Source organism: Eschrichtius robustus, chromosome 16, assembly GCF_028021215.1.
Source record: "Eschrichtius robustus isolate mEscRob2 chromosome 16, mEscRob2.pri, whole genome shotgun sequence".
NCBI lineage: Eukaryota > Metazoa > Chordata > Mammalia > Artiodactyla > Eschrichtiidae > Eschrichtius > Eschrichtius robustus.
The window spans coordinates 73,015,684-73,159,862 of NC_090839.1; the positions used below are offsets into that span (position 1 = coordinate 73,015,684).

Sequence of the window (144,179 nt, forward strand, 5' to 3'; positions counted from 1 at the left end):
GGTCATCAGCTACTTAACCCAAACGCTCAAGGAAGACCTCCTTGAGAAGGTGATAGTTCGAGGTCAGTGATAAGGAGCCAGAGCAAAGCATTCCAGACAGAAGGGACAGCAAGTTCCATAGCGTGAGACCTGGCCTCCCAAAGACCAGAAAGTAGCCCATGTCACTGGAGAAAGGCAAGACTCGGCAAAGTGGGGGAGGTGAAGCCAGAGAGCAAAGCAGGGGCCAGATCTTGTAGGCATTCGTAGACCTTGATGGGAAGTTTGACTTTATTCTAAGTTCAGTGAGAATCCCCTGGACACTGTATTACTTTCCTGTTGCTGCTGTAACTAATTGTCACAAGCTGTGTGGCTTAAAACAACACAAATGTATTCTCTTGTCGTTCTGGATGTCAGAAGTCAAAAATCAGTCTCCCTGGTCTAAAGTCAAGTTGTCCACAGAGCTGGTTCCTTCTGGAGGCTCTAGGGGAGAATCTATTTCCTTGCCTTTTCCACCTTCTGGAGTCCTCCTGGGTTCCTTGGCTCGTGGATCTCTGTCATTTTCAAAGCACATCACTACATCCTCTGCTTCTGTCGTCATATCTTTTTTACCTGTGACTCTCCTGCCTTCCTTGTGATTACATGGGGCCCATCCAGATAATTCAGGATAATCTCCCCATCTCATGATCTTTAACACATTTGCAAATCTCTTCTGCCACGTAAGGTCATATATTTATAGATTTCAGGGATTGGGGGGGACACCTTCAGAGGGCCTTTATTCTGTCTCCCGCAGAGACGTGAAGCAACAGGCTGACGTGATCTGATTTACCTTAGAGAGCATGGTTTTGTAAGGGTGAGAGGGAGAAAGGAAGCTCAACGGAGACGATTGCAATAGTGCAGGGGGAAGCAGAGGTGCAGGACCGCTGCGGTCCTCATAGAGATGAATGAGAAAAATGCAGAGAAGGACTATCTAGCCAAACAGGTTTGCTGACTCCCAGCTGCATAACCTCAACCAGCCCAGCATCAGTCTCTTTAGAGAACTCTTGGGTCTGTGTGGCTTTTCAGAAGGGAAGAGGCCTGGACTGGAAGGGAGTGAAACATCCCTTCTGGTGACATAAGCAGGGTGGGGCTAGTCCCCAGTCTGGGGGGGTGACGCTTGGGATAAAGGACTAGGGGGGAATAAAGAACCAGACTGGGGATGAGTGGGGGAAGGGCTTCAGCAGTGGTGGGGAAAACCTGGGGTAGTAAGTTGAGGACTGCCCCCCCACCACCCCACCCCCACCCCCTGCACACACCAAGTATTGAGTCTTAACCCTGGAATTTGTAAAATTCACCTTCTTTGGGAAAAGAGTCTTTGCATATGTAATTACACTGAGGACCTTGAGATGAAGAGATTACCCTGGATTACCAGGGTGGGCCCTAAAGGCCATCACAAGTATCTTTACAAAAGAGACACAAAGGGCGGTAACACATACACACAGAGAAGGCGGCATGAAGAAGGAACAGAGAAGGATGTGACCACAAGCCAAGGAATGTCGACAGCTGCTGGAAGCTGGAAGAGGTGAGGAATGGGTTCTCCCCCGGAGCCTCCAGAGAGAGTGAGACTGTGCCAACACCTTGATTTTGGCCTCCAGAACCATGAAAGTATCAGTTTCTGTTGTTTTAACCCATCCAGTTTTGGTCATTTGTTACAGCATCTCTAAGAAACTAATACACCTGGTGTGGACAAGATCATAGTGTAGAGTTTGACTCAACTACTGATAAATGGGCCAAACTGGAATTCTGAAACAAACCCTTCCAATGTGGGCGTGCCACCAGGCAAGTGAAGTCAGAGATGGAATCTCAGTCCCAATCATACTAGGAAACAAGATGAGAAGAAACTAATGTCACTCTGACAGCCAGGGGACCCTGATGACTTTTTTTTTTTTTTTTTAATTTTATTTATTTATTTATGGCTGTGTTGGGTCTTCGTTTCTGTGCGAGGGCTTTTTTAATTTATGGCTGTGTTGGGTCTTTGTTTCTGTGCGAGGGCTTTCTCTAGTTGCGGCAAGTGGGGGCCACTCTTCATCGCGGTGCGTGGGCCTCTCACTATCACGGTCTCTCTTGTTACGGAACACAGGCTCCAGACGCACAGGCTCAGCAATTGTGGCTCACGGGCCCAGTTGCTCCGCGGCATGTGGGATCTTCCCAGACCAGGGCTCGAACCCGTGTCCCCTGCATTGGCAGGCAGACTCTCAACCACTGCGCCACCAGGGAAGCCCGACCCTGATGACTTTAAACCCCTTCCCCATTGGTGCTGCCCTCACCAGCTGAAACCAGGAGCAAGAACCCCGTCTGTGGTGCAGCCCTTCTGCGGGACCCCTGAAGACAGCCAGCCATTGCTTTGTATGGTTCAGGCCTGTGGACAACTTGCTTCCCCCTCACAATACACCCACTTGGGGTTGGCTCAAATGCCTCTATGTCTGACGCTGCAGAGAGTGGTGGAAAGCTACAGAGAATGGACAAAACTCACAGACCATCTGTTCATCTTCTGTGTCTTGCGAGTTTCTTTTCAAAGTTAAGCATTTGATAGCAGTTGTCAGGCATTATCTCAAAAGCTACCACTTGGGTAAAGACATTGTTTTTAAAATCCAGGAGAATCACTCGTAGATCAGTGATTCTCCAGGGTTTGGAATAAGGGATGAGCTGTATTTTGAAACAACATCTTCAAATATTATCATATAACTTTATTACCGGAAAAGGGGAAAATGTCTTATTTCTATAATACAGACTTCAGGAAGGAAAGCTTGACCAAATTTTGCTAGAAAGGCTGTGTAGAAAATGGAGGAATTTCTCAATCAAGAATCACAGGCTCTGGGATGAGGGTTTATTGGAATTTCCTGGCCATGGTGAGATTTTTATGTTTATCAAAAAGGGACACTTTTTTTTTTTAAAATATATTTATTTATTTTTGTCTGTGTTGGGTCTTCGTTTCTGTGCGAGGGCTTTCTCCAGTTGCGGCGAGCGGGGGCCACTCGTCAACGCGATGCGCGGGCCTCTCACTGTGGCGGCCTCTCTTGTTGCGGAGCACAGGCTCCAGACGCACAGGCTCAGTAGTTGTGGCTCACGGGCCTAGTCGCTCCGTGGCATGTGTGATCTTCCCAGACCAGGGCTCGAACCCGTGTCCCCTGCATTGGCAGGCAGATTCTTAACCACTGTGCAACCAGGGAAGCCCCAAGGGACACATTTTTAAAAAAATGCTATGTAACACCTTCAGTAGAAGGATATGTCACCTTGACTTGATTCTCAGAATGTTTGGAGAGTGAATACAGCCATCTAGGAAGGGGTGCATCAGTGGTTGCAAAGGATAAGCAGAATGTACCAACTTCTGGGCATGAGTTTTGTCCTCCATGCCCTACAGTTCAGGGGCTGAGTTGGGAGGTACTCAGGTTGGAAGAGACTCTCCCTCCAACTTCAATACCTTCCAGCAGGAGCTTCTCAGTAGAAGCTTGAGTATCAAGGACTTAGAATAAGTCTTTGGGTATCATGGAAATTAGGCAGCTAATTCCCAAATCATGACCCTAGGCACCCATAACTAAGCCCTCTTGGCCAACATGACCATGAGAACTGAATATCGACCCCCTGGAACACGTTCCCATTTCATTGATACAACTGCAGAAAACTTTGCCTAGGTTAGAATAAAGGGGTTACTCTAGAGTATAGTGGGGTGGCGAAAACCTAGACTCTGCATCCAGAGCATTCAACTCCCAGCTCTGCTACGTACCAGCTGCCTAACCTTGGAAAGTTACTTAGCCACATCTTCCCATCCTTAAGATGGGAGGGGACAATAATACTCTTCCTTAGAATTGTTGTGGAGATTGAATGAGACAGTGCCTGGCATAAAGTTTGTTTCGTTTATGTGTCAGCTATTATTTTCATTATTACAGGAGCCGGGCAGATAAGGCAAATGCATGAAACATTCTAGGAGTAGAAAAATAAGAGGGTTGTGAGCTAAGAGTTTCTGACCTGGAGAGTGCCTCATCCTGTCTGAAGTGAGCAGCCACTGTGGCATCCTCTCCAAGAGACAACCTGCAAGGATGCAGCCCAACGGTGCTGTATTTTCCATTCCTCGAAAGAAGCTAGAAATCTAGATTTTTATACAAAATGTCCTGATTTTAAAATATGGACCACTAATTCTAATTTTTTGAAACTCTGGGCTGTGCAAATAAAATATGTCCATTTAATACATATGTCAGGCAGGCTTCAAGATAAGCAGGTACACATTTTCAGCTCTTTTAAGAGTCTTCTAAGGATATCTGGGGGAGAAAGTATTTCATCTGCAGAACTTATTAACTGGACATTATTATTTATAATAATTTAGCACTTATAATGTACCAAGCCCTAGCCTAGGGCTTTATAATAATAATTCAATCCTCACAACAACCCTATAAGGTAGGTACTATTACTTTTGTCATTTTACAGTGGAAGAGACTGAAGCTCAGAGGGTAAGTAACTTGCTCAAGACAAAAGAGCAGGTGGTAGAGCCAGATTTTAATGCAAGCTGGCTTTTAAAAATTTGTTATGGATCACATAAAAAATTTTAAAACCCACACAGAATGTTGGCAGGGCCAGAGCTGTCACCAAAGTGTGTATTTATAAAGGTGTGTATCACTGAGTGATGTTGGGATTAGCAGGACCACTAGAGAACCCAAGCAAACAGAGCTCAGCAAAGCCGTGCCACGTACACAGAGTTGCTTGTGCCCACCACAAGTCAGTACGTGACCACTGAACCATGTTTGTAGTTGACGTGGCACTCAATTAATCATATAGATGATGGCAAACCTTTATAGAGCCCTTACCATGTGCTAGTCCCTATTCTAAACACCCTACAAATATTAGTTTACCTAATCCCGTTGAGACAGATACTATACCTATCATCCCCATTTTATGTGGAAGCTGAGTCACAGAGAGATGGAGCCATTTGTCCAAGTCCACACAGCCACGAACTGGGGCAGAGTTTGAATCCAGGCAGTTCAGTTCCCGAGTCTATGCTCTTGGCTACTACATTTTGTTCATAAATCAATTGACAATGTCAATTACCTGTGGTTAGTTCCACTGCAAAAACGCCCATGAGCAAGAAAGAACACGGCAAAGAGAGAGATTTCAAATGAAGTTGCAGACAAAACTGAACATTGGTGGGGGGTTTGAGGGGATGCAGTTTGCTTTATAATGATGACAATAGCTAGCTCTGGGAGGGAATTATTCCTAGGTTCCACCAGTGTTAAGTTCACGTTAGCCTCATAGAAACTGTAGGAGCTGGATGTTATTATTCAACCCATTTTACAGATGAGAAAGCTGAGACAGAGATGGTTTGAATAAGGTCACATAGCTGCTAAGTGGTCAAATGAAGGCATGAACACAGGTCTGTCAGACCCTACAGCCTGTGTGTTTAAGCCTCACATTAAAATGTTCAGACGCTTGTTTCTTCCAGAATGGCTTCTGCTAAGCGAGGTGGAAAAAACTAGGATAAGGACTAATTGCTAATCAGCCAGGGAGTAACTTCCAGGGAGTTTCCAAAGAGAAAGTCCACATGACCGGGCGGTGCCTGAGGGGAGAAGGTTTGGGATAGAGCCTCACTAAGAGTGTCTCTGACACCCCACAGGCCCCAGCCCACAGACACCCTACTCCCTGAAACCAGAGGACCACAGACCCTTCCCTTCCCTCTGGCTAAATGTGAAGAGCGTCCTTCTGCCTTGTTACCTCTTGGAACCCAAAACCTGGTTGGGTATTGAACTTGCATGTTGGACCCTCCTAGGTTTCCATGTGGCAAAACCCACCTCAAACTGGAGTTATTAAAAGAATAAGAATCATTTATTTGTTTAGGTAACTAAAAGAGCCTTGGGCTGTCTGGCTTCAGGTACTGATGTGTCCAGGGACTCATACAATATCGAAAGCTGTCCTTCTCTGACTTCATCTAGTGTTCTCCATGGCTTCATTTTCTTGGTGGCCCCCAGAAGCTCCAGTCACTACCCCCAGAGCTTAGCAATACGAGTGGGAGGAGAATTTAATTTTTCTAATAGTCCCAATAAAAATTATGAGACTGAGTTTTACTGGCTTGGCTTGAATATCCATCTATAACTTAATTATCTTAGCTAGAGGGATAGATTTGCCAAGCCTGGGTCACATGCTCGCCCCTGGAGTAGGGTGGAGGTAAGAGAGTCCTCTTGAATCACATGGGGATGGATGGTTTCCCAGAAGAAAATGGTAATATAATTTTGAAAAGAAAGGGGAATGGGAGTCTGGGAGATAATAACAGGTGCCTCCTAAAAGCTCAGACTAGAGGGTCACCTACTTTTGGATGCTAAGATTATAGGCACAGAGCCACCTAGTTCCTAATGTGTTACCTAACACTCTTAATGGGAGGTTCTCCGTGTCTCTGAAGCCTGTAAGCAAGGCAATAAACTTCTTTGCTAGCATATGTAGTGGACATTTCCCCTTCTGGAAAGAGCACGCCAATATTCCTTGTGGTTCTATCCATCCCTCATTCTCAGTCACTATGGTTCAGAATGGGGCTCACCCACCCAAGTCTTCAAGCATAAAGCTGTAACCTAAACCCATCATATACCTTTGGCCATATGATGTGTTCTGAGATGATGGTGTGATTTGATTCTTACCAGAGTCATCATATCCTGGGCGTTTAAAAAAAAAAAGGAAAGAAAAGCTCTTTCTTTTCGACTGGGGTTGGTGAGGGGGTAGGTTGTTGGCTGGGCGAGGCTAGAAGCCATCTTGCCACTGCAAGGATATTGCTGGCCCAAAACTGATAGAAGAAACCAGAGCTGAGAGATGGAATTTGAGCCCCAGGACCCAGACATACTCTATTTGAGCCAATCGATCACCATCATTTGTTTTCTTGAATTAAACCAATTTGAAGTGGATTTTCTGTCACTGGCAACTAAAAAAATGCCTAACTAATTGCTACTACCTGGCTTCAAATACCAGCCCTGCCATTTTTACACACCATGTCACTTTGGGTAAATCGCTTAACCCCTCTGATCCTTAGTTGCCCCTTCTATGGAGGGGAAATATCTTTCTTGGAGGGTTTCCAGGATAGTAATTGAGGTTATAACTGATTAATGCTGAGCACAGTTCTGGGGACACCATGTGTGCATCATACATGTAAGTTTTATTGTTGTTGGGAGAGCAGGAAAAGCCAAAATAAGTGGGATGGAAACTAAAATTGAGTGTCTATCAGAGCCAGGAAAGTATTTGATGTAGCTGAGCTGGCTGGACACAGATAATAGGGAGTGTTGGGGGATACCGGGAGGGCAAAAGCCTGATTCAAAAACAATCAAACTTTAAGTTTTAAAATCTCTGTAAGGGACAAGCAAAATAAGGACAAGGGCTACTATTTCCCCAGGCCCCGGAAAACAGTCAAAACATGAATGTTTCAGACGAGACCGTGGCTGTGAGCCAGGCGGTGTGGTTGCCCGATTCTAAGGTGTTCCTATGAATTCGGGGTCTAAGCACCAGGACGCCCCCACCTCGACGCTCTGCCTCTCCCAAAGCAAGAGAGTCGAAGGGCTCTTTGAGTCCAGGCTCTCCTTAATTTCAAAACCGAACATGACCACTCTTTATTTTTAACCTTCCCTTCCCCTAGTCTATGCCTTCAAGCAGCTTTTCTGGGGAGGGAGTGTTTGCGCCCACACTGGCAGATCTGAGTCCCTGGCCACGCGCCGGCTGCAGTGGGGCTGTTGCCATGCCCACCCACCCTAGCAGCCTGGAAGCCAGCCTTTAGGGGGGCTCACTTGAGAGCTGCAGGAACTGGGAGGAGAGCGGAACTCAAGCACCAGAAGTGACCCGGGTGTGGGCAAGGTGCCCTTCGCTCTTCTGAAAGGAGCATGCTTCGCGTCTGGTTGGAGTGTCTGTAACAGTAAAGGACTTGGAGGAGGAGGTGGGGCTTCGGGTTGTCATCACCGTACAGTGAATGCTCCCCATGAACCAGCATTTGTCGTATGTTATACTTTTATCACATTTGCTTTACAGAGAAGGAAGCCCAGAGAGGTTGACAAACTTGCCCAGAGTCACAAGGCTAATAGGTGACAGAGCCAGAATTTGAACTTCGATGGCTATAAATCTAGCACTTTAACTTAATCACCATACTGAAATGCCAACCAGGAGATAAAATGCATTAATGAGCCGACATGAATGTTCTGAGCCCTTTGACAACTGCATTTATTTTTGCTAATTATTAAAGAATCATCTGATCCATACATCAGTTTCCTCTCAATATGACTAGTTTGATGGTCTTAAACGTGTCCACAGATTCTTTGACACCCCTCCCGTCAGGAGATGGAACTAATTCCCTTCCACTTGAATCTGGGCTGGCTCCTAACGAATATAATGTGATGGAATTAATGCCTTGTGGTTTCCAAGGCCAGGTTAGAAAGAGCTATAGAGCTTCTGCCGGGCTCCATGTCCTGAGGTGCTCACTCTTGGGACCCAGCTGCCATGCTGTGTGGAAGCCTAGGCCACTCAGAAGCCACACGGAGGTGCTCCCTGTGAAAGCTCCTTCTGAGGTCCAAGGCCACAGCCAGAATCCACCACCAGATGTGCAGGTGGGGAAGACTTTGAGAAGATTCCAGCTCCAGCTGCCATCTAACTGCAACCAGAGAAGAACCCTGAGCAAGAACCACATAGCTGATCCAGTCAATTCCCAGAACAGTGAGAGATGAGAATAAATGATTGTCATTAGGTACAGTTAGTGTGAATTAGCTCCTGTAAAAAAAAAAGATCAATTCTTGGACTCTGGCAAAAAAATAAAATAAAATAAAATAAAATATGAGCTTCTTGACTTGTATGATTTGATTCCAAACTGAATAGACCCCAATCCCACAAAATCACGTCTGGCAACTCTCCACCTACCTTTCTGACAGTGCTCTTCAGTTTAAACAATCGGGACGATGATGATGATGATGGTGATGATGATTTGTTCTACTCCTCCTTGAGAGCTTTGTATGTGCCACACAGAGAGCAAAGGGCTTTACCTACATGATTTCATTTTTTTTTTGCTCAAAACACCCCCATGGTGTTGTCTTTTTCTTCAGGTTTGGAACTGAGCTCAAGGAGTGAAATTGTCCAAAGTCGCCCAGCTAGGATGCAGCAAGGCTGGGTTTTCGTTGATTCACTGAGTTGACTTGTACCGTATTGATTGAGCTCCCACTATGTGCCACACACTGTGCCGGGCCCTGGAGACGTCGCAAGAAGACAGATATGGTTCTTGTCCCCAGACTCCAATGCTGCAGACAGGTGATAAGAAAACAGACAAGCAAGCAAGGAAATAAATAACAGCATTGCCGATTGTGATCAATGCTGTAAGGAAAATAGTGATGAGACTGGTGGTAGTTAAGGCACTGCCTTCAGTCCCCTCTGAGGAAGTGGCCTTTGAGGGACAAGACATGAGATCTATGCCATGTGATTCTGGAGGAGGTGCAACCTGGGCGGCAGAAACACTGAGAGGAAAGCCAGGGTTAGGGGAAGGGTTTGGCACAGTCAAGAAACAAACAAAAAAAAGGGGGCCAGCCTTGAAGTCAACAAGAAAAAATAGAGTAAGAGATGAAGGCAGGGGGCTTCCCTGGTGGCGCAGTGGTTGAGAATCTGCCTGCCAATGCAGGGGACACAGGTTCGAGCCCTGGTCTGGGAAGATCCCACATGCCGCGGAGCAACTGGACTCGTGAGCCACAATTACTGAGCCTGCGCGCCTGGAGCCTGTGCTCCGCAACAAGAGAGGCCGCGACAGTGACAGGCCCGCGCACCGCGATGAAGAGTGGCCCCCGCTCGCCACAACTGGAGAAAGCCCTCGCACAGAAACGAAGACACAACACAGCCATAAATAAATAAATTAATTAATTAAAAAAAAAAAAGAGATGTGGGCAAAGAGGGAAGGAGGCCAGACCACACATGGCCTTGTTGGCCAAGGTAAGGAATGTGGGTCTATTCTAAGAAAAATGGGAAATTTGGAAGTTTAAAAAAAAACAGTATAGTGACATGATCTGGTCAACTTTTAAAAGTGTCACTTCTGACTGCTCCATGGACTAAGCCAAGGAGGAGATGGGTAGACTGGGAGAGTCTACTCAGTGTTGGCTGAGGACACAGAGCTGAACCATATAACCCTGAACTAAGCTGAACATCCAACCCCTGGGATCAAGGGTTTGACCTGCCTGGGCTGACCAGAGCATTATCCATCCAGAATGGCCATCTCTCCACTCCAGCAACTGGAGGATAAGACGATATGCAGAGGTACCCAAAGGACGAAGTTCTGAATTCAGGAAGAGAGAGTGGGGAGGGGGTGTGGAAAGGAGAGGGCCGCCAAAATGGTTTCTATTCATTAAGAAAAAAGAAAAAGGAAATTAAATGAAGTAAGCATCCAACTCAAGAAATTAGAAAAAAAAGTGAAAGTACAATGTACAGTTCTTTGTTAGCAAACTGGAAAATCTTGATGAAGATGATGCTTTTCTGGAAAATAATTACTAAAACTCTTTATATAACAGAATATTATAATATATTTTAAGTATAATATAATCTTTATAATATACTTAAAATCTTATCATCTTAAATAAAGTAGCATAGTGATTTAGGGTGCAGGCTCTGCTTTCAGATTGATCTGGATTCGAATCCAGTCTCCACCATTTACTAGCTGTGTGACCTTAGGCAACATTCAGTTTCTTCACTTGTTTTTTTTCCCCCTTCTTTTTTTATTTCTTTAATTTTCTTAATTGACGTATAGTTGATTTGCAGTGTTTCAGGTTTACAGCAGGTATATGTCAGTTAGACATCTATCTATCTATCTATCTATCATCTATCTATGTATCTATGTATCTATCTATCATCTATGTATCTATCATCTATCATCTATCTATTCTTTTTCAGATTCTTTTCCATTATAGGTTACTACAAGATATTGAATATAGTTCCCTATGCTATACAGTAGGTCCTTGTTGTTTATCTGTTTTATATATAGTAGTGTGTATCTGTTAATCTTAAATTCCCAATTTATCCCTCCCTTCCATTCCCCCTTAGTAACCGTAAGTTTGTTTTCTATGTCTGTGCATCTATTTTGATTTTGTAAATAAGTTCATTTGTATCATGATTTTTAGATTTCATATATAAGTGATATCATATGATATTTGTCTCTTTCTGACTTACTTCACTTAGTATGGTAATCTCTAGGTCCATCCATGTTGCTGCAAATGGCATTATTTCACTCTTTTTTATGGCTGAGTTCTTCACTTCTAAAATGGGGATAAAAACAGTCCCTGCCTAGAAATAAATATAACTAGGGGTGTGCAGAATGTATGTGAAGAAATAATAAAAATTCATCAAGGGAATTTAAAACAAGATCAGATGAATGGAATCAAAGTATTGTTACTTAATAATGTCAGTTCTTCTTAAATAAACATATGGTTTGATATAATTCTAATAAACATCCCCATTCAATTACTTTTATATTTGTTAGTTTTGTGTTCCTTTGATGGGAAGGGGGAGAATTTGATGAAGTGACTCTAAAATTCAACCTGAAGAATGAATGGGCAAAATAGCCAAGAACAACCTGAAAGTGAAGAATAATTAGGGAACATGCTGACTACAGATATTAAAATGGACGAGAAATTTTCAAAGATTAAAATAGCATAATACATAAATATTGAAACATAGATCAATGGAATAGCGCAGATAGCTCTGAGGCAGTCTTTCATGTACCTGACTTTATTAGATAATAAAAGTGACCATCCAAGATTATGCAGAAAGAAGAAATATTCAATAATGACACTGGGACAATTGATTAATATTGGGGGGTAAACAAAGCAAAATTAAATCTTCATCTCACTATACATCAATGTAAATTCCAGATTGATTAAAGAGTATAAAGTAATTTAAAAGTTAATTAAAACTAATAAAAAATCTAGACAAAGTTCTGGGTAAGAAGGCAACTTGATCACTTGATCACAAGCATCTAATATTTATCTGCTCCTCCTTTCTCCTATATGTATATTTAAATATATATATATTTAAACATATATATGTATATACATATATACATATATACATACATATGCTATATATATTTATGTATTTAAAAAATGTATTTTATTGAAGTATAGTTGATTTACAGTGTTGTGTTAATTTCTGCTGTACAGCAAAATGATTCAGTTATACACATATATACACATTCTTTTTCATATTCTTTTCCATTATGGTTTATCACAGGATATTGAACATAGTTCCCGGTGCTATAAAATAGGACCTTGTTGTTTATCCATTCTATATATAATAGTTTTTATCTGCTAGCCCTAAATTCCCAATCCATCCCTCCCCCAACCCCCCGCCCCCTTGACAGCCACAAGTCTGTTCTCTATGAGTCTGTTTCTGTTTCATAGATAAATTCATTTGTGTCGTATTTTTTAGTTTTTAAAGATGAGGGGTAAAGCCTTATCTGTGCTGACAATTATGGAGGGCTGCCATCCATAGATTTGAAACTTTAAAATATTTATACTCAATATGATATGGATGAGACAAAATTTAAAAGCGGCTCTTTGGTGATGTTGGGAATCAATAAAAAAAAAATACTTTTTTAGTTAATCTAATCAAGGAGAGGAAGAAAGACAGGTGCCATTAGGAGTAAGAGAAATCAGAATTACAGTTAAGGAAAATAAATTTAAAATGCAGAAGATATTATGCATAACCTCATACTGATAAATTAGAAAATTTGGATGAAATAGATTATATTATAGAAAAACATATATGGCCAAAAAATTGATTTGGAAAGGAGAATTAAAAGATCTGAGTAAGATACAAAACCATGGGAAAAATTGAAAAATTAGTCAAAGAGTGACAGTGGGCCCAGCTGGTTTCATGGATAATATCATACATTTTAAAAAACTGAAAGGAGTTGGCAGAATCTATACTTCCATGTCTCTGTTTTGTTTTAAACCAGAGTTCCAACTGGAGCCAGGCAGGTGACTTAGGAGTGACGCAGGTGGAGGATCATAGGGAGGACTGGAGACTGCGGTAAAATGAAGCAGGCATGCTTCATTGAAGGGGGCAGATGCTACTCTCCTCCAACCAACGGCTGGCTGAAATGTGGGCCCACAATTTAACTCAGTGCAATGCAAATTGTAAAATCAGGTGGTGAAGCAAAACATCAGCAGGATGGACAGAACCTATGAGCTACCAGTTTGCAAGTTTCTCCTGGAAATGTATAAATACATAGGATTTAGGAAGAGATGACCTCTATACCATTGTCTGGAATCATTTTGAAAACTGTTTCTCAGAAGAGATGATTACCCCAGTCAGTCCTTCAAGGTGGGACATTTCACTGAATAACTTTGGGTCACCACGAGGCAAGCCAATTGAATAAAATAAAATAAAAATTTCATCTTTTGCCTCAATCTGAGCACCTCTCAGGCCATGATAAATGAAGGCTGGACGATTCTGAAAAAATAATTTATTCATTCATTTAATCAACAAATACGTATTATGCACTTACTATGTGTCATGTGCTATTACAATATGGGGGTAGAGCAGTGAATAAAATAGAAAAATTCTCTGCCCTCAGTGAACGTTATGTTCTAGAGATTGTACAAAATAAACAATGGGCAGAACTCAGGGTCTTCTGGTCAGTTTCAATGTTAAGAACTTTAGTTTTGTAATGAGGACTCACAGGCATTCAAAAGCCCAATCCAGGAATAATATCAGATCTGGGACTTGCTTCAAAATAAATCAGTGGGGAGGGGCAGTTAATGGGACATAGAGATGAAACAGGATTGGCCATGGGTCAATGATTCTTGCAGTTGGTGATGGGTACAAGGGCATTCATTCATTCATTACACTTCCCTCCCCACTTTTATACATGTTTGAAAATTTTTCATAATGAAAAGGTTTTTAAAGTCCAATTCAGTTGAAATCAAAATATGAACCTTGCATTCAAAGTCTTTCCTTCTCTCCAGCCCCGGCCTGATCATAAGTGGAGGGGCTCCGTGTAGTAGGGGAGGTTGCTGGGATGTCCTTCTCTGCTTCCCCTCCTCTCCTGTTGCTGGCTCCTCTGGGGTTGAGGAGTGGGAAGAGGGGTGGATAGAGGAGTAAGAGGTAAAACTTCTCTTACTTAGATGATGCCATCAGTGGTTCTCTTTCGGCTGCCGATGCCCTCTGCATTGCTGGCATTCAAATGTTTTTCTCTGGTGAGTATGGTCCCATGGAGAGAGTTTGAGCTGAGTTAATTTCCTCAGTATCCACATGGATACTGTGCATGTGCATCTTTGCAACACCAAATGCTGGGAGTCGAGGCTGCCTTCCTGGTGCCCTCTCTCCTCACCCTATAATCGAGGGCTGCTCTAGCCAGCCTCTTGCCTTCAAGGTTCTCCAGGCAGGAACCAGACACAGCCTCTATGTTCATGTGTTCATGCATGCTCCAAACACCTGATGACAGTTTCTCTCAAGTGCTCCTCTCGGTGCTTGGCTCCCGCCCACCATTTTGTTCCAGGTGCCAGCCTAGGGCGGCCACATCAGCAAGCACCAGCCAGGGAGTGAGGTGTCAGCCTCCCTTCTTGTAGGTCCCTCATCCCGTCAATGAGTGGATTGGACCTCTTCTCACTTGACTTGATGGGGAAGAGCCACCCAGAGCCAAAGCACCTTCCTCCCCCAGGCTCCTGGCTCATTGTTTCCCACCTCATTGAACTCCAATCCTCAGTCCATATAATCCGGACAGAAGTTATCGGAGGGAGGACTGCAGGAGCCCTGGGGAGCCCTGGGGAGCCATTTGGCAGCTCGTTGGCTCTGGATGTGGGACTATTTCATGTTTATTGTTTTCAGCTTTGGGGCTTTGGCCAACATTCCAAGCCAACAGGTAAAGCCCTAAACCACATCCTGTTCTACTGAATTTAGGAAGGTTTCCAAAGTGGTTTTAAGCCTCTTAGTTGACTGTTGAGGTGTTTATCACATCTCTCAATAAAGACACCTTTTGAATCTCTAATTGCCTCTTGGGTCATTTTGATTTCCTGGTGCACAAGTCCTATGGAAAGTGATTAACCACGTAATAGTCAGCTTTTTGTTATTCTGAAGGTGGCAGATTAAAACAAATCTCATTAAGAGAGCTGGCTTCTTTGGCATCATTTTATTTATAGCTGCAGCTGACATTTATTGAGGACTTCATATGTGTCAGGCACTATGTAAAGCACTTATGTGAATTATCATATGTAATGCTCATTATACAATAAGGAGGTCCTATTGACCTTAGAAACAGGTCCTTTATTTTATTTATGAGGAAAGAGAGGCAAAGAAGGATTAAGTAATTTTCTCAAGGTCACACAGCAAGTGATGCAATTAGGACTTGACTCCAGGTTTCACTGACTCCAAACCCCATACTTTCGGCCATGCCCCAAGTACAGTGTTTGGTGCTTCCGTAGATATAAGCTTCTGTCCCACAAACCTGTTCAGAGTTAGAGGAGCAGAACCAAGGCTCTGATGTACCACTAAAAAAATACAAATCTGATCACGTCACTTCCTGCTAAAACCTCTCACTGTTCCCCACCACCCTCAGGAAAAAAGTCATATTCCCTACAACCCTAGTCTAAGACGCCCATATCTCTAGCCCAAGTAAATGCAATAGCCTCCTGATTCATCTCCTGGTTTTTCGCTCTTGTCCCGGTGGAGTCTATTTCTAGAGTGAAATTTCCAAAGTATAGGTCAGGTCATGTTACTCTGCTGCTTAACTTGTGCAATGGCTTTATGTTGTTAAAGGATACCCAAACTGTTTACCCTGGCACACTCGCTCTATGTAATCTAGCCCCAGCCTACCTCCCTGACCTCCTTGGCTGTCATTTTTCCTCTTGTTCACAAGACTCCTGCCACAGTATCCATTCTGTCCTTCAACAAGGACACATTCATTCTCATTTCAGGGCTTCTGCACTGGATGATCCTTCTGCTGGGAGTACTTTCCCTAGATCTTCTTCGGGCTAACTCCTCCTCCACCTCTGACTTTTTTCAGCTCAAAATCACCTCCTCAGAATGCCCTCCTTGACTGTGCTCCCTAAAGCAGTCCTTCTTCCATTGCCAACACTGCTTTTATCCTATCGAATTACTTGATTTCATTTTCTTTTCTTCACAGCATTCATCGTTACTTGCATTTTTTTGTTTGTTTGGTTACTCCCTCACCAAGTTCCTTAGGTGCAGGGAATCTGTGCTGCTCACTACTGCATCCTCAGTGCCTACAGCAGGGCCTGGTAAACAAGTGGGTCTTGATAGATATTTGTTGAATGATCTAGCATGGCGAAAAGGCCCTGCGGGATCTGGCATCTACCTATCTGCAGTGCACAGTGAACATCTCATTTTCTTCTTCCTTCTTCTGGTAACATCACCCTCAAATTCCTCAAAGAATCAGCCCTTTACCCACTCTCAGTTCACACGGATTAAGGTAAGGCTGATCTTCCTCCCTCTGTCTCTGGAGACAGAATGATAGCACAGACCTGAAAATCAGTGAATTCCATTTCCTGGCCACCACGATTGACTCAGGTAGGTCTGAACCAAATGGGTCAATGAGGAACCATCCCCAAGACATTTGTTGTAACTCTTGATGTAGACATATCCTCTTTCTTAAAAGGTTGCTCAACTGGTAGAATGCAAAACAGGAGTCCTTGGTACTTGAGAAGAGAGCCAGGCTGAAGATGGAGCTGGTGGAGAGGGAGTCAGGGCTGAGATGGAGAGGCAGATCCTGGATGCCATTGTTTGAAGCCCTGGATCCAGTTGCTCATGAGCTTATCTACTTTTGTACTTTTAAATCACAGGCACTGATTGATTGCTTTTGCTTGTTGTATACCCTTTGAGTTGGGTTTCTGTCAGCTCTGACTAGAAGCTTCATGGCCGGGGGGTGGGGAGGGGAGGGAAGGACTGGGAGTTTGGGATTAGCAGATGCAAACTAGTATATACAGGATGGATAAAGAGCAAGGTCCTACTGTATAGCACAGGGACCTATATTCAATATCCTGTGATAAATCATAATGGAAAAGAATATGAAATATATATATACATATATATATGTATAACTGAATCACTTTGCTGTACAGAGGAAATTAACATAACATTGTAAATCAACTATACTTCAATAACATATTTTTTAAAAAGAAGCTTCATGACCAATAGACTACCTAATTCCACTTCTCTTCATCTGTACAAATTAGGAATTACCATTGATTCTTGGGCAACAGGGTTTGAACTGCACTGTTCCACTTACATGGGGATTTTTTTTCAATAGTAAATGCTACAGTACTATACGACCTGCAGTTGGTGGAATCTGCGGATGCAGAACCAGAGCCTCAGATACAGAGGAACTGCATCTACGTGTAGGAGGGCAGACTATAAGTTATTCGTGGATTTTTGACTGAGTGGAGTAGTGGCGCCCCTAACCCCTCCATTGGTCGAGAGTCAAGTGCGCTTTCATCTGCTAAAATTGAAAAGGGGTGAAATAAATTGGGTCTATTTTTGTCGTGTAATAATGACTTTGGAGATAATCAATCCTGGCCTTGGATGGTGGTTCCATAATGCTATTAGGGACCCAGGCTTCTCCAATTTTATTTTATTTTCAGCTATCTTAAACATGTGCTTGTCACCTTATGGTAACAAGTCAGCTGGTTGACCTCTGGCACAGAGTTCCAGTTCCTGGCAGGAAGAAAGAGAAGGTAAAGGCAACACACTGTGGGTTATCAAAGTCTGACCACCAGCCCCCTCGAAGGAGATTTTACACACCACAGACAACTCTTTTTTTCCCCACTTTAAAAATTGGGGTAAAATTTATATAACATAAAATCTGCCATTTTCAGTGTACAATTTAATTTCATCCACAATGTTAGGTAACCATCACCACTCTCTATTTCTAAAACTTCTCATCACACAAAACAATTCCTAAACCATTAAGCAATAACTCTCCATCCCCCTCTCCTCTCAGCCCCTGATAACCTCTAATCTACTTTCTGTCTCTATGAATCTGCCTATTCTAGGTACTTCTTATAAGTGGAATGATATGATATTTGTCCTTTTGTGCCTGGCTTATTTCACTAAGCAAAATATCTTCAAGGTTCAATCATGTTGTAGCATGTATCCAAACTTCATTTCTTTTTCTGGTTGAAAAATATTCCATTGTATGTATAGAACACATAAGTTTATCTGTTCATCGGTCGATGGACACTTGGGTTGTTTCCACCTTCTGGCTATCGTCCACAAAACAACTTTTAATTACATTTTATTGGTCAGAATTTTGTTACAGGGCCACCATTCTCTTCACGGAAAACTGAAAGACGTAATTTCCTTTCAAGTAGACAAAGAGCATCCCCAACTGCAGCTGGAGTTTTACTAGTTAAAAAGAAATGAAGAAAGATCATTAGGAAGCAGCTAGCAGCCTCTGCAACAGTCCACCCCTTTGCCAGCAAAAGTCTTTCCATACGTAGAACACATTCACCTTTTCCCAAAGGAGGCAATCCCAAGACATCGCCTGAGAGGGCAGGCTTTCTGAACAATGTGTAGTCCTCTTCAGCAGGTCTGGGTGTGTCTTCTTTGGGTCTAAACTAAAAGATAACATACTTGCTACCAGCACACCCAGTATTCAACTGGGCAGATGGAACCAGATAACCATTAAGAGCTTCTTTTAAATGCAGAGACTGGGCTACACAGAGCATCCACAGGTTCATAGAAATTATCCAACCCAACTGAGCAGGAATAACAAAATTTCTCTTTCCTGGGAATGGAAGAAGTTTCCTGGCTAGCAAGGAGGAACTCCCGTATCTATTATTTTCCATCATCTTCTCTCTGCCCTCTGGAAGATTCTTCTTTGTCCATCTCTCTCCCTGGATCCATCTGAGGTGGAATTGGGGGAGAACAAGCTTCCTCTTGGGCTCAAGAATCTTTCAGGGGTTTACCTGTTTAGAGGTGTCATAGTCACAGGTTGCTACCCAAGTTTGGGTCATATGTGGCAAAATAGTTCCTCCAAAATCTAATAAGCTTCAAATATTTTCTGGAAGAGTATTCATGGACAAACATCTCATCTATACATAATATTCAAGCATGAAAAGTCTGCCACACTAACCCCACATCACACTCCAGCCATACTAAACTCCTGTCATTCCCTCAAGCTCATCATGTACCAGGGCTTTGCATGTACTGGTCCAACTGCCTGCAACACAGTTTCCCCTGATCCTTACTTGGCTACTCACCCTTAAGGGTTCAGTTAAAAAGGAACTTCCTCTGTGAAGCCTTTCTTGACGATCCCCAGTGACATGAATTGTCCCTCACTTGTACCTCCCTAGCAGAGTACTTACCAGACCTCCATGATATTTTAGGTAGCGTTCCCTAGAAGCAGAGCCTGAGGCAGGGAGTCAGATACATGTAACTTCTAGAAGTGATCTAGGAGTGATCTTTAGGAAAAACCTGTAAGGGAGTACGGGAACAAGCATAACGCAGGGCATTGAGTCTCCACCTGTGACCTCCCAGAGGAGCAAGCAGCGTTAGCTTTGCCAGGGACCTTGCTAGAAGTGAAAAACTCCACGAACCAGCCTAGAAACTCTAGGAATGGAACCAGTAAGCTGTTGTTTAACCAGCCTTTTAAGTGACGTTGATGCACACTTAAGTTTGAGAACCACAGGGGAAGGGGACAAAGTCAAATAAGGATGTGGTCCCAGGTAAAATCTAGCCTTGGCCTGATCCATGGAGGACTCTGGAGCATAAATTGCACCACAGAATTGTCCCTGCCTCTGGCAAGAGGGAAGATTTTGCATCTCTGTATCAGCACTCATTGACGGTAGGCTGTCCCTTGGGGGAGGGATCGCTTGGGTGAGGCAGCTCCTATCAGCTGAGAGCAATTCTCCCAAGAAGGGGCAACCAAGGGCTGGCAGAAGGGGTCGGAAGGTTATTGCTGCAAATGCACCAACCTAGCAAAGGGGATCCAGACATCTATGGGATACTAGCAGCATCTACTACAATTTTTCTTATTTGTTCAATTATCTTTGTTCTCTCTATCAGACTGAGAGTTCCAAGTGATCAAGAAAAATGTCTTGTAATTTAGATGTGAATTCTCTTGCTCTAGGTGGGGAGGTGGCAATAAACACACAGGCACATATACATACATATGTATATATGTACATAGGGTGATGTCAGATATTGATAAGTGCTATGGAGAAAAGCAAAGAAGAGGGAGAGGACAGAGGGAAGTACGAGGTGTTATTTTAGAGCAGTTAAAGAAGGATTCTCTGAGAAGGCGACATTTGAGCTGAGACATGAATGAAGCGAGGGATTGAATCATGAGAAAGAACATCTGGGTAAATTCAAAATTATTTCAAAATAAATGTTTTCTTATGAGAAGGATATCTCAGGGGAGAGCATTCCAGGCACAGGGAATGGATGGATGAATCACAGGAAACACCTGGCATTTCTATACTGATAAGGCAGGAGGTGGCTGGAAAGATGGACAGGTGGCATGTTGCTTACTGTTTTCATTTATTTTTTAATTGACTTTAAACATTTATCAAAGTATATATGCACAAGATTTTTTAAAAATCAAATAGGATCAAAGGGGCTGTCATGAAAAGCAGCTCCTGGTCCCACTCCAACCCTCCCCAAAAGTTACCACAGTTAGCCATTTCTGTCTTAGCTTAACTTATTTCACTCCAAATACAGTTGTTGAATATTTATGGTTCCTCTACTGGTTATCTTTGTAACTTTCAATAACAAGCCTCTGGTGCTTCCATCAACTATAGACAGTATCTCTTGGCTGTTGTCTTTGTAATATCGGGATGTTGCATTCCTTCCCCTCCTTCAACCATCCAATTCCTATCACTGTTGTAGACAGTAGGGACCTAACTTTCAAGTATTTGGGTGTGATAGAGAGAATAGGGGATTTCAGTTACTGAAAGAAATTCAGTAAGGCTAAATTTTAAGTAATAAAATGAGGATATGTTTTATAACCATATTTCATTTTCAATGCTTTTTCTATAGGTTGAGTCTAAAAGTGGAAAACTAATAACTAGACTGTGTGAGAACATCAAGGGGGAATTACAGGATGGCAAACAGTACACCCTCAGTCTATGTCTGCTTGGTCTTCACCATCTCCTTAACTTACACTCATGTGGGTGTCTTTACAGCAGAAGAGTTTTTCTCTTTCAATTTTTGTTCCTTGGAAGAAGAGCATAGACAAAGGTGAAGCTGGTTCCCAGCCCAGTTCTACCTCTAGCAGAGACTCCAATATCTTCAGAGCCCTCCCATGTTGTCTCTCATTCATGATCATGTTTTACTGCTGAGTGCCTGGGCATCATCAGAGTGGCTCCAAAAGTGAATCACATGGACTTTTCTCAAAGTCTTTTGAGATGTCTCGAAAATTCCTCCTACTTTGGGAACTGTTCTCCCTCCCTCAACTCACAGAGGCTGGTCCCAATAGCCATGTCTATACTACACGACCCTATCTCTATGACCACAGCAGGTTGGGCCAGGAAGTGGCACATGACACAATCAGTTGGTCTCCCCTGGAAGTTTTAAATTGAGCCTAAAACTGCCCAGTTGAGTCTGGGTGGATCTCTTGGATAGAGGAGACATAAAACCTCAAAATCTAGCTTCCATCTTGAAGATCAACGAGTAGAGAAGGCAAAACAATCTTTTTCAACTAGAAATATGGAAAGAGACAGAGATGAAAAATAGAGTGACTGTCAAGACTCCTGATGGCTTTTATTCCCTTTTTTCAGCTCCTTGCTGAGGCCTTTGCTTGAAGGTTTCTTGAAACAGCACCACATCCTTATACCAAAACCCCAATTTCTTAAGCCAGCTCCAGTGAGTTTCTGCTATTTACAGCCAAAATGCACTAACAAAATATCCCCTACTATGTAACGGGCTCCTTGGGGGGTAGGAACCATATCTGTGTATTCTCTAAACTGCTAAGCAGAATGCTTTGTACATAGTAGGCACTCACACAAAGCATTTATTGAATTGAATCAGCTGCCGGTACTCCTTCCTAAATAACACAGCCACTTTCAGGGGCACTGACCCCTTCTGACGTGGGGGTAATTCTGACCTATGAGAGGATGAACAGAAAAAAGCACAAATCCACCTTGCCAGCTACTCTACTACCTAAGAATCCAATGGAGGAGGGGTGGAAAGTAGTCTTAATAAGAGAATCAAACATCAGTTTCAAACTGCTTAAGTGCCTCCCAGTCTCCTGCCACATTAGTAGGATCAAAGAAGGTCATCTGCAAACACAGAGAAAGAGCCTGGCTCCATCATTATAAGGAAGATGTGCTTTGAATCTCTTGGGTCCCTTATGGATCTGGTGAAAGAGCCCTCTAGTGGTGAAAATGAGCAATTACATTTAGTAGGCTTAGCCGCCTATTCTACGCACACCTGTACACACACCCACACATTCAATTGAATGAAAGGATGAGGTCACCCCCTAGTAAGTGGGGAGGCATCATCAGGAACTAACTGACGGCTTCCCTGTCTCTGCACTCCCACTCCAGTCAGGTGTTCTGACTCTCTCCAGATGCAGGTTCAGGTCTTCCCATTCTCTGTGATCAGCTTTGGCCCTGGGCAGGGGTTGTAAAGGATAATCCTGCCAAACCAAGCCAGAGGCTCAGTATAAAGTTTCATTCTTGTTATGTTGATCCCTTTCTCTCCTTCAGAAAAATTGTCCACATCCTGGCCCATGATTGTCGCCTTCATCTGCCTGAGTTCCTGACCCTTCTCCGCAACCCCACACTGTCTACCTGGATACCTGATTCCTTTCTTCTGGACCTTCTGGGAACCATACCTTGTCTGTCTGGGCTTATATTACAGACCAAGGAGGTAGAGCAGGGGTTGATTTTGTTTTACTGTGCGTCTGGTGAATGGAGTGATTGGAGCACATTCTTCCAAAGCCCAAAGCCCGTTGACTTGCCAATCACATGATCCTGTTTTGGGAAAAGACCTTTCTCACTCCTATCAGAAGAAGAGAAGAAACAAACTGATCCTGGAACAGCTGCTTTGGTCATTATTAATTACTTCATATTATTTAAGTTTCAGAGATGGGGAAAGAAAATTTCACTAATTTAGTAACCCTTCTCAGGAAAGACCAACTTCACTTCCATGTGACATATGGCTTTTTCCTTTAAAAAAAAAAAAAAAAAAAAAGGACATTTACTGAGAAGCAATTTTTCTTTTCAGGAAAGAAAAAACAATAAGTAACTTGTAGAAGGCCTGTACATCTTCCCCCATTACCTCCTATCATTCTTCTGGGGTATGACTAGCTGTGGTCTTGGCCCCAAGTTTATCTGTTCTATTTTGGTTATGTGGCAAAATTTCAGTATTTCTATTTCCTGCCCACAAATCAGTGTTTGTGGTCCACGACACATGCATATGCAAGTAAGTGCATGTAGGTGCATAAACCTACATGCACTTACTCCTATACTTAAGCATGTACACCCACAAATGCACACAGCTATGCATTTGCAGCAAACAGGCTTACTGCAGTTTGCTTGCAGCGAACTGAAAGCAGGTACAGACATATCTTTACATACCTGCTTTACTACAACAAATTCCCAGTCATTCAGAACTCATAACTCAATTGAACACGGCACAGGTAAACATTCAAACACAGTCACATGATGACTATATATTCAAACCTACACATGCATGCACAGGTATATCTAACACCAAGAACCAAGCCTTTAAGTGAACTTGAGACCAAAAACAAACCAAAAAAAAATGTAAAAAGTAGCAGAGTCACCAAGCAGTTGTGAGCTGCATTTGAGAACTCTTCCATGCATTGCTGCTACTCATTCATCTGGATAGAAGCTCTCAGATGGAGAGCCAGAGATGGCACCATTATCATTTTTGTCCAGTTAAATAACATTCAAATATGACAGTTGGTTATGAACACATCTCAGGGACGGCAGAAACAACCCAAGCAGCCTCAATTCCAAACACCTGACCTCTGGGTATCTGTACCATCATGCCAAAGAAAAGAAAATAATAAGGGCGTTCTGTGGACGGTCCTTAGTGTATTCGCTGTGCTTAGAATACATAGTAATAAAAAGCTAGTTAAATGCTGATCCTTTGCAACACTGCAACATTGGCTATTTCCAAGGAAGCATCTCACTAGCTTTCAGGTATGAACTGACATTTGCACTTTGGACTAACAAGGAAAGCAGACCCAACCTCACCTGCCTCCTGGTCTAACTTAGACAAGGATGTTAACAAATGAACATCCCAGGGACCTTTGAAGAGAATCTGACATTTTCAGCGACTCTCCCACCTTGAATGCATCACCACTGCCAACCCCAAAATGTAGGGTTGTTAAAATATATGTGTTTTCAGAGACCACAATCTCACATCCCCTCGGCCCAAATCCCTAATATGTATATAATAGAGTCTACATACTTCTAGCTCCTTCTGTCTTTTAGTAATACATGATCATATGTATATGAACAGTTCCGGGTCTGGTCTGAGCACGTTGTCTCCAGTGTAAACCAGAGCTCCAGAGAAAGGAGGGTAGACATATTGGTTTGTTTTCTGGGGAACCAAATTGAGACAGACTATCCACAGATGTGCCTACGACAACACTTTTTGCCCGCCCAAGTGAGCCATAGAACCGTCGCCCGGAATCGCCGGCCCCTTTAAGAAGACTCGGTCTTCCCCAATGGGCTCCAGCGGCGCCCACAGCAAAAGGCAAACTTGCCTGGCTCATTGGGGGTGGGGGGGTGGGGAGGGAATGCCGCGTCGGGTGGGAGCGGCGAGAGCGCCAGAGTGCGCTGCGGGCTCCTTTCCCCTTCCCCTTTCCTTAACCCTTCCGGGAGCGGGAGAGGAGGAACGGGGTCGTGCTGCAGCGCTACGGAGCCGGGGCGCTGACTGCTCTGGTCTCCCGAAACTTTGCGCGGAGCGTGAGTTGACTAGGCAGAGCCGAGCCGGCTAGCTGGCCTGGGAAGGGCGGGGAGAAGACAGACCCTTCAGTACCCCAGGTCTCTAGCCTGGGCGCTGGAAAGGCGGGGGGTGCAGCGGCAGCGGAGGAGCTGTCCCTTCAGCACCACGGACTTAAAACTGGGCGTTAAGAAGGCGGAGGCGGGGCAACAGGCGGGGAGCTGTCCCTTCAGCACCGCAGACCTTTGCCCTCCAATGAAACCTCTCGGCCCCCGCCCCGGGACCGTCTTTTCTCCAGTTTGAGCGGGGGTGTCGGGAGCAGGCGGAGAGCTTTCCTGGGAGGCTGGGGAAGCAATGAACGCTCTTCTCAGAGACTCGCCTCCCAGCAGTGCTATTTTTTGCCATCCGCCCTCACCCCCAGCACACGCGCTCGCACACACACGCACGCACGCACACACACACACACACACACACACACACATAGACCTCGCTGGATTTCTTTGCCTTGAGTCTCCCGGGGCTGTGAGGAGCCAGGCGCATCTCAAACCGAGCTGGCAGCTCCAGGCTCCAGAGCCATGCCCTGCACGGACCCTCATGCTTACCAAGCTCCTGAGGAATGAAAGGAACCCAGGGACCCTCAGAAGGCAGCAGTGATGTGGACCAACCCCCTGGAGCCTGCACCCTTCCGAGGGCCATAGGCGACCCAGGGAACTGGAGAGAGCTCCAGACAGGAAATCCCAGCTTTCCCAAAGTCCCTGTGGATGCTGACAAAAGGAGACCTGAATTTTTGGAAGGGCCTGTCCTAGGTTACCCAGCTGCAGAGTGATTTTCCCCTCTGGCATTGAACCTCCCTCTCCAACCCCCAGCCATCTAGAGTACCATGAAGAATTATGAGGATGTGTGACAGAGGAATCCAGATGTTGATCACTACTGTGGGAGCCTTCGCAGCTTTTAGTTTAATGACCATTGCAGTGGGCACGGACTACTGGTTATATTCCAGAGGTGTGTGCAGGACTAAATCTACAAGTGATAATGAAACCAGCAGGAAGAATGAAGAAGTAATGACCCATTCAGGGCTGTGGAGGACCTGCTGCTTAGAAGGTATTTACAAATTCCTCTCAATGGCCCTAAATAATCCAGTTTCTGATATTCTGCTATTCCAGTGTGCCGTTGGGGAGATGGAGGCAGTGATGGGGAAAGAGAGATAGTTCAAATTATTGCCGAGAATGTGCAGATGTCCAGATTGTTCCAAGCAAGACTAATGCTGTGTGGGATAAAAGGGTTGGGTCTTGTTGATTGTTTTTGGTATAAGCTTCATGAGATGAGATTTTGTGGTACTCTAGGCAGCTTCTGCAGTTGAGAAAAAAGTCTTCAAATCTAAAACCTCTAGGTATATTGTGAACTGCTTTGCTTTGATCTCTGGCTTGAGATGGGGTCTTTGGCTCTGCTTAAGTTGCATTTCAGTGGGGGAGCGGTGAAGGGAGAAAAGGAGGGAAGGGGGAGGGGGAGAGAGACAGAGAGAGAGAGAGAGAGAGAGAGAGAGATTGATTCTGACCTAGCCTGGCACACTCTGCGCTATTTCCTTATTTCTCAACATAGTCTTATCAGTTTCTTCTGAGTTTGGTCTAACTAGATATTTTCATGAACTTCCATTGCCAACCAGTTCCAGACTAACATATATGAACCTCTAAACACACACACACACACCGCACACACACACATTTTAAGAAAACTTACTAATACATCTCCATTTGGGATCAAAAAACAAACCTGAAGTCTTGGTATTTGGTGTCCACCTGTCTTCTTCCCTAAAGCATCTGCAAACCCAACAAATATATTTCTATGACATTTGCATAAGATTGATTCTCCAAGAATCACAGCATACCACTTCTCATTCAAAAAATTGAGGATTTATTCTACATGATAATGAAGAGGACAGACCAATTTTAGAATGTCAAGCTCTTAGGTAGCCTGTCTCACTACTAAACTTGTTTTCAGTACACCAGGAGTCACTCTCAGCATCATTGGGCAATGCCTGGATGTCAGTAGGAGTAAACAGAAAAATAGAGAAGGAAACCAAAGCTCTTTAGAGCCTATGAGCCTGAGGGAAGGCACTGGATTAGAGGGACAGAAGGGAGTTTTCTCAGGCTTCTGAGGAATCTGTGAAGCTTGTCATATTGATGAGCAAGGAAATCTGTGTTTCCTATGTGCTCTCCTCCCCTGCCTGCCATTGGTTCTCCATGCCTGCATTCCTACTGGCTGGCATTTGTCAGGGCTTCTTGGGAAGTTGCATTTATGTAAATTGCTTAGGAAATCATGCTATTACATCACTTGCTAGTGTAATGTTGCATCATTGCCTGGCCTTCCTCCCATGTTCTGACACTCTGCACAACTGCTCTCCTGACTGTAGCACTACTAGAGTTGATTCTGTTTCCATCGCAAATTTGCAACTGGTGGGAAGCCCAGGTAGGAAAGGACTACTTTAAATGCAACAAGGATTACTGTATTTGATGTCTGAAGACCTGGGTAATGCTGCAAACTATCTGTGTGACCTTGGCTAAGACATTTACCCATCCAACCCTCAGTATATTAATCTGGTAAATAATTAATTTGGAATAGGTGGTCATGAATTAGCACTATCCAAAGCTCTTACTGTATACAAGGTACTGATGGAAATTCTTTCCTAAACATTGACAAAAATCTAATATCTATGATTATTTGTGATCAGATATGGTGAAGTCATTTACCTTAAGGAAATACCATAATTCCCTTTCCTATGTTAACAATAAAGAATTGAGTCATCTTTTATAAAGTTGAGATTTGGTGGATGTTTCGATGCTTAGATGGTTCCAGGGTTGGCATAAAAACTCTGAGGTGCCTCCCAATCCAGAAATGGCACATACGTAGACCAAGTTTCAGTTATTTCCAATTCTTCTGCCCCCTTGACCTAAACCTGGGAATTCACAACTAATCACCAATTTTGACCTCCCCTCTTAGGGCCTGGAATTCCTGAATCCTTGCTCAGAATTTCTCAACTGATGGTTTCTCTTTTCTCCAACATCATCTCCTACACCCACACTTTGTACAAGGAATTGGAACCCCACCCAGATATTCTGTGGGCTTAGTGGGAGAAGTGAGAATTTGAATCAAGAAGAAATTAGATTAATCTAAGATATGTTCTTGGTCAGGTGAATTCTTCTGAGAAAATTTCTTGCAGTCTCCATGCAATTTGGCCCAGTTATTTATTTATTTATTTTTTTACATTTCGAAGTATTAATACAGTAAGATGCATAAACTTTAATGAATCACAATAAAATTTTAGCTATGTGTACACCCATATACTCAACACCTAGATAAGCCTGGCTGAAATCTGAAGCCAAGGATTTCCTTCATGTAATGAACATATCAAGTGTTCAAGGAATTTGCAGGAGCCTCTGCTTTCTGCACGGGAAGACACATGCAGTAGGCAGCATCCATCCTCTGCTGGAGTGAAGGTGTACAGCCATCTCCTGCTCAGTATGTCCTGTCTCCCAAAGCCTTAGCATCCTCATTTTTCTGGTCCTTTAAGTGTTAAAGGATAACTGGGGTGGGGGTGGGGGGGGGCGGGCATCCATACATTTTTAAGAGTCATGAGAAAATGTGGCTCTTTCATACAAAAGAAGAGAATGCTCCAGAGGGACATGACAGCTGTCTGCAAATATCTGAAGGGCTATCATATGGAAAAAAGATTTGAAATGTTCTATGTGGCCTCAAGGGGTTAGAAGTGGGAGCTAGAAGAAAACAGGTTTTACCTCAATATAAGTAACTATCTAATATGGCATGGGGAGCTTTCAGAAGTTATGAGTTGTCTACCACCAAAGATATTCAAGTATAAGAAAACTACATCAATTGTTTCCAGTCTTAACTAGTCAACAGAATCATATGGGGAGATTTAAAAAATAGATTATCAGGCCCCCACAACTAGGTTCTTTGCCTCCATGGGTCTGTGGTGGATCACTTGGAATCTTAATTTTCTAAAATTCCTCCAAGCAATTACGATATTAAAGCCAACACGTGTTGAGTATTTACAATGGGTCTGGGAATGACCATGTGTGTTAGGAAGGATCACGTCTCTCAAGTGAGAGAAGAGATGTTTCCAGTTTTCATTTCTATAACTCACCAGAAAGTCATTTATATTTAGCACTTATTACGTGCTAGGATTGTGCTAAGAATTTTGAAAAAATAACTTTCATCTTCAAAGGTGTTCAGTGATGCAGGTATAAGTATTAGCCTCATTTTACAGACGAGAAAACTGAGGCCAGGAGAAGTTGTATAACTTGCCCAAGGTCACATACCTAAACTCAGCAGACGCTACCTCACCTAAGCAATGTTGCTTCACTGTGCACTTGCTAGGGAGCATTAATTCATGCTCTAGTGGATAGGTTGCTACTGGTACAAATATTAGCTTGTGAGAATGCCCTGACACGTGGGTTTTTCCATTCAGAAGCCCCAGATCCCAGAACACTCAGCATGCCTGTGCAGCCTCTACAGGGGGGCAGGAGCCACCAGACAGGCAAAAACTCAGAGGCAGCAAAGGACACTCTTTGAGTGAAAAAACAATCGACCTATGTAGAGACACCCACACTGAGAAGCCAGAATGAATGCCTGACTCATTAGCTGGAAAGCACGCAAGGCATTCACAAAGCAGTGCCCCTACCTGCTGCGTGCTTTCAATGGCGGTGTGTGAATTTGAATGAGAACATGTTCAATATGTGATTCTCTCATCAAGAAACCTCTTGAACTCCTAGTTATAATCAAAGTGATGTGTTTAGATCATGGAAAGACCACTGGCCTAGTAGCAAGGAACCCTGGGTGCTAATCACATTTCTGTCACTGATAGTTATGTGAATTGTGTACGTTATTTCCTCCTTTGGACCTCAGTTTACCCAGTTCTAAAATGAGAGCTTCAGATAAGATTAGGAAGTAACAAATCCAAAGGTCCCTGTGGACTTGGCAGGTAATGTAAAGTGTGAAACAAACATTTCACAGTCCTCTTACCTCAGTTATATTGGCGTGGGGGAAGGAGTAAGAGTGTGTTTGAGAAGATATAAGGTAACTGAAACTTGGTCTCAGTGTGTGGGCAACAGAGAGTAGTGCGGACTGTGGCACATTGGAAACAATTACTACGTGGCTTGAGTCGATCTTTACTCTGGGGAAATGTATACCAAACTTGGCCCAATATTCCAAATTTTAAAAAGCTAGATGTTAAATCTGCTGATTTTTAAAATGTGGGCAACTAGTTTAACTTTTTAAACATGCAGTGCCAGCCAAACCAAACTCACTTTACGGCTGAATTTGACCCATAGGCTGCCTTTTGAGCCCCGGAAATTATCTAAAAGCCCCTTTAAATCCAAATTTCTGATATTTTCGTTTTTGATTCCTGAATTGCTCTTTGTTAGTCAATAATCACTTATTCAATTCATTAAAAAATTGCCTACTAAGAAAAGAAAGCCCACTTAGGATTTTAGGACAGGGAACTTAAAATTATGAAAAAGAGGTTCAATAAACTGCTGTTTCTGCTACAGATGGGCCTGGAAGACATCAAACATCTGGCTGAAAAACTGAAAAAAAATTAACCAGTCATTAGAAATTCCCCCATATTTCCAAATCTCCAGATGGTTGACTTTTTCAGCCAGATGGGGTTCCAGCTTCATTTATGTGTTCAGAAGCTTTCGGGGAAGCTTCAAAGACGTGGTTGAGGACAGGGTTGGGAGAAGGACATAAGTATTTTCTATGTGCCAAGCCCATGCTAGGTGCTTTCACATATATTAACTCATAATTTTCACATCTTCTATCTGCCCCCAGCAGAATATAAACTACATAAGTACAGGGATTCTTGTCTGTTTGGGGCACTACTATATCCCTAGAGCTTAGAAACAGTACCAAGTAGTCACTTCTGCTCCCTCTGTCCTAGATTTAATGCTGCACCTTCCCTTGGACGTGGGTGCAGAATGCATTAGAACTCTCTTACTCTCTTCCCTACTCCTGAACTTCTCCTTATTCCTTTCTCTCCACTCTTCTACCTTGACCCTAAAGCCCATGAGGCAGATAGAAGAGAGAAATGGGCTGGAGTCTTAAGACAGGATGGGGGAGACTGACCGTGACTGTGTCTGGGGGCAGGTCAGGATGGGGAAGGTGGCAGAGGTTGAGGTGTGAGCATGACTAATATTCAGCCAGAACATGTTTGTATAGCCATACTGTTTGTTAAAACGTTGAAATACTTCCCTCCCTGTTGATAAACAACAACTGGTCCAAGTCCCTCACCAAACCCCCGCCACTAGCCCTAAGCCCTTCATGGAACCTCTCAAACATCCACTAGATCCACCAAGTAAGAGGTTAAAACCTGGTCCAGCAGGGCCATCACGATCATGTTCCAGCCCTATGGAAGCATCCATTCTAATTGGCTCGTCTTGTGTCCTACTTGTGGTTAAATAGTTTTGAATCTTACTCTTAGTTGCGTCATCCTTGATGGAAAGGACTCCTCTTTTTTCTACCACAATCCCAGCCTTCTGACCCTAGGATTCTACCCATCTTAGAAAGTAGATAGCTTGAAAATACTTTTTTTTTTTTTTTTGCTTAATCATTTGAGATGTTATCTCTGGATTGGAGTAAAGGCAAATGACAGGCAATCCAAGGTTGGGTGACCAATGTAAGCTACTAGCATGGATGATTGGTGTGGGTAACCAGCATGCATCAAGAAAAAAATAAAACAAGAAATCAGGCAAAAAGATGAGTGTGTCCTTTTTTTTATTTATTTATGTATTTATTTATATTTTTGGCTGTGTTGGGTCTTCATTTCTGTGCGAGGGCTTTCTCTAGTTGCGGCAAGCGGGGGCCACTCTTCATCGCGGTGCGGAGGCCTCTCATTATCGCGGCCTCTCTTGCTGCGGAGCACAGGCTCCAGACGCGCAGGCTCAGTAGTTGTGGCTCACGGGCCTAGTTGCTCCGTGGCATGTGGGATCTCCCCAGACCAGGGCTCGAACCCATGTCCCCTGCATCGGCAGGCAGATTCTCAACCACTGCGCCACCAGGGAAGCCCGAGTGTGACCTTTTAATGTTTAATGTCATAGAGCAGTATCTAACCAGCTTACTTAAGTGGTCATCTATTTCTCCGGGGGAATGTACCTTTGTTTGACTTAGCTTTTACTATAGATTCAGGCCCAGTTGTATAGTTAGGTGTTTACTTGCCGAAAACTTGGGAGGATGCACATATATTTTTTAGTTCAGTAGAGGAACAAATGATTTCTGTTCATTAGAGGAGATAACCTCAAATGTTGTGGACTATTGCTCACCCTCTAGGACATTAATCAGTTTTATAGATAACGTAAAGATATTATTTCAGATTTGTTTTTTAAAGACTTAATTTTATTTATTTTTGGCTACGTTAGGCCTTTGTTGCGTGGGCTTTCTCTAGTTGTGGCAAGCGGGGGCTACTCTTTGTTGCGGTGCACAGGCTTCTCAGGCTTCTCTTGTTGTGGAGCATGGGCTCTAGGCGCGCGGGCTTCAGTAGTTGTGGCACTTGGGCTCAGCAGTTGTGGCTTGCAGGCTCTAGAGCTCATTAGTTGTGGCACATGGGCTTAGTTGCTCTGCGGCATGTAGGATCTTCCCGGACCAGGGCTGGAACCCGTGTCCCCTGCATTGGCAGGTGGATTCTTGACCACTGAGCCACCAGGGAAGACCCTCAGATTTTTTTTCTTTGAAAAAAAAGTACATAACATCTTCCTTTGAGCCAGCTTTGTCATTCTGCTGGTTCCCTCACTGATGAATTGAATAAAACTTGACATAAGCTCACTGTGTATTTTAGGAGAATTATGTTTTTAACGATTTGAACATTATACTCCGACATGTGGAAGTATCTGCAATGAAAACCAATGTTTCTGAGGTTAAAAAGAAGCCTACAAAACTCCAAGGTTGTTTTTCTTTTCCTTCATCCCATGACCCTGCCAGAGTCTACTTTTGCAATGTAGGAGCAAATGGGCCTTTAACAATTTATGTGTGGCCACAAAGAATATCAGATAGTAGGAGGGGTTTTGAGGTCAGGCAGACCTGGGTTCTTACCTGAATCTGCCGTTTACTATCTACAAGACTTTGGAAATTGCTAAACCTCTGAGCATGAGTTTCCTTACCTGTACAACGAGGAAGCAAAAGTAGCAAGCAGTTTCATCTGTTTCTGTCTTAGTTCTTAGTTGTGTCTTGTGGTTCCTTCATTCCTTCATACCTCTAAATAATATGTTGACCAGTAGTCCTTGATTCATGCATTTTAGACAAGATCCATTTGCTAAGACAAATGATAAGTTCGCTTTCTTTTTTTTTTTTTTTAATAAATTTATTTATTTATTTATTTATTTTTGGCTGTGTTGGGTCTTCGTTTCTGTGCGAGGGCTTTCTCCAGTTGCGGCGAGCCGGGGCCACTCTTCATCGCGGTGCGCGGGCCTCTCACTGTCGCAGCCTCACGTTGTGGAGCACAGGCTCCAGACGCGCAGGCTCAGTAGTTGTGGCTCACGGGCCCAGTTGCTCTGCGGCATGTGGGATCTTCCTGGACCAGGGCTCGAACCCGTGTCCCCTGCATCGGCAGGCAGACTCTCAACCACTGCGCCACCAAGGAAGCCCCAAGTTCGCTTTCTTATACCACTACCCTTTCTTCCAATACTTTTGGCTCCTCAGTGAGTTTACCTGTGGCTCCAAGAAGAATCATTCATAAAGATTGAGGGTGGCTGGAAAAAAGAGAGACTGGCATCTCATTCCTGGATTGGATATTAGCTTAGGCAGCACACCTGCTCATCTGCTCATGTGCATATTTCAGCAAGGAAGCTGGGAGGCAAGACCAGGGCTGAGAGAGGGAATGGCAGCAGGTCCGCCTGTTTAGATTGGAGAGGTCTCTGAGTTGAGTGGATCTATGGTGGATACTTGAGAGCTTGAGCCACTTTGTCAGTATCCCACCCAAGAGAGCAGCCTGTTAGGCAAGAAGACCCTAGACAGGGCTACATGATGTTCATGAAGATGTTGTCTTGCACAGGGCTACCTGGCCTAGGGGTCAAGCAGGGGCTGAGAATCAGCTCATGCTCCACTTCCCAAACCATGCATGTTGGTCCAGAACTGAGTCCATCCAGATGGAGGAGGGCCGGTAAAAATGTTCACAGGGTACTGTATGGGCCAACTGCAGACCCAGCAGCATGGGGCTGTGAGTTGCCAGTGATGGGAGCCAAGGTGGGATGGAAAAGACTGACCAGACTCAGGCACCTCACATCAGGAAGGAAGTTGCAGTGGGAAGACCCCACAGGGCCCTCCAGTAACAGATGGATGTGCCTCCAGCGGAAAGTCAACATACAGACTCCTGTGTGCAGAGAACCTGACCATCAGTGTCAGCTGGAGGAACGGTAGCCATGAACAGTAATGGTTTGCAACCTCATCCAGCTAAGTGAAGTGGCACTTTTGGCCTTTTTTTCCTTCTTGTTCCCTGCCACAGCATATTGAAGGTATTCCCATCTAAAAGAGGGAGGAGTAATAAATAAATAAATACAGTGAGAAAAATAAAATAAAAGAGGGAGGAGTAGGGATACAGCTTTGCAATCAGATATGCAATTGGAAGTTTTAACAACCAAAAGTGACTGTAAAGTTATGAAATCTGCCCAAAATATCATTAAGAGAATGAGGGATTGGACATAACACCGCTGAAAGCCAAAATAAAACAAGTGCCTGTTTATATACCACTTAGTTCAGACTTATCAATAAACAGGATATATGTCATCATGCTTTGTCTCTAAAATTCTACAAGTTGAAAATTTAATGATGTATGTGTACTGTGATACATAATTACATCTCAGGGGTTGGCAAACTACAGTCCATTGGCCAGATTTGGCCCATTGCCTATTTTTGTGCAACCCACAAGCTGAGAATATATTGTCCATTTTCAAATGGTAGAAAAAATTAAATAACATCTCAAAATATTTCATGACACATAAAAATGATAAGAAATTCAAATTTCAGCATCTATAATTCTGAATGTTGTCAATTTAAAAATTATGGAAATTTGTTTTCTCTACTGTTGTATTAATATCTACATAGTATCCTTGATTTTGCTGCTTGATCTGCAAAGCCTAAAATATTTACTGTCTGGCCCTTTACAGAAAACGTAAAGTTAGCCAATCCCTGCTATATCTCATTGCAGGAATCGGTAATAACATTTTATTTCTAGAAGTACCCTTTGTTTTCCGAAGAATGTTGAATAGCTTTCTTTTTTTCTTACACGTTTTACCTTTATCATAGACTCTTCAGATCAGGTATTCTGTTGGGTTCTCTTTTCTTTCCTGAAGAACTCTCACTTAGTTCTTTGCCCAGACAGTCCTTGTCCTCTTTCTGAGCCATGAAGAGGTTGAAAGAAAGTCAATGAGATCTTCCCCTCTGATGGTCTCTAGGGAAGGCAGCCCCTGGCCAGGTACACAGGGAACAATATCTGTTGGGGCAGGCAAGAGAAGAAAGCTTTGGTAACCTGTGTTCTGATGACAATGAAAAAAAAAAAGACCCTAGAGACAGATTGAAGGTAAACTCTATCAGACATGGTTACTGGGTGGGTGAGGGTGAAGAAATTGAGGTCCACAACAGGCAGCTGGTATTGAGAGTCTAGACAGAGGTACTCATCCATATAGTTCCACAGATGAGGTTCATATGATTATGAAGCTTCATGAAAAATATGATGTGAATGGGCACTTTTGTAGAAAGAGTCTCATCCTCCATAAGTGTTAAGAATCACTAATATAGAGTGTAGGACAGAGATGAAACCTGGGTTGACACTTAGGATCATCCAAGCATAGATGGTAATTGAAGACATGCAAGTACACAAGAAGTGTCCGAGAAACCCCAATGACTACAAAGAGGGAAATTGACAGAACCCTAAGTAACATTAACACTATGGGGCAAGGAACAGAGGAAACTGTGAAAACTGAAAAAAATAAAGAAAACTAGAAACAAAAACACAAAAACAGAGATGAAGGAGGAGAAAGAATTCAGGATTTAAATACCATTTTGATGGTCTACTGAGGCTTGCTCTAAAATGATGCAGATGAACAGAAATGTCTGGCACTAGAAGCTCTCTGGCTTAAGACAGTTCCTTACAAGGCAGAGACTCATCATCTGCGGCCTACTTCCTGGGTTTGCACGAGAGGGCCTGCTTCCAGGGTAGATCTGCCCTTCCTCCTGGGATCGGTAAGCAGGTGACATGACAATATGGATCCTGGGGGTTGCTTCTAAGGAAGCTGCAGAAAGAGAGAATGGGTCATGAGAACCCTAGAAAGAGGTGCCAAGGAAATAGTAAAATAATAATTAGCTAACACTTAATGAACACCTTCTGTGTGCCATGCTATAATTACTGGGGCAGATTGCACGTTCATTTCTGGGCTAACTCCTGAGCATTTATTTATTTCTTTAACATGCACAGACTCTATGCCAAGCACTGTTCTACGTGAGCACTTGACAAACGTCATTTAATCCTTGTGCCTTCTTCAGAAGGTAGACATTACTATTATCCCCATTTTACAAATGAAGGAATGGGGACCCAGAGGGCATGTGGTTAGTAAGAGGCAGAGCTGGGTTTCCAACCCTACCCTGTGCTGCCTTTCATTACTGTACTCTACTTGCTTGGATAAGCACTAGTATAAACAGATGCAACTGATTCTCATAATAGCCCAGTGTACAACTAGCAGGGCTGTTCCACCAATAAGGAGACTGAGGCTTAGAGAATTAAAGATCACCTGCTAGGTGGTGGCAGGGCTGGACTTGAACCAGAAGCTTCACCTTAATCACCACACACTGCACTGCCCAGGGCTGCTGGGCTGGGTTTTTCCAACCTGCCCACTCCTATATCCAGGAGAGTTTGATGTCAGTCACTGGCTCTGAACCATTCAACGACCGGAACTATTGTGAAAAATAATTAACCCAGCCTCTGTCAATTTTTATTCCACAACCAGAAAGCAAGGTCAAGGAAAAGATATGGTAAAGCTAGCAAGATTTAGACATTATAGCAGTAGGTTGTGAAGAAACACCACCTCTGGATCAAATGTAAATAAAAAATAAAAGGCAACACCAATCATTTGGAAGAAGAACAGTGTTTCTTTTCCAGAGTCTAACTAGACGCAGGTGAGCAGACTATCGGATATTCTTGCATCTTCTACATTGGATTTGGGGTGTTTGCAAACTTGAGGGTGCCATTATGTTCGTGGCTGTCCCACTTCCTGAGGACTAGACTTGGGCACATCATTCATTTGACTTCTTTGAGCTTTATACTCTGTGTCAGGCAGGAGTCAAGTTTTCTGGGTTGGATAATTCTCGTACTTAGGGTTCTGCAGCCTGATTCTCATGCAGCAGCCAAGGCCAGAAACATTTTGGAAGAGCACCCAACCCACACCAGACATGGAATAGACGAGTGTACCACCAGGTCTGGTTCTTAGTGACCTTGGGCCTGAGTAGGCTAGAAACGGGCAGCTGAGATGAGCTTGGGGCAGCATGACTTAACACCCTCTATCCACATTTTAACCTGCATGTTGTAAAAAATATTATCACATATGTTTTGCCATCCAAATACTCTTTATCCATCACATTTCCCTGAACCACTAATCTAGAACAAGAGCCTGGCACATAGTCGATTCTTAATAAATATACATTGAATTTATTGCTTGTGAGTAGGTAATTTAATTACCTTGAGTTTCTCTTAGTGAATCCATGCTAATCCCTAACAATCATTGTTCTGCCATTAAGTGCTTACAAACTACTTTTAAAATAATATATCCTATAATCCCTGCCACAATGGATGGTAATTCAGCAGCCTGTATTTTGAGCAAGTCTGACTTGAAGATCTCAACATTGTTTGTCCATCACTTATTTTCCATTCTTTTCCCCCTCAGAACTGATCCAGAGTAGTTTAACAGTCTCATTTAAAAATTCCCTCAATACCCTGGGTGCAAACTTGGGGAAGGAAAAAAGAAAATACATGTTGTGTGGGATATATTGTGCACAGATCTGGCAGGCACTGTTTCTATTCTTCGTGCTTCAGATTCTGTATATATTTGGATACCTGCATGTTTAGGAAATGGAATTTCCACCACTCTATATTCCATAGCATATGCTATTCAGCATCATGCATAGCTGCCTTGGAATACAATAATACCTACCAGCTAAATTAAAGTGATTCAAAAACTCACGGGTAACTGTTGAGGTGCCTTCCACCACCTCATCTATTACAAAATTCTACTGTCACCTGTGGAAATTGATTTTGGCATTGAGCAGTTAATACAGATGCATATTTACAACAAATCACTTTGACTCTTTGCAAATCACAGGACAGTAGAACCAATTAGCTGTTTATCAGCTTAAAATGTCTTAAAATATGTACTATCAAGTAAGTCCTGGTTTTTCAAAATATTACTTTCCACCAAAGATGAATCTGGCTTGCAATCAAAATGCCCTAAGTGTTTAGAGAAAAATAAAAAGATCAAATCAAGAGGCAATGATGTTAATCTGAGTCAAAGGTCTGCTGCACAGCATAATAATTGCTCTTTTCTGCTTTTTTACTCTGTGGTGAGTGATGGCTTAGCTCTGAGCAGTGGGGAAATGGCAGGGGTTGGATTCTAAGAGATAATGAGGTCTGAGCCAAGGAAAAGTCAATCTGGGCCACCCCTAATGATGATTTTCCAGTTGGAGTCCCTGGGGCTGAGCATAGGAAATGGAGAGTCCTAGCTCAAGACCACGGACTTTCTCCAAACTCTCTTAAAGTAGGCAGAAGTACTGGGGAGGGGAAGGGGGATGAAATTTTAAACAGTGTGGTCAAGTTTGGCTTCCCTGAGAAGGTGACATTTAACCCCAGATCTGAAAGAGGTAAAGAACCAAGCCAGGTGGGAAGAGCATTCCTACCAGGCAGAAGGAACAGCAAGTACAAAGGCCCTGAGGTGGGGAGGTGCCTGGGGTGTTTAAGGAGCAAGGAAGCCAGTGGGGTTGAACAGGATGAGTGAGGAGGAAAAGAGAATAGTTGAGGGTGTTGAGGCCAGCAGGCAGCTGTAAGAACTTGGACTTAGAGTGAACTGGAAGCCTTTGGAAGAGTTTAATCCCAGGAATGACGTGTTCTTGAATTTGCCATGTCTGAGTCTTCTCCTCACCTGCATTATTTGCTGCTTGATAGAAGGAGCAGTTTGTCCTGTGACCCTCCTTGCTTCCCCCAGGCAAGAACTTCAGCGCTAATCATTAAAGCTTTTGCCTCACCTCGCCCTCGTGCTTCTCTTAGACTGGGCACAGTGGAATAGCATCTCTTCAGCACTGCCTTCCTTCCTCCCCTGAAAACAAGCCATGGTCCCTTACTGTCTTCAGTATTGTATTTCTCATTATGGGGAAATGGGGTTTAAACGAAATGACAATGACGTGGAAGTTTCTAATGCTTACCAGATCTTACAAAGCTCTTGGAGTCATCATTCCTGTAGGGCAACCTCTTCCTGACTCACAGATTCACCCCCTTCTCCCCCTTAAGCTGGCATCTTCTCCCATGCTGGTCCCTCTTCTCAGTCTGGAGAGGCAATAGGAGCTGTGAAGTAAGCGGTTTGCACTTGAGGGGAGCTCCAACCTGGTCCTCCTGCTCTATGAGGGCTTATTTAGCACCTACTGTGTGCCAGACACCGTGCTAGGTGCCAAGGATTCAGCAGAGAATAAAGTAGACACGGTCCCATCTTTGGTAAGTTCACAATTATGTAGGGAAGAAGCTGAGTGCACCCAGGCAAACAGTGCAGAATGCTCCTGGTGCATAAGGCAGGGGGTCCTGGATTAGTCAGGGGGACTAATCATCACAGAAATGTTCTCTTAGGGCTAGTGTGTCCCCAAGGTGCCTGGCCTACAATAGGTGCTCAAAACACATTTGCCGAATGCACGAGGAGGGCTTGTGTAGGGCACACAGAGGAGAACTGACCTCTCCCATGTGTTGGGGGCTGGAGTGGACATGAATTCAGAGCCCCTGGCTTCTTATCCTTAAGCAGAAGGGAAGGAGACCAGGAAAGCAGCCTACCTCTAGAGATCCACGGAGACAAACAGTGATGACTGAGTGATGACACATTTCTCTCTCTTTTTTAAGTTTTTGAGCTGTTTGTTTTTGTTTTTGTTTTTGTTTTACAGACAATCCTGGATATTTGATTTTTGTCATGTTTTTGAGTGGCATGTTTTTCCTACTGTATCTTCTTAATTAAAACACTTTTAACATAAAAGTAATACAAAAACATATTCTTAATACCAACTTTTAAAGTAAAATAGACAAGGCAAGGTTTCATCCCCTAACCCCCGGAACTACTGCTACTGCCCGTTTGGTGAATCTCTAATATATATCATTTCCCTGTTTTTCTGCTCTACTCTGTCAAGGAGATTAGAAAGGGTATGTTTTTCCCTTCCAGGTCAAATTACTCATAATTTACTCAAAAGCTTTAAAAAAGTATCTTACAATTTATTAAGACATTTAATCATGCACACTATTTTTAAAAATCAAATCCTATGGAAGGGCTTTTAATGACAAACATCTACCTCAAGGGGGTTCACCCCTCCCTACTCCAAATCCTACTCCTCAGAGCAAGCTTTTTTTTTTTTAGAACCATTTCTGATTCAGTTCCTCTGGTGGTTACATCTCTAAATAATATGTTTATCTTCTACTTCTTGGTTTATCATCTATTGACTTCCTGCCGTAACAGGTGAGGATTTAGCTAACTCACTCCACACTCTGTATTGATTACCTTTCTAATTTCTAAAAATAACATTAATCTTCATTTCTTTTTCCAACCACCTTGGGTAGAATGTCTTAGCTTCCCACTTTGTAGAATGAGGATGTCCACATACCCTCCCCCACCACAAACACGTACCCATGTCTATTGGTTATATTTTTACTTCTTCATGGTCAAGGTTCACTCCTTTTGCATTCTATTCTATAAATATGCTAATGTCTTCCATGCTGGAGCTATAGATTGATTCTGGAGTTTGAAAACCACTGAACATTATTATGATTATGTAGACAATGTTTGATGCAAAGCTAAGTTGTTTTCTAGGATTACATGTTTTTCTTTCTGGTTTCAATGTCATTGAAATCTCTGAGTCATTCAAAGATGGAGTCTCCTTTCTAACACTTAACTAGTTGTTCAAAATCATGCCATGTATTTGCTTTGTACAGTTTTCATTTTTCCTGGTGTTTCTGATTGATTCAAAGGGTTTTTTAACAGGTCATTTAGAGCAAAATTAGGCTTTTTAAACATAAGCCCTGTGGTGGGGAAAGGAACCTTTTGGAAAAATCACTCCTCCCTCCCTTTTTTTCCTGCTTCCTCAGTGCAGTGTAGTAGTTAAGAACTCAGCCTATACAGTCAGATTGCTTGGCCTCAAATCCCAGGTCAACCACATACAGTTGTGTGATTTTGGATGCATTACCTAATCTCTCTGTGTCTCAATTTCCTCATCTATAAAAAGGGGATTATTACTCATAAGGTTGTTATAGGGATTTAATGAGTTATTCTTTGTACAGCACTTAGAGCAGTGCCTGGCACAGATAAGTACTAATTTGGTGTTGGTTTTTACCATCTTCCTGTGATAAATAGATCAGACAGAATCTGCCCATCTGCATTGTTCTGCCAACAGCAAGGATTCATCCCGGCCATGGATACCACTGTTCTGTTAGTCCCTGAGAATCTTCACAAGTCTTTGCTTCCCTGAGGCAAAGCCAATGACATAGCTAATAGAGACCTTACCAGGAAACAATATTCATGATCTTTGGTGATACATCTTCCGCCAGATTCCTTTCATACTTGTTGATGAAGGTGGTCAAAACCTTAGGGAATATGTATTCTAGAATATCCCCCAGCTGAGCTACACTGGGGAACAATTAGCACTCAGTAAATAACTGTAGCAAGAGCATACTGAGTGCTTGTATGCATTATCTCACTTGGTCCTCTCAAGAGCCCTATGGGGTATTATACCCATTTTACCGATGAGCAAATGGAACTCAGAGAAGTAACTGTCCAAATTCTCATAACTAGTGAGTGGTGGTAGAGGGAAGATTCAACCCCAGGTCTTTTACATCTGAAAACTGATGTCCTTAATGCTGATGTCATAGTCCAGTGTTCTCAAAATGTCTTCTGTTAAGCCCAGGAGTAAGGGAAGCCTTCCAACACCATTTCATGGGGGTCTGCAAAGTCAAAACTATTGCATAGTGTTAATAAGATGTGATTTGCCTTTTTCACTATGTTGACACTTGCACAGATGATGCAAAAACAATGGTGGGTAACACTCCTGGAGCCTGAGCATGAATAACAGCAATGGAACCAAAGGGTTCTAGCTCTCATCGTGTTCATCACCACCACCACTCACTCACAGTGAAAGAAAGTGCTAGTTTCACTTTGAAACATCCCTGGTGAAGCAGCAAAAAGGTATTAATTTTATTAAATCCTGAACCTTGTATGTAACAAAATGGGAAAGACACGTAAAGCACTTCCGTTGTAAACCAAAGGCCACCGTGGGTCTCCAGCAAAGGCACTCGTGCAACTGAGTTGCGAGCTGAACTAGCTGCTTTTTTCCCATGAAACACCATATTTGCTTGAAAGGACGACTGACAGGCAAATTATGGTTATTCAGGCTTGGGTATTTGGCAGACATTTTCTCGAAAATGAGCTAAGTGAGCCTGTCACTTCAACGAAACAACTGACAGTATTTATTGCCAAGGGAAAAATTCAAGGTTTCAAGTAAAAATTACAATTTTGCTCCTATCTGCCCCCATGGGTGAATGTAATTTTTTTTTCTATTGTGTAATGTGCCAGATTTGGAAGATCTGTATAACTCAGCTGATATTTTCCAAATGACCGATGCATGACGTTAAAAATGATCCCTCGGTAAAAGATTCATTCAAGATGCAGAATTAGAAAGAGCAAGGGATTTTAATGTACTAGAGCATAAAAAGTTAATGAATATGGTTTCAAATTCCACATTGCAACTGGCTGTTAAGAAACTACTGCTTGTCGAGTTTTGGTGTAATATCAAAGGAGACTATCCACAATTATCTTCAAAGGCTATTCAGATTCATCTATCTTTGTCAACCACATATTTGTATGAGGCTAGGTTTTCTTCATATATCTCAACAAAATATTTGGCAGCAGGTCAAACGCAGAAGCACATATGAGAATTTATCTGCCTTCTTATTAAGCCAGACGCTAAAGAGATTTGCAAAAATGTAAAGCCAAATGCCACTCTTCTTGCTTTTTTTTTTTTTTTTTTTTTAGAGAATATAGCTATTTTTTGTATAAATATGTTACATATGTTAACATGCTATTGGGTCTATCATTATTTTCAAATGATTTAAAAATAAATATTTTTAAATTTTTTGAGTTTTGTTTTCCAACACAGTAAGTATTGTTAGATTTAACCCATAGAAACATCTCAATAATTTGCACAAGTGTAAAGGAGTCCTGAGACCCCAAAACTGAAGAATCTCTCTACAGCTGAATTTTCACTCTGTTGACAAACTTCAAGAGGTTGAGGAGAGAAACTAAAGAAGCCATTTTCATACTTCTGTCATAAGATTTCCTTCTAGTTCTGTCTTTTCTTCTCCACTGGGAGCTGAAACACGGTCCCTTGGCGGGTTCCCATTTCTCTGTTTTTGAGTTCTCTTTAGTTGCAGCTAAGCTCAGCCATTGTTCCCCCATCACTGGAATGTAAGAGGCAATGTGAGATTTCGGCAGGTGCTGAAAGAGGTGTCTTGGATTAAAATGCAGTCCTGCTGGTATCAAGTTTGACAGGGCCTGAAGGATTCACCGTGTCTTGTGTCTTTGTTCACAAACACCGACAAAGCTTAGCTATGTCCCTACAAAGAGGTCAAAGCTCTGGATTTGTGGTGAGATTCCTTACATGTGAGACAAAGCAGAGGGTAGGGAAACTGAGCTGTGAGTCCTCAAGTTTTTGGTGGATTGGGGTTTAAATTTATAAATTGTCTACCTTCTACCTCAAATGATCAGTTAAAGAGACTGAGTGTGAAGATGAAATGTTTAGGGAATGGAAGGGACTATTGGGGCAGCCACTGAACAAACATTTCTCATGCCCCGTCCCAGTGCTAGGCACTGGGAAACAGAGAGAAATGGGAAATCGAAGGGAGGCTTGGGGATGCTGCCAGGAACGTCTGCTCCCGTTTATGTGTTGTTGTGCCAGCCCCACATCCATCCCCCTTCTTCTGGTAACAGCACTCTGATTTTCTTTTTGGGTTACTATGTCACCCTATCACTCGATCCTCTGTCCATGTGGTTTGAGTGGAACTGACTCCAGTCTGGTCCTCAGGATGAGCAGGAATGACCTGGACACTTATCATAAGATATCAAGAATTTAGGCTAAGCAGTGGTTCTCAGTATGGGATAATTTTGCCCCCCATGGGACATTTGGCAACGTCTGGCAACATTTTTGGTGGTCACAACTTGGTAGGGGCATTGGGGAGTACTCCTGGCATCTAGGGACATCAGGGATGTTGCTAAACATTCTGCAATACACAGGAAAGCCACCACAATGGAATTTTCTAGTCCCACATGTCAACAGAGCCAGGGTTGATAGCCCTGGTCGAAAGATAATGCGAAGGGCCATTGAAGGGTTTTAAGCAGAGGAGTGATGTGATCTGAACTGACGTTTTTAAAATTATAGTCAGGTGCCATGTGGAAACAGATTTTAGAGATGTAAGAGTGGAACAGGGAGATAAGCCGCAAGAGGAGGGTGGTGAGTGCCACTGCAATAATCTCAGTGAGAGACTCTAGAAGCTTGGAAAGAAGTTTGATTTGGAAATACACATTTGCAAATCATCAGTGGCAAAGGGTAGAGAATAAGAGAATGAGAATAAGAGCCTCCAAAAAAGCTGTGAAAAAGAAGAGAATGGAACCAAAGACAGAGCCTTTGGAAGCATCCATGTATGGCATGTAAAATAATGATAATACCTAACATTGTCTGACAGTTTATGTACCAGCCACTATGTTAAGTCATTTACATGATCACATTTAACCCATTTAACAATGCTTATCTTCACCATTTTACAGATAAGAAAACTTAGGTACAGAGAGGTTAAGTAACTGGCCCAAGGTCACACAGCTAGCTAATGTCCGAGACAGAATTTGAACTCAAATGATATGACTACATAGCCTTTCCCCTTAACCACCAAGCAGCATCCCTGGACTAAGAATTTTCCAAAATAAAAACTACAACTCTCACAAGAACTGAAGGATGAATGTGAGTTAGAGAAATGAAGGGATGAGGTAGTGCTCCAGGAAGAGAGAACAGCACATATGGATATCTGGAGGCTGAAGAGAGCATGGCATAATAGGGGAACTAAAACACTCAGTAATGGCCATAGAAAAGTATACATTCATAGGTGGGGTGAGTGCAGAGAATGGCAGGGGCCAAGTCATGCAGATCCGTGGAAAATGTGTTAGGTCAGACTTTATCCTGGGGGGCAACAGGAACCCTTTATAAAGTTTAAAATGGTAGTTAAAAAATCTGACATGATAAAGTTTTCATTTTTGAGGCTCATTGCAGATGGAGTGTGGACAGTGGATGGGGGAATAGAAGAGGAATATTTGAAGGCCAGTTGAGAGGCTTTAATGCAAGAATCCAGGAGCAATGACCCTCCTTGTTAGGGAGGTGGCCGTGCTGATGGAGACATTGGCCATCACTTTGGGAGATGTGTAAAAGCTGGAATCCAGAGAAGTGTCTGTTTGTTGTCTGTCAAGGGTGAAGAAAAATAAAGTCAGGGGACTCTTGTGTTTCTGGCTTCACCTTTGGATGGGCAGTGATGCCTCTTACTGATGGAAAGTTTGTAGGGGGAGTTGGGGAGTTTGGTTTTTTGAACATGTTGAATTTATAGCTTCTCATCTAATACTCAAGTGCGTGTGTTAAGAGGGCCATTGGATACATTGATCCAAAACTCGTAAGAGATGTCTTGTCTAATTGCTTCCCCATATATGTAGCTATGCTTTTTGATCAGAAGACAAACACGTACATTCCAAACTCTGTTAATTCCTATAGGGACACCCAGTGACAGGTCACTAGATGAGGTTCAGTGTGACAGATTAACTGATGTTAAAAGTCTGAATGCAACATCAGGAGGTCACTGCTGGTCTAACTGGGCACAAATAGAGTTTACTGGGTCGTGGAAAGCAAGTTGTGTGTAACCATTGTTTCAGCCCCACTCCTTCCATTTCTGACTTATCATCTGGTTTGGGGTGAACATTAAAGAATATTTTCATAAATGGTGACCTTTTGAAATTTGAAATGCTGGTTTCTGGTTAATTTCCATTCCAGCCCTGGGGCTGCTGCTTGAAGGTCATGAGCTTGAAGCTCTTGACTTGTCTCTAGCACTGTGCTCTCAACCAGAATTGGAAAAGGGCAGTGTTGTTTTTATCTTTTAAAGGCCCATCATTTGGATAAAGGATTGTCATTCATAATTGTGTGACCACACACTGAGGATGAAAAATGTATGAAGTGCAGAGTTTATGTTAACAAGACCCAATCTGTTCTGTTCTGGAGAACTGGGGAACATTTTGTTTGATGTCATAATAGTACAATAATACTGTTGCATCACCTAAAATTCATTCAATTGCAAGTGACAGAAAACCCAATTCTAACTGACTTAAAGAATGAGAGAGAAAAAGAGATAGAGAGATAGAGATAGATGAGAGAGAGAGAGAGAGAGAGACTGAGTCTATTGGCTCACAAACCTGGACAGTAAAGGTATGACTTGATGTATCAAATTCACAAATACACTATTTCTCTCACCATTCTTTCCCCTGCTTCCTCTCTTGTTGACTCCATTTCAGAGTAATGGATGAGAGACTCAGAGATACAGATACATAACAGCAGCTCTCAGGGCTATATGCTTCTCTGCTTGAATTCAACAGAAGAATATAAGTTTCTTTCCCAGCAAGTATAAGTCTCATTGTATTTCACTGGCTCTGATTAGGTCTATGTCTATTACTGAACCAATCACTGTAGATGAGGGGTCCCAAAGGGCAGACTGGCCTATGTGCTCCAACCTTGGAGTAGGAGAGGCATAGATCCCCAGAGATAATTATGATGATAAACAACAAGCATCAGTTACATGTCAGGCACTGGTCTAAGCAGTATGCATGCTTTTTCATTTGCTACCTGGAACAACCTTTGGGGTAGGTACTATTGTTATTACCCTTTTAATGATGAGGAAAGCCAAAATACAGTGAGGTTAAGTAACTTGCCCAAGGATCCACAGCTGGTAAATGACAAAACCAAGGTACAGAAAGGTGAAGGAACCTTCTCCAAATCCCACAGATGGTAGATGACGAAGCCACAATGCAATAAACCCAGGCAGCTTCTCACCACAGCCTGGGCTCCTAACCCCTGTGCTGTGACACCAGCCTAAATTAGAATAGGGTTACCAGATGTCCACTGTTGCTCAACACTTCACAGTTACAGTGGGCTTTCGTATATGATTTCATTTTCCCTCACAGCGTTATGAATGAGTCAGGACCTGTGTGCATTATCCCCATTTTCTGATGAGAAAATTGAGGTTCAGGTTAATTGAGTGATTTGCTCTAGGTCAAACATCAAGTAAATAATGGAATGGGGACTAAAATCCTACATCCATCCCTTCTGACCCTGTAATAACGTAGCCTATGAGTTTATTAAATGTTTAAGAAGCCACATGGGCCTGGAGACTCGTATTAAGCCCATTGCAGGCTAGTCCTGAGCACTTTACCCCTCAGCTACCACCATGTTAATTTCCTTCTGTCTTTCGTTGTTGGCAGATACGAGAATCTCAAGAACTTGGACACAAAGTTGCCCTCAATATTTAAACCACAAATTAAGCTATTTATGAAATAGTTCATCCACGTTGGAGTGAATTATGACCTTTTTCTTTGATTAACTTCACACACACACACAATAGATCTGTATCTGACTTTCTATTCTTTAATCTATACTTCTATTTCTGAGGTTCTATCATACTTGTTTGAATTAATACCATAGTTTTAAAGATTCTTAATACCAGAAGTGCTTCCTTACTATGTGCTTCCTTAGTATGCTTCTTTACCAACATGTTCTTAGTCCTTTTGATTTTCCTAGTGAATTTTCTGACCATTCTGTCAACTTGCCAGAGAAATGGAATATTAATAAAAATTTAATTAATAGAGTTATTTGGGCACAATAGACATCTTCAGAACATTGAATCTTCCTCATTTAAAAACATAATAAATCTCCCGTGTATTAATGTTTCCTTTTATGTCCTTTAGAAAAGTTGTTCCATTTTCCTCATTCAAGCCTGTGCATTGATTGGGTATATTATTTTTAGATAGCTGTTATATTCCTGGTTGCTAATGTTAACGGGTATGCTTTCCCAGGATATTTTCTGTATATTTCGTATTACTGGTGTGTGAGGAAGCTACCAATTTGTAATTATCTATTTATAAGCTGCTTGAACTTTCTTATTGGTGCCAGTTGCATGGTAATTACTTTCATTTGGTTTTCCAGGTAAACAATCATATCATCTGCAAATAAGAGATAGAACTTATTTTCTTCCTACTCTCTTTTCTTTGACTGAGCCTTAGAGAATGGTGGTCAACAGCGGTGGTGCTTAAAGACCACCTTTGCCTTGCTCCTCACTGTAATTGTGATGCCTATGGACATTGTTTCTCAAAGTGTGGTTACAGACCTAGGTATAAATCCCAGAACTTAGGCAAACCCACTAATCTGCATTTAAGAAAATATATTCATTCATTTGGCTGCACCGGGTCTTAGCTGCGGCACGTGGGAACTTTGTTGCGGCATGCGGGATCTAGTTCCCTGACCAGGGATCAAACTCAGAACCCCTGCATTGAGAGTGTGGAGTCTTAGCCACTGGACCATCAGGGAAGTCCCAGTGATCTGCATTTTAGCAAACTCCCAGGGTGATTCCTGCTCCCCTAATCCTGCTCTTCAGGATTTCACCAAGAAGCATGGTATTTGCTATTGGTTTAGAAAGGTTTTCTTTATCATGCTAGGAAGGTTTCTATCAACGTCTAGCTAACTAAGAATCTTAAATGGGTATGGAGGTTTACATTTTTGGATATCTACCGAGATTTCACGCTTTTTCTTCTCTGGTTTGTTAATAGGATAAGATGTGTTAATACCTTTCATAGTACAAAGTATCTTTCATTTTTGTAATAAATCCTTTTGGGCTATATTTTATTTTCGATAATATAATGCTGATATAGGTCTGCTACTATGTAATTTAGGACTTTTCTCTATATTTGTCAATAAAATGTATCTGTAGTCTGCCTTCGATATGCTATTTGTGTTAAGTTTTGATATCAGAGTTGTAGTAGCTTGATAAAATGATTTCCTCTGCTCTGAAATAGATTCAACAACATGGAAATTTTCATGTAAAACCCTCTGGGCCTGGGGCCTTTTGAAAAATAGTTATTTGACAACTTCTTTCATGCCTTATTTGTCTATAACAGGCCTTTTTCTGGAGTCCTTTTTGTTTCCTCGAAAATCATTCACTTCATAGAAACGTATAAATGTTTTGGTATAGAGTTGAACAGTGTGATTGCTTAAAGATTATGTTCTTCCAAGTCTATCTTTTTTCTTCTCTACTTTATCATTTTGTCTCCAACTGCATTTATAGTTGGTGTTGTTTCTTCCAAGATTGTGCCATTGAGTTGTCTTTCAGTCTTTAATTTTTAAGCTTTGAGTTTTCATCTCTTTCTGGTTTTCTATGTATTTTTTAAGAAGCTGGGAAAAGCTATTTGAAGGCAGCTAGCCAAATGCATTTCAAGCAACATGTTTTTGCTCTTGGGACTTTTTAACCCAGATTTAAAGTTTCATCTTGTTCAGGTTGGCAGGTTTTAATGCAAAGAAGTCCTTTTGGGGATCCCAACTCTCATCCAGCAAAGGCACTAGAGTTCCCAGCTAAGTTCCCTGCCACTGTGATTGACTAGCTTGCCACTGCAATTCTCACAGAGTCACTGATAAAAGCATTGAAAAGGAAAAGTTCAAGAACGTAGCTCTGTGGTAAAGAATTAGCTAAGCAAAGTCATCATCAGAAGATTCATCTGAGTATAAACTCACTTCAAGTTCAGTGAGCTCACTGAAAAGCCAGAGCCCCTAATGCTGGCTGAGTAAATGTTATTCACGCATATATTTCACACTCACTGAGTATTTTCTCTGGATAAGGAAGGCACCTTGCTGGTCTTAGACACACAAAGCTGAAAAGATGTGGCCCCTTTCCTCAGGCAATTAGGCTGTGAAGAAAATACTTTCTTAGTTATGTGATCTCACAGGGTTACCTCACACCATTATTTTTTTTCTTACATCTGCAAACACAGATAAAGTTCCCTCTTCAAAAATTACAGGAGTAATGTGTTTACTGTAACCAGTGAAACTATCCAAAAACAGAAAAAGAAGTAATACACCCTGCTCAGTTCCCACCCCGTCCCCACACCGCCCAACTCCAAAGTAACCAATGTTAACAGCTAGCTCTGTTTCCTCCTCATCTTCCTCACCCTCAAAACACACACATACGTGCACAAGGGAGGGGACATTGTTTGATTTTAAAAACGGAATCACACTGGAGATATTATTAGCTGCCATTTGCTTTTCTCCCTCAATATATTATGGATATCATTCCAGGTCGCTAGACACAGATCTAACTCAATCTTTTTAATAGCTAAATAATATTCCACAGAATGGAATCACTTCAGTGTATTCAACCAGTTCCCCACTGATGGGCATTCACCTTGTTTCCAGTTTTGTTTTGTTTTGGTTTTGGTCATTCTTATGCATATGTCCTTACATACTGGTGTTTTTATTTCTATTTTAGATTACCAAAAGTGAGATTGCTGGGATCAATAGAGATTTGGTCTTATAATCTTAATAGATATTGACAGATTATTATCTTGATAGATTTTAGCAAGGGGGGGTTGGTTATCAGGTAATTATTAAAAATAAAAGACCGCCCACTCACACACACAAATTCAAAGACTTTTGCTTTGAAAGGAGACTCTCTAGATTGGGTGGGATACACAAATAGCCCTGAGTTGTCTGTAGCACTGGCTATTGCCATCTCCATGCCGGCCTTCAGGGGGCACCGCTCTGAGACCAGTAAAAACAACAACAAAGCCGTTTACTGAGCATTTCCCATGTAATCAGCCAGTGCCTTAAGTGCATGTCTTTCATTTCACTCTCGCTGCCGTGGAAGAGAGAGATACTGTTCATTACCATCCTCAATTTCTAGAAATGGAATCTGAGGCCTAGAAAGTTGAAGTCACTGACTCAAGGTCACGCATCTAGTAGGTGGTGTAGCTGGGGTCTGACTCTAGCTCTGCCTGGCTCCAAGATCTGTGCTCTCAACCATGTGAGATTTCTTCCAAGCCATTGCTGAGACTTTTTATCAGAGCCCCAAAGTGACATGAGCTTTGACGTTCGCCTTGAACAGGCCAAGCCCTGCCTCCTGAAGGGGAGGAGGAACACAGCAGTGAGCCTGACATCCAGGTAGGGCTTCCTGTTCAGAGGGAGCTGAGTGAGCAAGTGGGCTCCCAGAATACTAGGTGGACACGTTTGTTTGCCCTGCACACAACTCCAAAGCCAGCTTTCTGTTCCTCCTCTCTCTCTTCTCTCTTCTACCCTCCCCTCCCCGCTCTCTTTCTTTTTCTTTCTCAAAATGGAAAACTGAAGCAACTAAGAGAAACTGGGAAACTTTGACCTCTCTCCATTCTCTCACCATAGCCAACAGATAGTCATGGTTAAAAGTATAGACTCTGTAGTCAGAATGACCTGGGTTGGAAACCAACATGCTATCTACCCTTGAGCAAATTTTATGAGACTCTCGAAGTCTCCTGGTCTCCCAGGCAGCATAACCATCCCACTCAGCACTTTTTTTATACATATAAATTTATTTATGTATTTTTGGCTGCGTTGGGACTTTGTTGCTGCACGCATCTTTCTCTAGTTGCGGTGAGCAGGGGCCACTCTTCATTGCGGTGCGCGGACTTCTCATTGCAATGGCTTCTCTTGTTGAGGAGCTCAGGCTCTAGGCGCGTGGGCTTCAGTAGTTGTGGCATGCAGGCTCAGTAGTTGTGGCTTGCGGGCTCTAGAGCACAGGCTCAGTAGTTGTGGCGCACAGGCTTAGTTGCTCCGTGGCATGTGGGATCTTCCCGGATCGGGGCTCGAACCCATGTCCCCTGCATTGGCAGGCAGATTCTCAACCACTGCGCCACCAGGGAAGCCCCCACTCAGCATCTTGTCTTACCTATTAGAGCATCATCTCATTGGGGACCAGTCAATGCCCATGCCTCTTGGTTTACAGGTCCTGAGGGGAACCTGCATTATGCTGGGCAAATATTGCTTCTCAATAATTAAATTCAATGATTTTTATAGTAAGGCTGAAGGCTAATAAGGGGAGAAGGAAAATGAATCCACCTTTGAGGACCTGTGTGTTGAGCACTGTCTTGGAACTTAATAAACATTAACTCAACTCTGTGAAATAGGCATCACTATTCCCATTGTATAAAGGACAAAAATGAAACCTGGCAGAGTCAGAATCATCTTGCTAGGACTGCAGGGCTAGAAATGATGGTGGCGGTGGTGGTGATGGTGAGGATAACTGCTGTTTATTGAGCATCGGCTATGAGTAGGTACTATGTCAAGAGCTTTGTTTGTACTCTCATTTAATCCTAACAACAACCCAGCAGGTAGATCCTTTGATTACCCCCTTCTACAGATGAGAAAACTGAGGCACCAAAAGGTTAAGTGACTTTTAAAGGGCGCCCAATTAGTAAGTGTGGGTGCTGGGATTTGAACCCAGGTCTTTCAGATTCCTTAGAAGCCCTTCCTTTGGTAGTGACGTTATTCAAATGTAAACATTCAGCTTCTTGGACCATTTCCAAATGTAGTGTCATGCTGCCGTACAGAAGGCCAGGCCTTTGGAAGAAGGAACCAGATTCCATCCCACCCGTCTTCATCCCTTCGTCTCCTGGGTTGTGTGGGCATCACTTTCATCACAAGATTCTGCATCCTGTCTCATGGCCACACGGACCGTCTGTGCCTGGCACGGCCTGCTGCCTCCCTGGAACATCTGTGGCTCCCTGCTACTGTGAGTGATTCTATTTTCCACACATCTCCAGCTCGTTAGAAAGCAGGGCTCCTATTTGTTGTTGGATGTTTGCAATCTGAAGCTGAAACACTGCAAAATGATGCTGGAGCTGATTCACACCAGGGGAGAGTCCGTGACACACAAACACACACACACAGACACACACAGATATGAGACACTTAATTAGTGGGGATTAAGCTGGTACCTGGTGCAGTAGCTTTGTCCACTGAGGGCCATCTGGCTCCTGGTGACAGCTGCTGAGCCGGAAGATTTTCATGCAGCAATGGTGGTCTTCCCTGGCCAGGGCTGCAGTCCAAGTGTCCTCTGGGCCACCCAACTAGCTGAAGTGTCAGTGTCCTAGGGGAACACTCTGTCACCAAAGGGAGTGAGAAAGCTGAAACAAACAGGATCCACCCCAGCAGAACCGGGGCTCTGCCGAGAGGAAAGAGCTTCCCCTCTGAACGCATCTTAGAACTTCCTCAACATTCCTCCCAGAGTCTCCACTTCTGGTCATTGGCCAACTGCAATCTTTAAAAATACACATTTGGCAAGAATCTGAAAAAAATCCCTTCAGATTGTTATGTGATGGTGGGGAAAAGACACATTTTTTTTAAACTCTAAAAAAAGCGCCTTAGCATTTGTAGGCTTTTATAATTCTGAAACAGCTGAAATGCTAAAACTTTCAAGTTGGCAGGATTGAAACTGAAATCTGCAAAGCCCGTTCAATTTGACAAGGGTGGGAGCCTTGCATTTCAGAGGGATTTGATGAAACCTGTGGGCCTGAGCCATCAACACAATGGGTGGCCACCCACCCGCAGGGAGCCCTTTGTGCCTGGGTCCTTGACGCCCTTCCAGCTTCCTGCAGAACTCATTCTCAGGGGCTCTCTCGGCTCAGTCCACCAAGGCTGCCCAGCTGCCCTTGGAACAACTGGGAGCACAACATAGGGGTTAAGGATTCAGGCTGTGAAGCCAGACCACCTGGGTTTGCAGTACTGATTCCGTGACCTATAAACTGTGGGACCTTATTCAAGTTACTTGATTCCTCTGTGCCTCAGTTTCCTCATCCGTAAAATGGGGACAATATCTATCTCATGGGATTGCTGTGGGGGCTGAATTATGTCTTGAAAACGCCTTAGAACAGTACCAAGTACATGGGAAACATTAAATAATGCTGGCTATTATTTAGCAGAGAAAACTCAACCACAAAGAAAGATTTGGGATCGGGGCAAGAACAGTGGGAAGCCTGATGCTGGGGGATTAGAGAAGCTTAGAATCTAGCCAGTCAGGAGTGAGATTATGACAAACATCATCATAGATATAATCGAGACCTACTGTGTGTCAGAAGCTCTATGGGGATTCAAAATTAATATTTAACATATTTGTTGATTTATACTCATCGTCTTCCAGAAAGAATTTAAGGCAGTTTCTAGGTACACAAAATAAGAAAAGATAGGTCCAATCTTTTAACTGGACTAAGAAAGAAAATATGGGGACTGGACCGAGCCAAGAATGAGAGTAAAATGCATCTCATAATGAGATACGTTCTTGCCGAGGAGGTTCATAAGGCTGCCTGTAAACCAGGCTTCCTTGAAGCCCCTGGACTAGGGGGAGCTTGGTCAAGTGTGCAGCTGCAGCACTCAGAATGCAGGTAAACCCTAAGCAGACCTCTGGTCAGGCCCACCTGGGCTCCCAGACAGGCTCCAAGGCTTGTCTCTGAGCAAATTACTTAACCTCTCTGAGTTGGAGTTCCTTCACCTGTCATGGGACACTAATTGTAGTCATGGGGCTATTTTGAGGGTAAAATGAAATAATAGACATAAAGCATTTATCACAGTGCCAGCCACTTAGTGACTCTTCAAAATAAATAAATTTCAGAATATATAGATACATACCACTCTCTTTGGTACCAAGATCAGAAAGGACTATCTCCCTTCCTAACATGGTATCTTCAACGTGGGCAGATGGCAAAGTCCCCAAAGCCACAGTGCACAGCGCTGAGGAGCGTGACGGAAGTACAAGTTCAAGTTCTAGCTCTGCCACTACTGGTGGTGGGACCTGGGGCCCATCACTTCACTTTCCTGGGAGTCGGGTTCTACGTCTGTAAACGGGCAAAACACTAGTACCTCCCTTATACAGGGTTGTTAAGGAAATTAAATGAGATGATAATTGATAAGGTATTTGGAATAGTTTGGGCATGTAGGTAGCATTCCGTGGCCGTGTTGTTGTTTGTTGCTGATGTTGACAGCACTGTGATTCATCTCTGCTGGTCTGGCTTCATCCAGAGGGACACTCGGAATACCCGGGAGGTGGGTGGTGGTCTGCATATCCTGCTGCCCTTGCTGGGTAGTCTCCTCTGTGTGATGACGCACTTAAAGACTGCATTTTTCAGGCAAACGTTCAGCTCTTTCATCTTGTCAACTGAGGGCAAACCACACAGGCTTAAATAATCAAGTGAGGGGTAGAGGGATCCTTTAGGAGAAGACAAGGTGCCCTCTAAGGTCCTGGGCCTGAATAAGAGGCCATTTCAGTATCCTCCTTAGACCAATCATGTTGGTGGAAGCCGGCTGCGCAGGGTTGAGTTATTATGGCTTCACGGTTAGGAACATGGCTTTGGGGGTCAGACTGTTCTGGGTTCAAGATCTGCTTCTATCACTTACTGGCTGTGTGACCTGGGACAAGTTACTTAACCCCTCTGTGCCTCAGTTTCCTCATCTGTTAAACAAAAGGGGAGAGACAATAAGAGCACCAGCCTCACATGATTGTGATAGGATTAAGCGAACTGGTACCCGGAAGATGCGTTGAACAGGGGCACGCAGTAAAACCAGCCTAAGTGTTCGCTGTTCTTATCACGGAGTGAGCTCACGGTGAGAACGTGAAGACGGTATGGGAGTGGAGGAAAGGGTTAAGGAGGTTGTATTTCCGAAGAGAGGCAGAGTGGACTTTCAGGGTGAGCCGACAGACAGAGACTCGGGTAAACGAGGGGTGGCTATTGATGAGGTAAGGACATGGGGGCAACAGACCAGACGGGGCTCCTGGGCACAGGTGGAGCGGATAATCGGGTGCGCGGAGGTGGAAGGCATTCGGGATGAGCAAGGTGGCTGCTAGTTTAGCGCTGGAAGGGAGGGATTTGAATATGCATGAACTGTCCTCCCGCGGGGGCCATTCGGCTGGGTTTTTCAATCAGCCCTCTTGCGGAGTCATGAATGGGGAAACAGAGTCAGCAGGAATCCCCGTGTGGAGGGCTTTCTGTGCCGGTTTCTCCTGGGTTCGGGCCACTGGCTTCCCGCCCCCTTTAGGAGACCAGAGAGGGGCCTTCTTTCCCCTTGTCCAATGAAACTAGGCTTTTAGGGACAGTGCTTCAGCAGGGAGCTGGGCATGGATTCCTTTTTGACATAAACGAGGCCTGGTCTTGGGTCGAAGCTTGTACACAACCGGAAATGGGGAAGGGTCCTGGCTCACTTCCTGGCATCAGCCCTGGAGCTCACCCCCCCAGTCCTTCCCTCCCCTCCTCCATCCCATCCCCTCCCCCGCCTCTCTCCTCTCCCCTTCTTCCTTTCTACCCCTCTTCTCCAGTTCCCTCTTTATCTCTCTCCCACAAATCTATATTCAGTTTCTGTCTTCCAAAAAGAAAAAGTGAGTAGGAGGACAAATTGTTTAAAAGCAACGCATCTATTTTAACAAAATGGTTTTTCCTTTGAGTCAGTCCTAAGAAATTTGGGTACAAGCTAAGCCAGAATGAACCAAACAATAATCCTGAAAAATGAAATGGATTAGGGAAAAGAGCCTAAACTCCCCAGACAGGATGGGGAATGAGGAAGGACAGAGAGGATGGCACCCTGGTGTGTTGGAGACAACCAAACCAAGGTGCTTGACCAGAAGACCTGAAAGTCAGCAGGGAGAGAGTAAAACATCTATTCAATCATTTGGATGTCAAGTCCATCCTGTGTCAAACATCTGGCTCTTGGAAACGTTTGGATGATTGCTTGTGTAGACCTGACTTTCAGATCTTGGCCACTCTAGACGTGGGACCCCATCCATGTCCAGGAGTCCTTGTCCCCTGGATTTAAAGATTCTGGAGTTGTCAAGAAAATATTGAAGTCTTCTCTGTTGCAAAAGTCAGAATCTTAGCTCTAGTCTCAGCTCTGTCCCCCAGCTCTGTACTATGGAATAAACCATGCCCTTTGGGGGCCTATTTCCTTCTTTACAAGATAGGATTAGACTAGATGACCTCAAGGGTACTCCAACTGCGACCTTCAGTCTTTGGTTCTCTTTGACCTTGTCACTCCACTTGACAGCCAGTTAAGAGTGTGGTCTTTGGAACCACATTGCCATCATTTGAATCTTGCCTTTATCCCTAGCAGCTGTGAATCTGTACAAGTTACTTTGAACTCTGAGTCCCCAGTTTCCTCATCTGTAAAATGGATAACAATAGGGTTGTTCACTCCACTTTTTTTCCCGACTCCACTCAACAGAGCCTATCAGAAAGCAACTGAGTGAGAACAGAACCTGCTCTGATTTATAAAAGTAAAAAGTACGTCACTTGCACATTTCAGAACTCACACTGTTATTGGTAATAAGATTCTCGTGATACCCTCTACAGTTAACAGGGAAATATTCTGCAGCCGAGATTTGGTGGCTTCTCTGATCTGGTTCCATTTCAGTTTCTGCTTGAGAAAGCTGAGGACCAGAGAGGCACAACTATCTGCCCAGCATCAGCCAACAGATGTTTTTGTGTGCCTGCTCAAAGTGCCAAGGGAGATCTAGAAAGGGGAAGTCCTCTCTCACTCCTAAACCCTGCATCTGGTTCTGGGATTTGTACTGGAAACATTATGGGTGGGGGAAAAAAAACACAAAACAAAACAAAACAAAAACCCTTGATTCAAGAGCTTTCCAATCCTCCTGCCTCTTATTCCCATCCATCTGATCTACAGCCTCGTCTTCCACTGCAGGAATGTGTTCTCATAGAAAACTACGCTTGCCTTATCTCTCTTCTGAGAAAATCTGCTGCCTCTGAAAAGATGTATTCTTCCCACAAGCTTAGTGTTGTGCACCTGATTGTAGATGCGGGAGCAAGAAGGTGAATCTAGGTAGTAAAATTGCTTCCTTCGGCTTACCTGCAAACTCTTAACATAGAGGACATCAGAAGAATACACCAGAACATCTCCCCTCCAGGCACCTGGGCCAGCATCCACTTGGCTTGGGAGCGAGCAATCCCCTGAATCAGTCAGTGTGAAGGGACGTAACACCATCCCTGCTGGCAGCAGAGCCACCTGTGCCAAAGCGGTTCCCAGCTGCTGTTCATTAATGCTGCCCACAGGCTGCAGGACAAGTCCGTCTGCCCTGACGGGCAGGAGGTCCAGGTTCCAGGGCACTGGAGGAGATAATTGTCTTTATAGCCAGGGGATGCTTGGCAAGGAGGTCAAGTGACTTTATACACTCCCCCAAAGTCTAGGTGGATGATGGTGATGAAACCATATTGTCCTTAACTCCTGGCAAAACAAACAAGTGAAAGATATTTTAGAAGCAGCATGCTCTAGTAGAAAGAACAATGCGGGGTCTGAGACCTGGGATCTTGCCAGTTATGAGTCCTATGCCGGTTTATCTGGCAAAATTAAATAAATGATTCTTGCCTTGCATATTTCCTAGGGCTGTTATGAGAATTAAATGAGATAGTAAGTATTAAAGGACTTGGGGAAATATATTGCACTTCTTCATTCATTCAAATGATGGATACTGAGTGTTCACTAGACGTCAGGAGTTGGGGATAGGGCGGCGCTAGGTGGTACCTGCTCTCACATGCAGGTGGAGGAAGGCAGGTGTGCCATTGCAGTCTGAGCTGAGGAATGGTTTCTCCGGAGTGCTCTCCAGAGGCCAAATCCTAGCCTACCACCTGCCAGGTTAGCTGGAAGTCCAATTTCTTTCCTTGGGTCTCTTCCTAAGTCTCCAGGTTGCTTCCTGGGGTCCAAATGTTCACTCAGCTTTCTCCAGACTTGCCGCCTGAACTGGAGCCCAGATATGCTCCCTGGAGGTTACGGTGTTTCCCAGCTGCCACCCGAGACGCCAGCTTCAAAATGGACCTCCTCGCAGCCAAGCCACTCAGCCTGATGCTGGGAGGGGGAAATCCCCTATAGAGTCCCAACTTGCTACTCCTGGCACTGAGAGCAGCTAGATCAGAGTCTCCAGAGATGGTGCAATTTCTACCCAGGATGCTGTGATCCTTTAAGGTGTGAATAATAAAAAGAGCTGACTTTCATTGAGTGATTTAGCAGTTTATGAACTACGTATTATTCTGAGCGTATTTCATACGATAACACTTTGAATCCTTAAAACAACTCTAAGAGAGAAGTAAGGATTATCCCCATTTTACAGGGAGGAAATTGAGGCTTGGAGTGGTTAAGTAACCCTCCTAGGTCACAGCTCTAAGTGACAGAGCCAGGATTTGAGCCAGAGCCATCACCTCTAACTACCAAGCTCTACTGGAGGAGTTAAGGAGGAGAATTTTGCATCACACCAAAATAAAACGTACAGATCTTAGATTCAAGTTCAAGTCTGCCCTCAGGATGGCAAGGTCAGGAGTGCTCCCCGTGTCCACCAATTCCTGACTCTCTTTCCCGCTTGATGACCTCAGTCCTGGTCCTGTCTCCTCCCCGCCACCCCTGCCCCGCCCCCACCCCGCTCTGGGGTCACTTCCATCTAGGGGTCCGCTTGCCCTCCTGCACCATTAGCGGGGCCAGTTTGCACTGAACAGGGTTCCACAACTTCACGTCTTGGTCTCCTTCTGTGAATTTGTCCTCTGAACGTGCAGCTCTTCCAGAACTACAGATCAACTGTTTCTCTTGCAGAAAACAAAATTAAACCTCTTCCTCACCAGACACCCAGCTGTGCACAAAAAATTAATCAATTACTTTTGAGATAAGAGCTGCAAAGGAGAAGCTCAGGGGACTGTGGTGATACTGCTGTTATCTCTGAAGACACTCCTCAACCATTCTCTGGAAATGGAGGCTGGGTTTGCTGGGGATGTGTGCTCACCCTGGTGAGTGTTTCGAGATCTACAGTTTCCTCCATAACGTGTCTCTCTCTCTCTCTTTCTCTTTCTTTCTCTCTCCCCCCCGACCCCCGCTTAAGTGAAGGTATTAAAGCATTAACCCTCCTCATTCCTTGATGTATATGACAACTACTACTGTGCTATAAAACCAGAATTCTGTGAATACCATTAGGGGAGGAGAGAGAGGCTGCTCTGTGCCTATGTGAGTCACAAAAGTCCCGAGGAGGTGATGCCTGGGCCAAAAAGGGCTTCGTGTCCTTCATCCAGAGGCTGCCCGTCGTTTGGGGTGTGCAGATGGGCTTCGGACTTCGGACAGGAACAGGAGCTGAGCGGACAGCCAGCAGTGACATCCTCAGTCCTGGATGCACGGGCAATTACCTGGGAAGTGCTTGAAAGCACTGACACCTGCCTGCTCCTCCAGACCTGATTAAGCCAGAATCCTAAGCACCTGCTTGTTTGGAAGCTGCTCTGGGGATGGAAGTGGGCAGCTGGGATGAGGACTGCTGTGCTAGGGGAGTTAAGTCCTCCAAAAGCCAAAAGGACAGTCCTCTCAATTCGAGCCGTAATCGAGGGAGGAGGCACACATCTTCCGTTTACTCAACAAGTGTATATTGAGAACCCACTATGCACGGGGCCGGCTGCTGAGTCCGCTGCCCTCGGCTGCCTGAGCAGACCTCTCTGAGGCTAAGGGCTCTTGAGAGTCGTCCAAGAAAGGAGCCCAGAGTGATGGACAGGGAGTGACTGTTGGAAGGTCTCTGGAAGGTTCTAGAGCCTCTCCCCCCCGCCTGGGCCATATTGCTCTGTTTCCCAGACATGTTCAGCCACACAACTCTTGCACTGAAAAGATCTTGTGTTTTTCTAGTGGCCTTGAGAAAGGGAAAGACTGGATCTGACCCCATAGCTGCCTGACACTGTGGACTGAGTGGGAGTCCACAGCCTGGGCCTGGAAGCCTGTAGTTTTTTACATATACATATTATGTATATATACATATATATAATTGTGTTATATATATAATGGCTTTTCTTTTTTACTATAGAAGCAACGCATTATTCACTATAGAAAACTTAGAAAATAAAAATTAGTTTGAAAGTCACAGTAATTATCCCCATATTCTCATACCAGATATAACCATTGAATATATATTTACATTTTCTACTCTTATGTAGTTATCCCTTATTTTTAACCCAAATGGGATTATACTGTACATTTTTTGTAATGTACTATTCATTCACTAAAACATCATGATCACCTTTTCTATATCAACAAATGTTTTCCTGCATTATCTAATGACTGGATAGTATTTCATTGTATGATGTGCCATAACTTATTTAGTTAATCTCCTATTATTGGGTATTTAGTTTGCTTCCAATTAAAAGCAGTAGACACACACACATTGTGGTGAATAAATTCTTGCACACATTCATCATAATTTCCTTATGATGGAGCTTCTAAAACGGAAATTACTGGGTCAAAAGATGTGCATATTTTTAAATACACTTTTTACTTAGAATTGTTTTAGATTTACAGAAAAGCTGCAAAGACAGGACCGAGATTTCCTGTATACCCCACATTCAGTTTCCCCTGTGGTTAAGATCTCACACTGCTCTATTTGTTCCAACTAATGAACCAATATTGATACATTATTAACTAAATCCCATACTTTATTCTGATTTCCTTAGTTTTTACCTAGTGTCCCTTTTCCGTTCCTGGATCCCATCCAGGATGTCATATTATGCTTAGTCATCACATCTCTTTAGGCTCCTCTAGGTTGTGACAGTTTTTCCTTGTTTTCGATACCTTGATAGTTTTGTGACGTACTAATTCTGTAGCATGTCCCTCAATTTGGCTTTGTCTGATGTTTTTCTCATGATCGCATCAGGGATTATGGACTTTTGAGAGGAAAACCACAAAAAGTGCCATTCTCGTCACATCACATCAAGGGTACGTGTTGCCCACATGACATCACTGGATGTTGACCTTGATCACCAGGCTGAGGTCGTGTTTATCAGGTTCCTCCACTGTAGAGTTGTTCCCCCCACCTTCCGTACTGTGCTATTTGGAAGGAAGTTACTCTGCACAACCCATACTTAATGAGTGAGGGGTTATACTCCCCTGAGGGGGCAGTATCTGCATAAATTATTTGGACTCCTTCTGTATAGGAGAACTGTCCATTCCCCCCCATTCATTCTTTCATTTATTCATTTATATCCATATGGACTCATAGACATTTTATACTTTGGATTATAATCCATTACGCCATTATTTATTTTGTTCCTCCAATTCTCCCAGCTTTGGCCATTGGGAGCTCTTTCACTTGGCTCCTGTGTTCTTTTGACATTCCCCCATCGTTTGTATCTGAGAACTTCCTCATTTTCTGGCATACAGGATCCTCCGGGCTCATCTTGCATATTCCCTGACCTAGAAGAAGTCATTTTTCCAAGGATTCCTGGTTCCTTTTACTGGAGAATGGGATTAGAAACCAAGACTGGGTGCTGGCTATGCTCATTGCCGTTTATTCTAGGCCCTCCTGGCAGATAGAGCTTGGAAGTGTATGTGTATGTATTAAGCCATGTGTATGAACATATCTGTAATTATTTCTGTATTTATCTATCTGTATCTATATTAAGCTAAACATGAGTTCATAATCATGTCTCCAATTCTAATCCAGTATGACATGGTTTGCTCTAGCCTTCTTCCTTTTTGAAATTAGCTATGTATATTTTTTAATTGAAATATAGTTGACATACAATATTATGTTGATTTCAGGTGTACTACATAGTGATTTGACATTTGCATACATTGTGGAATAATCACAGTCTAGTACATCTGTCCCCATACAAAGTTAGTACAATATTATTCACCATACCCCTTATGCTGTATATTACATCCCTGTGGCTTATTTTATAACTGGAGGTTTGTATCCCCTTCACCTATTTTGCCCACGCCCACACCCCCTCTCCTCTGGAAAATACCCGTTTGTTATCTGTATCTCTGAGTCTGTTTTTTGTTTTGTTCTATTTGTTTGTTTGTTTGTATTTAAGATACCACATATAAGTGAGATCATATAGTATTTCTTTCTCTATCTGACCCATTTCACTTAGCATAATACCCTCTAGATCCATCCATGTTGTACAAATAGCAAGATTTCATTTTTTTATGTCTGAGTAGTACCACATCTTCTTCTTTTTTTTAAAAATTTATTTTATCATTATTATTTTTTAACATCTTTATTGGAGTATAATTGCTTTACAATGGTGTGTTAGTTTCTGCTTTATAACAAAGTGAATCAGTTATACATATACATATACCCCCGTATCTCTTCCCTCTTGCATCTCCCTCCCTCCCACCCTCCCTATCCCACCTCTCTAGGTGGTCACAAAGCACTGAGCTGATCTCCCTGTGCTATGCGGCTGCTTCCCACTAGCTATCTATTTTACATTTGGTAGTGTATATATGTCCATGCCACTCTCTCACTTTGTCCCAGCTTACCCTTCCCCCACCCCGTATCCTCAAGTCCATTCTCTAGTAGGTCTGCGTCTTTAGTCCCGTCTTGCCCCTAGGTTCTTCATGACCTTTTTTTTTTTTTTTTTTAGATTCCATATATATGTGTTAGCATACAGTATTTGTTTTTCTCTTTCTGACTTACTTCACTCTGTATGACAGACTCTAGGTCCATCCACCTCACTACAGATAACTCAATTTCATTTCTTTTTATGGCTGAGTAATATTCCATTGTATACATGTACCTGATCTTCTTTATCCATTCATCTGTAGATGCACAGTTAGGTTGCTTCCATATCTGGGCTAGGTTAAATAATGTTGCAATGAACATTGGTCTGCATGTATCCTTTGGAATTAGTGTTTTTCCTTTGAAGATAGCTATATTTTAAAGGCTTTTGATTTATATTGCCATACTGCCTTCCATGAACTTCTTTTTCGAGGGCTGGGGGAGAGGACAGGAGTTAGAGAAGTATGCCCTGAACCTCTTTGCTGCCAATCAGGTTTTAATAAAGTTGATCGCACACACACACAGTATAGAATGACGCATGCTAAGATAACATTTCTTGTGCTATGTGAAGGACCGGCAGTCCTTTTTGCTGGAAGAGATCAAAGTCTGAAAGTACTTGTGTGCACAACTCACCCACTTTGAGACCCAGAGACCACTAACATCAGAGAAGCACTCCAGGGGGAAAGCTGTGGTTATTTCTACGCTTATTTCTCGCTTTGTAGAGTGCTTTTTTTGAGCCATGACCATGATCTTTTGATCTGAGTGGCTTCCAAACTGCTTTTAAGTCCAGATAAAGAGTTAGTCTTTTATTCCTAACTTGTGGACCTGAGACCTCATGGGGCAAACAATGGACTATGGAATCTGTATAAAGGGTCACGAAAACTCAGGTGCCTACAGAGCCAGGTGGGTTACACATGAGGGAAGGGGCACTGGCAAACTGGAAAACTCATGGCCTGTTGCAGAAATGTGGGCCCATTGTTGTCAGGTCCTCTGATTTTTCTGAAGAAGCCAGAAATCTAGATTCTTGTGTGAACCCCTGCAGTTTTAAAATATTGGCTGTGATTGGTGATCTTTCCAAAAACGCTGTCAGAGCCAACCAAAATATGTCCTCTGGCAGAATATGACCTTCAGGATCCCTATTTGGGCCTTTGGTATTGGTACTCTCCTGTTCATAGGAAAACCATAACAACTCAATTATGTGGGAATCCATGACCCTCTTTTTATATTATAAAGGGGTCCCACATACTACAAAGTTTGAATTACACTGGGTTACTGTGTCTTGCAAAAACGTTCACTTTTCTTTCTTTCCTGGGTCAATGAGTTTCCAGACAAGTTAGAATCCAGATTCTCTGGAGGATGAGGGATTAAGACTGGAAGGTAGCAAACCATCAGCGGTAGGACAAGCCAAGTCAACTTCTCTGTGCAGTGTTGCAGGGAGTGTGGCACCCCACTGCCCACCACAGTCACAACAAGTGTGTGTGTGGGCTGGGAGGGGCCTCTGCCCACCCTGCAAAGGCGTATGCCCTGTCCCCTGTGGTCTTCATTGCTTCTTTTGCTTTTCTGACTCATGACTCTTTCAGGGCTGTGGGGATTGGTTTGAAAGCATCCCGCAAGGCAGGGAATGGGGCTGGGGGAATTATTACCTATCCACCGAGATTAAGCCTCCAAATGAAAACCGTACTTCTTTTGTTCATCTTGGCAGGCAGACTATGTTCTTTCACCCAAGAAGACACGGTTAGTTAGCAACAAGAGTGGAGATGCTCGTGATCATTTTCTTAAATTTCCAAACAACTGCATGTTCTTCTGGTCCTCTGTACCTCCCTAAATCTGCACCTCCTTTCTACTCTCCGAGATTCCCTGCGTTTGGGACACAGATCTGGGTTTGAAAGTCATTACTTGGGGGAGTTATTCCTCATGGAATAGTTCTGAGTGTTTAGCAAGATGACATAGAGAGGGATTCTAGATTAAAGCCTGGAACACTGTAAATTTCGAATCTCTCTCCTGCTCTCCTGACGCCCAGAATCCCCAGGGCTTCAAGCAACATGGAAAGCAAGAGAAGGCACCCAGCGTTCCCCGTTTTTCCCTCATCTCTTATCTTCCGGCTTCCACTCTTTTCTCCCTCCAATCTATTTTCTTCATCGTCACCTGAGTAATCTTTTGCAAACACCCGTAAGGTCGAGCTCTCCTTCTGCTTAATATTCGTCACTAACTTCCCATGGTTCTTTAAAAATAAGCCTCCTAATCCCAGCCCCAAACCTTGCCACTCAAAGTGTGGTCCTTGGGCCAGAAGCATCAGCTTCATCCGGGAATTTGTTAGAAATGCAGCTGCTGAACCCAATCTACTGAACCAGAATCTGCATTTTCACAAGATCCTCTGATGATTGGGCTGCACATCAAAACTGAAGCAGCTCTGGGCTTCCAGGTGCCACACTAGTGGTTCTCAACCCTGGCTGCACACTGAGTCACCTGGGGAGTTTTTAAACACACCCCTGCCTGGGCCCCACCTCACTGTGGTGGGTTCCAGGCTCTGGTATTTTTAAAAAAGCTCCCCAGGTGGTTATAAGGTACAACTGGAGGTGAAAAAACTGCTTTGCCTGTTCTGACCCTTCCTTGCCTCTCCAGCTTCATCCCTGCAACACCCCCCAGCCACATCCATCTTTTTTTTTTTCATTCTCTAACAAATGCCCCAGTCCCTAGCCCTCATGTTTCTGCTGCTTAGAAAGCTCATCTCGTGGTCGTCTTCTTCTTACTGTTTAGGACTCTACTTAAACATCAACGTCTCAGGTCCCCTTCCCTGGCTAGTCCCACCACCCACCAGATCCGTACCCCACTGTCCTGTTCGATTGCCTTCATAGCATTTATTGCCATCTGCAGTTAATGTGCTTCTGTATTTATTTGGCTGTGAAATGGCTGCTTTTGTTCATTAGAATTTCAGTTTCAGGAAGACCGAGACCTTGCAGGTTTTATTTACCATCAGGGCTGGATTCATGGTAAACTAAGCATGTGCTTTGGGCAAGAACATGTTGGGCGGGGGGATGTGAGAGAGAGAAAAGCTTTTTTTAAATGAAATTTGATGTTTCAAAAACTGACCAAAGTTAGTCATCATGGAAATAAAATTAGAATCTGCTGTACTTCCTTATACATATTTTAAGGTAGTTTAAAAAAATTTGCACGTGGGAAAAGGTACCAGTCATCTTTTTAGTACTTAGAGCTTTAAAATTTTTTAACTTAGAAAAATTAAAGTGTAACATGCACACAGAGAAATGCATCCTAAACTCAATGAAATTTCATAAACTGAACACTCCTGTGTAACCATCACCTGATCTGCTTCTAGAAGCTTCTCTCATGCTCCTTCTGGTCACTGCCAGCCCTGACTTCTAACAGCACAGACTGAGTTTTTGGGAAGTTGTAATACAACATCGTCCTCTCTGTGGCCCCGTGACTAGAGCAGTGCCTGGCAAATATTGGACGATCAATCAGTGTTAGCTGAATAAACAAATCGGTTCATTGATTAATTACTTCCTCCTATCATCTCCATGCACACCCTTGCTGGGGAATCCAGAGAGGGTGGCTCTCAGAGGGTGAAGTGTCTAATTTGAACAACGAAAAAAAGTGCGATAGGCTCAGATCTGACCTCAATCACCTTTTGGACACCAGGCAATCGATGGCACATTTCCCAGGTCCGGTTGGTGTGATTCTTTTGATGGAATCAGCGAGGCAGGTTTGCTTTGGTACCTCCCTCCCGGTGGTGCCTGCACCACTGCCCCTCAGCAGGAGTGGGAATTATCACACCGGTGGGCTTTTCTTGGAGTCACTGTGGTCACTGCCCTTTGGGTTTCTTTGCGTTTGACTAGGGCTTATATTTCTCCCCATGGAAGCTCAGGGCTCCTCTTCTTGCTTGTGGGCTTTTCGTTTCTTCCCTCTGGCTGGTGAAGCAGCCATGCTGAGCAAGGTAAAAAGGTTGAATGGCAGTTTCAGAAGCAGTGAGGTACTAAGCCGCGGTTTCCTGTGCAGCAGGCATGTGGGACAAAGAGAGGAGGGCGCTGGCACTGACCCCAAAAGACGGGAACCACCTGGCAGTCCGTGGCCTCTTTCTCACCACTGCGCCCAGTAACTATTCCTTCTAGCCATTTGCTGTCCCCCTCCTCCACTCCACACCTTTGCCTATATGGCCAGGTACCACAGTGCCTTCAAAATTCAATTGTCCCCAACTGTGAGAAGCTTTCCTGGACACAATCCTCCCCACCCCCAACTCCTGCCCCTCCCCCCCAAAAAAAACCACACACACAAATTCCACAATTTGCATTAGATGTGATATCCTGCACTATCTCAGGCATAACAACACCTCTCATAACACTGCCAAGTCCCGTTCTAGAACTTCACCCTCACCCCAGCTCTATGAAGCCCCTCCTGGCCTCATCCCCATTTTACAAATGGGAGAAATGAGGCTCCTGGAGGTTGACTTACCCAAGGTGTCTCAGCTAGTAAGTGGCAGAGCCAAGACTATCACCACAGTCTGTTTGACCTGACTGACAGATGCTGGGGCCCCCTCATCTTCCAGCTGCTGGATTACACCTGCTGACACAGACGGTTCAGAGCTGAGCCCCCTCTGGAAATTGCCCTCAGCATAAGGAGCTGCCTCAGCCGAGGTCACTTCCTTCCCAAGGGGCATCCCACATCCAATGGCTGCTCAAGGTAGAGGTACATAGGCCCCACCCCCTTGCTTTCATTCAGGACATCTCTAAATGCCATCTCAGCTCCAGAGTCCCTGGGGGCTGAGGCCACATAACAACCGCGTCACAGTTCCATTCGCCCTCTGGCCAGTCCTGCTTCCCCTCATTCCCCTACCACGCGGGGGACTGTTCCCAAAAGCCCATCCCAATAAACCTCTGGCGTGCAAACCTCTAGGATCTGTGTCCTAGGCATACAAGCTAAGACAACTTCAGGTCACACACTAAACTCCGAACTCTTCTGTAAACTATACCTTCAGTCTCCCCAACCCAGTACCCAGCAGACAGAGACAGGAAGACCACCGAAGCCTGCCTCTTCTCCATGCACCTCTTAGAAGAACTGGAGGTCCCCCATTCAACAAAATGGTTGTAGGGAACCGTGTGAGCAGGGAAGAAATCCTGCCTGGTGTGTGATGGGAAGGGGCTCTCAACCCCTGAGGACTCACTGCATTGTCTGCCTTTCTGACTCATGGCTCTACTTCTGGCAGTTGGTGGCATCTCCCTAAATAGGGGGTCCGATGGAGAGGTCATGATCCCTCCAGCAGCCCCCGGGCCTGCAATAGAAGGATCTCCTTTTGTCGGTCCAGGGGTGTGAGACCTGTCTTCTCTGATCTGCATCTTGCTGCTGCATCTGCCTCCCCCGCTGCATGCTGAACTCTCCAGTTGGCCTTATTTGCATCTGAAACTCCTGGGTATGGGACAGGGCCTTTGACTTTGTGGACACTCAGAAAACTTTGCCTGAATGAACAGATGAGCCAGGGACCCAGGAGGAAGGCCGATAAAGGTGGAATGACCTCACAGGCTGGGGGGTAGATGGTGGATCGCCCCAGTGCAGCCCTCGTACCGTCGGTTGCCACAGTCCCCGCCCCCCGGGAGCAGGCGCAGATCCACGCCTCATTGCTTTGTGCCTGGGCGTGGCTGTTCCTGAAGCCATCTGCTCTGCCAGTGTCTGCAGCGGCCAGGGCAGAGGCGGGACGCCCACTTCCTTCCTCTGCACTTGAGGATCTGCACGGCCCGTACGACTTCGCTGGCTGGGCCCTTGTATCTTCCACTCCATCCATCATCTCTACCAGCTGTCCTTGCAGCTGGCCTGTGTTTTACCTGCGTCTGGATTCCCGCATCTTCTTGTCCAGGCCTGAACTCGTTGTAAGCACTTAATCGATTAATATTATCAGCGGTAAAAAGCCAACAGTTTTGAAACATTTGCTAGGTGCCACTGGCCTAACTACCTTTCCTAAATGAGCTCGTTTAACCTTCACAACAGCTCTATGAATTGTTCTCATGTTGCAGATGCCTAAACTAAGGCACAGAGATGTCAAGCAACCTGCCTGAGGCCACACAGCTAATCAAGCAGTGGAGTCAGGCTCTGAGTGCAAGCGCTTAAGCACCACTTTATATCTCTCCAATGCGCACAAAGTTAGGGCATTTGGACAAAGAAAAAAGGACTAATGATAGGTAGGGTAAAAAAGAAAAGTCAGCAAACAAATGCTATTTAGTGCTAGGTACTTTCTCATACTTTGTTTTTTTCTCCAAACCGCAGCACAGTGAGCTAGGAGAGGCTCAGAAAGTTTAAGTAACTTGCCCAAGGTCATCCCAGCAAGCGTCAGTCTGCATTCAAACTCAGGCCTCCTGACACCTGTTAGAGCAACTTCACTCTTTATAGAAACGAAATGTTTTCAGCATGCAAAAACCACCAGATGAGCTTCTAGCTTGTGCTGTGACCTCCTGGTGGGCACGAATATTACTCGTTTGCCTTGGTTTTGCACACGCTTCCTAGCAAAATGCCTGTTGAGTGAGCAGATGAATTACAGTTCACGTACTTTCATATAGGGGTGCCTGGTGCCTGATGGGGCTTGGTAGAAAGAGTGGAAGGACATGCTGCATAAGTAATGATTTCTCCACAAAGCAGGGAGAATGATCTTCTTAAAGAGTAAATCAGATCATTCCCACCACAGGATGGCAGGGGGAGCCTCTCTGAGGAGGTGACATTTGAGCTGAGACCTGAGTCTCAGCTGAAGAGGAAGCCAGCCATGTAAGAATACAGGCAGTGGTTAAGAATCCGCCTGCCAATGCAGGGGACATGGGTTCGAGCCCTGGTCTGGGAAGATCCCACATGCCGCGGAGCAACTAAGCCCGTGCGCCACAACTACTGAGCCTGTGCTCTAGAGCCCACGAGCCACAACTACTGAGCCCACATGCCACAACTACTGAAGCCCGCGTGCCTAGAGCCCGTGCTCCACAACAAGTGAAGCCACTGCAATGAGAAGCCCACACCCCGCAACAAAGAGTAGCCCCCGCTCGCCACTAGAGAAAGCCCGCGTGCAGCAATGAAGACCCAATGCAGCCAAAAATAAATCTAAAAAAATTTAAAAAAGAAATATTAAAAAAAAAAATACAGGGGAGATGTATTCCAGACAAAGGGAATGGCATGCTAATGGTGTGCTAAGGCCCTGGGGCAGCAAAGAGCTCTGTGTGTTTGTAGCTGGCATGACCAGAGCACAGTGACCAGTGGAGTAGCATTGTAGGAGATGAGGGCTGGGAGGTAGACAGTGACAAGATCATGGAGGGCATCATGATACATGGTGGGGACTTCAGATGTAGTTCTAAATGTGGTGTGAAGCTATTGGAGGGCTTTAAAGCAGAGGGGTCACATGAAGTGGTTTTCTTTGTCAAATATCACTGTGGGAAAGAAGTAAATGAGACTGGAAGCACGGAGACCATTAGGAGGAGACATCCAGGTGAGAGGAGATGGTGGCTTGGACCAGTGTGAGGAAGAAGCGTTCTGAATAGTAACATGCTTTGGACATTGAGTTGACAGACAATGTTAACAAATTGGACATTTGAGAGTGAGGGCAAGATATGGAGAAGTCAACTATTCTGAGATAGGGAAGACCCAACAATGAAAATAGCTATCACTTAGACAGTGTTTATTTACTATGTGCTGTTCTAATCTCTTACCATATAGTAATACCTCATTTCAGCTTCACAACAACCCTAGGAGGTAGGTAATGTTATCCCCATTTACAGATGGGGGAAACTGAGGTAGAGAGAGTTTAAGCGATTTGCTAAGGTCACACAGCTAGCAGATGGGAGTGCTGGGATTTGAACCTGGGCTGTCTGGCTCCAGAATCCATGCACTGACATTTCACCATGTATTCTTCTCCTCAAAGAAGAATGTTCACAAAGCAGGGGACTTTCTGAACTCCCTACATCCTGCTGTGAGCTGTCAGTACGTACAGATGAATAGCTATTCTCCTGGGGCTGTTAGAGTTCAAATGGAAGCAGACACTCCTCCCAGATATACTCCAGGTGATGTCCTGGCAAGGCACAAAACCAGGGACTCCACAGGTTCTGCTTCCTGGCCAGCTCTCCAGCATAAACACAAGGTACCCAGTCCTTAGGGCATTTTCAGGCTGTTTCCCTTTTCTATGTTGGGAAGCAGGAAGCCAGCCACAGGACACTTGGGTTGTCTCCTTTAGCCACAATATGGGGCAAAAGTTAAGCGCCAAAACTCTACACAGAGACTCAAGGCACATTAGTTGACTTCTCTGTGTCTCAATTTTCCCATCTGTAAAATGGGGACAATGTTAGTATCCCACGAAGTTATAATGAGTTAATATATATAAATTGCTATTAAAAAGTGCTTGGCACATTCTAAGAGCTTTTTAAGTGTGTGCTAAAGAAATAAAATGGTAGTGGGTGAGGGCACCCTGGGGAGAAGTGATGCTTCTCTAAGCCAAGACCATCGTCCACAGACCAAGATGATCACTCATCATGTCTGTCCCTGGACTGACATATTTGGGGGTTGATTTGGAAAAATGTTAAAGTCAGCCTTCAACCAATCTGTTCTAAATATGAAATCAAAGTCAACAAGAAGGAATAAGGAGCTAAACATTGATGGCTGGGCTGGGCTGTATTAGGCAGTAGGAAAATATGGTTTACATGATGAAACACAACCCCCTGGCTGGGAGGCTGCAGGTCTAAAACGGATCGGAGTGTGAACCCAGCTCAGTGTCTCTTCCCTCCCATCAAAACAATCTATGTCCCGCCCCAGCTTAGGTGAGTTGTGTAACGAAGAGGAGTACAGTGTACAAGTCCAGAGCTAGACTGGTTCAAAGCCCAGCTCTGCCACTTCTTAGCAATGTTTCCTTGCACAAGTCACTTACCTTCTCTGTGCCTCAGTTTTCTCATCTGTAAAAACTTGGGTGATAATAATAATATGTATCTTACGGTGTTGTAGTGAGGATTGAATGAAAGTATGCTTCTAGCAGCCAGTAAGCCCTGAATAAATAGCAATCACAGTGTGTATAACGTTTTGTCTTTTTTAAAATAATAGTAACTAAAACATTCGCTATTCTAAGAACTTTATATGAACTCATTTATTTCTCATCATAACCCTCTGAGATAAATCCTATTTTTTTTAATTGAAATATAGTTGATTTACGTTGTGTTAATTTCTGATGTACAGCAAAGTGATTCAGTTATACATATTCATCCATTCTTTTTTAATATTCTTTTCTGTTATGGTTTATCATTGGATTTTTAAAAAAATATTTATTTATTTATTTGGCTGCGTCGGGTCTTACTTGCGGCATGAGGGATCTTTCATTGCGGTGCATGGGCTCTTCGTTGTGGCACACGGGCTTCTCTCTAGTTGTGGCGCGCAGGCTCCAGAACGTGCGGGCTCAGTTGTCCCGCAGCATGTGGGATCTTAGTTCCCCGACCAGGGATCGAATCTGTGTCCCTTGCATTGGAAGGCGGATTCTTAACCACTGGACCACCAGGGAAGTCCCTATCATTGGATATTGAATATAGTTATCTGTGATATAGAGTAGGACCTTGTTGTTTATCCATTCTGTATCTAATAGCTTACATCTGCAGATCCCAACCTCCCACTCCATCCCTCCCCCACACCCCCTCCCCCTTGGCAACCACAAGTCTGCTCTCTATGTCTATGACTCTGTTTCTGTTTTGTAGATAAGTTCATTTGTGTCGTATTTTAGATTCCACATATAATTGATATCATATGGTATTTGGCTTTCTCTTTCTGACTTACTTCACTTAGTATGATAATCTCTGGTTGCATCCATGTTGCTGTAAATGGCATTATTTCGTTCTTTTTATGGCTGAGTAGTATTCCATTGTATATATTCCAATGGAATACTATATATAGTATTCCATTGTATATCCACATCTTCTTTATCCATTCATCTGTTGATGGACATTTAGGTTGCTTCCATGTCTTGGCTATTGTGAATAGTGCTGCTATGGACATAGGGGTGCATGTATCTTTTTGAATTTGAGTTTTGTCTGGATAGATGCCCAGGAGTGGGATTGCTGGATCATATGGTAACTCTATTTTTAGTTTTCTGAGGAACCTCCATACTGTTTTCCATAGTGGCTATACCAACTTACATTCCCACCAACAATGTAGGAGGGTTCACGTTTGAGATAAATCCTGTTATTCTCTCTAATTTACAGATGAGAAAAATGAGACTCAGAGAAGTTAAGCAACTTTGCCCAAGGTTACACAGCTTGAACTGTCAGGATCAGGATTTGAACCCAGGCACTCTGGCTCGAGTCAAAGCTCATAACACCACACTAAGAGGGCTTTTTGTTTCCTTTTGTTCTCTAGCACATCTATTTTTTTTAAAACTTTCATTTTTCTACACCTTTCAGGATTAGTTAAAAAAAAAGATGAAAATGGCCAAAAAGGTATATCTAGCATGTCTCAGTGCCCTAAAACAGAGCTCCTCTCCAGATGTGCCTTGGGTTACTGGTGTGTAGAACAGGAGTAGATCCTTAATTTAACGGAACCAGTGCAAAATGAAAAATTTTTTCATTTTTCCAAAAATGTTAAGGATTTCAAGACAGTAAGAGCAGAGCATTCAACCAAGCATAGGACTCTTCTGAGCATGGGACACTGTGAGACCGGTCCATTCCTCCACCCCTGAAGCTGGCCCTGATGCAGCGGCCTGGATCCCCTCGGCCCTCAGGGCAGCCCAGCGGCCCTGGCTGAACCTTTATGCCTCAGGGCTGTGAGTGGCCTTGACCTTTTGCCCCAGGGCACCATGATGTGGAAAAGGTAGGAAGCCCTGCCCTCATGGATGGATCTAGAGAAAAGACTCTTCCTTGGTCTGAGCCAAAGCCCAGTTCTTTTCCCAGGATTTATTAGCCATCAAAATGTTCTGCCTGCATGGGCCGCCCCGGTCCTCACAGTATGGATATTTATATATGTCTCTGTGCTCCCACTGACTCCCCAGCACCCTGTGGCAGCTGCATTCTGAAAACCAGCAAATTCTCCAATGACTTCCCCTCCCCTTCTCTCCCCCTCCTCCTCCTCCTTTTCCTTCCCCTCCTGTATCCCCCTACCCAACCTCCCTCATCTTCACGCCATCCTGAAGCCCCCCACAATCAGGAAATCCAGGTAGGAAGGGAGTGGAAAATAGGAGCCGTGTGGTCTGAGTATTACATGATTGAGAAATCAGAGATTTGCAAGGCTGTATAAGGAAGCTGTGGGTTTCTGCGGGCTATTTTTATTCTCTGCCGGCTTTCTTAGGGAAGCTCCCGGAACAGGGGAGTGGCCTTGCCCACCTGAAGATCCTAAGGAGATGGCTCCATCTGGGAGCTTCTAAAACACCCCACCCCCACCCCTGCTCCGGTCATGCTGGTGCTTCCCTCACTCAGCATCCCCGGCCTCTCCTCCACACCTCGCAGAATTATTTTTGGAACTCTATTAATTCAACAGGTATTCATTGAATGCTTATCTGGGGCCAGGCCACATTGTCAAGACTGCCGACTCGCTTTGTATCTTTGGCCGAGATTCACCCACGTTTGTATCTTTCCCAGCCATCCCAAGAGAAAGGTCTTCAAATCCAAGGAAGGGACATGTGGGCTTCTCAGGTGTGGTTCTTCAGCTGTCAGAACACACCGCCACTTCACTTCTTCCTCTTCTGATCACCACCCTCACCATCAGCAGTATCATCGGATCGATAACGTTTATTGAGCAACTACTATGACCCAGACAGCGTGCTATGTGCCTCACAGGCGTGTCTCGTCTAATCCTAGGGAGGGTGTACGGTTATTATCCCTGTCTTACAGAGGATGAAACGGAGGTTCAGAGAGTGTAACTCGCCCAAGGCCACACAGCCCAGGAGCCAGGCTAGAGCAATACCTTGCCCACTTGGAGGATCTCAGGCACCCTTTGGATTTTATCGATCCTGCATGGCATCAGGAGCAGGCGCAGTCTTCCTTTCCAATCCCTGGCAGGAGCCCCTCCTGTTTGTCTGGGCTGTGCTCCCCCCGACACATGCCCCAGGCTTTCCCACATCAGTACCCCAGCTGAGGCCCAGTCTCGGCCTTTCTTCAAGCCCCTGCCCGAATGCCCAGCACTCTGGGAGCTCCTCTGAACACCGAGCACTCATTCCAGCTGGATTCCCTCTTTGCGAGTCTGTGCTCTCGCGCCCCAGTGAGACACAGCTCCTGTGGGAAGGTCCTGGCCTGCTTCCCTGCATCCCCACAGAGCCAGCACGGAGCGGGCAGCCATGTTGCTCGCTGCAGTGACAACAGATTGATCCATCTGTGGTTTTGTTCTGCTCTGGCCATCCTCCTAGACCTCCTCCCAGCAGCCTGGCTGAGACACCCAAGACTCCACCCCACCCCCAGCAGTCCTGGAGCCCCTCAACTAGCTCCAGGCTGTGCCTAGTCTGCCCTTGGCTCCTGTGGGTGAGGGACAGTTTGGCATCCCCCCAAGGTTCTGGTATGGTAGCCCAATGGGGAGTGGAAACAGACCTGGGTTCAAATTCCAGCTTGGCTACTTGGCTGGCTCATCAAGCATTCCTTATCTTCCCTGACCTGTCGTGTTCTCACCAGTGAAATATGGATAAAAATGCACAAGTAATAACATAGTAGTAACATAACAGGGGAAATGCCTTGTATAGTACCTAGGACACAGACATCACACAAGTAGGACCAGCTTCTGAAACTAGGGAATGAATGAAGGAACAAGAATGAAAGGATCCCACAAGTGACCCATCCGGCTGCAGAGTAACCATCATCATCCTTATTGCCCACATAGCCTATGTCCCAGGGACATGCTACATGTTTTATTTATATTATCTCATTGAATTGGCCATTACAACTTTCCAGTTAAGGAAACTGCAGCTTGGAGGTGCTGAGAAATTTGAACAAGGCTGCACGGGCAAGAAGGGGCAGGGACAGGTTTCAACTTAGGGTTGGCTATGCCTGAGTCTGAGCTCTTAACCACTGAGCTACGCTGCCAGGCTGGCTGTCGCTGAGGCTGTTAGATTGCACCAGGGCATCGTAGCAGAATCAGATGGCGGGAGGTGAGGTGGACAGAGTGGAGGGGATGGTGTGTTTCTCAGCCTGCTCCAGGGGCCACAGGGAGAACTGGGAAGAGCCACTGCTCACAGGGATGCGTGAGCCCGGGGGCCCAGGCAGGGCTCCCGTGGAGCCCGGAGCCACAGTTCTGGAGAAAACGAGCCTCCTTGTTCCCACTCAGGCCATGGGCTGGCTCCTGGCAAAATGAGGGCTGGAGAGCACACAGCCTGGTTTTGCAGCTCGAGTGTCTGCACTCCAGATTTGGATGCCTGGAGAGCCCGCACACCCCACCACCCTGGGCAGGGGGATCTGTGCTTGTAGATGAAACCAGTGGCTGTAAGAAGGTGAGGAGCTTCCCTCAAAGGGCATTGTAAGTGGGGACGGGGTGGGGCATGCAGAATAGAAAGACCCCGCGCTAGCAGCACCAGCATCTCCTGGGGGCTTGTTAGAAATGCAGAACCCTGGACCCACCCCAGACTTGCTGAATCTGGATTTCTAGGGAATCTGCATTTTAACAAGCCTTGCAGGGGATTCTGCACCCCTGAAGTTTGGGAAGCGCTGCCCTCAAGGGTTCCAGTCTCCGGGCCTTTGCACTTGCTGGTCACCCCGAGGGAGGATTCTCTCCCTCTTGCTCTGGGCGTGGCTGGTTCATGTTCAGCATCCAGCCTCAGCTCAGATGCCCCTTCCAGAGGATTCCCTCTCCTCCCGCTGTGACTGGCTGCCCCGGCACCTGGATGATTTCCTTCACAGCACGGCCCCCCCGCAGTAACCAGCTTTTTCCTTCTCTCTCTCTCTCCCACATCCACAGGGGCGGAGATTTTGTTAGTCTAATGTTCCTCTGCCTCCCTGGAGCCAGGTGTGGTGCTTAGCACATAGTAGGCCCTCCGTAGATCCTTTTATGGACGAATGAATGAACAACACCAGCTACCTGTCTGGCACCAGCTTCTAGGGTTGCTACCCCCTGGTTATTATATAGTGGCCCCTTCAACACAAAGTCTCAGCAACACAGGCCTGAAGGCCTTATAGATCAGGAGGAAATTGCCTATTACAGGTGGGGTAGGGTGGCTTTGGGCAAATTTTGGCTGCTGTAATCACATGAAGGGCCCCTGTTAATGCTGTTCCTTGAGGCATTGAAAATCAGTGCCACCCAACCCAGATGGAAGGGGGGTTACCTAGCCCCTTCCTTCTACCTGGGGGCTACAGTACAGCACACCAGCAGAGGCTCCCATGCCCCCATGCCTCAGGGGGCACCTACCATGGCTAATGCCTGGAATCTGGACATTGTATTAAATAACATCTCACCACATGCAGAGAAAGCTATTTACTTTTCAATTCACAGTGTCTAGCTGGAATTTAATAACATCACTTTGTTTTTATTGTGTTTATTTTCTAAGTGGCCTTCTATTTATGGCCAGTGATACTAGCTTTCCATTTACAGTCAAGTTATAAAGTCTCCTTTTAAATAAATTTGGGTTTTTAAAAGGCGAGTTGATTTAAGGAGATCTATCAGACAAATACTAAAAGCTGGTATAAATATACAGAGAAAGGCATGAAGGCTGGGGAACACGTATTTTGCTGTAGCTGTACCCACAGACCTGTACTCAGATGCATTTTAGGAATCAGAATGTTTAGGATTTTAGAAAGGGACTAGGGTACATTTACCGTAGATGGCTTAACGCCTCTGGGCAGCACCCTGCTATCAGATGCATTAATCACTCTGCAGCAAAACTTCAAAATAGTTCCAACAGGCGAGATCCATAAAGACCATGGATACTTTCTCAAGTCAGCTCACGTCAGGTTTTGCCATCAGCTGAGTCCATGTCATGACCTCAAAGCTTTGTTCCCAAATAAATAACAAGGAACTTTTCATTTTTTTTCGGAGCTTTTTGGATTTCAGAATTTTGGAAAACGGATTGCAAACCTTGGAAATAATACTCATGCGAATTCTAGCTGGGAGTTCATGAGTATTTCACCATGTGACATACTTCCCCCTATGTGATCTCATTTAATCCTCATGACAACCCTAAGAGTTAAGGACTATGATTATATCCATTTTCCAGATGAGGAAACTGAGGCCTCGAGTGGTTAATTCACTTGCCAAAGTTACACAGCTAGTATGATGGTGGGACCTGAACTGGGAGCCAGACTGGCTGGAGGAGGAGGGCAGAATGGCCTGGAACTCAGATGTATCCATCCCCACGGCCACCCCATGCCCTGCTGATGACTCCCACTCTCCTACTAGGACTGAAACTCTCACATCAGCATCACTCCTTAGCTAGATGAGAAAAAGGAGCCACTGTCTCCAAATCCCCAGAGAAACAAGCCCAGCCAGCTCCTGAGAACAGCTCTATGACCTCATTAGCACCTCGAAGGAGCCCTGGCCACTCTTGGGTACCTGCCAGAAACTGCCAAGACAAGCTGTGAGCTTCATGGCCACAGTTTCTTTTAGCCTTCAGACCTGCCCCTCCTCATCAAACACACTCTCGATTGCCTCTTTTCCCCCTTTGGTTGCCATTTTTATTGAACACACAAGCCCCAGACAGTGATCAGCTAAACATTTTTTTATATACTACCTCTGTTTTTTGGAGCGTTTTTAATCTGAAAAATATAGGGAAATGGAACCAAAAATGTAAAACTCACTCATAAGCCACTTTAAGAAATAGAGTAAGAGGCAAAAGTCCCCCCATTCTGCCACTCAAATTCTGTCCCTCCCTACCCCACAGATGTAACCGCTGTTGAAAGTAACCTTCTCAATCTTTCCTATCCTTATTGAGACATATCTATGTCCAGATCTACATCCATGACTATTCTCTGTCTAAATCAGTAGTTACATCTTTAGCTATCAATCCACAAAATAACCTATATACAGTTGCTCAGGTGGTGCACTGCTCAATTCCTAGAGCCACTATTCAGATAAACTGCCTTACAATCCACTTACACTTATTTTTTGCCTTACAAAAATGAGATGACACCTTCCATATTAAACTGCAACTTAAAAAAAAATGCATCCATTATGGACATCTTTCCTGATCAACCCATATAGTCAGAGCAAAGGCTGCCTGATAGTCCATAGTACGGCTACACCTCAATGAATCCAACCCTTCCCATCTTGAGAGTCATCTAAGATGTTTCCAAACTTTTTGGCTCTTACATAGTCCCTTTAATATTCATAGCAGCCCTCTGAGGAGGGCATCAGTATACCCATTTTAAACTATGGAAGCTAAAGCTCAGAGAGGTGGGATAACTTGCCCAAGGATGAACAGCTAGTAAGTGGCAGAGTCAGGATGCTATCCCAGGTCACTCTGACTCCATGTTTATGTAAAGCAGTTGATACTGAGCATGGGTCAAGATCATCACCTCCACAAGGTTGTTATTGATAAATATCAATCCACAAACAGAGACCTGACCTCTACCTAGAAAGGCAAAGGGAAGAAAGCTAAAACTAACTTTTATTTAGCACCCAGTGTGTGTCTGGCACCTTGCTGGATGCTTTATATACATTATTTTATTGAATTCCCCCAAAGACAAACAACAACACTAAAGTCTTTTAGAAACATACTAGTGTCCTCACTTATAGAAAAACGAAGTTCAGGCCCAAGGTCATACAGGAAGTGGCGGAGCTGGATTCCAGCACAACTTCTTCCAACTTCTTTGCTTGTATTTCTAATGAATACAGATCTCAGCCCACAAACCCAAGTCTGCTTGAATACAACTGTATTTTTCTGAGAGTGAATTTAGTTTCTTAATTTCCTTCTGAAACCTGCTCCTCGTCCAGTTTTCCCATCTCGTTTCCTGGTACCAGTACTTACCCTGTTCGAACAGGCCAAAAACTTAGACAACCTTGATGCCTCTTTTCTCCCCCAACATCCAATATCCAAATCTTGTCAGCTCTGCCTTCAAAATACAGAATCAGGGCTTCCCTGGTGGCGCAGTGGTTGAGAATCTGCCTGCCAATGCAGGGGTCACGGGTTCGAGCCCTGGTCTGGGAAGATCCCACATGCCACAGAGCGACTGGGCCCGTGAGCCACAACTACTGAGCCTGCGCGTCTGGAGCCTGTGCTCCACAACAAGAGAGGCCACGATAGTGAGAGGCCCGCGCACCGCGATGAAGAGTGGCCCCCACTTGCCACAACTAGAGAAAGCCCTCTCACAGAAACGAAGACCCAACACAGCCATAAATAAATAAATAAATAAATAAATAAATAAATAATCAGCCAAAAGCTTCTCCCACCTCCCGACCTGCCTGCTTCATTAAAGCCACCATCATCCATCGCTCTCATCCTAGGACCACAGGGCCCCAGCTTTTGTGCTTCTCCCTGTCAAGACCATTCTCCACTCGGCAGCCTGAGGGGTCATTTTTAAAATGTCCATTGGGTCATATCACTCTCCCACTTACCCTCCGTCCCCAAGTCCCCACCATACTTGGAATAAGACCCCAGTGCTGTTCTGTGGCCCACAGCTCCCGCCGGCCCCGTGGCCTCAGCCTCTGTCTCCTTCTCCCTCCGTTCTCTTGTTCCCTACGGGGTCCTCCCTGTCCCTCGACAGCCCAGCTCACTCCCACCTCAGCGCTTCTTCTTCCCGCTGACTAAGGTGGGCCTGGTTCCTTCCCCATTCAGTCCTCAGGCCACACATGCCCCTCAGAGACACCCCTGATACATCGTCACCCTCAGTGACTCCCGAGCCCCTCACCCTGTTTGAAATTCTTCAGAGCTCTGATCACTGTCTGAAATCATCTGTTCAATTGTCCTCCCTTCCCCCCAGACAGGTCCCAGGGTGTTTTCTATGTCATGGAACAGTAGTCCCAGTGCCTAGGCTGGTGCCTGGAACCTAGCAGGTGGCTAATTGCTATTTCACGAGTAACATGAATGAAATTTTGTTATGAGCCCTGCTCCATTGGGGGAGGAGTTTAATCTCAGCCGATCCCTTTCCTTGAAGGGCATCTAAGCTCAGAGGGTCAGGAGGAGTGGGGACGTCTGGTCTGGGTCATCTTACGTGCATACTGGCATCTGCTGAGGTTTTCTCATTCCCTGGGGCAAAAGAAAGTATGATGGGGAAAAGGGATGGCTGGGGTGGGGGTGGGGGGCGGCGGAGGAGATCAGTTAATATACCAGAAGAGTCAGCGACCACACAGCTTTGTCCCACTTCACTCCTCCACACACTGGAGATCCAGCACACTTAGTAGTCTGGGCTTTCCCTGTCCTGAGTCCCAGCTGCCAGACCCCAGAGGTGCATAAGCCTCGCCCACTCCAGCGAGCTCTGCTCTTGGGGAATGATGCTCAGTCCTCTTCCTGTGCCCACGACCTCACTGATTGATTTCCTGCAAGCCTGAGAAGCAGGAAAGGTAGGGCTGGTGATCCTCATTTCACAAATGTGGATACCAAGACCGGAAATGGTTACGTGAGTTGCCCGAGTCTGCAACGCTAGCTTGGGGCAAACCTGAAGCTGGGAGACAGATGTGTTCTGCTCTGGGGTCACCCATTCTCTTCAATGGGTAGCTTTTTAGACAGTTGCTGGAAGCTGAAACCACAGAGGAGTGATGAGAGTTCAAATCCTGAAGACCTCATTTGAGACCCTGGATTCCGCCATGCCTGAATCAGCTTTACCTCCTGGATGTATCAGTAACCACTGAAATTCAGTAACTGCTGATTGCCAATCCACTCCTTTCAGCAGGAGGCACACTCATTCATTTATGCAAGAAATATTTACTGAGTGAAAGAAACAGAATCTGGATTCCTAAGGGTGAGACTTATACTTGGTGAAAGAAAAGGGTCCAAATGGGGCACAGGCTGAGGCTGTGAAATGACTGAGAGCTCTCACACCCAGAGGAAGCTCTGCGGAGGAATTAGGGTCTATGAGAGCCTAGAAAAAGGCTGGTTACTGAATCCTTTTCTGGTTAGTCATGAGGGAGCACACTGAGACTTTTGGAGTCAGAAGAACCTGCATTTACATTCTGAATCTGCCCCTCATGGGCTGTGTTAATTGGGTAAGATACTTACCCTCTCTGAGCTTCAATTTACACATTGTAATACGGTCATAACAAGAGTGGTGTGGTGTGAGGGTGAAATAATGTATGGCAAACACTGAGTACAGTCAGTTTTGGAAAGAGAGGCAGGGCAGGAGAGGGGTACATGCATGGACTCTGGAACCGGACTCTGGGTTTGAATCCTGAGTCTGCCACAGATTGGATGTGTCATCTTGGGCAAGTTACATATTTCTCTATGACTCAGTTTCCTCATCAATAAGATGAGTACCTATCACATAGAATTAGATCAAAAGTGCTTAGAACTGGGATTGACAAATAACAGGATTTTTAATATATTAATGTATAGTAGAGACTACTGTTCCAAGAAGGTGATCTTATATTTGTGAACACTCTTGACTGCAAATGACAGAAACCCATCTCCAATAATCATAAGCAGCCTGAGGAGCTACTGGCTTATGTAACTGAACACCCAAGGGTTTACCTAATTCAGGCATGGTTGGATCCAGGGGTTCAAATGATGTCATCAAGATTCAGACCTTCAACCCCTCTCAGCAATACGTTTTACGTTTTCATCTCAGTTTCACCCTCAGGCTTGCCCTCTCCAAGAGGGGCCCTTGCCAAGCTCCAGTTCCAGCTTACTACCTTAGCAACACAGTGGGAAGGAACATTTTCCTTCCTTAACAGTTTTAGCCAAGGCTCCAGGACTATCCTCAATAGACCAGCTTGGTCACTTGCCCTTCCCTGAGCCAATCACTCTGATCAGGGAGGTGGAATGTGTTGATTGGTCACATCTAGGTCATGGCCTCCCCCTTTAGCCAACCACAACAGCCAGGCCAATTTAGAATTTTGATTGGTCATCACATGTCCGCCTCTAAGCTAATAATGGCGTCACCCTTCTCCCCCCGCAAACCCGATACATGGACTGAAGTGAGGGAGAAATGATTTCCTACAATGGAATCAGGGTGCTGATACCAGAAGATGGGAAAATGGACAATCCTCAAGCAGGTAGAACAGATGTCCCCTCCAGAGTCCTGGTACTGACCAGTGACCTCAGCCTCCCTGATCACCAGAGAGACACACCATGATCTCTCCCCACTGCCATTGGATCCTGAACCAGCCTAGCTAGTGACAACTGACTGTAGGCTCCAGGCCTGAGGCTGGCTGGCCACAACCAGGGGACAGCACTGCCAGCTGAAGGGGGCACAGTGAATGTGCTGTGAGCCTCAGCATCCGCCTTGGAGAGAGATGCATGTATCTAAGGAGTGGGCTTGGCTTGAGGACCCAAAGAGAAAAAGCCACAGACTTAGGAAGAGGGAAAAGGAAAGTGGGCAATTCAAGGGCTCAGGTTCCGAAAGGCTCTGGAATAAGAGGGTCTCAGGCAGTGAAGAGATGCTAACACAAGAAGCTTAGAGAAGACTTCAGACTTGGAGGAGATAGTTAATACTCATCCCTTCATTTACTTATTTGTTTATTTAATGGCCTACTGTGCGCCAGGCACTGGGAAGACAGCAGTAAACAAGAAGGAGATGGATGGGGCTTCCCTGGTTGTGCAGTGATTAAGAATCTGCTTGCCAATGCAGGGGACACGGGTTCGAGCCCTGGTCCGGGAAGATACCACATGCCACGGAGCAACTAAGCCCGTGCACCACAACTACTAAGCTTGCGCTCTAGAGCCCGCGAGCCACAACTGCTGAGCCCGTGCACCACAACTACTGAAGCCTGCGCGCCTAGAGCCCATGTTCCACAACAAGAGAAGCCACTGCAATGAGAAGCCCGCGCACCGCAATGAAGAGCAGCCCCCACTCACCGCAGCTAGAGAAAGCCCGCGTGCAGCAACGAAGACCCAACGCAGCCAAAAGTAATAAATAAATAAATAAATAAAAAGGAGATGCATTCTTGGAATTTATATATATATATATATATATTTTATTTTTGGCTGCATTGGGTCTTCGTTTCTGTGCGAGGGCTTCCTCTAGTTGCGGCAAGCGGGGGCCACTCTTCATCGCGGTGCGCGGGCCTCTTCACCATCACGGCCTCTCCTGTTGCGGAGCACAGGCTCCAGACGCGCAGGCTCAGTAATTGTGGCTCACGGGCCTAGCTGCTCCGCGGCATGTGGGATCTTCCCAGACCAGGGCTCGAACCCGTGTCCCCTGCATTAGCAGGCAGACTCTCAACCACTGCGCCACCAGGGAAGCCCCTTGGAATTTATAGTAGCATAGAACAAACAGACATATAGTTAAACCCATAATTAATTATTTATAATATGTCCCCCAAAAGAAAAGCATGGGGTGCTGTGAGAGCAAATAATTAGATGGCATCAGCCTGAGGGTGTGTGGATGGTAAGATCTTAAGGAAAAGTAGGAATTAATCAAATGGGGAATGGATAGAGAAGCATGTATGAGGCAGAGGGAGTACAGATTCAAAGGTCCTGAGGCAGGTGAGAAAAACAAAGCCAATGCAAGAGGAGTGTGGGGAGAAGAAGCTGGAGATGGGCAAGGTCCAGATCACAGAGGACTGCATAGGACTTTTGTCCTTATCCAAACGAAAGCCACCTTGTCTAAAATTCCCTCAGATACAACACACAACAGACATTCGATAAATACTTACGAATCACCTACTACGTACCAGGCCTTGTAGAAGATGTCTGAGACACAGTGGTGCTTATATTCTAGTGAAGAAGTCAGAAATTAAACAAGGCAATAAATATAAACAAGATAATAAGCACACTCACATATAATCATAAGCTTTGTGAAGGAAGTGACTGAAAGTGTTCAAGGCAGGTGGAGATCTAAACGCTAAGACCAAGACAGCTCTGTGAAGGGCCGGGAGAGAGTGGTCCAGGCAAAAAGCTGTGTTCCTCAATCTCCTGCACAGTAGAATCACCTGGGGGAGCTAAAAAGACTGAGCCTCACATCCAGAAATTCTGATTCCGCTGGTCTGCATTGGGGTCTAGGCACCAGTACTATTTTTTAAAATATCTTTATTGGAGTATAATTGCTTTACAATGTTATGTTAGTTTCTGCTATACAACAAAGTGAATCAGCTATAAGTATACATATATCCCCATATCCCCTCTCTCTTGCATTTCTCTCCCACCCTCCCTATCCCACACCTCTAGGTGGTCACAAAGCACTGAGCTGATCTCCCTGTGCGATGCAGCTGCGTCCCACTAGCTATCTATTTTACATTTGGTAGTGTATATATGTCAGTGCTACTCTCTCACTTCATCCCAGCTTCCCCGTCCCCCCGCCCCCCACCCCGTGTCCTCAAGTCCGTTCTCTACATCTGCGTCTTTATTCCTGCCCTGCCACTAGGTTCATCAGTACCACTTTTTTTAGATTCCATATATGTGCGTTAGCATACGGTATTTGTTTTTCTCTTTCTGACTTACTTCACTCTGTATGACAGACTCTAGGTCCATCCACCTCACTACAGATAACTCAATTTCATTCCTTTTTATGGCTAAGTGATATTCCATTGTATATATGTGCCACATCTTCTTTATCCATTCATCTGTCGATGTAGGCACCAGTACTATGTAAGAGCTTCTGGGTGATCTGGGGTCAGCCAGGAATGAGAGCCCCTGGGCCAGACCTGGCTACTCAAAGTGTGGTCCACAGACCAGCAGCATCCGCACCACCTAGGAGCTGGTTAGAAATCCCAGAAGAGGCAGAATCTCAGCCCCTTTCCCAGACCTACGGGTTTCAAATCCACATTTTTACAAGGTGCCCATATTAAAGTTTGAGAATAGCTGATCCAGAGTATAGTGAGAGGGAGGGGTGTGAGTAGGACAAGGTGGGACGGGAGAGATGAGAGGAGGTCAGATGGGCTTTACTCTAAGGGCCTGATTTTATTCCAAGTACAGCACAGGTACACATATACCACACCCCAAAACACACACACTCGCCAGCACACAGGCATACAGTCACATCCACACTTGGGCACCAGGCCCATTTACCTTCTCTGCTTTTCTAAAAGATATTTGTATCCACCTCTGATAACTCCAGATGCTCCCCTGGGGGTAGGCGGGGGCATCCCTACCCCATCTCTCTCTCTCTCTCTCTCTCTCTCTCTCACACACACACACACACACACACATACACACACACACACACACACACACACCTGCCCTTAGACTCATCCCACCTAGAGATGCCCCCTGCCTCACCCCCATCATACTGCAACTCCGAAGGACTCTGGTGGGTGAGTGGGCAGTGAGAATGGGGGATTTGGAGGAAGAGGCCCCACATTCTTTCTCCTGCCCAGACAGGCAAGAGGCCTGGAGGGCACCTCAGATTCAGGGGAGAAACCATGACGTCCGCACAGGTTACAGGGAGGCAGCCAGGCTCTTTACCTTGCAGAACTAAATCCCAGGATGGTGTTTGCTCGAAACGCCAGAAATATTCCTGGATGTCAGGTGCGGTTAATGGTTGCCATGGCAACCACCCATGCTTAATGAATAGAAAAGAGTTAAAGATGCTGGATAAATGTCAGGGCCCAGGATGGATTTGCTTGGGAGCAAATCTGTTCGTGCTGGGCAGAGCTGCCCAGTGAAGGTTGAAATGAGCAGTCCAAGGTAGCTGGAAACAGATGCAGCAGACTCTCTCTCCTCCTTCTCAGGTTACTGGAGTCAGAATGGCACAAAATGTCGAAAGTGTGGCTTTCTATATGGACAGTTTCAACATAGACTTCAGGTTTGTGGGTTTGTTCCTGCAACATGTTCACAGAGATTGCAGGCGGGCGGAAACTGAGCCCAGGTCCCTCACGATTTAAAAGATGCCACTTTACAAAAACCAAAACTTTTCTGGATTATTTTTTTAATGAAGAAAGTGCCAAATTAGGGTTGAAAAAACAACATTTTGTAAAGACGATGTCAAGAAAATGAGAAGATAAGCCACAGACTGGGAGAAAATATATGCCAAAGATACATGTGATAAAGGGCTGTTACCCAAAATATATAAAGAACTCTTAAAAACCAACAATAAGAAAACAAAGAACCTGATTTTAAAATGGGCCAAAGACCAAAACAGACATGTCATCAAAGAAGATATATAGATGGCAAAAAAGCATATGAAAATATGCTCCACATCACATGTTTTCAGGCAAATTCAAATTAAAACAATGAGATACTACAAGTACCTATTAGAATGGCCAAAATCCAGAACGCTGACAACACCAAATGCTGGCGAGAATGTGGAGCAGCAGGAACTCTCATGCATTTCTGGTGGGAATGCAAAATGGAACAGCCACTTTGGAGGATGCTTTGGTATATGTGTACCTGGGCTGTACTTGGAATAAAACCAGGCCCTTAGAGTAAAGCCCATCTGACCTCCTCTCATCTCTCCCGTCCCACGTTGTCCTACTCACACCCCTCCCTCTCACTGTACTCTGGATCACACACCTTGGTATTTACCCAAATACTCCTTGGTATTTATATCTACACAACAGCCTACACATGGATATTTATAGCAACTATATTCACAATTGCCAAGATCTGGAAGCAGCCAAGATGTCCTTCAGTAGGCGAGTGGATAAATAAACTGCGGCACATCCAATGGAATATTATTCAGCGCTAAAAAAAATGAGCTATGAAGCCATGAAAAGACATGGAGGAATCTTAAATGCATTTTACTAAGTGAAAGAAGCTAATCTCAAAAGGCCACATACTGTGTGATTCCAACTATATGACATTATGGGAAAGGCAAAACTATGGAGACAGTAAAAGGAACAGTGATTGCCAGGGGTTCAGTGGAGGGATGGATGAATAGGTGAAGCACAGAGGATTTTCTTAAGGCAGTGAAACTACTCTGTGTGATACTATCATAATGGATACATATTGTTACACGTTTGTCCAAACCCATGGAATATACAACACCAAGAATGAACCATAATGTAAACTATGGATTTGAGTGATAACCATGTATCAATGTAAGTTCATCAGTTATAACAAAGGTACCACTCTGGTGGGGAGGCAGATAATGGGGAGGCTACACATGTGTGGGGGGAGGAGGATATGGGAAATCTCTGGACCATCCCCTCAATTCTGCTGTGAACCTAAAACTGCTCTTAAAAGTAAATTCTATTAAAAAATAACAATAACCTTTTGAACGCCATACCTCCACCTGTTACACTGTAAGTGTGCCATTTACATGCTGCTTACAGCAGTTAAAGAACAAATGAAGGGATGAAGGGGTCCAGTAATGAGGAGTAGATTCCAAGTCACACAATGAATGTCCCTCAGGTCTGTCAGTGTGTCTCTGTGACTATGTGTGGCGCTGCCTTTGGGAACTGCTAGCACCTGGGAATGTGAAGGCCAAGTCCAAAAAATGGGCTGCTCTGAGCTCACAGCCAGGGGCAGGGACTCAGGACTGTGTGATGCGCACTAGTTGAGAAAAAGTCTTGTATGGCCTCAACCTCAGTCTTCTAAGAGGGAATCGCTCTCCACAAACCCTCCAAAACCCTGTCTGGACCTGTTCCCCAGCCAAGGTCTCACATACCCACAGAGGCCGAGTCCTCTGTGTGTGTGACAATGACCACGCGTCCATCTGGCTGCAGAAAGTGGCTCTCAGACTCCGGTGCTCATCAGAATCCTGGAGGAGCTTGCTAAAAAGCAGTTTCTCAGACTCTCCCTAAATCACTAAGTCGTGTAGGGGGCCGAGAAATGTGCTCTTTTTCCCTAAGAGCCCAGGTGATTCTTATGCAGGTGGGTCTAACGTTTCCAGGCACCTCTGGAGGAAAAATGTCACCACTTACAAGCAGCAGAGATGAAGGGGCCGCAGCCTTCTCCCCAGAGCCCCTGCCATGGCCACGGCCACCTGTGTGGTCTGGAAATGGATGGGTTCTCAATTCCTGCCGATGCTTGCCAAGGCAGGATTAAGATGATTTTTAGAAGCACTAAAATGATTATGGTGACCACCCCACCTTCACAGATAATCCAATACTAAAATAATAATACTAAGCTATTAAACAAGAAAGATCAACACACTTCTGGAGTTTTTCCTGTGCTATTTTAATGATCTTTTGTAGAAGTCAAATATCAATTAATTTCCAATTCTCATTTTTTTTTTCTCTCTCTCTGTACCCCTGCTTTCCTGGTACCCCAAACACGTGGCTTATTCTGCATAGTTGGTTAATCCTACACCAGCGCCTGTGAAGTTCCAGGTGCCAGGCTGGGTGCCAGGCTGCAAAGGGGATCTAGAACACAGAACTGGATAGAACTGCCGCCTCGGCTAGGATGGGCCGGGCTCTCGGCTCTGTGATCCAGGACCGGATAGGACCTGGGCTTTGGGCTAGGCTGGTGTTCCAGTTAGGCCTGCAATCAACCAGATAATTAAGGACCAGGGAAAGATTTTACCCCAAACCGAGCAAAGGGGCTGATGAAGCAAAATGCCCAACACCAGGCTCTTCAGAAATAAATCAGGCCTAGAACTGGGTACAGAGAAGGACAGGTAGCACCCACAGGGCCCTGCTCTGAGCTCCACTTCCTGCACTTGGCTCTAAGGCAGGACACTCTCTCGATCGAGCATCTCTCTGGGTGGATGTGGCTGGACTCTGGCTGGACCGCCGTTCCTCCCCCATCGGCAGTTACTTCTTCAGAAGGTTCAGGATGGCTTTCAATGATTCCTCTGAAGATGCTCTTCCCTGCCTGCTCCTCTGCAAGCCCCTGCCATCTTCTAAGAGATCTTCTAAAACTATAAATCAGATTGTGTTTCTCACATGTGTAAAGCCCTCCAAAAGCATGGACCACACGCCTTTCCAGCTTTCCAGCCCTGGCCTGGAAGGGACTCCATCATCTGGCTCCTTCGTGGAACTGGTCTTATCCTGCCTCCCCCTCACTCACTCTGCTCCCTGCACTTCCCTTGGTTCCAGAAACACACTAAGTATTATCTTTCCCTGGGGCCTTTGCACTTGTGGTGCCCTCTTCCTAGAAAGTTCTTCCCTCAAATCTTCCCTTGAGTGGCTTCATCTTGTCACTCGGGTCACCTTCTCAGAGAGGCCTTCCCTGTCCACCCAATCTCACAATTTTCCCCCACTGCCCCCAGGATCACTCTCTCTCTCTGGGGTTTATTATTTTCATGGCATTTATCACTATTTGAAATTACCTCCTCCTTTTTACAGAAACCTTTGTTTTGTTTATTTATTTGTTCACTCTCAGTCTCTCCCCCGCTAGCATGTAACAGCCTTGAGATCCGGAACCTACACTGTTTCATTCACCGATGAATCCGACGTGCCCAGGACACTGCTTAATGCAAAGCAGGCACCTCAGTAGACATCTGCTGAACAAGACTGAATTCAGGATGTGTACTGACAGCAGTTCAGGAACCTCAGAAGAGGAGGTTTATTTCTCCTTAGCTCACTCACTCCAATGGTGCTCTTGTTAGGAGCCGTGGGCCATAATTGCTGGACCCCCAAGTGCTTCGTCTTGCTCAGAGAGACCAAGTTTAGTTCAGGGTCCTCATTATCCAAATCCCTGCACATGCGTGGTTGCACAGACAAGCCAGCAAACTCCATCTTAATGTGAATATGTGATTCATCACCTGACCATTTATAAAGCCAGTCTCTACTCAAACACACCTCCAACCCCACCCCACCCCCGTTTAATACATTACAATTCACGGTCTTTGCCGGGCAGCCTCTCTCTGCTTGCCAGCTCTTGTCAGCATGTGACCATACAATGCAAATAGGAGGCAAAAATGATTGCAAAGTGAGACTGCGTATCTCGCAAAATACACAGGACTTCATGAGATGGATGTGAGGGGCACTGAAGATCTGCTGGCGTGGTGTGACATGCCAGCCATGGGCGGCCGAGAGCCTGGCAGAGGGGCACTGGTTAACGATGGGAGAAGAGCAAACAGACAAGAGTGATGATGTGATAGGCGCATCCAGTGATTTGAATGTTAAAGGATTAAGAGAAGCCCTTGAGTAAATGATGACATGCTCAAATATTTTTTGCAGAAATGACCCACTTTATGATCCTGCTCTGAAAGTCAGACTTTATAATCCAGCTGGGAAAGTGAAAGATTTCATATTGGACCATCATGTGATTTTATCAGACAAAGGATGCCCCCTCCCATTAAAAATCCACATAACTTACTTTTTGGTTCACCCTAGTGCATAGTAAGAAAAGATAAGACAAAATAAACATATTCTCATAAATGATCTTTTCATTTTCAAGGTAAAGCTTGAAAGTACATCTTTGAACTTTATTATTTGCTATGAAATAATGGTCCCTATTTTTAAGTGGATTCCCCTAAAGGCTGTGGGTCTCAACCTAAGCTGAACAGTGAGACTCATCTGGGGAGCTCTGCAAACTCCAGATGCCCTGACTAATTAGTAAGAATCTCCAGGGATAGAACAGAGCATCGGTATTTTCCTACTGTGTCCCCAGCCCCCGTAATTCCCATTTGCAGCCCATGTTGAGAACCACCGTTTTAAGGTAACTTACCCTCTGTAATAAAGAGGATATTTAACACTGCTTTAACCCCAGGAACCCAAACATTCTTACAATCAGGTGGTGACTTTTGCTTTCTTAACACAAGTACGTCCGGGGCACAAACAAACTTGATGTTTGTTCTTCTTTCCTGATTTCTCAAGGCAGATTCATCACAGTGGGGACTTAAAAGACCTGTATCACTGGACCCAGAGCCCTGGTCTCCAGTGAGCCTTGGTTTTGATTCTGAGCTGGATTTCAGGGGCCTGGCATTTCAGCTGGACTCGTGGCTGAGATGCGGCCAAGCTCTGGGCACTGGTTTGGCTGTGTTTCTGGGCTGGACCAGGTTCTCGGCACTGATGCTGGGCTCGGTGGGCTGGTTAGGAGGATCCACCCTCACTCTGAGCACATGGTAACGGTCCAGAGACTGCTCAGAAGTAATCCTTTGTCAGGTTGGGTGGTGCCACAGCCACCAAATTGTGCCCAGGATCATCAATGTGGGCTGCTCCCAGTTCATGAGGGGTGGATGGGGCTCCTCCTGAAGACCACTGAGCGGCTCTGCCAGTGGGATCTCCTCCCATCAGAGGAGGGACATCCTGGGGACAGCTGCTCCCCATTCAGGGTCTCCCTTCAGGACCGCAAACTTGAAAAGGTTGGGCCTTGGATGACTCTCTCATTTTCCCAGGTCTTTCTGCTCTGGGTCTAGTATTTCCTGACTTGAGGCCCAAACCCCTAAAGGCAGAGCTGTCTTTAGCTGACCCAGAAAAGCTCTGTCTGGCCCTTGCCCAAACCTGGTACCGCAGGTGGTCTAGGCCTATTCCTGCTGGGGTGGGCCGACTCCTCAGGCTTCCTGCCTGGCTCTGCCCATGTGTAGATATGTCCATGTGAGGGTGGCAGGGAGGAGACACAATCTCCAGCTTCCCCCTGGCTTCTTCTCCCCCCATGCCCGAAACAGAGTTCGCAAATAACATTAAGAGCTGTCCCTTGTTAACCCTCTTCTTGGTGCCCAGTGCTGTGTTAGTGCCACTTAGGGGATTTTGCTAAGATCTCAGGCTCTGAGGTTAGTTAGACAGACCTTGGTTTTAGGCCTCAGTTTCCCCATCTAGAAATGGATTGACTGAATTAACACACACACACAATGCTTACCATCGCTCTAAAGCACTTGACAAATATTAACTCTTCTAATCCTTATTAAACCCCACGAGCTAGATACCGTTAGTATTCTCAGTCTACAGATGAGGAAATTGAGACACACATAAGTTAAGTAACTTGTAGCTAATACGTGGCACAGCTGACACTCACATGCAGGCAGTCTGGCTCCAGAATCCATACTCCTCACCCCAGCCTACGACCAGTAGGAGTGCCTGTTCCATGGGGTGGTAGGCAGTACCCAGAGATCCCTTAACCCAATGCCTGGCCCAGAGTACATCTAAACAAACAGCAGATAATGTACTTATTTCTTTGAGAAATCCTAACATCTGCAGATTATTGATATTTTTAACAGATGAGGAGACCAAGCCTCAAGCGAATAAATAACTCACCCAAGGTCGCCCAACTAGTGAGTTAGTAAGTGGTGGAATAGAGATTCGAACTCAGGCCTGAGGGCTCCAAGCTTTGTTCCTACCACTGCACCACATGACCTCTCTCCAGGTCAAATACATACCTGCTGAAGAGGGGGCAGGCTCTGTTTCTCCAGATTGCAAGAATCTGACTCATTTGTAAAAATTCACAGCAAAACAGCCTAATCCCCACTTCGTGACTGTTGATGGCCATTTCCCAGGATCAGGCTGGGTGCCCGCAGTACTCCGATCTGAAAGGAAATACCCAGGATGGAGACTGAGCCAAGGAATGTGGAAGCACCACTTTCCCTGGAGACAAGGGCTTTAACAGTTAAAAACAAAAATATCCCATTTTAGGGGCTCCCTCCCCACCCTGGCTACCTCCCTTGCATGTCTGGAAGCCACTCAGGACCACGTAGGTCCTTTAGGCTACCCTGATCCTAAGGAAGAGATGGAGTTGACCTTGGTCCTTGTGCAACCCAACCTCCTAGACATTCCAGAGACCTCAATGCTGAAGGGACAGCTAGAAGGGCAGCTGATGGACCCGGTAACGCCACCACAGTAGGCCCTCTTCCACCCACTGGCCTACCTTCTGTCCCCTAAACTAACCAAGCTCATTCCCAACCCCAGAGCCTGTGTGCCTGCAGTGCCCTCGGCCTAGAAAGCTCTTTCTCTGGCTCTTCACACAACTGACTCTTTCTTTTTATCATGTCTGAGCTCACCTGTCCCCCCGGACCACCTTACCCCAAATTGCCCACCATCTCCCCCACCCAATGCACAGTCACCATCACATCATCCTGTGGGCTTCCTTCAGAGCACAGTTATCTTGTTCTTTTATTGACTAGTCTATAGACTCTCTTTTCCAGTGAGAATGTAAATTCTGAGGACCAGAATCTTCTCTGTCTTGGCCACTAGTCAATTCCTAGGACTTAAAACAGCTCTGGTACACTGTGGGTGTTTGATAAATTTGGGGGAAGAGTGGAAGGAAGGAAGGAAGGAAGGAAGGAAGGAAGGAAGGAAGGAAGGAAGGAAGGAAGGAAGGGAGGGAGGGAGGGGAGGGAGGGAGGAAGGAAGGAAGGAGGAGAAAAAGTTTGAATCAATCTTCACAGGCCAGTTTTCATATCTGCCCTACCCCAGGTACCCATCACATTATCACCTGTCACCGGTGACCACTGGATCTGTCCCCCAGACCAACCACCACTGATCTTCTGAAAGCCCTGAATTACTCCTAGTCCCCAGATGGGGACTCACTCACTCCCATCACTTCAGTCGCTGCCTCTCATCACCTCACACACTATTCCACTCTGCCTGAAGGCACACACCTCCCTTACACTGATTAACTTTTAATTAACCTTCAGATCTCAGCTTAGACATGATTTCATTCAACATTTAGTTAACAAAAATCACTCTACGAAGTTATCAAGTGAGAGAATTTTTGGTGATGAGGGAAGTGCTTTTACTTTAATCTTATGCCATTCTGTATATACTGTTTGAATTTTCTAACTACATACATATATTCTTTTAATTTAACAGGGATTATCTGAATACGGGATAATGGACTGCTTCTTATTTTCTTCGTAGTATTTCTCTTCTTTGAAAAAATATCCTAATAAATGTTCCTTTTAAATGTTAGTGCCACAATGACTTAATTATTACAGCTTTATTGTATGGTTTAATGTCTTAGAAGAAGCCAACTTCTTGAGTTCTTTCATTCATTCTACTATTTTTTTCCTAGCAAATTGCCTCCAGCTTCCCAAATAGACTATTCTATCACCTGGAAAAATGATAATTTTACCCATTTTTTTTTCTATTGCATATAACTCTTAATTCTGTTTTATTTCTTCTTGCACTGGAGCTTGTAGAATCATGGTACATAATAGAGGCAATTGTGGGCATTCATATCTCATTCTTGATTGTAATGGGACTATTTCTAGGGTTTGACCTTTGAGAAGGATTGTTGGTTTAAAGGAGGTGCCTTCCTCATAGGAAGGAAGTATCCTTCCATTGTCTGAGCCAGAGAAGAACCATTAGCACAATCTTCTCTGCCCAGGATGAGGCTTGTTGTCACCCCATAGCCAGTCTCTGTAATTACACTTCAACACTTCGGGAAATCTCTCCTGGCTCTACCTGCCATTCCAAACCTCTTCCTGGGGTCCTGGAGTCTGTGGATTCTCACAGCCTAGCTCTTCTACATGCTCTACTCTGGGTTCCCATCACCTCTCACCTGTAACCACTGGATCTGTCCCCCAGACCAACCACCACTGATCCTTCTCCTGGTTTACCACGTTCCTGGTTTCTGCTTCTCTCTGCCCCAGTGCCTTAGCCTAAACTCTGCTAGGGCAGTGCTTATCTCTGTATCCTGACTTCATCCTTGCAGGGTACCTGTTTTCAGCATCTCTTTTGGCTCCAGCCTCTGCAGTTCATGGGCAAGTCCAATCCCATCCTTTTTTTCTTAGATTTATGGATGTGGGGAAATACTGATGAGATAATGTAAGTGAAAAGAAGACCAGCAAGATCCTGATTTTATAAAACAATTTGTGTGTGAAAGCCTGGGGGTAGGGGGAGCAGTGGGGGGTATGAGGGGAGCCTGGAAGGAAACATACAGAAATGCTAAACAGTGGTTATTTCTGGGAGCTGGCAATATGCTACTTATAGGAATGGCCAAGTTCACTTCTTGATGAGTGTATGACTTGCGCCAGCAGCTTCATTTTCAGTGTGGAGTCTTCCTCAGGGAAATTCTTGATTCCCTTTCCTTTTATATTGCTTTTTAAAATCTCACCATGGCACCAATGTGTCTCTTCTGGTCCTAAAATACTTACCAAAACCAATGGTAGGAATAGCTATAATTTATTGAGTTCTTACCATGTGCCAGGAACTGTACTAAGTGCCTTACGTCATTACCTGATTTTAACAGAGTTCTGTGGAAAATGCTGAGTACAGCACCAGGTGCTGTAACTACTATTACAGCTTCAATTAATTCTCATGACAACCCCATGAAGTTATTATTGTTATTACCTTTATCCTGGAGAAGAAGAAGAAACTGAGGTTTGGAGAGGTAATTTGCCATAGGTTCTTCAAGTGACATAGGGCCTGGGGAGGTGGGGGGAACTTTGGCCAGCTAGAGAGCTGGCACCCAGTCCAAAGGGGGAGCTGCTGATGCCCGGCTGCTAGGGATTGTTTTCCCATGGAAATGTGGGACACAGAGCCCCATTTTTCAAGAGAAGCTGCAAATCAGCATTCATGTGACATATCCTGAATTTTAAATTGCAGCAGCATATTTAATTTTTTAAAAATACAATAAAATACTACAAGTAAAAAACAGAACAAAACAAACAAACAAACAAATACACCAAACAAACCATTCTGCAACCCAGATTTGCCATAGATGAGCATTATCTGCTTTAGAATCACCAGCTTGGAGTACGTCCTCCAGTCCCAAGAAGGCCCAAATTCCTGTTTGCTTTCCACTTTTGCCCTCCCAGAGTTTGTGCCACTTCCCAGGACAGAAATCTCCAGGCCAGTGATCAGCAAAATTTTCCTTAGCCAGAGAGTCAATATTTTTGGCTTTGCCGTCTCTGCCACAACTACTCAGCTCTGCCATTTGGCACGAAAACCATAAACAAATGGGCATGGTTGTGTTTCAATACAATTTTATTTATAGACACTGAAAGTTGAATTTCATCTATTTTTTTACTTGTCATGAAACAGTATTCTTCTTTTGATTTTTTTCTAATCATCTACATAGGCAAAAACCAGCCTTAGCTTGTGGGCTATATAAAACAGGTGGTGGGACACTTTAGACCATTTAAAATTCGTGACTGTTTCTCCAGGAGCTACTGGTGTTTGCTGGCTCAACATTCTAGCTTCAGGTTGCCTTAAGCCACCTTAGGAAAGGCCCATTTCACAAGCAGTTGTGAGCATCTGTGTAGTTCCTTATCCCCACGTGGTTCTGACTGGTCTGTTTCAGTAGCTTTCACATTTAATCTTCAGCTGAACATTTCCTTCCTATGAAATCTTTCGTGGAGAATGTAAAACAGCTAATGATAGGTGGTCCCACAACCACCATCCTTGTCCTGCTCTGTGGCCCCTGATGCACATCACGGAAAAAGCACAGTGGATGGAAAAACCAACTGGTCCCGTTCATAGCAGTGGATGGACCGTGAAATTATCATAAAGCCATCTGGCAAAGGATTTTGCTTACAACTCTAAAATGTGTTGAAGAGAGTGCAATTCACAGTAGTGGTTATGAACTTGGCTTTGGATTCTGGAAGACTTACCCTTGAGTGTGCCACTTATAGCTGTGTCCTTGCAGAAATCACTTCAGATTTCCTCATCTGTAAAACAGGGCTCATAATACCAGGTACCTCCCCAGGCTGTCTTGAGAGCTAGAGAGGATAAAACATGTAAAGTGTTTAGAATGGCACGTGGTAGATGGTAAGTGCTTCATGTGTGTGACTTATTCTGATTTGTTACCCAGCCAGCTGGAAGGCGATGGGGCTTAAAAGCAAACAGGAATCTGTGAATGAAACTCTAAAATCCAAACAAGAAAAATGAAGGCCTTCTTTCAATATCAGGGAAGGAGTTCTGAGTTTGTTTTCCTTCCAAGAATTTCCTTGAGTCTTCAAGCCTTCTCTCCAAGACCCCGCCCTCCTAGTTCTGAGTCCATTCTTTGCCTGGTAAGCAGAGAATCAGAACCAAGAGGATGGGCTCATATCACATTGCAATTATTGTGAAATGCCTCTAGTTTGGAGCCTATTTATAGTATGTGTTAAATACATGGCACTCTTCAAGACATGGAAGCAACCTAAATGTCCATTGGCAGATGAATGGATGAAGAGGATGTGAGATACACACACACACACACACACACACACACACACACACACACACACACACTGGAATATTACTCAGCCATAAAAAAAGAATGAAATAATGCCATTTTCAGCAACATGGATGAACCTAGAGATTATCATACTAAGTGAAGTAAGTCAGAAAGAGAAAGACAAATATCATATAATATCACTTATATGTGGAATCTAAAATATGACATAAGTGAACTTCCACAAAACAGAAACAGACTCACAGAACAGACTTGTGGTTGCCAAGGGTGGTGGGGGGAGCAGTATGGGAGGGATGGAGTGGGAGTTTGGGATTAGCAGATGCAAACTATTATATACAGAATGAATAAACAACAAGGTCCTAGTGTATAGCACAGGGACCTATATTCAATATCCTGTAATAAACCATAATAGAAAAGAATATGAAAAATTATGTATATATATATATGTATAACTGAATCATGTTGCTGTACAGCAGAAACTAACACAACATTGTAAATCAACTATGCTTCAATAAAATAAATTTTAAAAAATACATGGCACTCATTATTACGAGTTAATAATAGGCATAATAATAATGGCTACCTTCATATTGTAATGGTAAAGCCCATTCAAATATTGATTCTTCCCTTCACCAGCTGTGACAACTCTCTTTCCTCTGTGATCCTGCGTTGTCTTCTCATCAAATACCAGTGTGAATAGTCCCTACCTCCTAAGGCAGTGGATGAGAGTAAATGAGAGAAGAATGTAGGTTTCAGCTCTGTGCCTAGCCCACTAGAAGCACTTAAAAAGTGCTGGCCATTATCATGACGTGCCTAGAGCTTTGCGAAAATTATCTTATCTTCATATATGGCCTTATTTAATTCTTACAGTAACTGCTCTGAAATATAAGCCCAGCTATGTGTGAACATAAGCCTTGTCCACTGTCCACGACACCACCTTGCCCCTCACCTCCAGGCCGTCTCTGCCGGCAGAGACGAGAACAATAAGGCATCGTTTCATGCTGTGTTGTGGTAAGAGGTTCTGAAATTGTTTGTCATTTATGAGAACTGGCAGAGCCATTCGCTGCCCCAGAGGTTGGTTAATTGTCTACTTAACAAACACCACAGTGATTATCAAACACCCACAACAAGTTAAGTCAGGCTGATGTCTAAGAAAGAAAAGAAAATGCTGACAGTTTCCCCAGGGTGCACCTGCGCAATTCTGTGCCCGCTGAAGGAGTGAGCCACACCGCAGAGCACAGCAAGCTGTGGTCCTGGGCGAGGGGAGCGGGGAAGGGGGCGGTCCTATGCCAGATATGAGCGTTATCCAATCAGGGAGAGTGGGTTACTCCAGAATCCATGCCTGGAATCCACACCAAGGAGTCAGCAGAACTTGATTGGAATTTTGGCTCTACTACTTACCCGTATGACTTCAAGCAAAATTCTTATGGCCAGCTGCCTCAAGCTGCTTCATCTGCAAAATGGGAGGATAAATTTATATATATATATAAATATTATATATATATAATATAATATGTATAAATATATATGAATATATGTGTGTATATATATATTCTGCTTCCTTTTCCCCTTTCCCCTCACTAATTGGGAAAAAAAGAAAAAAGATAAGACGAGACAGTTCTCATGATGAATCCTTATGCTTCATAGCTCTTTGCCCCTCTAAATAGATCCCAACATCATGCAAAATCTAGGAAGCAGAAAGTTTCCATCTTCGGCTTTATTTTTATTTTTTTCCTCTACCGATCTCCTTTTTGTGCCCTAAGAAAGATGCTGATGGGCCAACCGAGGCAGAGCCTGCAACAACCATAAAGCATCTTCCCCGTGGGGGTGAGGACGCAGGCTGGGCCCCAGGGGCTCTTTTCACCCCTCGCCCGCCAGCTCAGGGCCACGTTTGTTTCCGCAGGGGCTTTCCGAGGCGTGTGCAAGAAAATTGATCACTTCCCCGAAGATGCTGACTACGAACAGGACACGGCTGAGTATCTCCTGCGTAAGTTCCCCCTTCGCGGGTCCCCCCGGGGAGGGGTGGGCGAGGAGGGCTGCCCTGAGGTTGTCCAGCTGCCTCTGAGTTTGAGGCTCCCCAATACCCAGCCCCAGAAATGGATACGTGCAAAGAAGCTTCAGGAAAATCTTTGCTGCTAGACAGAGACATTCAGGTGGTTCTGACATCTGAATCTCTTTCATTTCAATGAAATAGAAATAGGAAAAAAAAAAAGGGAGCTGTGTCAAAACTGAAAAGTTCTTTTTAGTCTGCTAAGGAGGAAATCTAAGGATTTTCTTCAGCTTGAATACAAGTTTTCACCTTCCCCAGAGGGCTGATTTGAGGTGCCAATGGGCTAAGTGCTAATGGGTGAGGTGCTAATGGGCGAGGTCCTAAGAGGCAAGGCCAGGGAGAATAAAAGCAAACCAAGGTTCACCCCTCTTCAGTTTCAATCTCATTGGGGCAGGACCAGTGTCTCCCCCTAGATTGTCCCAAGGTCAGTAACCCGGATATGACATGGAACTGTCACAAACGCAGCACGTAGGAGGCAACAGTGTGCTGGCTTAGAGCAAGGGCTCTGGATTCTGGTTGACTTGGGCTTTTACTCTGGTGACGCCCGACTAGCTGGGCTGGACCTGGGCCAGGCTGCTTTACCTCTCATCTCTCACCTTTCTTCATAGTCAGCAATAAAGATGATAATGTCATCCATCTGACAGGGTCATGAAAATTAAATAAGCTGATGCACATTACGCTTCGCCCGGGGCCAACATGTACTCACGAAGCCATACGTGTTGGCTCTTTTCTGGGGCATGGGATGAGCAATGGTCAAGGCCCAGTGGCAGCCACAGGCCTGACATTAATCCAGGCACAGAGAGAATTGGGGATTTAATGTAATTTAGATAGAATTTCTTCAACAGGGAGGTGTGTCAAGTTCACGCAAAAGAAAAGTTCTAAGGCATTGACTAATTTACTATTAGAGAGTGTTAAATGTAACATTTTTTTAAACTGCTGTTATACATAAAAACTTCAAGAAATTGTGCTATTTGGGTTATGCTTGTAACTTGTAGCTCAAGAAGAGTGTTTTTACAATTAAAATCATTTTTAGCTTTACTCATGCTTGCTAGTCTACAGATGGGCAGTGGGTCTATACATGAGCCTTTAATCGCATAACAACGTAAGTGGTGTGAGGAGTCAATTTGAAAGAAAGTTATTTCTAAGCTAATTTTTAAAACATAAACATATTATTTCTCTTTTTTCAGTCCTTATCCATCTACTAGGATTTACCCAAATGCCAACTAGAACTTATATGAGCAGCTTCAAAGGACTTGATGTGGGAATAGAGGCCACGTTTAGAGAGGTAGCTTGACCAAAGTTTGGGGTAGATTACTTGGACCTCCTTTTGAGGATGATTTTAAAGTCATCTCCAGTGGGGTTTTACCAGAGTGACTGTAGTTTTTGTTTTTCTTTCCTATTTTGATGTTGGCCCTGTTGGGGACTAAACAGAACTGTGACCTCTATTTCACAACTTGCAAAACTGATTTTAATTTCTTCCAAGACATCCATCGCTTTTCCGACAAAATGTATTTCTCCCCTCTGGGAAGGTGGAGGTCCTCACCATCAGCCACAGAACCAGGTTAAGGAGGGACCTTCCTGAGCACACGAATTTCCTGCAGGGAACTTTGGAATCCCCGAGCCAGTCACGTGGCTCCAGGGTCACACTCCTGCAGGGGTCTCCGGGCCCATCCAGCACACGTGCTGCCAGTTCCTGTTGCGACCACACCCTGGTGGGGTGGGATTCTGCACATTGATTATTCTGCTATTTCCTCTTTCTCATGTGTGGTTAGGGAGGCTGCAGCTTAAACCTATAGCAGAAGGTTTAATCAGGGACTTCCCTGGTTGTCCCACTGCAGGGGGCCCGGGTTCGATCCCTGGTCGGGGAACTAAGATCCCACAAGCCCCGTGGCACAGTCGGAAAAAAGAAAAAACAACCAATCCAGGGTAAACTGAGTTAGGAGAGAATGGCAGCAGAGCATGTCCTGTGTGAGACCGACACCTGTAGCCTCAGTTTATAGAACCTGCTCTTATCTCACTTGTGGGGTAGAGGTGGGATCTGGCCACCAATTGGTTGCCAAGTGGTTCCTGCACCACATGAGAAACAATCACATTCCCATATCTCATAGCCACACGTTTCAAATATACACAACCAACACAATTCAGTAGCTTCCAATGTTCAGATCATCTCCTTCGGGCATAATCATACTTTAATCATACTTTGAAACTAAACCAAATTTTTTTAAGGTGCTCTCCTTTAATCGATTGAACTCATCACATTGAATATTCAAGCAATTCCCATCAAGTACACAATGCAAATGATCGCTTTAAAGATTTGTGCACGCTTGAAATCACTGGGGACAGACCCACCCCTAATATTTGTGGATCCCAGGGCCAAGGTTCACATGGAAACCCGTAGGTCATATGTGTAAGTATTTAGAAGTTATAAATAAGCTATGGCCACCCAAGATCCCAGCGCCTACTTCCCGGGGATCCCCCCTTGACCTGGGGGCTAAATGAACCAGGGGGCCAGCCCTCCCTCCTGCAAGCCTGTGTGGGAGCAGGGAAGCACAGAGCAAGCCGGGCCTGGGCCAGGGCTGTGACTGACTGGCCTGAAGCTAGGATGGGGACTGATTTAATCACGCTCCCAGGGGTCAGGGCAGCCAGGATCCCTCCTCCTACGCCTCACTTCTCCCATCAAGGTTTCTAGGCAGTTTGAAGCCCCTTCCAAAACTTCCCCATTGCAGCAGGGACAGTTACTGGGACCCTGGTCTGCCCAGACCCCAATGGTGGGGGACTTGGGGTGGCCATCCTTAAGCAAAAGCTAGAACTCTTTCATTTTCTTCTCCTCATGAAGAGAACCTCACCCCTGTCTGCTTTCGTCGGCCCCTCACCCCCGTTCTCCATCGGCCCTCCCAGGCAATCCCCGTAGGCTAAGTCAGCTACCAAACTTGCAGAAAACTTGTCCCATAAAAACAAACAGGACTTCCCTGGTGGCGCAGTGGTTAAGAATCCACCTGCCAATGCAGAGGACACGGGTTCGAGCCCTGGTCCGGGAAGATCCCACATGCCTCGGAGCAACTAAGCCCATGCGCCACAACTACTGAGCCCACGTGCCACAACTACTGAGCCCGCGTGCCTAGAGCCCGTGCTCCACAACAAGAGAAGCCACCGCAATGAGAAGCCCACGTACTGCGAGGAAGGGTAGCCCCCACTCACCGCAACCAGAGAAAGCCCGCGCACGGCAACGAAGACCCAACACAGCCAAAAATATATATATAAATAAATAAATAAAAATGAAAAATGAAAAACAAACAAACAAAAACAGTCCTGGTGTTGTGGAAACCCAGTCCTCTGCATTCGGAGCGTGAGCACCGCCACGCAGTAGCAATAGGAAGGGCTGCAGCTGAACCCACAGGAAAACACACAATAAATGCAGGGACATAAAGTTCTGAACACTGAGCTTTGAACTTCCACGCCGAATATGAACCAACCACCTTCCTGCTGCCCCACTGCTCCTCCTGCACGCGTGCTGTGACTTTAAAGATGCCGCTGCCGGCTCAGCGGCTAAGCACTAGGCATGGGAGTCGTCCTCAACAACCCTTTCTCTCATATCCCACCCCCAATTCTGTTGGCTTTACCTTCAGGATATATCCTGAGTCCGACACCTCTCCCCACCTGTCTGCCACCCCAGTCCAAGGCATAGTCAGCTCAGCCCTGGGTTCTTACCATCCTTTGAACCACACCGGCCCCATCCTTCAAGAGCCCCACACCTGGCTCCATGCTCTGCTCTCACTATCTTAAAATTCTTCTTCTTCTTCTTTTTTTAATTTGCCTTTGACGGTCATCCTTTATTTTATTTTTTCTTCCAGTTTTATTGATATATAAGTGACATACAGCACTGTATAAGTTTAAGGTGGGCAGCATAATGGTTTGACGTCCATACATCATGAAATGATGACCACAGTAAGTTTAGTGACCATCCGTCATCTCACGTAGATACAAAATTAAAGATATGGAAAAAAGTGTTTTTTCCTTGTGATGAGGACTCAGGATTTACTGTCTTAATTTTCATATATAACATCCAGCTGTGTTAATTATATTTATCATGTTGTGCATTACATCCCTAGTACTTATTTATCTTACAACTGGAAGTTTGTGCCTTTCCTCTAATTCCCCCTCCCCCCAGCCCCACCTCTGGTAACCACAGATCTGATCTCTTTTTCTATGAGTCTATTTTTTGAAGTATATCTGATGTACAACACTACGTTGGTTTCCATTACACAACATAGTGATTTGGTACCTCTCTACGTTTCAAAATGATCACCATGATATGTCTAGTTACCACGCCGTCTTGAAGTTCTTAATACTTTTGGAACAAGAGGCCTTGCATTTTCATTCTGCACAGGGCCCTGCAAATTAGGTAGCAGGTCCTGCCCGTCATCTCTATTAGAATGTAAGCTCCATAAGGGCAGGACCTTAGCTCTTTTGTACCTCAATGGACACAGAATTTATCCAACTGATATTCTGGCCCAGGTGTTCCAGGAAATACTCTTATACTGGCTGGGTAAATACTGGGATCCCCACCTGAAGGTCCCTCCGCCCCAGAACCTTAGGGCCTCTCTGTGATCCAGCAGCTGAAGAGTTAACACATGGGTCTCTAGGACACTGCTGCTCCAGCCCTCAGCCAGTGTCCCCTTCGTCCCCTTAGAAAGGCAGCACCTGCACCCTTGGGGTGGTTAAACATTTCCACCAGTACCCCAGGACACAGCACAGCACCTGGCATTTGGTAGGTGCCCGAAAATATTGTTGAATGAATAACTAAATTCATTTGCTTATTCAGTGACTAAATGGGTATCAAATGGGCATTGCCAGACTCAGTACTATGCAAATGTAGATGTGTGCTGGGACAGACTCTGCGTTTCGGTGAACAGCTTGTGATCTAATGGGAGTCCCAGGATGCCCTGTTGGCTATATGATTTGCAGGGCCCAGTGCAAAATGAAAATCCCGGGCTCCTGGTTCAAAACGCAGGCAAAAAAAGCTATTGCCTTTCTTCTGCCATCTCTCTCTCCATCTGTCATGGTGTCTTTTATTTGCTATGAAATGTCACACTCCCTCCGGCACGGGAACACTCAAGGGGTGAGTGCATACCCTCGCAGGTGCCTAGGGCTTTCAGCCAACCCTGGTTCTCCCAGCGTCCATGCGCAGGCCCCCACCACAAGCCAAGGGTGGCAGTGGTCTCTGGTTGGGGCGGGGGAGTGAGCAGCTGAGGACCCATCTCACGGAGAACGGGAGGTGGGGAGGTGATGGGGGGTGGGATGCCACGTGAGTAGAGGCTCCAAGCCCAGGGCGCACGCTCCATTGACCCATCAGACTTACTTATAAAACACACATTCAAGATAAAGCTATTAAGAATTTCAGGATGGTGACTAAAGAGCATTAACCTCAAGCACAGGGCCCTGAGCGACCGAACTGGTCTCGCACCCATGTTAGATGCAGGCTCTGTCCTCCTGCTCACGGGCTGTCCTCCAACCAGGCACCCCCGTGCCCGTGGAGGGGGGGATCCCGGGGCTGACTGGGTGCAGGGGGAACCCTCTCTCTTTCTCTCCGCAGGGGCTGTGAGGGCCTCCAGCGTCTTCCCCATCCTCAGTGTCACGCTGCTCTTCTTCGGCGGGCTCTGCGTGGCAGCCAGCGAGTTCCACCGCAGCAGGCACAACGTCATCCTCAGCGCGGGCATCTTTTTCGTCTCTGCAGGTGAGCATCTGGCCTCAGCCCTGAGAGCATCACAGACACCAAACCCAAGCCAGGGCCACCAGGACAAAGCAAGGCTGTTCAGGGTTCCCTCCAGGGAAGGAAGAAGAAAACGTTCAACTTGTGTGTTAAGAATGAGAACCAAAGACTTTAATTAGAACCAAAGATGCTGACATTCTAGCTGAGAATGCACGGAGGGAAGATGAGGAGAAGGTCAGCTTGGGGGGGGTGGGAATGACTCATAAGAGTGTGCACGTATATGTCTGCACACAGTGGGCAGGGGGCATGTATGGTGTGTGTAATGTGTGACCTGAGAGATGGGTTCAGTGTGTTTCAAAGGGGTCCATCTTTCTGCTCACTTGGACATCGTCATACACTATCTCTGGCCCTTTGAGACCTGTGTTTGCTGGTTTAACTGTTGTTCACAGCTCTTCAAGCGCACAAATCCTCAGACTGTTCAAAGCATCTCTGGGAACAAGGTAAAAATCAGCAGCCCCAGATGCTCTCGGGGAAGACCTTATCATCAATAGCAGCCTTGACCGGAAGGTGGCACAGGCTGGCAAGGAGGATGAGGCGGTCCCCAGGAAGAGGTCCTATTTCTGCCCCCTCTCTCCCCCCTTCATCTCCATCCCTCCGCCACCCTCCTCATCGTCCTCTCTGCCCTCTGGGTTTCCACTCCACCATCGCTTTACAATCTCTTCCCACCCCACCCCGCAATCAATGCCATCTGGATGAAATGCTTTAGAGACGCAAAGAACAAGGTAGGGGTGGGAGGGAGGGGAGCTTGACTCTTTGGTGATGACCTCCAAACTTTGACCCATAACGGCAGAATATTTACTGGGGTAGGAACAGTGGGGAGGAGTATAAAATGGTGGGTGAGAGGGGCTTACCCTCCTGGATTTGAATTCTGGCTCTACCTGTGGAGCCTTGGGAATGTTACCAAATCCCTATAACTTGGTTTCCTTGAGTGTAAAATGGGAAATAATAATAGTACCTATTTTATAGGGTTGTTGGAAGGAGGTTGAACATAAAAATCACAATTATTTTCTAGCATTGGAAAAGCAACACCATATAGTTCCGAAGTTGGAAGCCCAGCATCCCGGCCTCCTCCGAGATCTTGCTCAAGTTTCTTCCCTACTGTTTTCCCTTCTGTGAAATGGGAAAGGTGGATGGCATCCAGCTCTGAGTCTCTGGGAACCAACTCAAGCAACAGACCAGGGGGAAAGCCGCCATCTTGTCAGGAGAATAAGATTAGCCCAAAGGTGATGCTCTGTGTGGACAGATGGTAACAGCTGGTAAACCCAGGGACTTGTGTTGCTTTGAGGCACGTTCTAGTTGCTGGTGGCCCCCTCCAGACCTCCTGGGCTCTGACTGACCCAGAGGATGCTGGGATGTTGTGCTGACATGAGGGTTTCCTAAACAGGAGAAGATCATTCTTTTGTCCCCCAAGGGGATTGTTGAGGGAGAGTGTGTCACCAGCAACCTTCTTCTCACAAGGGGTGTTGTGAGAGATGGCAGGTAGATTAGACACATGGGAACCGGGGAACATGAGAGGCAGCAGCAAAGCCCTGAGGGGAAGCCAGAAGCTGGGGGTCTCATCCTAGCTATCCCCCCACCACTGGTCTCCCTGAAGACCCTGAAGAGCCTCAGTTTCTCCACCTACGAAGTGAAAATTTGGGAGGATTCAGCACTCCCTAAGGTTCTTTTTTGCTCAGTTATTCTAAGGTTCTGTGGTTTCAGGCAAGCAGTCAACAACCCTTTATTGAGTACCTACTATGTGCCAGGCACTGGGCATTATGCTCAAGACCATGGGCTCTGAAGCCAGGCTGCCTGGTGCAAATCATGGCTCTACCGCTTCCCAGCTGGGTAACCTCGGGCAAGTCTCTTAACCACTCTGTGCCTCAGTTTCCTCATCTGAAAAATGGGGATAATAATGGCTCTACCACTTAAGGCTGTTCAGAGAATTAAATAGTTGGCATATGGAAAGGGCCTAGAACTGCATCTAGCCCGCAGTAACTGCTGGATGCATAATAACTGCTACTATATACATTGTACCATTTAATTCTCATGCTGATGCAATTCAACAAATATGCACAGTGCTCTTGTTTGGGTCAGGCTCTGGGCAAGGAGAGGAGGCCATAGTAATGAACAAACCTAGCCTAGGTCTGCCCTTAGGGAGCTTACGGTCTAATGGTTGGGAGAAAGTGATTACCCACTTACATCTAGTTCTTCCTAAGCTTCTTTTACTGAAATCTAAATCCACCCATGGCCAAGAGACAGTCCTGGGTTCAAATCCCACCTCTGCCATTTCCCAGCTGTGTTGACTTGGAAAGTTATTTATCTTCTCTGTGTCCCAGTTTCCTCATCTGTAAAAGAGGGGTGTTTTTTTTTTAAGCAGGCCTGTTGCAATGATTAATTGAGATCATGCACATAAAGACTTTGCACAGTGCCTGGCGCATCATCAGTGCCCTAGAAATAAGTGGCAACTCACTTGGCTTGCCGCTTCCTTTAACCTGGGCTGACATCCGAGCCTCTCTCTGAGCTTCTTTTGTTTATTCCCAGCAAGACTTCCTTTCAGGGCTTCTCAAACTTTGCCACCAAAATTTACCTGTGGGCAGAGGAGAGCGAAAACAGGGCCCTGAGAAGTCAGGGGGCATCACCAGAAGCCACCTTCCGTGAGCTGAAATGTCTTTGAAGTCTGCCTCCCATTTATACTTAAAAATTCATGTGAATTCTGCTCTTTCCTCATTATATTCATGTTCATTTTAATATAAAAGAATGTGTCTTCCCTACTCATCTTCAAGCCAAATTGACACTCTAGAAAGAGGAGCCATTTTTCATCCTGTGGTTTCCTGCAGCCTGACACAGGGCTGGCTGCGTCAACCCCCATATTAAGAAATAGCTCAGTGGTTAGAACTCGCTGCCTACCTGCTGAGGGCCTGCGCTGGGGAAGGCCAAGAGGAGACAGGGAAGAAACAGACCTTGGCCCTGCCCTCTAAGGGGTAAGTCCTAGATGGAATATGGCCAGAGATTGTATTCAAAATATGAATTCCCCTTAATGCATGAGCACCAGCCAATCAGAACGACAGCACCGGAGCAGAGTGGGGTGGCCCTTGCTCTAACCCTTTGGCTGCTGGACTCCAGGGAGATCTTGGGGACCCCCAGGAAGAGTATGGGGCATTCAAGGAATGGAGAGGATACTCAGGAGGCCACTGGAAATGGTTATTTACCAACTGGTACTGGGAAGTGTAATGAGAAACAGCTTCCATTTAGAACCACCCTACAGGCAGCCCGGATTTGGAGGCAAGGAGACTCCAGGTGATGTACCAACCTCCCTGAGTCATTATTGGTATCAAAGCCCAGATGAGACCCTTAAAGCAAAGGACACAAAGAGACATTCTACCTTTGGAGCAATAATGTGAGAGAAGTAGTCACAGATGAGGGCAACCCCCAGGCCTTCAGTTTCTATTGTTTCTTCTTACTACTCCTTGGAGAATCAATTTCTCTCCAAGCGACTAGTCAGCTCTTTCCAGGGCTATTCCGTTGGCACATGGGGACTCTAAGTCGGCAGACCTTGTCTACTGGGGACAACAGCTTCATGTTCCCCAATTCTTGATGCTTGAACAACAGATAATCTAAAGCATTATCGTATCCTGTGCAGATAAAAAGACTTAGCTACTGCACCTTCCCCATTCGTTCCCCAAACTGCAGCTCCAGAGCCATATATGTCCACTCAGCAACCACATTCCGACTCTCAATAAGCACTTCCAACCCACCTCCTCTTCTCTAAGCCTATTCTCTCTGCTGCCTCTTATTTTAGCTCAAGATACCATCAACCTCCCCTTCATCCAAGCTAGAACCCTACTAGTAAGTCACTCTCAACTCCATTGTCAATCACCTTTCATCTCCTGATGTTCAGAACCTAGCTTAAATGTCACCTTGTCTTCAGAACAAGGGGGTTTAATCATTCTCTCTTTCTCCCTTTGCTCCTGAATCGTTTCATATGTGTCTCTGGAAGAACCCTTACTATATTTTGCTATAATTGCATTTACATGTCAGTTTCTTCTACTAATGGTGAGGAACTCAAGGGCAGGGATCTGCATCTCGTTCATTTTACCGTCATCATGACTTATTGCTGAAGATTAAGCTTTGAGGGAATGAATTGCTTCTAAGGGAAAGTACGTGCATTCTGAACACTACTGCACTTGCTGAAAGAGTAAGGTGAATTCTCTAGCTGAACGCTTCCCACCCAGAATGGAGCGGCAGAATTCTTCATTTCCCGAGAGACAGAGCCTGCAAGAAGAGCTCAGCAGCTGGATTTCCTGGCCATAAATCCATTCTCCTCTCTGCCTGTTGACTCCACATTTTTTTTTTTAAATAGATATTTCCAGCCTCAAAGTGACAGTTACCTCTGAGGTTTATAAAGGATGTATTTTTCTTTCCCCTTCTCTTAGGGTTAAGCAACATCATCGGCATCATAGTTTATATATCAGCCAATGCTGGAGACCCCGGGCAGCGTGACTCCAAAAAGAGCTACTCCTATGGCTGGTCCTTTTATTTCGGAGCCTTCTCTTTCATCATCGCGGAAATTGTAGGAGTAGTCGCTGTGCACATCTATATAGAAAAACATCAGCAGTTACGTGCCAAATCCCACTCGGAGCTCCTGAAGAAATCTACCTTTGCTCGCCTTCCACCCTACAGGTATAGATTCCGGAGGCGGTCAAGTTCCCGCTCCACAGAGCCCAGATCCCGAGACCTGTCCCCCATCAGCAAAGGCTTCCACACCATCCCTTCCACTGACATCTCAATGTTCACCCTCTCCCGGGACCCCTCAAAGATCACCATGGGGACCCTCCTCAACTCCGACCGGGACCATGCTTTTCTACAGTTCCACAATTCCACGCCCAAAGAGTTCAAAGAGTCGTTGCATAATAATCCGGCCAACAGGCGCACCACGCCCGTCTGAACTGACTTCTGCCCTCTGCCCTCCACCCCAGCACAGCCCGGGGTGAAGTGGACAGAGGTGTCTCTGAGGTTGCATGGCATGGTCCTCGTGATGGTATTACTTTTTACAAAGACTGAAACCAAATGGACTCAGCTCTCTCCCACAGTTCACCCCTCTCCCTCCAGGTCCTAACCCCTCCGTCCCTCCCCGACTTTTCAAGCCAATCCCATGACATCACTCTCTGTGTATCTGTGCCAGATGTTTTCCTTTCTTCCTTCTTTACTGGAAGGACCTCCACATTCTTCCCTCCTTGGAAGAGGACTTTACTCAAAGTCACGGGTGGTGGCTGGGGGGGGCGGGGGGGGGGATCTCCAAATCCCCAGACTTGTGCATAGTTGTCCCCATTGTCCACTCCAAATCCTCAGGACACCGACGGCCCAGGTGGCCCTGAGGGAGGCATTCACCTTTCTGTGTTAGAAAAACATGCCCAGAAATCAAAGATGTCAGAGCCCTGAAGCAGCTACTGTAATAAGCACTCACGTATTAAAGGTTTTGCCTTGTCGTAACCAACCGAGCTGGGGTGCTTTGTTTCTTCTGGGTAATTCCTGCACAAATTTACAAATTCATTTGCCCTGCCCTCAAACCGCCTCATGTATGTGTTGGAAGCTGAGCTTTGCTCATCCACACTCTAGCCACTAGGAAGGATCCTCCTTTACCTCTTGAGGCCAGCAGGGTGCTCCAACCAATGTCAGAGTCTGTGTGTCTCTCACCTAAATCCCAGGAAGCTACTGGGGGCAAGCATGTGTTCAAAAATCTGGCTCTGGCACCCAGTAGCTCTAGGACCTTGGGAAAACCCACCCGACCTTCAAACCTCAGTCTCCTCATCTGTAAAATGGAGCATGGTACAGTATTCTCCTCCACAGAGTTGTGAGGCTTAAATAAAACTTCATGTGTAAAATGATTAGCACACTGCAAATAATCAATATGTATATTTTTAAATTTTTGGATGAATTCTGGGTAGAGTGAGCATTATCTGAGTTTGGGCTGCCATAACAAATACTATAGATCAGGATGACTTAAACAATAGACATTTATTTCTCACAGTTCTGGAGGCTGGGAAGTTTAAGATCAGGGTGCCAGCACATTTGGTTCTTGGTGAGGGCTCTCTTCCTGGCTTGCAGGCAGCTGCCTGCTCACTGTGTCCTCACTTGGCAGAGCCACTAACTCCATCACAAGGGCCCCACCCTCATGACCTCACCTAACCCTAATTACCTCCCAAAGGCCCCGTCTCCAAATATCACCACATCAAGGGTTAGGGCTTCGATAAGTGAATTTGGATGGTGGGGAGGGACCCCATTCAGTCCACAGCAAGCATGATTGCAGGAAGATAGAAGCCAAATGGGAGCTATTCTTTTTAGGGGGGAAGGGTGTACTTTGCACAGGCTCTGAGAGGCATGGGGGCAGGGGGTAGAAAGTGGAAGGACATTTGAGTATTTTGAAAAATTGATATCAGAAAGCATGAGAAGGGCTTCCCTGGTGGCACAGTGGTTAAGAATCTGCCTGCCAATGCAAGGGACATGGGTTCGTGCCCTGGCCTGGGAAGATCCCACATGCTGCAGAGCAACTAAGCCCATGTACCACAACTACTGAGCCTGAGCTCTAGAGCCCGCAAGCCACAACTACTGAGCCCACATGCCACAACTACTGAAGCCCGCGTGCCTAGAGCCCATGCTCCGCAACAAGAGAAGCCACTGCAATGAGAAGCCCATGCACCGTAAGGAAGAGTAGCCCCCGCTTGCTGCAACTAGAGAAAGCCCACGCACAGCAACGAAGACCCAACACAGCCAAAAATGAATGAATGAATAAATAAATAAATAAAAGCATGAGAAATGGATGTCACCTCTGCCTACAGTGACTCCTGGGGTGCTTGTGGCGCACGCCAGCTCGTCACACCTCCAAGGAGCTTCCCACTTCCGGGTTCAGTCACTCAAGGGGGCAGAGTTATGGTCATAGGAGCTCATGCTTACCTGACACTGTTGGTACCTGGTTGTGTTCTGCAACCTTACACATATTGTACCATTTAATCCTCTAGAAATATCCCCATTTTACCAAGGAGGAAACTGAGGCCAGAGAGGGTATGTGATTGCCCACACTTCATCCCTGCTACAAGCTCGAAGTCCTGGGAAGCCAGTCACGTGCCTACACTCACACCCTCTGTGAATTTTATTGTAAAGCGCAGACTAGTAACAATTTGTTTTGTTTGACACTTGAGAGTCATTGCATGCAAATTACACCCATACATCAAATTACCTCATTGAATCCTTAAGACAACCCCAAATGTAGTAGGAATTATTATCCTCATTTTGGCAGGTGAGGAAATAGAGGCTCAAGAAGAGTATCTTAGGGGCTGATGAACAGAGCCAGCGTTTAGAGGGAAGCTGCTGCTTCCTAATTTGACTGATTTCCTCCCTCTGCCAGCATTTCCCAAATGTCAGTCATCTGAGTTCAACCGTTGCGAAGTGTTTCACATCCACATACCACATTAACCATTATTTATTTGATGTTTCTCTTTAAATTGACTCATTTTTTACTTCAATAAATATATCTTGAAAGTGAACTTTATATCACTACTGTAAAAAAGAAAACTGGAATTGCTTGCTGTAAGCAAATGGTAACCGGGAAAATAAATACAGTAAAAACAACACAATCACACCATATTCTAGCTGCTGCCTGTTCTAAGCCGAAGGCCAGCTGCCTGCTCTTTGTAAAAAGGATATAACCAAAACGTTAGAAAGATTAGTTAAGATACTCTGGCACCAAAGAAGACGCTTGCTTTGGCTTAATCAGGAGAACCAGAAAGGGGAAAACCTTCTCACTAATACTTCTCTCTAATATTGCAGCTGTGTGTCACATCAAATTACCTCACCCCACACTTTGGGAAAAGTGGCTCCAGGCACCCTTGGAGGGGAAGGATCTGGGAGATGGAGTAAATAGGTGATGAATACTGTGAAGGGGAAGAAGAAGCAACCTGCAGCCCTGGGAACTAGGAGTTTGTCAAAAACAAGGCATCTGGGGAGTTGACTGGGGATGGGGAGAAAGGTCCCAGGGGCTTAACTAGCTGGGTGTCTGCTCTGGAGACCCAGTACGGAGCCTTCTGCAAAGGCCAGAGGGCAGGAGGAGGGAAGCAGGCACCTGATGCCTGGAAGGACCCCCGCACCTCTAGGTCTGCTCCCTGCAAGGTTTTGGTGCATGGGCCATCAGAGTGCCTTTGCTTGAAGACTGATCAGCTGGACCCGGCTGGCTGACATCAAATAAATATTCATATCAACACTCGTGGTTCACAGCCAGGACCCCAGGCAATCCTGGTCATCCAATCCTCTGCGGAGAGTATTCACATTCACTAGGCTCCCACTGTGTGTGCCAAGCAATGTGCCAGGAACTTCTCTTATTTTGTCTCATTAATCCTAATATTCGAGGTAGGTACTATTGTTAACCCATTGGATAGATGTTGAAACTTGCAGAGAGAAAGCAAAGCAGGTACTCCAACCTAATTCCAAAGCCTACGCAATAGCCGCTCACTAACCATCTCTGGTCACACTTCTCAAATCTCTTGCTCCATCGCTGAGTTCCCAGCCTCCTTCTCCCCACAATGCAGTTCCCTTTCCCAGCCCACTCATTTCTGGACCAGCAGCATCCTACGGCCAATCTCAAGACCAGAACCTTGGGGTTTCTCTTTTATGCTTCTCTATTCTGCGGCCCCCAGAGCTGATCTTTTGCCAAGTTCTTCTCTACCTTTCGAGAGGGCATAACATTCAAGCAAGCAAACTCTGCAGCTGCACTGCCCAGATTTGAATCCCAACTCTGCATTTATCAGCCAGAGAACTTTCACAAGATAATCTCCCTGTGCCTCAACTTCCCCAGCTGTAAAATGGACACAAAAATAGTCCTCACTCCATAGGTTTGTGGTGAGGATTCAATGAGCTTATTTTCATAAAGCATTTGGAACTGTACTTGAAACACAATAATCACCATATAAATGTTAGCTATTATTAAATACTGTTCACAGATTTACGTTTTTCCTCCTGGGCCCTTTCCCCCTTGTTTTCCAGATTGTGTTGACACTTTTCTGCTCTAATCAAGGCAGTGTCCACGTACTTATTCCCAATTCTCTAGCTTTGTCAATGAGTATTATCCCTGCCTGCAATGTTTTCCCTTGTCCTCTCCAAATTCTGTCCATTCTTCAAGGCCAAGATTAAGCCTCATCCCTTCCATGAATTCTGTAGTGATTCCTCGGGCCACATAATCTCTCACTTCGTGGCATTCATTCATTCATTCACTCACTCACTCATTCATTCATTCATCTAGCACTTATTACTGAGTACCTCTTATGTGTCAGAAACAACCATAATCCCCACAGATATGACCACTGCCCTCATGGAACTCCCAGTCCAGTACTAAACAAGTACTAAAGTCCTAAACAAGTAAACACACAAATCAACATCATTTACAATTGCGATCTGTGTCATAAAGGGAAGGCAGAGAGTAAAAAGTACACAGGCATGTAAACAGAGGGCTCTAATTTTGATGGAGAGTCAAGGAACAGGAGTTGGCATTTACAATTATACCTAAAGGTAGAGTTAATATTATCCAAGTAAAAGAGGGACACATGGAGGGAGAAAAAACCCCAGCGTGTGCAAAGGCCCTGAGACTGGAAAGACCCCTCCTCTAAAAAAGTCAGTAAAGCTGGAGCACATAAAGGAAGAGTAGCATCAGATGAGACTAAAAGAAAAGCTGGATCCAGAGGATGTCAAATTACAGGCATGTTAAAGATTTTGAATTTTGATCCTAAGTACATTCAGAAGCCATTTAAGAGTTTTAATTAGGGATACATTAGAGACAATCTAATATGCATTTTCAGAAATTTTATATGTTAGGCACCCAGTGAAATACTAGTTTCATAAATATTATCTTTAGAAGTACTTCTTTAAGAGCTTGTACGTTGCCTGCTTTATCCACAGTCTCTGGTAGGTGGACATGATCATGAATTGGACATGACCTTGCCCCCAGGCACAGCTGATTGGATCATAGATTGCACCTTATCTAAGGCTAGCCAACCCATTCATAGGGTGGCCAGTGGCCTGGGACTTTCGACTTGACTTAAAGGGGTAAACTGAGAAAAAAAAAAAGGTAAACGGAAACAATCAGATGATCTCTGTTGGGAATTTTAACTAAGAGGCACAGAAATCAGTTGCTAGTTGGCTAGGGGGAGCAAAACAGAAAAGATATAAGGAAGCCTTGGGACTAGGGCAGCAAAAATAGGCCAAATGCAAGTTGAAGTTTAAAAAAAAAAAAAAAAAAAAACTGTTTGGTCGTGAGAATGCAAAGCCTTCCCATTATACTTAAATAAAATCCAAATTTTTGCCCTGGTCTCCAAGGTCTTGCATTATAAAGATTATACTAACGGGAATTCCCTGGCAGTCCAGTGGTTAGGACTCTGCGCTTGCACTGCCGAGGGCATGGGTTCAATCCCTGGTCAGGGAACTGAGATCCCGTATGCCATGTGGCTAGGCCAAAAAATTAAATAAAAGAAAAAAAATCATACTAACCTATCCATCTTTATTCCATGCCACCTTTTATCTCGTGGCCTACACTTCAGTCACATGTCCTCCCTTTTCAGTTCCTTGATCCAGCCAAACATATTTCTGCCTCAGGGCCTTTGCACCTGCTGTTCCCACTGCCTGAATTCTCTTCTCTTTATGTGGCTGTCCCCTTCTCATTCTTCAGGTCTGAGCTGACAAGTCACCTCTTCATTTACCAACTCTCAAAAGCAAATCCCCTGTTATTCTTTAGTATATTCCATACTTATTCTCTTGATAGCTCGGAAGGGTGTAATATTTTATCTTTTGCTTGTTTGTTTACTTACTAGGAGATAAGTTCTGTGAGAGCGGTGTACTTGACTGTCTCGTTCTAGCTACTCATCTGGTAAGTGCTCAACTATCCAAAGGAAGGAAAGAGAGAAGGAGAATGCATTAAGTACTATTTAGGGGAAAACAAATATCACAAAGAGAGGAAGAGAGTGGCTTCCTTGGGTTCTAATAGCTTCCCTGTCCCATTTCCTCCAGGCCCAGCTGTATTGCAGGTGTAGTCCTCAGATCTCTGGGAGACTTTTTCCGAATTCTTTCAACAATCTCCCCTTGCCTTGAGCAACCCTGAGTGAGTCTCTGTTCCTAGTTACCAAATGAACATTGACTAGAACCTCTGAAGCTTCCAGAACTGGGGAACACCCAGCCATATGGGAGCAGCTGAGAATCCCTCTTAGGGACAGCAGGACAGCTGGACCAGAATGGTATTTAGTCAGGATGTTTATAGAAGGGAGATCAGAACCTCAAAGCCAGTTCAGTTCAGAAAGAGCCAAGACTGAGAAAGAACCAGGGACCAGAAACCAAGTGGCAGTGTCTGAGGGCTAGTAAATCATCAGCCTAAAATGAAAGCTACCATAAAGGCAATGGCAATGCCAAGTTACTAGGCTGAAAGCAAGCAACTCCTGGAGGTTAGATTAAATCTGTGGAACGCTGATTCCCTCTTTGTAAATATAAAAAACCCAAAGAAACAAAAAACAGTTTTAAGATGGTGGTCTGGACTTCATGGGTCCTTCTTTCCCGCTTTAAGTAAGAACCTTTTGTCTGAAAGTAACACCCAGTTCTAACTTAACTAGATTGTATTTATCAGGTAAATTAAGCTATCATAACAAACCCCCAAATTTCTGGGGCTTAACCAAATAAACCTTTATTTCTTGCTCACACAGAGTCCAATGTAGGTGTTTCTGGCTGAGTAACACTCCTGGATGGCTCTGCTCCAAGCTGTAACTCAGGGAACCAAGCTGCTTCTATCTTGTAGTTCTGCCATCTTGTGGCTTCAGGGTGGTCCTGATATCACCCACCTCGGTAGATGGGGGAAGGAGGAGAGGTGAGGGGTGGTGATGAGGAAGTGAAGGATCATGCACCTAAACTTAATTACCTTGACCCGGAAGTAACCCATTCATTCCATTAGTAAGAGCAGTCACATGGTTCCAGGGGAGGTGATACTGAAAACATCATCCATGGCTGAAGAGTTGTTTCCTAGTAATATCTCTACATAATATAAGATAGTCATTGATCTTTGGCAAGTGACTAGTCATCTCTGCCATTTAATTTAAGTAAGAAAAAATGTTTCCTCTGTAAAAAGAAATCTCAAGATAAAGGGGCTCACAGGTTAGTTAATTCAGCAGCTCAAAGACAAATCCAAGAACCCAGTCTTTCCATCCTTCCACGCTTCCATCCTTGGGCCAGTATCCATCATACCAAGATAAAATATCCCATCATAGCCAGATGCAACATCCAGCACAAAAGCTGCCTCTTTCTTGTGTGTCTTTTTGTTGTTGTTTTTTTAAAAATTTATTTTCTTGGCTGCGTCGCGTCTTAGTTGCGGCACGCAGGATCTTCGTTGAGGCATGCAGGGTCTTTTTTGTTGTGGTGTGTGGGCTCTTCGTTGTGGTGCACAGGCTTCTCTCTAGTTGTGGCGTGTGGATTTTCTCTCCCTAGTTGTGGCGCCCGGCTCCAGGGCACATGGGCTCTGTAGTTGTGGTTCGCAGGCTCCAGAGCACGTGGGCTCTGTAGTTTGCAGCACGTGGGCTCTCTCACCGAGGCACGCAAGCTCAGTAGTTGTGGCGCACGCGGGCTTTGCTGCCCCGCACCATGTGGGATCTTAGTTCCCCGAGCAGGGATCAAACCCGCATCCCCTACATTGGAAGGTGGATTCTTTACCACTGGACCACCGAGGAAGTCCCTCTTGTGTGTATTTAAGAGGGAAGAAACCTTTCTTAGAAGTTACTCCGTTAGATTTTCCCCTTATTCTCTTTGGCCGGAATTAGGCTCCGTGTCTACCACTAAGCCAGTCACCAATAAGGGGAATAAAATTACCATGAGGGACCCAGACCAGTGGTTCTCAGCCCTGGGTGCACATTAGCACCATCTGGAGGAGGTTTTTTTAAATACAAATGTCCAGGTGCCCCAGCAGAGATTCTTACTTAATTCGTCAGAAGGGAGCCTGAGCTTCAGAAGTCACCAATGACAGTTTAAGGAACAAAGTCCATTCACATTCTTGTTTAGCTTGATCCATAGGTTGTTTATAAAAATTGGGAACTTAGAGTGATAAAGCAAATGGGGCAAAGTGATAGCAACTGGTGAATCTGGATAAAGGGTATGGGAAGGAGCTCTTTTTTCATTCTTGACATTTTTTCTATAGGCTTGACGTTATATCAAAAAAGTTACCAGAAAGGGGGGGCAGGATGGGAACTTACATATAAAAGCCAGGATTTTGGGCTTCTCTTGAAAAATCAGAAAATCTGGGGAAACAGGGTCTATATTCCTGCAGAAGATAAAAAGTCGATCCGATAGTAGCACCCAGACCTCTCATCAAGTACATCCAGGGCAAGGGCCTCGGCATCAGTGTCGTTAGCTGGAGCTCAGGTGAGTCTTAAAATCAGGCTTGGGAATCACTCTCTGGAATTCTTTCCATTTCTGTTCATTTTCTTCTATCCTGTTCCATCCTCTTCCAACCTCTAAGTATAGCCTGGATTATTTTTTGCCAAACACAGCACCTTGCAGTTGCCCACACTGAAGCTCGTCCTTGGCAACTGCTCTGCCCACTCACGCAGCCTGGTGAGCTCTTCCTGCGATGTATCGCCAGCGGCTTGGCATTTCACTCCCTGGCATAGCTAAGTGTCATGGGCACGTGGGGCGCTCTCACCAGTTACTCCTCCAGATCAGTCAGGCAAATGTCAGCGAAGACCAGGCCCAGCACTGACACCCTGCTGTTTTCAATTAATTAATTAACTAACTCATAACAACCCAACCAAGTCTCCAGTGGCAAGCAAAAGAAGCTAACTTTGGTTAACAGAGGAATTTCGTGTAAGGCGGAGCTTCTCAACAGCGGTGCGATTGACATTGGGGGTTGGATAACTCTTTGCTGTGGAGCTGTCCTGTGCATGGTAGGATGTTTAGCAGCAGCCCTGGCTTCTACCCACCAGATGCCAGTAGCACAACTGCCCTGCCCCCCCCCAAGTTGTGACAACCAAAAATGTCTCCAGACATTGCCAAAGGTTTGGGGTGGGGGAAGGAGGGATTAAAAGCCACTCTCAATGGAAAGCTGAAGAACTAAGCCTTAGAAAAGATAGCAATCTTGAAACCTAGCATGACCAAGCCTTTCTGTGTCCCCCGTTCCTTGCTTGTAGGGAAGAGACTCCAGTCTCCATGACCTTCCCTGAGTTCCAAAGGGCAGATTCGAATAGCTGCTAATCAGGGAAGGGAGGGGATGCAGAGACAAGGGAGGGGCAGCCAAGAAACAATAGTGCAGCCTTGGGGCAGCGTCCTGGTTCCCCCTTAAGGGATACACATAAGAATATCTTTGAGCTCTTTACGGAACTAAAACCCCCAACAAATGGAAGATGTTAGCATTCTTCATTCCAGACAAGACCACCTGAGGCCAGATTAAAGGAGTGCAGGCCCCCCACACACCCTAATCCTTATCAGCAACCCCACCCTTGAACCATTGCTATAAAACTCCTCACCAGATCCTCCCGGGTTGGGACACACAGTTTTTCAGGGCACAAGCCTGCTGTGTCCCCCTTTGCCTGGCAAAGAAATAAAGCTATTCTTTTCTACTTCACCCAGAACTCTGTCTCTAAGATTCGATTCGGCACCAGTGCACAGAGGCTGAGTTTTTGGCATCAGTCTGAGACGTTGTAGGGTTCTAGACAGCAAGGACTAATAGATGGTTGAGTTTGAATCTTGGCTCCACCATTTTTATTTGTGTGACTTTGGACAAGTTACTTAATCTCTCCATGCCTCAGTTTCCTCATCTGTAAAGGGAGATAATCAGGATAAATTGGGTTAAAAGGTGGAAACAAATAACCCCCAAATATCAGTGGCTTAAAATACACGCTATGTGTCCAATGTGGTCAGCTAGGATTTCACTCATGTTGCCCACTTTGGGGGACCCAAGCTGGTAGAGGGCCCACCATCTGGGCATTGCTGGTCAACATGACAAGGAGAAAAGAAAGAGGCAATAAACTGGCTCGTAAACATTTATCATTTCTTTGCCTACAAAGTATGAAAGCTGCTTGCTTTGGCCACTTCTTAGATCCCATTTCTACCAGGCCTCTTTTATTTGTGCACATAAATTAAAATTTGTTTCTTTTTCTCCTGTCCATCTTTGTGTCCATTTTATTATTAGTCCAGCCACAAGAACTCAAGAAAGGGAGAGGGATAAATTTCCCCCTCCCTGACAATGACCATGACCGCCTTGCCAGGTGCAGTTCTGTCTGCTGCCCTGGCCCCGCCTACCCTATCTTTAAAGCAGACCCAGTTCAAGTTCAAGCTCTGTGACTTTAGGCAAGTTGCTTTCTATGCTTCAGTTTACTCAGCTGCTGAAGGGGATCAGGATATACCATCTCGAAATATGCCACTTTGGCATAAGGTTTATTTTGAGCTGAAGGCAATCAAGAAACAGCAGATGCAGGGAAAGCTCTTTATCCTCCCCCTTTCTGCCTAAAGGCAAGGCATAAATTTCCCTTAGTGAAGCTGTGACCCCTCCTCGATCCTGTACCAGGAAGAGGAACCAACTCTTGTCACTGGTGATGGCACCAACTTGAATTTGCATAAAGAAATTGAACTGAAATAACCCTTATCTTTCTTTGTTTCCCCCCATATATTTACCTTCCCGCAATCTACTGCCCCTAGAAGCCCAAACCCTTTTCCTTTGTCTGGTCGCCTCTCTACAAATGTATTGCACTTTGTTAAAATGGTATATAAGTGCTCAGACCGAACCACCTCTTTGAGTTTTTACTTCCTTTCTGCGAGATCCCCTTGTACATGTAAAAAAAATAAAATATTAACATCAAATAAAATTTGTATGTCTTGTAGGGGAGCAAAGTTTGCCACCCCAAAATGTGTCTCTTCAGCATGAGGATTAATGATTATTAGTTTTTTGGTTTTTGGTTTCTTTGCTGTACCATGCAGCTTGTGGGATCTTAGTTCTCCAACCAGGGATTGAGCTCAGGCCCTCAACAGTGAAAGCTTGGAGTCCTAACCACTGGATTGCCAGGGAATTCCCTAGGTTGATTATTTGTAAGAAACAGAAGACTCAGGAAGAAACTTTGACCTCCCCCTTAGCTGCCTAAAGAATGTAGATAGAGGACCTGTTCTAGGAAGGGTGCTATCACCATAGATAAGTATAGTAAGACCTTAGGTGTGTACACAGGGAGGAACAAAACAACATCTGTTAAAATTCATCTGTGTCCCACTGCCTCTGCCTGGACCAGCAAACATTTATTTACCAAACATTTGCTTCTCCATCTCCATGTGAATTGCCTTCCTTACTTTTGAAGTCCCAGATCCCTACCCCTAACATCCTCTTCTGTCTTAAACTGAAGATTGTATTTAAGGTGAGGATTTCAGTCATTTTAGTAAATTACTCAGTTTTCCTGGGTCTCTCGCATGTATACGTGTTATTAAATTTTGTTTGGTTTTCTCCTATTACTCTGTCTCATGTCGGTTTAATTCTTAGACCAGCCAGAAGAACCTAGAAGGGAAGAGAAAAATGTATTCCTCCTTGACAGCCTCTTCTTCTGTTACCTGTCTTTTGTTGGTTTAATTTGCACAGCCCCATCCACTCAGTCGAAGAGGGTAGAGGAAAAGTTTTTTCCTCCCCTATACTGCAAAATGCGAATCACAATAGAATCCACCTTACTGGGTACAGTAAGGATTAAACGAGGCAAATGCTTGTGTAGCACTTAACACATGACCAGCTCATAGTCAGTGCTTAATAAGTGAGAACTTGTTAGATAATTACCAATACTACTGTTGATGAAAAATCAATCAGTCAATCTAGAAAGAAATGGAACGTTGTATTCCAGCCAAACTGAGGATCCAAGCTCAGTCATATAATTTTTTGAGACAAAGGGATTGCTGTACATTAAATGATGTATTACTGACAGTTTACGAAATCTAGATCTACATGTATAATACAAAGCAAATAGTGGGTCTTGGGTCATCATGGCCCCTTACAAGGTTAAGAAAGGTTATCTCCTAAGGAGTTGTGACCCTTGATGAAATTAAGAAGGAATGTGATCTCCTAAGGAGGTCTGGTTAATGCAGATGCACAATACACACCAAACAGGAGGGAGGAAGCCCAAATGGGCAAAGAAACATTTTATGTTTAAATTTTTCTCGTCTTGCCATAAAACATGAATTTTATTTCATCATTAGCCCTCCGCACCTCCATCCCCAGCCCTGGTATCTTTGCCTCTTAAGGTTCCAGGACAATTTTGAGAAGGGAAAACAGCCGAGTCACAGAAACTTAACCAATTTTATTAACCACAAGGAAGCTGGTATCGACAAAAGATTAATCAGTTGATCTAAGAAAGAAATGGAAAATTTTATTCACGCCAAATTGAGGATTATAACCTGGGAAGAGCATACCAGAAATCTCCAAGAACTGTTCTGCCCATTGAAAGTCAAGGCACAGTTATGTAAGTTTTTTGAGACAAAATGCTGTACATTAAATGACATATTATTGACAGTTTACACAATCCAGATGTAAGCATCATTATGGCTCCTTATAAAATCAACAAGGAATGTTATCTTTTAAGGACTTGTCTTGTTGGTGCTATGAGAATGTTGCTCCTTATGGTTGAGCAGGTGTTTCTGCCGATGCGGGAAGTTTGCTCAATGCATAATGTAGGTACACAACACACAGTAAGGGGAGAGAGGAGGCCAAAGGGCAGAGAAAACTTCTCATGTTTAAATTTTTCTTGTCTTGCCATAAAATATGAATTTCATTTCACACTGGCAACCTCCACTCCAAATACCTCTCAAGAAGGGGAACTTCTACAACCTAAATCTGATAATCTTTTCTTCAAACCTACCCTCTCCCATCACGTAACGAGACACTTCCTTTTATTTTTTATTTATTTATTTATTTTATTTTTTGGCCACACCGCACGGCTTGTGGGATCCTAGTTCCGCAACCAGGGATTGAACTCGGGTCTACAGCAGTGAAAGCCTGAGTGTTAACCGCTGGACCACCAAGGAATTCCCAAGACACTTCCTTTTAGCAGGGAGCCCCAGGGAGCTGGCTTCTATTTCCCAAGCCTGAGCCACTCTCAGGGCACCCCGTGGTCAATGTGTCCATATTGCCATCCCAGCTGTAGGAGATTCAGAAGAAGTCTTGTGCTTTGAAGTGTCCCAGCTTACCTACATTTTACATATCAAGAGGGAAGAGGAAATCATTATTGGTAAGAAAGATAGGGGAAATAGCAGAGGTCGGATATTCTAAAGCAATTAGTTGGGACAACAGAAGGAACAAAAGGAAAGACATTATGCAAATGGAGGCCATTCCATCCCTCAGAAGATAATGTCCTCTTTGAACACAAAGGAAGGCTTTTAAAGCAGCCCAGTTCATTCCAATTCTGTTCAAATATTAAGCTTCCTCATAATTAATATTAGGCCTGGGTAGCGTCAGGGCTCCAATACTTTAACACTTTCATATTCCCCAGTAATGATGTTAGTATTCACTCTATTAGATTTTAAATATTTCACAACATTGGGCAGGAGTCAGTACAGTCATCAATCTTATATTTCTACAAAATAACTCAAAACTGGCATGAGCCCATACCTCTCTTCTTTTTTTGTAGGTTTCCCCTATATAGTCTTCTGAGGGCTACTAAATGGCGGGGAGGGGATCTTCGATAGGAATCCATTCTCTGATTTCAGTTACTTTAGGAGGAGAAAGCAAGGTGTTACTGAACTCTGGGCACCATTCAAAAGCCAATACTTGAGTACTGAGTGTTGGTTGGAAAGGAAAGTTGCCTTTTTCAGGAGGCTGGCAACCTAGGGAGAAGGTAGACTTGTGTCCAAGAACCATCTCCAAAGATTCTGCTCAACCATGAAAGCTTTTAAAAGGAGAATCATTTGGGGAGTGGGACAGAGTCTTCGACATCCTTCACTGTGTACAGACTTTCTTCTGATTGGTTGGTGACGAGGTAACAGGGTGGTGTTCCAGGAATCTTGTGCTCAGCCTGAAGTCACCATCCTCCACCTAGGTGGGGGCTTAGTTCCTGCAGAACTCAAAGGTATTTTGTTATGTATATTCCTTGAGGAGGAACCAGGACCCTGCTTTTTTTTTTTTTTTTTAATTTTATTTTTGGCCTTGCCATGCGGGATGCAGGAATCTTAGTTCTCTGACCAGGGATCGAACCCATATCCCCTGCAGTGGAAGCACGGAGTCTTAACCACTGGACCACCAGGGAAGCCCCTGCACTAGTGTTCTTGACTCCTCCTCCTTAGTTTCTGCATTCCCTCCCTTCCCTGATAAGCAACTGTTTGAATCTGCCCTCTTGGAACTCAGGGAAGGTCAAGGAGGCTGAATGAAGCCTATTTCCTACAAACAAGAAATGGGGGAACACTGAAAGGATATATACCCAGGAGGGCACCACAGGGTCCTGCTCTGTTTCAAAGGCACAGTGGAATTGGAAAATATCCCCTCTACCCTTGCACCCTTCCTCCATGGGACCAGCACTCTTCTTTCTCTCCATGTGGAGAAACCAGGAGAAATGGAGATCAGAGCTCATCCCTCCCATCAGCAGAAGAGAGCAGAGAACAGTAGACGTGTTACCAGAAGGGGGACCCCTTCCAGGGCCTGAGAGTGGGCTCTTGTCTAACAATTGGAAATGAATTGTCAGAGGAAACATATGTACTGACAAAGCAAAAGACTTTATTAGGATGGGGCGCCCGGGCAGAGAGCAGTAGGATATAGGAACCCAGGAGAACCTCTCTGCCATGTGGCTTGTAGTCTCAGGGTTTATGGTGGTGGGGTTAGCTTTCTAGGTTGTCTCTGGACAATCATCTTGCCTGTGAAACTGAGCAGGACCCTATGGGGCTCCTGGGCACGGAAGCCTTCTGTGTCCCCCATTTCTTGTTTGTAGGAAATAGGCTTCAGCCTCCATGACCTTCCCTGAGTTCCAAAGGGCAGTTTCAAACAGTTGCTAATCAGGGAAGGGAGGGGATGCAGAGACAAGGGAGGAGCAGTCAAGAAACAGTAGTGCAGCCTTGGGGCAGGGTCCTGGTTCCTCCTCAAGGAACATACATAACAATATCTTTGAGCTCTTCTGCAGAATTAAAACCCCCAAAAGGGACTTCTCTGGCAGTCCAGTGCTTAGGACTCTGTACTTCCAATGCAGGGGGCATGGGTTCAATCCCTGGTCTGGGAACTAAGATCCCACATGTTCACTGCAGCCAATAACTAGTAAATAAATAAATAAATAAATAAATAAATAAATAAATAAATCCCCCAACAAATGGAAGATGGTAACTACCTGATGAAGCATTCTTCATTCCAGAGAGAAGGTCACAGTTTGATAACCTTGAGAACAACAGAAGCTCATCAGGAGACCACCTGAGGCCGGATTAAAGGATTGTAGGCCCTGCACACACCCAGATCCTTATCAGCAACTCTGCCCTTGAACCACTGCTATAAAACTCCTCACCAAATTCCCCCGGTTTGGGACACACAGTTTTGAGGGTATTAGCTGTGTCCCCCTTTGCCTGGCAAAGCAATAAAGCTATTGTTTTCTACTTCACCCAAAACTCTGTCTCTGAGATTTGATTCAGCACCGGTGCACAGAGGCCAAGTTTCAGCATCACCTGCGCCCGTATTTGGTCCGATTTAAGGCTTTTCCTGGTGGCGCATGGATTTCTCAGTCAAGACGGTTTCCAGTGCGAGGGTTTCTGGGAGGTGGGCAGGACATATTATGGCCTGGCATCTCCCTCCCTCCTTTGGGCCCCTCCCGAATTCTTTTGGCTGACAGTAGCTTGTCAGTTCCATGTTCCTTATTGGGACCTCCTGTTGTGAGATAACTCATGCAAGTGGTTATTATCCTGCCTGGCCAGGGCCAGGTAGTTTCAGTCAATGAATGGTTCCCTAACAGAGGGATAGCAAATTTTAAGGAAAGGACATTTGGTGACATTAGCAGGCTTCAGAGTGGGGAGGAAAATAGGAGAAGATTAGGGGACAGACAATGTCCATGTCCTGGTGTACCACCCACCCATTGTTGACACCCTTCCTTGACAGCCCACATTGCTGTCCATTACTGACCTCAGCTGTCACAATTCAAAGTCAAGGCAGCCCTTCAAGCAGTGACAGTTCCAAGGGAGATCTTCCACTTACAGTCCCCTCAACCCATCCCCCAAGTTACCAGGCACCCAGGAAGTTCTGTGTTTTTATCCATCCCAGGGATTTACCCAAGAGTTGTTTACCTCCTTTGAGCCCTTAAGAGCTCTTCTTTCATTCTTCCAGGAAGACGGGGCGATTCACCCTTCAAAGGTACCTGGATTATTCCTAGAAGGTCCCACAGTCACCTGGAAGCTTCTCCTTAAAGAGTGTGATTACTTCCACTTCCCAGAGAATAGAGCTTGATTTCCTCCAGAGGGGCCCAGAGCATCACAATACAAAGGCCCAAGAGTGATAGCACGACCTTCTGTTACCTCTCCCACTAGGGCAGAGAAAATGACCCTAATTTCTGGCATGGCATCTGCCACATACACCAAAGCTGAGTTCTCTTCAGAGACAGCCTTGGGTGTGTTAGGATTTCAGTTGCCTGGCAGGGAATTTACCCCATAGGTTTCACCCTCTCTGTGCCCTTCCAACAGGATAGAAACCAAGTCTTTCACTTGCCAGTAGGAGATAAACAACTAATGTGGAAACCAGACTGGGAGGGGAGAACAGATGTATGTTTTCTAAGTCCAAGCACAAATGCTTAAGTCTCAAGAAAGTATTCCTCTCCTTTGTCCACTAATGCTCCCTTTATTTTATTATTATATTATGTATTATTATATACTAATTATATTTATATTACTTGTAATTATATTAGTTATTAGCTATAATATTATATAGTATTATTTTCCTTCTCCTCCTGGAGTCTGTCCAATATACCACATGCCCCTTCCTCAAGCATAGTTTACCCCCACCCCATAAAAATAAAGCCCCATGAGACCCAGGCTGGTCTCATGTGTTACAAAATGTGCCATCTCAAGTGCCTCCTGAATATGAAGAGATTTCTCCCCGGCTCTGTATGCTGGTGGAAAGGGTGAGCTTTGATACTTTCTTCTAGTTTTTCCAGGTGGTGAGAAGGAAGAGTCCTGGTCCCATGGATGAGGGGTGCAGGGAAAGATGGGGGCAGCAGGTATTTCCACCCTAGGCAATGGCTTGTTATCTACTAAGGTAATTGAAATCAGATGTGAAGTTAATTTCCCTTGTGTAAACCACTCCCATTTAGGCTACCTGAAAAATGTGTTTGTCTCTTAAGAATTGACCTTGGGCTTCCCTGGTGGCGCAGTGGTTAAGAATCCGCCTGCCAATGCAGGGGACAAGGGTTCGAGCCCTGGTCCAGGAAGATCCCACATGCCGCAGAGCAACTAAGCCCGTGCACCACACTACTGAGCCTGCGCTCTAGAGCCCACAAGCCACAACTACCAAGCCCTTGTGCCACAACTACTGGAGCCCGCGTGCCTAGAGCCTGTGCTCTGCTACAAGAGAAGCCACTGCAATGAGAAGCCCGCGCTCCGCAATGAAGAGTAGCCCCCACTGGCCGCAATTAAAGAAAGCCCACGCGCAGCAACGAAGACCCAATGCCACCAAAAATTAATTAATTAATTAATTAATTAAAAAAAATTGACCTTGACCTTACCCCTTGAGAAATAACAAATCTGGCCTTATTATGTTAAAGGCACAGCAAGCCCTCTTTTGACTTGGGTTTTATTACAGTGAAGCCACACGGTTATGGAAAGTGCCTCTACTTACCCTCCAGATCGGTTATTCTCAATGCTGGCTAAACATTAGAACTACCTTAGGAGCTTAAAAAAAAAAAGCAAAAAACTTATTCCCTATATAGAAACTCTAAACATACATTTGCCCTATATCCCAACAATTCCACTTCTAATTATATGCCTAAGAAAGATGAGTGCATTGACAAGTGTGTGTACACCAAAAGACACATAAAAAAGGTTTATAGGAGGTTCGTTATGATAGCCAAAAACTGAAAACCACCACATTTCTATCAGAGATAGAATGGATGCATACATTGTGGCACATTCATCTGATAGAAAGAATAACTGCTGACTCCCACAACGTGGATGAATCTCACGGACACTGTGTTTAGGGAAAGAAGCTAAGATCCAAAAGACCACATGCTGCCTGGCCCCATTTCTATCTGTGAAGTTCAAGAACAGGCAAAATGAATCTCAGGTGATAGAAGTACCCTATCATGGGGAGCTGGGACGAGTTACTGCCTCGGAGAGGCATGAAGGAGCTTTCTGGAGGGGCTGGGAAGTTCTATAGCTTCATCAGGATGTTGGTACATGGGTATAGATTTATGTGAAATTTCATTCTCCTGAAATCTTAAGATATGTGTAATCTCCTGTAATATACTATAGCTCAGTACAAATTTTTATAAAATAAGCAAAACTTTATAAAATACAAAATACCTAAGCCAGGACCCTCCTTCCCTGAGAGTCTGATTCAATTGGCTTTGAGGGGGGCCCAGACAAGGGGGTATTTTAAGAGTCTCATGGGGATCATTTTCCCAGCTTTATTGGGATATAATTGACATATATATTGTATAAGTTTAAGGCTTACAATGTAATGATTTGATATACGTATATGTTGCAAAATGATTACCACAATAAGGTTAATTAACACATCCATCACCTTGTGAAATAAAATTCATATTTTATGGCAAGACAAGAAAAATTTAAACATAAAAAAATGTTCTCTGCCCTTTGGCCTCCTCTCTCCCCTTTACTGAGCATTGTGTATCTGCATTATGCATTAATCAGACCTTCCCACCAGCAGAAAGACCTGCTCAACCATAAAGACCAGCATTCTCCTAGCACCAACAAGATAACTCCTTAAAAGATAACGTTCCTTCTCGATCTTGTAAGGGGTCACATGACACTTAGATCTGGATTGTGTAAATTGTCAATAATACGTCATTTAATGTACAGCCCTCTGTCTCAAAAAACTTATATAACCGTGCTTTGACCTCTAACAGGCAGAACAGGGCTTTCTGCGATGCTGTTCCCAGGTTATAATCCTCAATTTGGCTTGAATAAAATTTTCCATTTCTTTCTTAGATCAACAGATTAATTTTTCACCAACACCTCATATAGTTACAGTTGTGTAATAGGGAATAACCTTTGTATACTATTACAGGTTAATCACTAACTTGTTGCCCATAAGCTATGGGCAATTTACATAATGGCCCATCTCTGGGAACCCTGCATCCCAGGTAATGAGCATTATGCTAAAATACCTTTGTTTACCTCACAGGAAACGTTCTGACCAGGCCCACTTGTGAATGACTACAGGAAGGAAGAAATTAGCACATCCCCTCTGGAAGTTGACTGGAACCAGGAAAAGTTTGACTTTACTCCCTCCCCTTTTAGTATAAAAGAAGCCTGAATTCTAACTCAGGCAAGATGGTTCTTTGGGACATTAGTCCACCATCTTCTCAGTCTGCCGGCTTTCTGAATAAAGTTTCTATTCCTTGTCCCAACAACTCGTCTCTCGATTTATTGGCCTGTCACGCAGCGAGCAGTACGTACTTGGACTTGGTAACGTGTGTGTATGTGTTTAAGAACTTTTAAGATCTTTTCTCTTAGCAAATTTCAAATAGACAATACAGTATTGTTAACCATAGCGACATACTGTACATTACACCTGAGGATTTTATACACAGCCTGCTTTGAGAATTCTGACCCAGATAAGTGGACCTATCTATGCTCAGATAGATTTTCTCTGACCCTGTGGAGAACCCTTACAATCGTGGGGAGAAGGGGGGAGCATTTTGGCCCATGCAGGAATCTGGTCTACTGGACTGAAGCCGGCGACTTGGCCTTAAGGCCTAAGGAGAGTGTCTCACTCCTCTGTGTTTCAAATCTAATCATTTAGGCGAAGCAACGCATGCAGAGGAGACCTATCCCCAGGAAGCCAGCCTCAGAGGCATTTAACCTTTCTGTTGCATGGGAAAGAAGAAAGGCCCTGAAAAGAGGAGATCCAGCCTACCAAGCTGCAGGTCTTGCCTCTCCAGTGATTCCCAACCTTGGCTGCCCAGTGGAATCATCTGGGGAGCTTTGAAAAATCCCAATGCCCAGGCTGCACTCCAGACTCTCTGGGGGTGGTCCAGGCATCAGCATTTTGTAAAGCTCCCCAGATGATTCCACTGGGCAGCCAAGGTTGAGAACCACTATTCTTAGCCCTACAGCCATAGGCCACACCCACACATTAAAGCACAGTGACCTTGGCCACTGTCCAAGAATCTGACCCCACTCCATCAGCATTGCCTTCTCTTGGAGAGAGATGGGGACAGGAAGGAGGAGGGCCGGAGACCTCCTCCCCTCACCAGCTCTGGGGAAGGTACTGTTCTAGGTATCGTGCAGCTGGAACATACAGACTCTTCCTCAAAAGCCCTGCAACCTCGCAGCTGGAGGACACAACCTCACCAGCCACTTAGTGGACGTGAACATTTTTCCATTGTGCCAGATTGTTCTAGTAGCCTGGTTGTACAGGGGTCCATGCTTCCCAGAATCACCTTCCCTGAGTGGTTCCAGGTTAGAGCTGCCCAGAGTGAAGCAGCCCCCACTGAATGTTCATGGCGGTGAGAAACAGATGCTACTAGGTTCCAGTTTGCCCTGGCTCTGCTCTCTGCACGCCGCCTTCAGCCCTTCCCCTGAATGTCGGCCCTGCTGACCCACAGTGACACAATCACCACAGGATGCTTCACTGCAAATGCACAGAGGCAGCAGCTAAAGAACCAACAGCTTCCCATGGGTTTCTACACCAGCTCCTCTATGGTCTCACTCCTACAGCTGGACGTGGCCAGCTGCCGGGCTTCCTGACAATCTCTGACTCATTCACCTGTGTCCTTGCTTCAAGTGAGCACCTTTTCTGATCCCTCTACGCCCTTTTTCTGAACTTTTAATTTCCCAGTTCCTCCCACAGTTGGGTACGGTCAAATTCTTTTAATCCCTGATAACCTAACATTCATCATGGTTCTGCTTTTCTGATTCTACCCTGATGGACACACCACAGAAGGGCAGGAGGGAGTCTTCCAGGATGTTGGAAATGTTCTATATCTTGATCTGGGCCATGATTACACAGGGACTATATGTATATATTTTTTTAATTAATCAAACCTTCTTCTTTTTTTTTTCCTTTTTTTTTTTAATTGGAGTATAGTTAAACCTTATTCTTTTTAAAGATTTTTTGGATGTGGACCGTTTTCAAGTCTTTATTGAATTTGTTACAATATCGCTTCTGTTTTATGTTTTGGTAGTTTGGCCGCGAGGCATGTGGGATCTTAGCTCCCCGACCAGGGATCGAACCTGCACCCCCTGCATTGGAAGGCGAAGTCCTAACCACTGGACCACCAGGGAAGTCCCTCAAACCTTATTCTTAAGGTTCAGTGAAAGCACAGCAATAGACTGAGTGCCAACCCATTCAGGCCTGGACCACAGACCCCCAGCCCCACGCCTGCCTGCTCACCTCCTCCCAGGCCCCAGCACATCTCTCTCTGCTGCTGCCGCGGCTGCTGCCACTACTGAATATGCAACAGTCCTTCTAAGGACTCCTCTGCCTGCTGGCTCTGACAATAACAGATCATGATTACAAATGGCTTTAGACTGAAGAAAGATCTTTGGTCTTCATTAAGGTTTATTTGTGACTGTTCCAATGGTGGTTTCTGAGGGAAGAGAAAGAATGCCGATGGTAATTAGGTCCTCCTAATTGCAGTAGCTGCTGATTGCCTGTATTAAAAACATTTGAGGAAGTGTAGCACTTAGAGCTTCGGGAAATATTTTAAAACAAAGTGAAAAGAGGCCTCAAAGTGCAAGGATGCAGAGAGGCAGCCAGGAGCCCCTGCCCGGCTGGAGTAGACCCTGAGTAACCCTAGATGGCTGAGCCCCTCACCCCCACACGATGGTTGTGACGGTCTCAGGAAAAAGAGGCATGTTTCCTCCAGTCACCCTCCAGACGTGGCTATGAATCAGCCCGTGGAGACACAACTTTACAAACAGGATCATAATGCCAGGCACATATTAATATACATATATACGCATTAGCCTGCCAAATCCACACAACAAGCTACAGCATTGTTCCCATTAAAGATGAAGAAACTAAGGTCTTCACTGAAGGAGAAAGTAGAAAACTTTCCAAGGTCATGTACACAGCAGGTGGCAGACCCCAACTCAAGGCACATGCCCATAACCAATACATTATTCCATGTCTTTCTCATTCCCAAAGCCCTGGATTCCTCTCACCACCAGCACCCCAGCAAGGCAAGCTTGCTTGTGAGTTCACACCACCCCCTCCCACCAACACTTTATCGTGTCTCCTTCCAGAACCACTTCCAAGTCCTCTTGCTGTCTCTCAGCCCTCCACAGACCTGCCCAGGCCCCTCCCCACATGTTCCCTGAGAATGAGCTCTCGGAATTTCTAAACTCCTCTTCCCAGGAAGATCAGAGGTCCAAGGTCTTTCATCTGTCCCTGCATTTCTACCTCAAAGAATTCTAATCACGCTCATCAATCATCTCGAAAAGTCTCCAATCTGCCAACCAAACTTTCCTTTTCCTCTGGCCTCGTGGTCCCCCGTTACGCTTAAACAGGAATGTAAGTAACATGAGGGAAGAGATTTGGGTCTGTTTTCTTTCCTGTCGTAACCCTGGTATTTAGAAGAGTGACTGGCATGTCGTAGGTGCTCAATAAACAGTCACCAAATGAATGAGCGCTTTTTTTTTATCCAACCAGAAATACATCCTCTACATTTCTAAGCATCTCTTGGTACGTGGTGCTGTCTTAATTGTCAGAGATGCATCCCCTGTGTTCTTTTTTATCCAACACTTTCTCTAGAATCATACTTTCATACCTTTCAACCTAGCCCAGATGGATCCATATGGCCACTCTTTGAGCCCAGGAAGCATTTGGATTTCTAAAGTCTGACTTCTAAGATGATTACCTCTATGTCACTGCTCCGATGACACCCCAGACAAAGGTGTTCTCAAACTCACCTGTGTGGTGCCTTGAAGAGAAGGTGTTTTACCGCACATTGTACTATGTCCATCAGGAAACAAGATTAAAACTTTATTTCCATCTCTTAATTGGTACTGGTACCCCCAAAAGAAATACTGGTCCATTAAGTAAGGAATGCTAATGGCTTACTCACCTCCTACTGACAGTGATGACAGGCTTGGTTAAGGGTTTTTACTAAGGACCATTAAAGGGAAGACTATGTGACAAGCTTCTGGGTTGCTTGGAAAGGAGAGACTGCACATAGATGCTGGGGGGATGGGATGGGTGTAAAGCGGAGGAAGGTGCAGGTGAATGAGGACGCAGATTCGGGGAAGGGAGGCTGCTGGTAAGAGTGCAAGTAACATAGACCACGTGACTCAGAAATGTTTTCGAACCTGAAATATTTCGTTGTTAATTTAAAAGAAACTCAATCCTTATTGATTAATATGCACCGGATGCCATTCTAAGCACTTTATGTGCATTGCTGCATTAATCCTCATGGCAATCCCACTGGGTAGGAATTCTTACCATCCCCATTTTATGAATGAGGAATGAGAGGCCTAGAGAGGCAAGATAACTTGCTCAGAGTCCCCTAACTAGTCCATCTATTTCTACAGTACATATTCCTGAACACTATATATGGAGGTCAGGAGTGGGAGGCTAGTGGGCTTTACAGTGTCTGGAAGCTTCTCTCCCACACACTTGTCCCTTGATTCATTCTGCAAATAACTTGCTGACTGCCTACAATAAACCAATACCATGCTCCGTACTGAATATATAAGTAGCATGTTAGAAAGTTTCTTTGGAGATTGGCTATTAGGACAAACTGAATATAAGCACCTATATCTCTGTTACCCCCAAACCCAAGAAACAAACACACAAAGGCATGGGAAAGCAAGAAAGTGTCATCAGATGGTCAGAAATTTTAAGTCAAAGCTGAAGCTGGGAAGCAGACAACATACACACTACAGATAAACAAAACTAGAAGGAACCATCACCCCAAAATTTGCAGGGGAATCTCCAGAGAAGGTAGGAATGTATGAAGAGGGACTCCAAGCTCAGAGTCAAGGGATACAGGCAGGAAGGGCAGGCCCAGGAGTACTTGTCAAGGTGATTAACTGGGGAGATAGAACAACTACGCCAGGCCTGTAAGAAGCTAACCAGGTAAGAACACTGAGAAGTAGGATGAATTTGGAAGTCTCATACGTGGATGCAAAACATCAAGAATAAAGAGAAAATCCTAAAAATTTCCAGAAAGAAGAAAAAGGTCATGTAAGATCATTGTTCCTTATCTTCCTCCCACCTGTTTTTATTTTTAAAAGAAGAAACTTCAGATTTTTGAATATGTATGAGTACAGGATAAAGATGTAAAAGTTATAGGAGGGCATAATTCATATAGCAAGATCTCTGCTGAGGTGGATTTGGTTGAGAAATTCTTCTCTTCCTCTAAAACAAGGGAGAAAATGCTAAGGATGGGTAGAGATGCAGCTAAGTTTCAGGGTAGATGGTCGGAAAATTGAGGGAGATCATGACCTGGTAGCCTCTGTTCTTTTTATTTTGAATAATTACTATGTGCCAATCACTGTCCTTAACATATCATTCCTCATTTGAATCTCAAAACGAACCTACATACACAGACTGGGGAAAACCATAGTGCATATATCAAAGGAAGAGTATCCAAAATATATTTTAAACGCCTATGAATTAACAATAAAAATCAAACAACTCAATTTTTCTTTAAGTGAGCAAAAGCCATGAACAAAATTGACAAAAGGAAATATACATTAACCAACAAGCACATGAAATGGTGCTCAGCATCTTTAGCCATCAGGGCAATGCCAATGAAAACCACAGCAAGATACCACTTCAAACCTATTAGAATGGTTAAAATCAGATGTCAACAAGAATATGGAGCAACTGGAATTCTCATACATTGCTGTGAGAATGCAGAGTGGTACAACCATTTTGAATTATTTGGAAGTTTCTTATAAAGTTAAAGATACATCTACTGTATGACCTAGCAATTCCATGCCTAGGTATTTACCCAAGACAAATGAAAACATATATCTATTAAAAGGCATGCACACAATTGTTCATAGCAACCTGATTCATAATAGTGTCCCAAACTGGGAACAATTCAAAATGTCCATCAAGTGGAGGATGTATTACAAATTGTAGTATGTCCACACAATGGAATACTACTCAACAATATAAAGAAATAAGCCACTGATACCCATAACAGCATGGATGAATCTCAAAAACATTATGTTGAGTAAAAGAAGGTAGTCACGAAAGAGAACGTACTATATGGTTGTACTTACATGAAACAGGCTAAACGAATCTATGATGATGGAAGAAATAGATTGACTAGAAGGGGGTACAAGTGAAATTTCTGGGGTGATGGAAATGCTTCATTTCTTATTTTCAGATGGTTGTTACACAAATGTATACAATAGTCAAAATTCATCAAACTGAACAGTTAAGACCTGTACATTTTATTGTATATATATACACATATATATATAATGTTTTAATTAAAAAATATATTTTTAGGAACTTCCCAGGTGGTCCAGTGGTTAAGAATCCGCCTTCCAATGCAGGGGACGCAGGTTCGATCCCTGGTCGGGGAGCTAAGATCCCACATGCTGCTGGGCAACTAACCCGCGCACCACTACTACTGAGCCCGCGCACTCTAGACCATGCACGCCACAACTAGAGAGCCCGTGAGCCGAAACGAAGATCTCACATGCTGCAACTAAGACTTGACACAGCCAAATAAATAAATAATTTTTTCTAAAAAATACATTTTTAAAAACCCTGCAAGTTGGGTTTACAGGTAAAATATCAAGGCTCTTTACTTACTCATAAAAAAGAACAAAATAATGTCATTTTCAGCAACATGGATGGACATAGAGATTGTTATATACTGAGTGAAGTAAGTCAGACAAAGACAAATATCATATGATATCACTTATATGTGGAATCTAGAAAAGGGTACAATGAACTTACCTATAAAACAGAAATAGAGTTACAGATGTAAAAAACAAACTTATGGCTACCGGGGGTAAGGGGAGGTGGGGGAGGGATAAATTAGGAGATTGGGATTGACATATACACTCTGCTATATATAAAATAGATAACTAATAAGGACCTACTGTATAGCACAGAGAACTCTACTCAATACTCTGTAATGGACTAAATGGTAAAAGAATCTAAAAAAGAGTGGATATATGATATATGTAAAACTGATTCACTTTGCTGTACACCTGAAACTAACACAACATTGTAAACCAACTATGCTCTAATAAAAATTTTAAAAACTATATCAAGGTTCAAAGAAGTCAAGATACCAGCTTACAATCACACAGAAAGTGAGTGGAGTGGTGGAGCTAGAATTCATAACCATATCTGACTATTTCAAAGTCCATGAACCCACTAGAACTACTATATTCAACCATTCCAAAACTCTTCTGCTAAGGCAATTAGACAAGAGAAAAATAAAAGGAACCCAGACTGGAAAGGAAGTGCAACTATTTTTATTTGCGGAAAACATAGAAAATTCTTAGGAATATACACACACATACACACACACACAAAAACTATTAGAACTAACAAACAGATACATCAACATTGTACAATATAAGAGTAATATACAAAAATTAATTGTATTTCTATACAGTAGTAATGAACAATACAGAAATGAAATTAAGAAGTCATTCCCCTTATAATAGCCTCAACAGGAATGAAGTACTTAGAAATAAATTCAATAAAAGAAGTACAAGACTTGTACGTTACAGAACATTGTTGAAAGAATTAAAGTAGACCTAAAGAAAAGGAAAGACATCCTACATTCATGGATCAGAAGACTTAATATTGTTAAGATGACAATAGTCCCCAAACTGATCTACAGATTCAGCACAATCCCTATAAAATCTCAGCAATCTTTTTGCAGAAATTGACAGGCTGACCCTAAAATTCATACAGAAATTCAAGGAACTCAGAATAGCCAAAACAATCTTGAAAAAGAACAAAGTTGGAAGACTTGTACCTCCTGATTTCAAACCTACTACAGTTACACTACGAAGACAGTGTGGTACTGTCAAGAGGGTAAACAGATGAATGGAATAGAATTGAGAGACTAGAGATTAAACCCTTACATTTGTAGTCAATTGATTTTCAACAAGGTTGCCAAGACAATTCAATGAGGAAAGAAAAGTCTTTCAACAAATGATACTGGGACAACTGGATTTCCACATGCAAAAGAACAAAGTTGGACCCTACCTCACACCACATACAAAAATAAACTCAAGATGAATCATACCTAAATGTAAGAGATAAAACTATAAAACCTCCAAAAGAAAACACTGGAGTAAATCTTCAAGACCTTGGATTAGGCAGTGGTTTCTTAGATATATGCCACTAAAAGCAAAAGTGATAAGAAAAAAATAAATAAATTGGACATCATCAAAATTTAAAATTTTGTGCTTCAAAGGACAAAAAGTAAAAAGACAACCCTCAGACTGGGAGAAAATATTTGGAAATCATATATATAATAAGGGACTTGTATCCAGATTATATAAAGAATTATTACAATTTAATAATAAAAAAATAACCTAATTTTACAATGGACAAAGTGTGTAAGTTTGATAGGAAAAGATTAATCATTAGGTTTTGCAAATCAAAACCACAGTGAGATACCACTTCACACCTGCTAGGATGACTAAAATATAAAAGACAGACAATCACAAATGTTAGCAACAATGTGGAGAAACTGGAACCCTTATACATTGCTGATAGGATTGTAAAACGGTGCAGCCACTTTGGAAAACAGTCTGGAAGTTTCTCAAAAGTTACCATATGACCTAGCAAAGTTACCACTTTGAGTTACCATACGACTTAGCAAGGGTACTCTTAGAAATACACCCCAAAGAGTTGGAAGTATGTCCACACAAAAACTTGTACACAAATGTGCATAGCAGCATTATTCATAATAGCCCCAAATTGGAAACAACCCAAATGTCCATCAACTGATGAATGGAAAACCCAAATATGTATTCATACAAAGGAATATTATTCACTCATGAGAAGGAATGAAGTACTGATACAAGCTACAGCACGAATGAACCTTGAAAACATCAGGCTAGTGAAAGAAGCTACACACAAAGACCACATATTATATGATTCCATTTACATGAAATGTCCAGATTAGGCAATCCTACTGCAACAGTAGATACAGAAAGTAGATTAGTGGCTGCCAGGGGTTGTGGGGAGGAGGGCAATGGGGAGTAATTGCTAATGGGTATGGGGCTTCTTTTTGGAGTTATAAAAATATTCTAAAATTAGATAGTGGTGATGGTTGTACAACTTTGTGAATATACTAAAAATCATTGAATTGTATACTTTAAAGGGGTGAAATCTATGGCATATGAATTAAGTCTCAATAAAGCTGTTATTTTTAAAATTCATCTTCTGGGGAGGAGGGGAGAGTGGGCGTGGAATAGAGAGTATTGAGGGCTCCAAGTGAGTAATGAGGTTTGAAGTCGACGGCAGTAGGTGTGTAATAGGATTGCTGAGCAGTGATGAGGCCGTGTCTGAGATGAAATACCACAGAACTGTAATGGCACCCATCTGCATGGCTGGGAGAATTTCACACCTGTACCGTCCAGTTTATAAGCCACAAGCTCAGAGGCCCCAGGCATTGGAGTGGGACCCCCAGAGTGGGTACCACGCCAGGCAGCATTCAGTAGGAAGAGCTACAGGATACCTGCAGCTCCTTCCTGCCCACATCCAAACACCCCGGCTTTCACACACAACAAGAAGAAACCTGAGGACTTGGCTCACTAGTTCTCAAGGAGAATTTCTGGAACAAAAATATCTCCTAAACCTGCTGCCTAAGCATCAGGCAGGAGAAAGAATTAAAAAAAAAAAAAAAAAAAAAAAGGAAGGCATTTTCCTAGTAATTAAATCTGAATTATTCACAACCTGTTAGACACTTTTTTTCCCTCTGATATAGAAGAATACATTTTCATTTCTCCCCCAAGTCCTAAATGCCTCTGCAATCCAGTTGAGTTTTTGGCTGAGGGCTTTCATTTTAGATGGGAGCCCAAGGCTACACCCTCACCTGTGTCATCAACAGACCCTCCCCCAGCTCCACCACTGAGCTCAAAGGGGCTGGTTTTACCTAATTCCTTAATCCTTCTCCTCGATTAATTCCTCCAAGGCTTGTGTGTTGTGAGGGTTCTTTAAATTGTTTCATGTGACCTAGTTTCAACTAACTGAGGCAAAGTGGGAAATTTATTGACCAAGGTAACTAAATCTTGGGAAGATGAGGAAGCAGCTGCCTTCATTGACAATAAAAAACTGGGAACTCAGGTACTCCCTGCTCCTGTGTAGCACGCGATCTGCCCACCGACCCTCACATCCCCGCCACACACACACAACTCCCTTTTGGGTGCGTGGTACTTTCTTTTTTTCAGAACTGTTTTCTCCATGAAGCTGAAAGCGTGGCAATCAGTGGTGGCCAAGCTCATATCTCCTCAGCTTCACCCCACTTCCCATAGTTTTAATTCAGAAAACTGCAAGGAGGGTTCTGATTTTCCTGGCTCAGGTCTATAGCCAAAGGAACAGGGCAGGTCACGGTTGGCAATGCCCATTAAAAACCATATTGTTGGAATGGAAGTAGGAGGAGTTCCCCTAAAGAAGGAAGGTGATGTTGCCAGTGAGAAAGGAGTCCAGGGCAAGCAAAGCTACAGATGGGCATGTCCATGGCAGCCAGAGTGAGATTCTTGAGGATTGGAAAGATTTCTGGTTCATCTTTGTAATCCTCTCATCCCAGATGTCCATCACCTAGCTCAGTGGATGGAGGAAGAGAGTATCCAAGGTTTATCTCAACCTGGACTTCATTACCGGGGGAGCTTTTTAAACTCCCCAAGCCCAGCTGCACCCAGACCACTTAACACAGCAGTACCTCTGTGGATGGGACCAAGGCAGCAATACTTTTTAAAGCTCCCTGGTTTATTCCAATGCATAACCAAGGTTGAGAATCACTGATCCCGCTCATGTATCACAGTGGTTCTCAACTCTGCTTGCATGTTAGAATCACCTGGAACACTTTCACAATGTACAGATGCCTGGGCCCCACCCCCAGAGATTTGGTGTTCATTGGTCTGCAGTAGGACCCTTGTATCTATATATTTTTAAAGCTCTCCAGACACTTTGAATGTACAGTCAGGGTTGAGAACCACCAGCTTAGCACATGGAAAGCAGTTCAACAAATGATTATGGTGACTTCAATCACTACTTCCATCCTTGCCCTCTCTTCTGAGCCATACAGCTACCAACCCAATGACCTGCTGTGCATGGCCTCCTATGTGCATCCCAGGTGCCTCAAGCTCAATGTCCAAGACTAAACTCAATCTCCTGATACCCCTTGCAGGCCAGTGAAGGACCTGAACCTTTTGCTGGGACAGGGAGGTTCTGGGAACTGGACCCAGGTTTGGGGAACTAATGTTATCCTGTGGCCACAAGCAGAGAATAAAGGGTAACTGCAGAGAGTTTGGGGGATGGCAGTAGGCTCGTAACTTAAGGTTCAAGAAACTGAAGAATGAAATCCAGCTGGGATCAGAGGGTATTGGATTGACAGGCAAAGATGCCAGAAAATGTTTACAAGTGAAGGACTTTCAGCCTCATAATATAGGCACTTTGTAAGTGCTCAATAAATGTTTGGTGAAAGAAACAAATGAACTGGAGGAACGGTCTGGAAACACAAGTGTGCGGAGGATGACAGACTTTACATGAAAAAGTTAGCGGCATTTGCTCTGCTAGGAGTTCTCCATTTTTGTGTGCAGAAGAATCTCTGGGAATTCTTCAACCATACTGGTCTCCTCCTTTTCCTTGATCACTCCAAGTGTTACTGAGTCCAAGCTCACTTGCTCGCTATGACAGGCCAATAAATCAGGAGATGAGGTGTTGAGGCAAGGAATAACGACTTTATTCAGAAAGCTGGGTGTCCGAGAAGACAGCAAACTAATGTCCTAGAGTATCATCTTATCGGGGTCTGGATGTTAGTTTCTTTTATAGAACAGAGAGGGGGAGGAGGTGAGGAAGTAAAGTAATAAGGCCATAAGTCTTGCAAAACATCTCCTGGTTTGGCCAGCCTCGGGGAGGGGATGTGTTAATTTCTTCTTTCTTGCAGCCATTCACAGGTGAACCAGGGTCAGGATGCTTCCCTGTGAGCTGAACAAAGGCACTTTAGTTTAACATTTACACAGAGGGGCAGGGTTCCCAGAGGGAGGCCATTATGTATGTCAATACCTATAGACAACATCTTTTTAGTGATTATAGTAACAAAAAGCAATGGACAGCAAAGGTTAAAGAGAAAAGAAATGATTCAACATGGAGTCAGATTTTGTTCTTCCCTGTTACACAAGCAAACTCCTTCCTTGGGGCTGTTGTATTTGCTGTTCCCTCTGCCTGGAGCACTGTTCCACCCAGATAGCCACATGTCTCACTATCTTCTTTCAGATCTTTACTCAAATTTCCCCTTCATACTTCCTACCCCCTATCCTGGCTTTATTCTTCTCCCTAGCACTTATTACTAACGAATATACTATATATTTTCCATACATGTCTTGTCTCTTTGGTGTTTCTTCATTAGTATAACCTCCATGCAAACAGGGGTTTTGTCTGTTTTGTTCCCTGGTATATCCAGAGCCTAGAACAGTGCCTGGTAGACAGCAGGCACTCAATAGATGAATGAATGAGTAGAGCAGTTCAAAGTTCAGACTCTACGCTAGAGATGATAACCCAGAAGGCCTGACTAGGGTCCAGGAAAGTACACGTGTACCGGGCGGTTCTAAAGGAGACAGTTGGAGGCCACACGTGAAGAAACATTTCTTAGAGAAAGAAAACCTTGGTTTTTGTCTGTATACAAGTCCCTTGACATCTGGGTAGAGAGCAGGAGGCTGAGGACTGAGGGGCTCAGGATCCCCGCCATCTTTCCTGTTTCTTTCCTGTGCTGAGACACGTCTCACATCTGGTGATTTGGCAGAGGGAAGCGAGTGTGTGCAGAAGGCAGAGATGTGGGTGGCCAGCTCCTTGGAGGACGCCTTACTGTCAGAGCCAAACTGCACTTCTGGGCAAAGTCCCAGGTGGAGGAAGCACGGTTCCTGCCATGGGACAGAGCCGTCAGGAAGCGGGAATCTGAGCTTGGCAGGGACCGAGCTGGCACTGCACAGCAGCACTCCTTTTCCCAAAGTCCTGCGTGCACAGCCAGGTTCGGCAGTGCTGGTATATGTTTACCAACCAGCTCTGAGGGGGAAAAAAATGCACGCATGTCTATACAAACATAAGTTTATTATACACTTTGCAGATATAAAGAAAGGGCATCACACAATTTGCAAATAATAATGAAATATAAAATACTCTGCTGTAAATTACACATAGCTGATTAATTATTTCTCAAAGTTTTATTGTAGTTAAAAACACGTAACATGAGGTGTATCCTCTTAAATTTTTCAGTGTACAACACAGCATTGTTATTTCTGGGCACAACTGTTGTACAGCTGATCTCTAGAACTTACTCCTCTTGCAAAACTGAAATTTTATAGTTGTTGACTAAAAACTCTCCATCTCCTTTCCCGCTGGCCCTGGCAACCACAGTTCTATTCTTTGCTTGCATGACTTTAACTATTTTAGGTACCTCATATAAGTGAGATCATGCAGTATTTGTCCTTCTGTGACTGGTTTATTTCACTTAGCATAATGTCCTCCAGGTTTATCCATGTTACTGCATACGGTAGGATTTGCTTCATTTTTAAGGCTGAATAATATTCCATT

At 44.5% G+C, this 144,179-nt stretch overlaps 1 protein-coding gene across 1 annotated transcript; it reads left to right on the forward strand.

Moving 5' to 3' along the window:
- The first annotated feature begins 25,754 nt into the window (after window positions 1-25,754).
- CACNG3 (calcium voltage-gated channel auxiliary subunit gamma 3) lies at window positions 25,755-111,206 on the forward strand. The gene is made up of 4 exons (XM_068524210.1): window positions 25,755-25,965; window positions 100,363-100,446; window positions 106,103-106,243; window positions 110,695-111,206. The coding sequence occupies exons 1-4, from the start codon at window positions 25,755-25,757 to the stop codon at window positions 111,204-111,206; spliced, it is 948 nt and encodes a 315-aa protein (XP_068380311.1).
- The last annotated feature ends 32,973 nt before the right edge of the window (window positions 111,207-144,179 follow it).

Excerpts from the sequence above, each read along its gene's own strand:
- CACNG3 (XM_068524210.1), top strand. The coding sequence starts at position 25,755 with ATGAGGATGTGTGACAGAGGAATCCAGATGTTGATCACTACTGTGGGA. Across the intron at positions 100,447-106,102 it reads CACGGCTGAGTATCTCCTGC|GGGCTGTGAGGGCCTCCAGC; the intron begins GTAAGTTCCCCC and ends TTCTCTCCGCAG. Across the intron at positions 106,244-110,694 it reads CATCTTTTTCGTCTCTGCAG|GGTTAAGCAACATCATCGGC; the intron begins GTGAGCATCTGG and ends CCCTTCTCTTAG.